Genomic DNA, 144,179 nt, shown 5'->3' on the forward strand with positions numbered 1-144,179 from the left:
TCCATACATATTGAATTTTTCTTTGGAATACATGAAATATTTTTTGAGAGAATGAAATTGTGGATTAAATTTGGCACATTATAAAGTTTATGTCTTTCACTCATGTAGTAAAACCTTAGAAGTATGAAATGACAGAAAATGTGTTAAGTCCAACCATTTGGTGATAATGAGAATTAATGGGATGAAGTTCAAGGCAAATTAGAGAATTTTGTTCTACTGGACTTTTAAAATAGGGCTCTTTTTCTTTTTGCTTCATATAGTATAAGTGTGATTCTGTAAAGATTCTGTTGTGATCTTGATGACCTCTCAGGCTGGTTCTGAATCGCAGTCAGGAAAGGTTGAAATGATAAAGATGTGGGTTACAAAAAAGGCAAATGGTAACCCACTCCACTATTCCTGCCTGGGAAATCCCATGGCAGAAAAGCATGGCGGGTATACTTCATAGAGTCACAAAGATTCAGACACAACTTAGTGCCTAAACAGGAAGAAGAAGAAAGGCAAGCAAGTTATAGTGCTTTTCATTTACCTTTTTTTTTTTCAGCTTGAATAATTCTAAGGCATATGTTTATGGATAAAATTAAAATTTCCACGTTTTCCTGTCAAACTTCAAGGGTCTGGGTCTGGAGATCATTTTCTTATACAATTAGTGAACTGAAAGTAAAAGATAGGTGAATCTATTTTAAAAAAAATGCTGTAAATGGTTCAAGTACCATAAATTAAAGCATGCGGCTGCTCTGTATGTTAGCTGTCAAGTTTATAGCTTGCATAAGTATGAACAGATTGTTATGTTTCTATTGTTATTTCTATTGGGAAATTGTTATTTCCCAATTTCCTTGTCACTAGTTTTGTTGTTTAGTGAATCATTTATTGTGGATATTTTTATAACTTGAATCTTTGGATTTTCTAAAAAACAATGACAGTACCTCAAACTTGTATGTATCTTTGGAGTTTAAAAAGCATATTACATAAATTGAGTATTAATTATGGGAATTGCTACAGATTCAAATTTTGCTTAATTTTTTTTTGTTCTATACCTTTGCCTTGTGACAAAAACTAAACTTTGATTGTTGGGAAGAACAAAGGGATTAGAACATGAAAATAAAGGGCATTCAGAGAATGAGTTGGTTATGCATGCCTTATTTGAGTTTCAGATGCTTGCTCCTGAGGATGAAATTTTCATAAGGCAGTGTGTATTGGGAGTTTGCCACTTGAAAATCAGTGGTTTGATTTCTCCGCTGGATTGTTGCAGTAGCCTCTTAGCTGGTCTCCAGGCTCCACTGTTAATCTCCTGCCTACCCCTGTGACCATCTCTTAACAGGTCCCTTCTTAATCCAGCCTTAGTAAAACCCCATCATCTGCACCCATTTGCGATGTCTTTGTGTTTTCTCGCTTCAAGAGGTAAATTTTACTTTCCTACCTTATAAGTTGAGGCCTGGTTTGTGATTTGCTTGGAGGAGCAGACTGTGGTAAATTTGACAGTGCCTTTTCTAAACTTAGGCCTCAAGAGACTTGGTTGTTTCCAGTTGTTCTCTTAGAACCCTGCCATTACCAGGAGAAGAGAGGCCCAACTCAGCCAATAGCTCAGCAGCTGACAGGCTTTCTAGACCAGTAAACCAACCAGGCTTTGCTAGGCTCACGTGGGCTCTGGGTTAGCTGTTGTGGGTATTCACATCTCAGTTTAAGATGTGGTCACTTACTTACCTTTGTTTTGTTCAAATTCCTCCAAGAAGATGGGGGATTAATGGGCTTCGATAAACTTGAGTCTTTAATTCTCATGAGGAAGAACCTTTAATTAAAAAAGTATTTTGTCTGTAAGTAATTTACTTCTCATAGACTACTTAAACTTTTAGGATTAAATGTTTTTACGTTTGAAATTGTGGCTTAAATGGGCTACAGTGAGGAAAGAAAATGTTACTTGACTGAGAAATAGTATTTCCTTGAGAAAAGAGAGGTGTAGTTCTTAATGAAATTATCTTATAGCATCATGCACAGTTTAGTAGCATTCGAGTATTAACTGTTAATAACACAGTTTTTAAAGCTTTGATTCTCATTTTAAGTTACATAAATTGAGTAATTTTGAAAGTGAGTGTTAAGAAAGGATAGAAAAGATGTTCTGTTGATGTGTACATGACTGGAAATATTTCAGCCTTACAGAAGTCATGCCTGGTGAATTTAATTCTAAAGATGTACAAGGTGAAAATAGCGGTAAAAAGTATTATATTTAATGTTACAATCACATTCTAAAGGTAAAGAACCAGAATCCACTTAGGAGGAATAATATGGGATCTTATGTATTAAACATTTTCCTCCAGGGTTTCTAGAGGTTAGAGGATGTTCACACAGAAGATATGTGTAGTCTAAACTGAAGGTATCATATTGAAATTGATATGTGTAGCATGAAATGCTGTTAGATTTTCTCATATTCTCAATTTTTAAATATTTTCCACACAAATGAATTTAATTTTAATTTTACTAAACAAGTAAACATTTATCAAAATTGTCAGTCTTATAAAAATCTCTTTTCACATTACTTAATCTAGCTGTATCAGATTAAAGAAAGACTATTCAGTATATCTCTATGTCTCTTGGTAAAATCAACTCAGGACTTTAACAAGAAAACATGGAGTAATCTTGGTCTAATTAATATTTTATTTCCTAAAACATTTTATGTTTTAAAACATCTTAAAATATTTTATTTCTTAAAACATTTTTTTTGAAGAGCAATTTTAGGTTTACAACAAAATTAAGAGGATGGTATGCTTTTGAACTGTGGTGTTGGAGAAGACTCTTGAGAGTCCCTTGGACTGCAAGGAGATCCAACCCATCCATTCTGAAGGAGATCAGCCCTGGGATTTCTTTGGAAGGAATGATGCTAAAGCTGAAACTCCAGTACTTTGGCCACCTCATGCAAAGAGTTCACTCACTGGAAAAGACTCTGATGCTGGGAGGGATTGGGGGCAGGAGGAGAAGGGGACGACCGAGGATGAGATGGCTGGATGGCATCACTGACTCGATGGGCGTGAGTCTAAGTGAACTCCCGGAGTTGGTGATGGACAGGGAGGCCTGGCGTGCTGCGATTCATGGGGTCGCAAAGAGTCGGACACGACTGAGCGACTGAATTGAACTGAACTGAAGAGGATGGTACATAGAGTTCCGATATATTTTCTACCCTTTCCCCCATGCATTACCACCTCCATTATCAACATCATTCACCAGAATGGTTAATTTTTTTTTTTTTTGCAATTGATGAACCTACATCAACAGAGCATAATCACCCATTACTACTTATATTATGATTCACTCTTGGTGTACATTGTTTGGGTGTGGACAAATGTATAATGTCATATGTAGATTGGTTTCTTTCACTTGGTAATATGTATTTAAATTTTCTCCTTGTCCCCTTTTCATGACTTGATAACTCATTTCTTTTAAGTGATTAATAATATTCCATTGTTTACATATACCAGATTATTGATACATTATCTTACTGAAGAATATCTTTGTTGCTTCCACATTTTGGCAATTATGAATAAAGCTGCTGTAAACATCTGTGTGTAGGGTTTTGTGTGATCATAAGTTTACAGTTCCTTTGGGTAAGTGCCAAGAAGTGTAATTGCTAGATTGATTGGTGAGAATATAGTTCTGTAAGAAGCTACCAAACTGTCTTCCAAATTAGTTATATCATTTTGCATTCCTACCAGCAGTGAATGAGAGTTCTCATTGCTCCACATTCTCTGCAGAATTTGATGTTGTCAGTGTCCCTGATTTAGGCCATTCTAATAGGTGTATACTTGTGTCTCTTTGTTTTAATTTGCATTACCACATAACATACAATGTGAAGCAACCTTTCATGTGCTTATTTGCCTTCTGTATATCTTCTTTAGTGTGGTGTTTATATATTCTGTTTATATTGAAATCACTGATCCTCATGAATCTAATGGCAACTCTTTGAAACATCCACCAGATGCTTAAATTTCAAATCCAAGCAGTATTTTTTTAACTATAGGATATTATCTGAATCATAAAAGACTGATCCTCATATATGAGATATAAATAAATCATACTTACACATACTGATATCAAATATTTATATATTAGAATTTTACTAGGATAAAGGAAGATTTCATTTCTACTCACAAAAATCAGACAGTGTTTGGAAGGAATTCTAGAAAGCATCTAGTTAAAATCACCACTCATTTTATGGTTTTACCTTGCAATATTTTACGGGATCATTTCATCCAGAATCACTTTGTGACTATCTGGAATGCTTCTTGTTATGAGTTCCAGATAAAGTCCATGCTGTTAATCCCCTGGGAACCCCAGAACTGAGGCCTTGGACATCTTGTCTGTGTATACTCAGTCATGGAGATCTCTTCTAATATCATAGCTTTAAAAACCACCTTCATGCTGATAATTCATAAATTTTCATCACAACCCTGGAACTCTCCCCTAAACTCCAGACTCACGTACCCGTCTTTATAGTCCACATTTTTACCTTTGTTCTATATAAGCATATCACACTTGGCCAACCCCCTGCAAATTCCTTTCCTTCCCTCCCATATTCCACCCTCCCCAAACTACCTTCCTGGTACCTTAATCCTTCTAGGTGCTCAAGCCAAAACTTTGAATTCCATTGGACTCGTGTATCTTCTGTGCTCCCATCCATCAACACATTGTATCACTTCTGCCTTGAAAATACATCCAGAATTTGACCTCTTCTCAGCACATTTACATTTTGATCCAAGCCCCCTCCTTTCTCACCTATTTTATCTTATTTTAATAGTCTGCTATTCCCTCTGCTTTCACTGTTGTTCCCTTTCAGTTTTTTTCTCAACAGAGCAACCAGTGTGATATCTTGAGACACAAATTGGGCTACATCTTCTGCTGTTCAGCGTCTATTTATAATGGCCTCTCATCTCTCTAAGAATAAAATCTTAAGTTCCTGCAGTTGCTCACAAGCTTCTTTGCAGTCATCCGACTCTTCATTGTTGCTGTTTGTCTCTTAGTGCTTCCCTCTTTCTTGCTCCACACTAGGCACAATGCCCCCCTGTAATAACAGTAACAGGAGATACTGTTCCTCCCCAAAAGTGCTAGACTGGTTTTTGTCTTAGCCTTGGATGCTTTTCACCCAGCTAGCCTCCTGGCTCACCCTCTTCCTCCAACTCCCCTGACTCTGTCACCTCCTTCAGATCTTTGTTCATTTATCACAGTGTAGTGAGGCCTTCTCATGCAACCTGTTTAAGATTTCAGACTACCTCCCCACAGTGGTTATACAACACACTATTTTCTTTTTCCCTTCACTTAAAATGTCAGCTTCATGGGGGAGGTTATTGTTTGTTCTATTCACTATTCCTAGGGCCTTGAAGAGTGCCATCCTTACTAAATGTTGGTTGATTGAGTGAATTGTTTCTCATACACTTTAAATACTTGGGAAGTAGTTATAATCTTTTCTCAACTGTGTACTTTTATAGTGGAGGAAGCAATCAATAGGTTCTCTTTTTACTTGGTTTTTCTTACTGAAAAGATGCATCTATTTTATTTTTTCTTTACTGAATCTGAATAAAGATTCCTTTATTAAAAGGAATCCAGTGTGCCTAACCAGAAGCTGTGTAGCCTTTTAAGTATTCATGGATTCTTAGGATGCTTCCAGATTTTAGTTTGACCTTTACAAATTAGTTTTGAGTTAGGGATTACTGCTGGATGAGAAGTAAGGTATAGGATGAAGACCAAAATTCCAAATCAGTCTAAACTATTTACAAGGACAAAGACAGCAAGGAAAGGAGACTATTTTCAGGGCATCAGGCCTTGTTTCTGTAACTGCTGACACAGTCTTCCATTAAAATAGTCATATTTCCTCAAGTATTGCACTTTCAGATGCAAAGTGAGCAGTCAAATGGTTCTGTGAATGTGACCTAATTTTCACAACTAGGTGTTATATCTGTGCTTTCATTTTGAGTCTGTAAACCTTAAGACCTCAGATTCTTTCAGTCCCAAGCTGATAGTATTCTCCTCTAACAGCTAGCTGTTTTAACTGTAATTTTAACATTTTGTGTTTTGTAAAATCTTTTATGCACACCTATATAGAGCTCAGAGCATTACTATCCTAGGGAGGAGGAGAAAAAGGCAATTCAAAAAAAAAAAAAAAAACCCAAAATATATTCAAAGTAGAATGGTTGAAAAGAATCTATTTCTGCTGAAAAAGGAAAAAAAAAATCACCATTGTTCTGCTGGCTGGAAATGTTGGAAATGTCTCAAAGAAACACAATTGGCTTAATTATATTTTCATCTTTTTGCCTCCATTCAAGTCTGAGAACATGCACTTCATTGTAGTTTTATATCCTTCTGGATTATATGAGAAGTTGCAAGATTATCAAGATGTAGTCCATGCTCCTCAAGGGTAACATATCCACTTTACTAAGAATTCTGCAGGTCTAATGTTCTTCCTCCTACCAAATTATATGAAAGAAAATTTCTAAAGTGCCAGGTACCAAATTTGAGCTTTTAAAATTAATTCTAATTTTTAAAAATGTTTTACTACATTAAGGTGACCTTGAAAAATACCAGTTAAACATAAGACTCTTACTTCAGAGTTTACCCAGTTTTCCTAAGTGCATCTAATCAGAAGACTTAGGTGGCTCACAATTCATCTACTATCTTAAGGTCAAAAAATAGAAATGTAGTTGAGTAATAGCTGCATAATGAAATGAGAGTGACTTTGAAATTGTACTTTTATTCTTATAAAATACTTTGTTCTAAATGTACATACCCCATGGTCCAGCAGTTTCGACCCAGGCACTCACTGCCCCCAAATAGTCATAGCTATGCTCTTTATAATAGATTAAAACTAGAAATGATGCAAATGTCCCAAAATGGATAAATACTCTGTGAAATACTTTTGTGGAGCACAGATTTAAAACAGCAAACAACACTGCCCCGCAGTCTCAGTTTTTCCTTCTTTCCAGAGTGGTCTCATGACTAAATAGTCTACTACTATGTGCGGCAGCATAGGAGAATGCCAGGAATAAAATGTTAAGCAAACATAGACAGATCTAAAAGAGTATATATTATATGATTCCATTTAGGTAAAGTACCAAAAAAAGGGAATATGACTCTTTCGGTGTTAGAAGTCAAGGTAGTGATTACTGTTGGGGGAGTTAGTGACTAGAACAGGGGTGATTGGTGCTGCTTATTTAATTTACTATGAAAATTCATTGAGTGCTCTACTCATGATTTCTTTGTCAATATATTTGATTTACTTCATAAAAAGTTTATTTTAAAAAGTCCTTTCTTTTATGTTACTAGAGATTACAGCAAATGAGCAGTCAGAGGTCTTTCCATAACTCTGCCATCTTTATTTGTGGCCAGCCTGTGCTGTTTTCAGAAGGTGAAAAATAGGGCATCAGAAAAAAAAAAAAAAGTCTTCTTCCTGTGTATGAGGTTCCTTTGACTGTTGTAACAAATTACCACAAACTTGGTGGCTTAAAATGACAGAAATACATTGTCTCACAGTTTTTGAGGTCAGAAGATTGAAATCAGTATCGCTGGGAAGAAATCAAGGTGTCATCAGGGTCATGCTTTCTCCAAAGGCTGCGAGGGGTTATCCCTTACCTCTTCCAGCTTCTGGTGACTATTGGCATTCCTTGACTTGTGGCCATATCACTTTAATTTCAGTGCCAGCATCTTCAAATCTCTTCCTGTTCCACCTTCTCCTCTCTGTGTCAGATCTCCCACTGCTTCCCTCTGACATGTATACATGTCATTGCCTTTTGGGCCTACCTGGATAATCTAGGTTCATCTCCCCATCTCAAGTTTGTTAACTTTATCACATAATCAAAGATTCTTTTATTCCACATAAGATAAAATTCACCAGTTTCAAGGATTAGAGTGGAGATGTCTTTTGTGGAGCCTTTTTTTTTTTTTTTTGGCTTTCATATTATGTAATGATAGACAGGATGTAAATTAGATAATATTGTTAACCAACAGCTGCTTTTTGAGCACACTTAACAACTTACAGGTGTAGAAAAATTATTTTTTAGAGTAACCTCACCCCACTCTGTGTCAAATATCCCACTAAAATTTTTAATCAAAAGATTGCAGTTGTATTGCTGCAAAAACTTTAGAAATCACATAATGTGGATATTTTCAGTCTTCAAAATTTTTCTTTAGATGAGATCTTTTATGAAACACAAATATAAGATAGCAAACGGCACTGTCCCACAATCTCAGTTTTTCTTTCTTTCCAGAATGGTCCCATGAGATATACTGGGAAATTTCTAGGGCTCTGTGGAGCTGTTTGAAAATGTATGTAATGTAATCTCTTCCTTTTATTTGGGACAGGTATCTTTTCCAAAGATGATTCAGAAAGATTGGGACTAAGTCTTCTATTTCCACTATTTTTTGCACTGAATCACCTTCACATGGTCGTTCATGGAAGACAGTGCTTCCACACAGCTTATGTTGTGTGGCATAGTTTGCCACTATGACATCAAAGAGGCCCCTTAAAAATTAATTGGCCCGCTGGATTTGGGTTCCCTGTTTCATACATTAATCTTCCACTGGCTATCTGCTTTACACATGGTGATATATATGTTTCAATGCTATTTGCTCATATTGATGTATGGCAAAAACCATCACAATATATTGTAAGGTAATTATCCTCTAATTAAAAAAAAACATAAATTATTTTTTTAAAAGTCATTGGCCCAGATTTCTGGATTTCATAGAAAATATACAGAATTTCAGAAGGAAGAAAAGCATGTGAGCAAGTATATTTGAAAGCCCTAAACTCTCAGTATCAACAGTAGAGCCTGTCACTCAACTCCCCTTAGGATTGTGGAAGCTACTTTCTATGCACTCAGGAAAAAGAATGTCCTCAGGAAAAAGAATGTCCCAGATAAGCAGTTTTTCATGCAAGCAGCCCATCTATTCAGGTTTCTACTAGGATCCACTGATGCCATCAATTCTAACCAGACCCTTGACAGCTTGTAATATCACAGCAAAATGGGCAGTTCCCCTGTTAGTGTGGAGGTATCTTTCTTGCTTACCTTTGTCCCTTGTTGTAAAACTCAGAGCATACTGACATGCATATTTTAAATCCCAGAGGTTAATTCTGTACATTTCTGTTAACCTTTGTCCCCTGTCCTTTCAAACTTTGTTTTGATTATCTGAGCAGTGTCACTGATGTGCTCTACTGGCTTTATTCAATTGACGCCATTGCTTTTTTTATCAGACAAAGATCTCAAAAGTATTGTGTGCATACATGTTAATGTAAGCAAACAAGGAATACATTTGAAAGGACTGATTGATGATAATGATTTTCTCTTTTTATGGTCATTTGAAATCTTTTGTTTATCCTAGTTGAGCTTTCTACAGTAATTTTCATTTATCAGTAAAAGTAATTGATTTTTGTGAGTGCAAAATAAAATCACTCATGTTGGTTTACTACAGCTGAAGCTCAAATTTTTATTAAAATGGTTAACCTCATGAAGGCATAGTAACTGAAGGTGATGGTCACGAAAATGCTCTCTTACGTTTTCCGCTTTGGAGGGTGCAATTAAATGCTGGCTCCAGACACTGCACTCTGTCCATCATGGCTTTGGTCCTGAGGCCACCATTTCCAGGAGCGCATCCCATCCAGTGACTGAATGCAGCCTGGATACTAAGGCAGGTCCGTTCCTGCAAGATGTGTGTTTCCTCTGATGGTGACTTTGGCTCAAAGATTCCCCAGTCAGCTTGGCCAAAACTTTCTTAGATTGCATGGCAGTACAAATTCGGCTTCCTTTCTGCCCCCTTGTCCTGTCTCCTTCTAAGAGGTCAGTTCAGTTCAGTTCAGTTGCTCAATCGTGTCCGACTCTTTGCGACCCCATGGACTGCAGCACACCAGGCCTCCCTGTCCGTCACTAACACCTGGAGTTTACTCAAACTCATGTCCATTGAGTCAGTGATGCCATCCAACCATCTCATCCTCTGTCGTCCCCTTCTCCTCCCACCTTCAATCTTTCCAGCCTCAGAGTCTTTCCAAATGAGTCAGTTCTTCGCATGAGGTGGCCAAAGAGTTGGAGCTTCAGCTTCAGCATCTTTCCTTCCAATGAGTATTCAGGACTACTTTCCTTTAGGATGGACTGGTTGGATCTCCTTGTAGTCCAAGGGACTCTCAAGATTCTTCTCCAACACCACAGTTCAAAAGCATCAATTCTTTGGCACTCAGCTTTCTTTATAGTCCAACTCTCACAGCCATACATGACTACTGGAAAAACCATAGCCTTAACTGATGGGCCTTTGTTGGCAAAGAAATGTCTCTGATTTTAATATGCTCTAGGTTGGTCATAACTTTTCTTCCAAGGAGTAAGCATCTTTTAATTTCATGGCTGCAATCACCATCTGCAGTGATTTTGGAGCCCCCAAAAATAAAGTCTGCCACTGTTTCCACTGTTTCCCTATCTATTTGCCATGAAGTGATGGGACCGGATGCCATGATCTTCGTTTTCTGAATGTTGAGCTTTAAGCCAACTTTTTCACTCTCCTCTTTCACTTTCATCAAGAGGCTCTTTAGTTCTTTACTTTCTGCCAGAAGGGTGGTGTCATCTGCACATCTGAGGTTATTGATATTTCTCCTGGCAATCTTGATTCCAGCTTGTGCTTCCTCCAGCCCAGTGTTTCTCATGATGTACTCTGCATATAAGTTAAATAAGATGGGTGATAATATACAGACTTGACGTACTCCTTTTCCTATTTGGAACCAGTTTGTTGTTTCACGTCCAGTTCTAACTGTTGTTTCCTGACCTGCATACAGATTTCTCAAGAGGCAGATCAGGTGGTCTGGTATCCCCTCACCTTCAGAACTTTCCACAGTTTATTGTGATCCACACAGTCAAAGGCTTTGGCATAGTCAATAAGTCAGAAATAGATGTTTTTCTGGAACTCTCTTGCTTTTTCCATGATCCAGCAGATGTTGGCAATTTGATCTCTGGTTCTTCTGCCTTTTCTAAGACCAGCTTGAACATCTGGAAGTTCATGGTTCGCATATTGTTGAACCCTGGCTTGAAGTATTTTGAGCATTATTTACTAATGTGTGAGATGAGTATAATTGTGCGTTAGTTTCGGCATTCTTTGGCATTGCCTTTCTTAGGGGTTGAAATGAAAACTGACCTTTTCCAGTCCTGTGGCCACTGCTGAGTTTTCCAAATTTGCTGTCATATTGAGTGCAGCACTTTCACAGCATTATCTTTCAGGAATTGAAATAGCTCAGCTGGAATTCCATCACCTAAGAGGTCACACAGGTGTAATTGTGGGATAGCTCTTGCAACCTCCCCCCAGCCTCATGCTGTTTTCTTTCACAGGCAGTCAGCCATCCACTACACCCCAATAATTCTTGTGCTTGTTAAATCTCATTTTTGTGTCTGCTTCTCCAGAAGCATGACGTGCTGGAGAAGGAAATGGCACCCCACTCCAGTACTCTTGTCTGGAAAATCCCACGGATGGAGGAGCCTGGTAGGCTACAGTCCGTGGGGTCGCAAAGAGTTGGACATGGCTGAGTGACTTCATTCACTCTCCAGAAGGATAACATGCATTACCACATTAAAAAAAAAAAAAGCTTCTTTCAAATAATTATATATTTAGGCCCTTTTATACATATTTGGTCTCAAGTTTTAAAGTTTGATATTTCATCATAGACTTATATATCTCTATAGTTTTTCAGGAAGCTCTTAGATAAACTTGAATATTCCCTTAATTTATTTTGTTGAACCTAGTATTTACTTCCCTTCCATTTAAACTCAGCCAGCTAGCATAGGAAAGTATAGTTTCTCCTGCATCTGCCAGTCAAAGGAGGTTTGTTTACCCTACTGGCAAATCAAGATGACAGAGTGACTCTTTGTCAGGTCTCCTGTGATGCTGAGATGTCGGAAAACACTTTCACAGGCTACTAGACCCTATTATGCAATTGTGTAACGCAGGCTTGAGCTAACAACTCACACTTGCCTAGAAAGGGTCTTGACACCCTGCTATTTAGGATGAACGTGTTGGTGCTTTGTTTTATTGTGTCTGTACCACTGAATCTCATTTTGTCATGTGTCATCGTGAGGGGGCTGAGGGAAATGGTACTTATTAACTCCTCAACTGCATATACTCACTTTGCAAAAAAAGAAGGTTACAAGTGTATATGCTTGCTATATCCGTTATGGTCATGTGTTAACAATCATTTCTAGCATCTGAATGTCAACACAAGTTATTGAAGTGCTTCAGAAGTTGACTGTTATCTAAATCTTGATACAAATTCCTCCCTTATTAAAGTGTTATATGCATACTAAACAGTCTGTTCCATCCATTTACAATGAATACCCCAATTTTACTGAAAAGTCCTGAGAATGCTGAGTTTATAATGTCAGTTTCAAATCTGGAGAATCCCTGAGAATAAACCAGTACAGTAGTTGCCATCAAAGGAGCAGTTGAAGCTCAGACTATGAGGTGCATTAATTCTTCCAACATTAAATCTTGTAAAAATGGTACTTCATTGTTATTAAGTAGATGTTCTTAAAAAGCCCATTGACTCTGGTGACCGCATCAATTATAAATTTGTGTTATGTAAATGGGACCCCCAAATGACACTGTCATTGTATTGCTTTGTACCTAGGATTACAATAGTCAAAGCCTCTGTTTGACAGTATCTTTTTTTTGATTTTCAGACAAAATCTGGAGATAGCTGAGCAGTTCACATCTCATGTCCTGAAGACAAATTGCCTCAGTGCAAATTCTATTACCAGTTAAGAAAACTATCTCCCTGAATCTGACACACTGAGGTGGCTTGGAATATGGTTAGCTAGCAACGCCTGCTTAAAATGGCAGTGGGAGGTTATTTGGGAACTTTTGTTCCCTTCAGTTACTACATTTGACCTTTGGAATGGAATTCCAGCTGAGCTATTTCAAATCTTAAAATATGATGCTATAAAAGTGCTGCACTCAATATGCCAGCAAATTTGGAAAACTCAGCAGTGACCACGGGACTGGAAAAGGTCAATTTTGATTCCAATTCCAAAGAGGGTAATGCCAAAGAATGTTCAGACTACTACACAATAGCACTCATTTCACATGCTAGTAAGGTAATGCTCAAAATCCTTCAAGCTAGGCTTCAGCAGTACATGAACTGAGAACTTCCATATGTTCAAGCTTGATTTAGAAAAGGCAGAGGAACCAGAGATCAAATTGCCAACATCTGTTGGATCATAGAAAAAGAAAGAGAATTCCAGAAAAACATCTACTTCTGTTTCATTGACTATGCTAAAGCCTTTGACTGTAAGGCTGCGGAAAATTCTTAAAGGGTTGGGAATAACAGACCACCTTACTTGCCTCCTGGGGAACCTGTATGCAGGTCAAGAAGCAACAGTTAAAATCGGACATGGAACAAAGGACTGGTTCCAAATTGAGAAAGGAGTATGTAAAGGCTGTATATTGTCATCCTGCTTATTTAACTTATATGCAGAGTTGTTGTGGTTGGTCAGTCACTCATTCGTGTCCGACTTTTTGTGACCCCATGGACTGCAGCACGTCAGCTTCCTTGTCCTTCACCATCTCCCAGAGTGTGATCAAGCCCATGTCCATTAGTGTGGTATCATTTGCATATCTGAAGTTGTTGATATTTCTCCCAGCAATCTTGATTCCAGCTTGTGAGTCATCCAGCCAGGCATTTCCTTTGATGTACTCTTCATATGTTAAATAAGCAAGGTGCCAAAGTATAGCTTTGATGTACTCCTTTCCCAATTTTGAACCAGTCTATTGTTCCATGTCAATAAGTTATAGCTGCAATAGAGGCAAGGGATGGATCTAGGTTTTCTAAGTCTTTGAAGCTTTTACATTTGGCAGGGGAGATGCTTTATAAAAAAGAAAATGAAATCATGATTCCAAGTGCCTGCAGCAGCTTCAGTGCTATTGCATTAAATAAATTATAAATATAAATACCTGTGGTTTCCATGGGAAGGTCCCATGCTCATGAAAGGGTCCTGAAATGTGTCATTGGCATCTTAAAATTTTATCTTTGAAAAGGGACTTTGCTAACTCCATTGAAATATTCACCTTGCCTATGAAATAAGTATATAGAGACCACGAGGAGCAGGGCCAAGATTAGTAAGGAAATGGGACCACATTTTTTATACTTAAGTGTCCAGCTGCCCCCAACACACACCCACATGTGCCCCTACAAAAATATGTTGTTATAATACAGATTCTCAGTCAATGCTTGTTAAGTAAAGCCAGCTATAATGTGTGTTTGTTAGTTTATAATTAGGGCGAGAAAGTGAAGGTGGGACTATAGAGATAACCAAGATGAGGAAAATAATAAATAAAATTAGAAAATTTTATTACATAAATAATTTTTTAATCCATGAATTATTTATGAGCAATCTACTTAATAGTATGCTATTAAGGAGCTAGAGCATAGATATAATTAAGATAGGGTAGCTGCCCTTTGGGAGTTTACAGTTTAGGAACAGGAGATATATAAATATGTTTCAAAGTCACAGAAACTGTAAGGTGGGAGTATTTAATTTTACTGATTGTGGTAATGAGAATACATTTAAAGAGAAGGTATGTTTCATCTGTTGATCAGAATAGTGAGGCTTTCACTGACTAGATAATGGAATGGATTAGACAGAAATACAGATAAAGATATATGAAAGATAGAAGATCACTCAGAAAATAAGTTGACACAGTAAAGTTTTGGGATTTCCCAGAGGTATGACAAGAGAGTGTCAGATTGGGGTCTGATTATGTACCTTACTAAGGAGTGCTCATTTTCTTCAGTTAATGGTGGGCAGCCAAAAGCATAAAGCTAATTTAATTGGATGTGCACTTTGGTAACATTAACCTAGGAGTATAGTGGGCTGGAGGAAGCACAAGAGGGAAATAAAGATTGCCAGGAGAAATATCAATAACCTCAGGTATACAGATGACACCACCCTTATGGCAGAAAGTGAAGAGGAACTAAAGAGCCTCTTGATGAAAATGAAAGAGGAGAGTGAAAAAGTTGGCTTAAAGCTCAACATTCAGAAAACTAAGATCATGGCATCCAATCCCATCACTTCATGGCAAAAAGATGGGGAAACAGTGGAAACAGTGGCTGACTTTATTTTTCTGGGCTCCAAAATCACTGCAGATGGTGACTGCAGCCATGAAATGAAAAGATGCTTACTCCTTGGAAGAAAAGTTTTGACCAACCTAGATAGCATGTTGAGAAGCAGAGACATTACTTTGCCAACAAAGGTCCATCTAGTCAAGGCTATGGTTTTTCCAGTGGTCATGTATGCATGTGAGAGTTGGACTATAAAGAAAGCTGAGCACCGAAGAATTAATGCTTTTGAACTGTGGTGTTGGAGAAGACTCTTGAGAGTTCCCTGGACTGCAAGGAGATCCAGCCAGTCTATTCTGCAGGAGATCAGCCCTGGGATTTTTTTTGCAAGGACTGATGCCAAAGCTGAAACTCCAGTACTTTGGCCACCTCATGCGAAGAGTTGACTCTCTGGAAAAGACTCTGATGCTGGGAGGGATTGGGGGCAGGAGGAGAAGGGGACAACAGAGGTTGAGATGGCTGGATGGCATCACTGACTCGATGGACGTGAGTCTGAGTGAACTCCGGGAGATGGTGATGGACAGGGAGGTCTGGCGTGCTGCAATTCATGGGGTCGCAAAGAGTCAGACATGACTGAGCGACTTCACTTTCACTTTCTCTAGGTTAACTTGCGTGTAGAATTCAGTGTTTTTCAAGAATAAGTAATAAAAATGTGCTATTCTGAAGCTTATACATACATTATTAAAGTCAGAACATCAGCAATTGTTTAGAATTTAGAACAACAAAGAACTTTCTTTTTTGAGGAATACTTTAACATGAATATTATGTAGAACTGCAGAATGAAATGAAGTTAATTTTATTATTGTTTTAATTTATCCACAACAAATAGCTCTCCTTTTTTCTGCTCTATCTGCCTTTGGAAGTTACCTTATTATTGGGTAAAAAGTGCCTCTGTTTAAGTGATTATTATTCTTTTTCAAAATTAAACTTTTCCTCTGATTTAGTTAAGAAAATAAAGACATTAAAGATCACCAAGTAGTTAAAAATGAAGGATCTCAGACCTTCGTGTCATCTTTGGTAATAATATTTACCCATTTTTTTCCAAATTCTGTTCAAAGAAGAGTGAATTATCCTGTGAAGGGTAGACAGTGAACCTTATTATTGGTGAATTTGATTCTTTATGCATTTTATAGACTGCAGAAGTACACTTTTAAAAACTGAATTAGAATTGACTTTCAATATTAAATTAGTTTCAGGTGTACAACATAGTAGTTTGATATTTGAATGGATTATATTATAATTATGATAGTTACTTGATTATTGACTATGATCCCTGTTTTGTACTTTATATTCTTGTGACTTAGTTTATAACAGATAGTTTGTACCTCTTAATCCCCTTCACCTATTTTGCTCATTTATCTATCCTCTTAGGACAACCACTAGTTTGTTCTCTGTGAGTCTGTTTCTGTTTTTTGTTTGTTTGTTTGTTTATTTGCTTTGTTAGAGTCTACATATAAGGGAAAGCATAAAATGTTTGACTTATTTCACTAAGCGTAATACTTTCCAGGTCCAACAATGTTATCACAAATGGCAAGATTTCATTGTTTTTAATGGCTGAGTAATATTCCATTACACACACACACACACACACACACACACACATCTTCTTTATCCATTCATCTGTTTATGGGCGTGTAGGTTGTTTCCATATCTTGGCTATTGTAAATAACATTCTGTTGAACTTGCATCTTTTCAAATTAGTGTTTTTGTTTTGGAGGGCTAAACAGCCAGAAGTGGAACTGTTGGAGCACATGGTCATTCTATGTTTAGTTTTTCCAAGGCGTCTCCACACTCTTTGCCATAGTGACTGTACCAAGTTATATTTCTACCAACAGTGTACTAAGATTCTCTTTTCTTCACATCTTCACCAACACTTGTTGTTTCTTGTTTTTTGATGATAGCCCTTCAGAAAGGTATATGGTGAGATCTCATTATGATTTTGATTTGCATGCCCTTGATGCTGAGTGGTGTTGAAGAATTTTTCATGTGTCTCTTGGCTATATGTATATCTTCTTTGGAGGAGTGCCTGTTCAGGGCTTCTGCTCATTTTAAAATCATATTTTTTTATATTGAGGTATATGAGTTGTTTATATGTTTTGGATATCAACCCCTATTTGGATGTATTTGCAGTGTATTTCTCTTATAAAATAGGTTGTCTTTTAGTGTTGTTGATGGTTTCCTTTACTGTGTAGAAGGTTTATAGCTTGATGTGGTCCCATTTGTTATTTTTGTCCTTCTTTCCCTCACTGGAGGAGACAGATCTGAAAAAAATACTGCTAAGATCAATTTCAAATGTGCACTGCCTATGTTTTCCTCTAGGAATTTTATGGTTTCAAGTATTACATATGAGTCTTTAATCAATTTTGAATTTATTTTGTATATGATGGGACAAGATGGTCTAGTTTCATTGATTGTAGCTGTCTATTTTTCTTAATACTATTTATTGACGAGACTATCTTTTCCTTATGGTATATTCTTGCCTCTTTTGTCATAGATTATTTGACCATCTGTGTGTGTGTTTATTTCTGGGCTACCTGTTCTGTTTCATTGATCTATGTATGTATTTTTATGCTGGCAACATAACATTTGCTTGCTTGTTATTAGCTTGCAAGTGGAACATTTTATTGCTGTGTTTAAAACTTTTCCATTGCATTGAAGAAGTACAGAGTGACTAACTGAATGAACTTTGGCCTTAATGAATTCACATTTTACTTTCTGATTCATTACATTAAACCATCATGCTGTTTTGATTACTGTAGCTTTTTAATATAGTTTAAAGTTAGGGAAAGTGAAAGCTCCAGCTTTGTTCTTATTTCTCAAGATTGCTTTGACAGAAATGCATTTTTAAATGTACAGTATAACGATAACCCTGTATGTGAGGCAGCAAAAGAGACACAGATGTATAGAACAGTCTTTTGGGCTCTGTGGGAGAGGGAGAGGGTGGGATAATTTGGGAGAATGGCATTGAAACATGTATAATATCATATTTGAAACAAATTGCCAGTCCAGGTTCTATGCATGATACTGGGTGCTCAGGGCTGGTGCACTGGGACGACCCAGAGGGATGGTATGGGGAGAGAGCAGGGAGGGGGATTCAGGATGGGGAACACGTGTATACCTGTGGCAGATTCATGTTGATGTATGGCAAAACCAATACAATATTAGTAATTAACCTCCAATTAAAATAAATCTATATTAGAAAAAATAAATGTACAGTGAAACTTAATCATACAGGCAGATATGATATACAATAATTATTTCCTGCAAAAAAGATTTCAACTGTTTAAATAGTAATAATATATTTAAAAATCTCTGAATACATGCTGTCCATCTTAGTTTGAGACCATTGTTATAAATTTGAAATATTATTAGTAATTTATGATATTTATATTTTAAAAATCGTGTATTTCATTGTAAATGCCATTTCCTTCATCTTATATGTGTGTTTTTTAAAAAGAATGATCTTCTAGGAAAACTATTGTTAGCTATCTATTAACCCAAATTGCTTTATCTAAACTATGATTATCTTGTCACTGTTTTTCAGTTTATTATAGTGCAGAAAACATAATTCAACTATCAATGTAATATTAAAAAACATTCTGGTGAAAGATGACCAAGATAAAATTCCTTCTGTGTTACCAAGCAAGTTATTTAACTTCTCTGCTTCTGTCTCTTCATCTGTCAAATGGGGCTAATAATATTTCATATTTTATCAGGTTGTTTTGAGGGTTAAATAGATAATATGAGGAAAGTTCTTATAATAGTTTTTGGCATATCTAAACATTCAGTATGTATAAATTATTTTAGGATAGAATATATAATCATAATTATTGTTTCTTTCTCTTTGCATATGTTTCAAAATGAGCAATGTCCCTTATTTAGCTTAGTAGTCCCTTCAACATTACTAATCTGGTTCTTTTTGACTGAGAAAGTCATAGTGACAGTCAAATCTAGGTATACCTAAAGGAACAACATTTTCAATGTATACATTATCCATATTTTCTAAGATGTTACAGCATAATATATAAAGTATACAAGGTATAGTTCATTGTTCCTTATTTTAATTCTTAACTTATTTAGTAAATCTATTTGTAGGATATCCTGTCAATTACACTGCTGAAAAATAGCATTTCTTCAAAGCATAGAATTAACTAGACTAGGAACTAACCCACTTCATTTTAAAAGAAAACATTAATATTTTCCTTATGAAAGCAAGAGAGCCACTTATGATATTACTATAACTGAATAAGCTAAGAATGTCAAAAGAGCTCTCAATATGTTTCATCCCAGTGAAAAAAATGAAGGAGATCAGTCTGACTTTCACAAGAGGTTCTCTGGAAGAGAACAGTATACTAATAATAGCAAGGTCAGGTAGCCTGTTTCATTGTTCTACACTTCTTATTTCTCTCTTTCCCAGAGGTTACAAGCTGGCACGTTTGACCCATGGTTCAGTTTCAACATGACTAAAGCACATAAGAAAAGGGTAAAAATACAGACGGGCCAGAAACACAGGCCGTTTCTTGTTACAAAGGCATTAACTTTTTCCAGAACACGTGACTGGGAGTTTTGAGGTGAAAATGCAGGCATTTAAAAACAGAAAGCTCACACTATAAGGAGTGACTGGAAGAACACTTCTGTCTACAAGGAGAAATGTGCCTTGTAATGAACTACAGTGGGCTCTAAAATGCAATCGCTGGGAGCTACACAAGGAAGAGAAAAGAATAGAAACAGAATGGAGAACATCCAGATTTACAGCATCCCTGAAGGCAGCTGAGGGGATGACCCCATTACTTTCATTGAGCAATTTGTTCCATCTCTCCTCACACATCCCCTCGCTAGGACTTCTAAAATAGAAAGATGCACAACATCCTTCAGCCTTTTCCACTGCCTCAAAAAGATTCCCAACTTTGATTATTAAGGTTTTAGAACTTCTTCATGTTTTACTATTTTTAGTGTTTGATTAACCTTCTACTTTTTTTTCCCCTGGGTTTATTTTTCTCCTTGACCTAGATCATACAATCATATACTGAGGGAATTTTTCTAAATGAAATTTGTTAGAAATGACTTGGCAAAGACTGGCAAAGCTCACAGTATCCTGCAGCAATAGAATTAATGAAGAGTTTTTTTTTTAATAGGCAAAACTAAGACTGATTAATTTCTTGATGATTTTGAAACCTAAAGGCCAAGAAGAAAATTTGAAAAAAATAATTTTAGAAGTATAATTTATATCTAAATGTTACAAGCATTAGAAAACACTGTCAGATTAATAAGCAGCTTTTATTTTTATTAATTCAAGGGATATAATTTTATAAGATTCACACGATTGATTTTATGCTGAATAATGTCTTTACGCAAACTATATGTGAAGATGTACTGGAGAGTAATTGTATAATGCTGCATCTAGCAGCATTTGATCTTTGTTTCTCAGGTCTTGTGCCATATCAATATTTTTCCCTTGTGAAAACTGAAGTCCTCTCTCAAAATCCAAGTTTATAAGCAGACACATAAGGTCATGATAGACCTAGAACATATCATGACATGATCAGTTGTTCAGTCTGATTCAGTTGGACAGAGAAAAGATTTCCAGTTATATGAAAGTATCTGTTTTGTTGGTAGATCTGTGCCACACATTTATAGAAGTCTGACTTCATGCCATGAGCTGTGTTAAGTGCTGGGGATACAAAGATTTAAAAGACAAACACTAGCTACTGGACAAGTCAGACTCCATTGAGACTAGCTGCTTTGCAGGAAGAATGTATTATTTACTCTAGAGATTATTCTCACTGAGAAAAAAATGCTTTCTTTATAGCATGTGACTTTTTTATAAGTTTAAGTGGCTTGGCTAGCTTTGAAACTATCAGTGTAAAAGGGCCAAAAGTTAGTGATTGATAGCAAATTTTAGAATCCTCACTGCAACTCTGTTTCAGGTGAGAGTGAAGTTGTGTCAGACTCTTTGCGACCCTGTGGACTTTAGCCTGCCAGGCTCCTCCATCCATGGGGTTTTCCAGGCAAGAATAATGGAGTAGGTTGCCATTTCCTTCTCCAGGGGATCTTCCCGACCCAGGGGTCAAACCCGGGTCTCCCACATAGCAGGCAGACTCTTTACCATCAGAACCACCAGGGAATTCCACACTATTAAAACCAATCAACCAGATATTTATGAAAGTAGCACATGGAAAGTTAAACTAAGCCTTGACTTATCAGAATAAACCAGGATCTTGGAAACTTTTTCAGTCAAGGGCCAGATAGTAAATATTTTTGGCATTGACTCTACAGGGCACATGATTTCTGTTGCAACTACTCAGCTCTGCCATTGTAGCATGAAAGCAGCCATAGATGATATGTAAGTGAATGAGTGTGTCTGTGTTCCAGTAAAACTTTATTGAAAGAAACATAGAACTGGCCTGATATGGGCTACAGGTGACCCCTGGATTAAGTGATGAAAGAAATATATTTCCTGCTAGCAAAGTTATGTGGATTATGTGATTTGGAATGTGTAGAATCATTAGAACCATGTCTGGCATATAGTAAATGCTATAAATGTATTTCTGATGATGATGATGAAGAAATAGAAATAGAAAGACACATTTAAATCATTTCTAGGAGTTACACCACATATATATTACTTTAAAACTTGGATTATTGACCAGTACTGTACCTGGATTTCAACATATCAACCATTAAGATATATGGTAAGGTGTTTCATGAATGAAAACCTTCAGATGATTCAGTGTTTCAGTTATATATTGCATATATTAGGGCTGTCTGTAGTGATGGGTATCAATAGATTCAATAATAGTTTATACTCTTCGATTTATTTTTCATTAAACATACATGTATTTTTTAAAATAAATTTCTAATCATTTCCCTAACCTTGGTTCATTCAACTGACATACTTTGGTTTTCTATTTATACATCGGCTTCATTTTTTGTTGTTGTTTTTTGGCATGGGTATTATATTGATATAATAGAGATATATCTGAGCAAGAAAGAGAAAGGAATTCTAGTATTCTTGACTATTCTTATCTCCCACATTGATATACCTAATAACAATTCTACATCATATACACTGTTCTTGATTTTACCAGATTGTTGAAATCTCTGAAACATAAAATGTCCCATTTTGGGATGCCATTGTATTCTACTGGAAGAAGAAAAAGAGAAATTTGGCCTCAGTAGCTTGAAATCACAGTGATTTAGTTAAGCACAGCCAAATTTCAGGAACACACAGGTCTCGATGACATTTAGGATTCTTTAATCCATCTTTTTTACTTGTAGGTAAGATTAAATAGAAAATGTGATACTTGACATTGTGAATTTGAAAAGGTAGTTTTTGAGTGCCTGTGCCATAGTCAGACTAAATGCTGGCCCTGTAGCTCCTGCCCTCACGAAGCCCATATTTTCATAAAGTAAGCCAGGTAAATTTTAAAAATTTGCTATGATTTTCACTATAGTAGTGCTATCACAAAAACTAGAGAGAGAAATGGAAATAGTTGTGGAACTTGGAGGGAAGAACTATTGTAGATACATACAATGATCTTGAAAAGCTGTTTAGTAAGAGTTCTAAATGAAGTCAGAGAACACATAGTGTGAAGATTTGGTGGTAGAGTGTTTGACAACAGTGTAAAAGGCTCTGAGGTGGGAATGGAGCTGATGCATGTGAAGAACAGAAGGAAGCCAGTGGTGAGCATGAGGGAGAGTGATCTGAGATAAGGTCAGTGATCATGTAAGAATTTGTAGGCTATTTTTAGATTTGCATGGAACTCTGAGGCAGACATGAGATGGTTGTGGGTGGAGCAGTGCTGTGAATTATGTTAGTTGTTTTCCAAGATTATTCTTGTAGCTCAGTAGTACTGGATATGCCAGTAAGAAAGGTATGATAAGTGTCTCATTAGGAAATGATGGTCAATAGACTAGCGTGGCATTAGTGACACTGGAGAGAAGAGGTGATTCAACATCCATGTAGAGGTTGAGGGAGAGCTAATTGGAGTTGCTGTTCAGTTGAATGTAGGGAGCCAAAAAAAGTGCTGATTAAAAGTTGTTTCCTAGATTTTGATCTCCAAATCTGATAAATTGTGACACCATTTACTAAAATGAGGAAGTTTATAGGGGAGGGAGTGCCAGGGTATAGCCCCGGTGGATCCAGGGTGATTCGAAGGAGAGACAGAGTAGGCGAGGAAAAAACTTATTTATTTATAAATATAAGATTAGATTAGGAAGAAATAGTGTAGTAGGAAAATTTAGTGGAGAAAAGAGGCTGAATAACTTGGTTTACGTGGAAAGCCAATAAAGTTCCAGACAAGGAGCTTGCACCATCTACGTTAGGCCACCGGTGTCCGTTTGAATATCAGAGGGTGCCCCACCTTGGGCTCCCTCTCTCGTGGATCTTAGAAGCCAGGGCAAGTAAGTAGACATGGCGAGCCTCCACACCCCAGATGGGAATTCAGCCTGAAATTAGAGTAAAGAGGAGACACGGGGGAAACCAGTCCTTCCCATGACTGTCCAAGACTCTATTGTCTAGAAAGGCCTTTTATACCTTTTTGATTGTACATAGAGATCAATGGGTAATACAAAATTATGCAGCGTTAGCAGCCCAGACTCTTATCAAAACCAGGCTTTTCTCTCTGCATACCTAATTGTATACATAAGTTTTAGGTAATTTATATCATCTTCTGGCCAAAAGGGCCAATTAACATTTTACAGCCTTTTTTCTGATAAGAGTTTGTCAACCAGAAGACTTATTTGTGTTGTTCTTCTCAAAGTCTGGTGCCACTCTCAGAAAAACACTGAATAAAGTTACATTCTTACATAGCAAAGATACAGCAATTTATAACAAGTAAAAGGAGTATGGTGATTATAACAAAAGTAATTAACTTAAAGTCTAGTGTTGCTAACATCAAAACTACTATATATCCTTTTCCATATCCCGTTTACATTGATTAACATCCTCCCAGGTGCCTAAAAGATAAAGAATATGGAGGCCTGGTGGCAATCATTGAGTCAACAGTAAAAACCCATCACCAATATGATTTTTAGCTCTTTAGAAAAGGCTCTATCTTTAAGATGCTTTTAAGTTTTGTGCCTCTCGCAGTTGGGGGGCTGCAAGCAATTCACAAGCTGTAAGAGGTCCGGGGGAACCTGTTAGGCAAGCTAGAGAGTTATCAGAGGGGGTTTAACTGAAACATCCCTTTCAAATGCAGAAGACTAAAGCCCTGAGTTGACTTTTTCCAGAGTGTGTCAGAAGAGTGGAAAAGCAGAGTACAAAGGCCGGCAGATTTTTGGCTTTTGGGGTACATGCTCAGGAAATACCAGGGGGACACCCTGAGATCTGACTCACCTTGCCCATCAGATCTCTGCCGCATGACCTTGTCACGGGTGCGGTTCCTCACGCTGGCTCCTGGCAAGGGAGCTTTCAAGAATCAAGAGTTCAGTTTTAGATTTATTAGCTTTGTGAAGCGTTCTCTATACCAAATGGAGCTGTTGAGTAGGCAGTTAAACGTGGAACTCAGAACTTATGGGAGAAGTCTGATTTCTAAATGTAAATTTGAGAGTACTCAGAGTATAAATGTTACTGAAAATCATGAGTCTGTGTGATATAATCAAGATAGTGTAGACAAAGAAGTCTGAATACTGAGTCCTGAGGTATTTTAATTTTAGATATTGAACAGAAGAGATGAACTTGCACAGAGGACCAAGAAGTTAACAGGGAGTTAGAGAAAAACTAAGTGTGTCTTGGTCCCCAAGGTAAATAGAATGTGCTTCAATATGGAAGGAATGATCCATTGATCAATACTAAGAAGGGCTTGAGTAAGATAAGAACTGACAAAACTGACCATTAGCTTTGGCAAGCTGTGGGAGATTGTTGGCCTTGAGAAGAAGAGTTTCAGTAGAGAAACTGAAAATTACATTTAAAGAAAAAGATCAGAGATGAGGAAGTAGTAGACAGTACTGCTGATTCTTGAACAATGCACAGGTTAATCTGCCTATAACTGAAGAATCCATCTGCTGTATCACATTCCTCAGCATCCATACACTCAGCCATCTGCAGGCCATGTAGTACTGTAGTCTTTACTTTAGAATGATATCTATGTATAAATGGGCCCAACATAGTTCAGACTCATGTTGTTCAAGGGTCAAGTGTATAACAAATCTTTCAAGGAGTTTCCTATAAAATGAAGCATGTAAAAAGGACTAGTAGCATAGTAAAGAAATTGAACCTACAAAGTTTGTTTTTAAAGTGTATAAAGTATTATAACATGTGTATATACTAACAAAAATGTTCCAGTAAAGAGGGTGATATTGTGATACAGGAGAGAAAGGGGGATTTTGAAATAGGAGATTCTTTGAGTAGATGAGGAGGAATGTAATCTTTGGAGCCATTGAATGGTTTAGCCTCATATAGTGATAATAATAGCCATCATTTAATATGTACTAGAAGCTCTTCCCTGGTGGCTCAGAGGTTAAAGCGTTTGCCTCCAATGCGGGAAACCTGGGTTCGACCTCTGGGTTGGGAAGATCCCCTGGAGAAGGAAATGGGAACCCACTCCAGTATTCTTGCCTAAAGAATCCCATGGACGGAGGAGCTTGGTAGGCTACAGTCCATGGGGTCGCAAAGAGTGGGACATGACTGAGTGACTTCACTTCACTTTCAGAAGCTCTTCTGGGGCTTCCCAGGTGGCGCTAATAGTGTAGTAAAGAACCTGCCTGCAAATGCAGGAGACATAAGAGCCGTGGGTTCCATCCCTGGGCCAGGAAGATCCTCTGGAGGAGGGCATGGCAACCTATTCCAGTATTCTTGCTTGGAGAATCCCATGGACAGAGAAACAGTGGTGGGCTACAGTCCATAGCATCACAGAGTTGGACATGACTGAAGCGACTTAGCACACACATGCACAGAAGCTCTTCTAAGTTATTTTCATATGAATTTATTTAATCCTCAAAAATCACCCTATAAGCTAGGTTCTTTTATGATCTCTGTTTTACGTGGACAGGATCCAAAACACAGAGGATTAAGCTTGTAAGTAGTGTACCTGTTTTCCAAACCTGCTGTATCTGACTCCAGAATCTATACTGTTAACTGCTCTAGAAAGTACTTACATTAGAGCTAGAAAAAAGGCAGGGTATACAGGTAAAGTTAAGGACTTTTTTTTACATTGTATCATAACAACAGTATGGTTTCTGTTGATTCTGTTTTTCACTGAACTTTAAAACAAGATTATCATCTGAGAATGAAGAGGAGGCAGAATTTATTAATTTTTACATGCTGAATTTAATATTTAAAACCTTTAAATAAATGCAGATTGGTACTAAAATGTCCCACACCTTTTCTTCTTTAAACTCTAACAGTCTTAATTACTTTAAACCTTTTAACTTAGCTTTCTTTTTCTTGTGTGTTTTCTCTAAATTCAAAATTTTATATTCCTCTTTAGTTGAGGTTCATAGTTATCCACACTGCTGTCATGTGATCAAATTTATGCAGAGCTGATTGGACAGTTTAGTTCCCAATATCTCCTCCTTAGATTTGCTGCTAATTTTTAATTGTAATTTAATTTTAATTCTAAATGTCAACTTAAGGTTAATCATTTATAATAATGCATAAATTTGATGCATTATTAATTAGTTAAGTCTTTACCATATATTCTGGTCAGTCCTATAGATGAACATTGTATATATTGATATATTTGAATGATTATATGAATTGCATATACAGTGGGGGACTAAAATAAAGGAGTAATTAAAGTGGAATGGGTTAATCAATGAAAATTTCTTGGACGTGTACAAAATGAAAATAAATTGTAGGTTGTATCTATTTTATATTTTGACTGAAGTGAAATTCATACATGTAACATTAAATTAGCCATCGTAAAGTGAACAATTCAGTGATATCTAATGCAGCTTTACTTTTAAACAGCTTTATTGAGGTTTAATTTACATACCATACAATTTAAACCTTATGTAGTAGTTTTTAGTATGTTGACAAATTTGTACAACCATCACCACAACTACTTTTAGAACATTTTCATTAACCCAGAAAGAAAGTTCATACCCCATTAACAATCATTGCTTATTCCCCCATCCACACCAGCCCTAGGCAAACACTAATCTACTTTTTATCTTTATAGGTTTGTCTATTGTCGACATTTCATATAAATGAAATCGAACAGTGTTTGGCCTTTTATGTATCTTCTTCCACTTAGCATAATGTGTTCGAGGCTTACCCATGTTGTAGCATGTCTCACTACTGCATTCATTTTTATTGCTGAATAATCTTTCATGTTATGTATGTACCACATTTCATTTACCTGTTCACTGTTTAGAGTTCATTTGGGTTATTGCTACTTTTTGATCATTGTGAATAGCAGTGCTGTGAAGATTTGTGTACAACTTTTTGTTTGAATACCTGTTCTGAGTTCTCTTGGAATATAACTAGATGTGGAATTGGTGGGTCCTATGGTAATTCTCTATTTAACATTTTTGAGGTTCTGCCAAACAAATCCATTACTGTTTTTCTTTTTATAATTAAGGTATTTGTCTTTTCATTACAGTTTTAATTTTACTTATATATTTGACTACTAAGTTATTATATGATATTGTGAATCTCCTGATTTATATTTTGGTTTCATCACTAAGTACCAACTTTCTTGAACTTTTGAGGGAAATGATACCACTGATGGAGAAATATGAAGAGACTTTGTGATTCTTAGAGGTGGATACTTTCCAGATTAGAAGTTCTGTTATCCCACATTGAGAGAAAAGGAAAACCAGATCTCTAACATTCTGTTGCCTTCATTTGCTCACTGTATCTCTTCTATGATGCTGTCCCTGAATACTTTGGCTGAACACAAATGCTTGCCAATGGGAGACAGCTGAGAATTCAACTGTGGTAGGTTTTTCCTGAACACATATGTTAATGTTAACCCTTCTGCTAATTAAATGGATTTGTGATACAGTTTGTGTTATTTGATTCCTTGGGGAGTCTGGGGAATACATCATAATTTGCTAAGTACAGTTGAAACAAACAAAGTGAGTACTGTTCAGATTTTATGGGAATGATTCTCAACTTTGTCCACCATGGAATGATGGTTTTTAAACTTTTTCTGTCATAAATAAATAGTTCAATTCAGTTCAGTTCAGTCACTCAGTCGTGTCCAACTCTTTGCGACCCCATGAATCGCAGCACGCCAGGCCTCCCTGTCCATCACCAACTCCCGGAGTTCACTTAGACTCATGTCCATCGAGTCCGTGATGCCATCCAGCCATCTCATCCTCGGTCGTCCCCTTCTCCTCCTGCCCCCAATCCCTCCCAGCATCAGAGTCTTTTCCAATGAGTCAACTCTTCGCATGAGGTGGCCAAAGTCCTGGAGTTTCAGCTTCAGCATCATTCCCTCCAAAGAAATCCCAGGGCTGATCTCCTTCAGAATGGACTGGTTGGATCTCCTTGCAGTCCAAGGGACTCTCAAGAGTCTTCTCCAACACCACAGCTCAAAAGCATCAATTCTTCAGCTAGACATGACCTATTCACGTCATGCAAGTTACTAAACTAAGGAGAGAAAGTGAAAAGTTTAATTTATGGCTTAGTTTGTATCTTTTAGATATGTAAATGTTATTCTTTGGCATTAGCTGGAGTTTATAATTTACAACACAGTTTGTAATCTTTACAAGTCAGAAAGGAAAGAATTCCAGCACTAAGCTGCCAGGAGAAAAGCAGCTTGATTCTGCTTGGGATGAATGGAAGGAACATAATAGTATAAAGAATATAAACAGCAAGTTTCTGAGTGGGAGAGAAATAAATTATTTTTAAAAATATTTTAGGATGTCCTATAATTAGATAACAGACTAGCTAATCTAACCCCAGTTGACAAAGTACTTCTGTTTATTGTGTTTCTCTTAGCCTTTTAAAGGTTTTTTATATTACAGTAGGAGCAGGTTAAGTCTTTAATTCCTTGTCTTCTTTGTGTTCCTTTGTTCATTTTTTGACCATGATAAGTTTAGTAAACTACCCTTTTGGCTCATAAGTGCTTTTGCAAGTGGCAAGAATGATGTTCTTGCAAAGAAGTATATTTCCCAACACCTAGACCATAACTGTTGGGTCACAACTTCTTGAGGTGGGCCCAGGAGTGTAGATTTTATCAGGTCACCCCACGTGAGTCTCACATGTCCTCAAGTTTGAGAACCACTACACCACATTGTACTTTCTCCTTGTAGTGATTACAATTTAGGAAAATGGACTTTGGTGTCAGCCACGTCAGAAGCCAGATCTTGAAACTGTTACTTCATTGTGGTATAGCCATAGGCAAGCCACTTAAATTCTTTCAGCCTTCACTTTATTCAGTTATAAAGTTTGAGAAAAAAGGTGACCATATCCATATTTGCTGGAGAGAGAGTCCAGGTGTAAGGCTCTAGTCTGCCCAATTATCAACAGCATCTTCCTTCATTCTCAGAATAATCTTAGTTTGGATTATAAATGATCATTTTGGCTTGTCTGTTTATTAGTTTGCAATGATGATTATATGATATAACTTATGTAATCAATTTAGCATCATTGGCAAATGGTACATATTTAATAAATATTCTAATAAATGATGCTATTTTAAGGAAGTAAATAAAATATGTGGGGTTTTTTTAGGTATTCTACTAACATAATCCAGATTGTCTACTTCTTTAATTACTTTGAAAAATAGATTTTCATGGAAAAGGAGTCACTGATTATTGATTGTTTGCAAATTTTTTCCTCCGTGGTAATAGATTCTTAAATTAAGTCATTTTGTCTTCGTTGTTTTCACTAGCTTGGCCATGCCATTTGGCATTGTCTTGTTGTGCTAAAAGGCATTTTGGAATAGAGATTTTGTAGGAGTAAAAAACATTCAAGAGGAGGATAATAAAAGTCTGTAAAGTGGAACTCTAGCATGACACAAAATATTATTATCTGTAAGCCCCATTATCTACAAAAGAGAAATAGGACATTTTTCTTCTCTTATTAGCTTCTTGATGGAAAACCTCATTATGCTGCCTTCTATTTGCTTTTTGTTTTTGAGGAAATGTGTTCCAGCAGGAAGAAAGAGGTATTCAGAGATTGTTCTTATAGATAGATGAAAACCCTAGACACTCAACTCAGACAAAACTGTGTTTGAATCCATGTTCAAAAGCTGAATCTAGATACAAACATTACAGCATTCTCAAATATCAATTCAAAATAGGTCATGGACTTAAATATTAAGCTTAAAACTCTAAAACACCTAAATGAAATAACAATTTCATAGAAATACCTGTATTCTCATGTTCTTTGCAGCATTATTCACAGTAGCCAAGATAAGGAAACAACCTAAATGGCCCAAAACAGATGAATGGATGAAGAAAATGTGGTGCTTGTATGTATACATATATATCTGTGTATACACACACACACACACACACACACACGCGCGCGCGCACACACACACACACACTGGAATATTACTAAGCCTTAACGAAGGAGGCCATTCTGCCATTTGCAACAACATGGATGAAACTGGAGGACATAGGCTAAGTAAAATAAGATGGATACAGAGGGGGAAATGCATGATCTCACTTACATTTGGAATCTAAAAGAAAATTCAAACTCATAAAAATGATTTGATGGTGGTTTCCATAGGCTGAGGGATAGAGAAGAGAAAATACATTAAGGGTACAAACTTTCAGTTATAACTTGAATAAGTTCAGAAGATCTAATATATAACATGATGACTATAATTAATAATAATGTATTTCACACTTGAAATTGCTGAGAGAGTAGATCTTAAGTGTTCTTACCATATACACAAAAATGTTAACTATATAAGATGCTGGATACATTAGTTTGTGGTAGTTCACAATGTGTATATGTGTGTGTGTGTGTGTGTGTGTATCATGTTGCATGTGTTAATATATATAAATTTTATGCCTCAAAAATAAAAAAATTAAAAAATTAAGAAACTAAAACAAAGAAGCTCCATAAAAGTCCTAGAAGATAACACAGGAGAAAACCTAGGTGACCTTGGTTATGTTGATGAGTTTTTAGATACAACTCCAAAGACATGATCCATGAAAGAAAGAATTGGTAAACTGGATTTTATTAAAATTTTAATAAATGCTCTGCGAAAGGAAGAAAACGTCATGAAAATAAAAAGACTAGCCACAGACTGCAAGAAAATACTTGAAAAAACACATCTGATAAAGGACTGTTATCCAAAATACATAAAAAAACACTTAAAACTCAACAGTAAGAAAACAACTCAGTTAAAAAACAAGACAAAATAACCACCTCTTCAGTGGCAAATGAGCATATGAAAAGTTTCTCTGTGTCATATGTCATAGTTTAATGCAAATTAAATCAACGATGAAATACCACTTTACACCTAGTAGAATAGCCAAAATCAGGAATGCTGACAACACAAAATGTTGGTGAAAATGTTGAGCAATGGGAACTCTTATTCATTCCTGGTGGAAATGCAAAATGGTACAGCTACTTTGGAAGGCAGCTTGGTGGTTTCATATAGAATTAAATATACTCTTACCCTACAATCCAGCAGTCACACTCCCTGGTATTTACCCAAAGGAATTGAAAACTTAGATCCACACATAATTCTGCACTTGGCTGTTTATAGCAACTGTATTTATAATTGCCCAAAGCTGGAAGTGACTAAAATGTCCTTTAGTAGGTGAATGGGTTAATAAATTGATACATCCAGAAAATGAAATATTATCCAATACCAAAATAAAATGACTTATCAAGTCATGAAAAGACATGGAGGAATCTTGAATGCTTACTACTATGTGAATGAAGCCAATCTGAAAAGGATATATACTACATGTATCCAACAATATGACATTCTGCCAAAGGCAAATTAATGTAGATGAAAAAAAGATCAGTGGTTACCAGGGGTTGGAATGGAGGGAAGGGGTGATGAGGCAGAACACAGAGGATTTTTAGAGAAGTCAAATTACTGTCTACTATTATTTTACTATCATGATGAATGTATGTCATTAAACATTTGTCCCAACTCATAGAATGTACAACACCAAGAGTGAAGTCTAATGTAAAATCTGAATTTTGCGGTGGTTATATGGTGGTAATGTACGTTCTTCAGTGGTAAAAATTTACTTCTCTGGTGGGGGATATTGATAGTGGGGGAAGCTATGCATGTGTATGAGCAGAGGTTATATAGGAAATGTGTATGTACTACCTTCTTAATTTTGCTGTGAACCTAAAACTGCTCTAAAATATATTTTAGTATGGCATTAAGTCTGAAATATCCTCCATAATATTTATTCACATACTCCTGCTATTTAAAATATAAAAGGAAATTAGAAGCATAGGTTTCTATAGATACTACTTTTGTAAATTATAACCTTCAAGACTATTATAATGTTTCAAATATATATATATATATTTCAGATATGTGCAAATGATGATAAGTTAGAGAAACTTTCAAGCATGGATTGCCTGTTAATCATACACATACAGATTATCTTCAAATATTTTGTACCAAAGTTGAGTATGTACAAACCACATGTCTACTGTGTAAGCCACACTTTCAATAATGTTTGCATCTACTGCAATATTTTTCAATGAACCAGCATCCCTATAATGAACATGGTGTTATTGTAAAGAAGCTGGCAGTACAAGTGGTACTTTGTGTTTTCTCATTTCATACTTTCATTTAGATTTAAGATGTTCTTGGTTTTGTTTCCAAGTTGGCATGAATTAGCAATAAATAGGAATCTGCTGGCTTGTGTTAAATTTGCTTTTCACATACCTCTAGGGGAAAGAATAGGGAGAACTCAGAACAGTAATCAGTTTTGATTGAGGTTACCTAGGTATAGGTCTTTCCTATATCAAACATCAAGCCAAATTTCTTAGCATATAATCAAAAGGAAGCATGTTGATTTCATAACTTATTGATGGGTGTATTCTTTGATTAAGGAGTTACAGGGGAAAGAGATGGTGATAGTTCCATAGATTAATGATTGTGGGTTTTCAGCAGTTAAGAATTTCATTCAACCTAGAAAATGATTTTTTTAAGAAGCACTAATCGTGCAGTTCTTAGAAATAGGGTTGATTAAAGATATGAATAATGTATAAAAGATAATATCTGGCTGGAAAAAAAAACACACTGGCTTTAACTCATGATTAAGCATACATGTTTAATTTCAGATCCTTCCTTTAGCATTGACTTTTAGTTTGGGGAGAGAGAATACCTCTAGAGAGTTAAAGAATAGCTTTCCTGGCCCTCCAAAAAGAGTAAGGCAAATGCTTAATAGGAGATACATGGGCTGCTGATAACTTGGCACCATGTAATGGGTTTTCATCACCTGACTTGCTGTATCAGTCCGCATAGTCTAGGTTACACTGCAGTAACAAACAGTACCCAAATAGAATGGGCTTAACAATCAAAGAAGTGTTTGTTGGTGGCTCTGGCCACATGTCCATTTTAGGATGGTGATAGGGTGTGGGGGCTGTGCTGTATGTTTTCCTCTCTCACACTCAGGACTGACAAAGACACTGACAAGTGGAATACAGTTGGTCACTGTGGCAGGAGGAAGGGGAATGTTGGAAAAATCTTTCAATTAAACACTGTCCAGAAGTGACTTGTAACAGTCTGTCCACAATTCTTTGGCCAGAATTGTTCTCATAATTCTGCCATTGATGAGGTGGCAAAGAAGTATAATTCTCTCTAAGGCCAGAAGGGGAAAAGAACCAGCCATAGAAGAGTTTTAGACATCTTTACCACATTGGAGGAAAAAAATTAATTGCCAAAGCAAAGGTCCAGGCATCACACCTTGGCAAACATAACATGATTAGCCCTAGAGCCACCCATTCTGAGCTCACATTGACCTGATTCCCTCCACTTACCCCAAGCTGGCAGCTGTGGCTTTGCAAACATGGATAATGCTTCTCTGGTCAGAACTGAATTGAGTATTGGCAGCCACAGAACCTGCAAGCTCCAGTCCTTTTGTGTATCCATGCCTAATTTAATTCTTATTGAGTGAAATGTGCGCTCATTTTATTCTTGTTAGGAAAAATGACAACAAAAAAGCTAGTCCAACTATTAAATCAAGATTTTCTACAAGATGTTTTTTTATCATTTTGCCTGTCCTTCCACAAGCCTGAAACCGATTTTATTTTTCATTTGAGATTCATTTTTTATACTTTTGAGTGTAAAAGAAGCAGACCAACTATGCACCTTACTCATGTTTCTGAGAGCTTCTTGTTTAAGGCAAGAGACATGTAAGTGTCTGTAAAGAATATAGTAACCTAGTTCTATTGATTGCCAGAGGCAAAGAATGCTCTGTGGTTTTATGTGTTGCTTCATCTTGACTGTGCAACAAAATTCCCAAGCAAGATCTGAAAATATATAAATCCCTGCCCCCCCATTTTCAGAATTTCCAATTAAAGAGGTTTAGAGTAAGGCCCAAGCATTCATATTTTTTATTATCACCAAGTGATTCTGGTGGGCAACTGGAATGAGAGCTGTTGTTACATAAGAAAACCTTACTTATTTTGAACTTTTTTTCTAAAATAATTAATCATCCAAATACAATGTTTAAGTATCTTCCAGCCTTAACAATAAGGTCATCCATTTAGTAAAATAGAATCTATGTTTGCATTGTTTCTGGTTTACTTATGTGAGTAATGATGAAATTATTATATAATTCATAGGGTGTTTTAGAATCCTGACAGTGTCTGTATGTTTTATATTCTGGTTTATAAATCAATTGCATAGGGGTTATGTTCTTCTTCAGTGTGTTCCACAGTGTCATATTTAGTGTACATAGATCCCATTATCATAGTTATTCAAAGATGTGATTTACCTAAGTAGACAAAAAATGTAACTAACACTTGATATGCCTGTTCTAAGCTCTTTCTTTAAAACACTGCAATAAAACTTGAAATGTGGTTTTTAAATTAATTTTGAGTTTGGAAACTAGGGTTAAAATGATTCCTAGAAAGAGAACAATGGAAACTCCAATTATGAGGTCATTAATTATAGGAATCCAGGTAGTAGTGGAATTTTTTTCTTCAAGGACGTTTGCCTCATCCTCTTTAAGACTACCAGTTGCAGGTATGCCCTTTTGGAAGTGAGTGAGACAGCACCATGTTGATGTCCATAGTTCAATGTAATAGGTAAAATATACATGCTATGAATAAATCTTATACTTATCCATCTCTATTTTGCTTTAACATAGTCTTCATTTTATGTAGAGGAGTATTTAATACAAGTGAAGAGTAAGCCACATAATGCTGATATTGTCAAGTACCAATGTTTCTGGATGTAGGTAAAGAGAGACTTTATTAAAAAAAAAAATACTGCAAGAGAGACTACTGTAGGAGGGAGAACAATCCAACCAGGCTGTCTCTAAGCATTTCTTTGGTCGGGCAGAAAGGGACTTTTATTTTATATGAGGAGCAAACAAGTCTAGAAAGAAAATGGGAATGGGAAGCAGGAATGAAAGGGTGGCATCATAATGTGATCATACAGTTGATTAGGGAATGTTTTTCCCTAAGGTTGGTAAGTGCTCTGGAAGGGCCCTTAAGGAGAGGTATGCTGGCTCAAGCTGAGGGTGTGTCAAAGTTCAGAGGCCTGGGAGAAGGAGACAAGTTTTATTTAAGCTGGTTAAGTCAAGGCATTTTATCCAGATGGGCACAACAGTTCAAGCAATCATTTATGAGACAAAGAATGGGAACTCAGAGGGTCGGTGTCTGGCTTTGTCTTAGGTAAGCAAGGTGGGACACCTCTGAGTTTTGTCTAAATTATATAGGGAAGGCAGTAAACTTCCACAACAAAAAGAGTAAGGGGTATATTTCTCCATCTATTAGTGTCCTCTGATTTCTTTCATCAGTGTTTTATAGTTTTCGATATATAGGTCTTTAGTTTCTTTAGGTAGGTATATTCCTAAGTATTTTATTCTTTTCGTTGCAATGGTGAATGGAATTGTTTCCTTATTTCTTTTTCTACTTTCTCATTATTAGTGTATAGGAATGCAAGGGATTTCTGAGTGTTGATTTTATATCCTGCAACTTTACTATATTCATTGATTAGCTCTAGTAATTTTCTGGTGGAGTCTTTAGGGTTTTCTATGTAGAGGATCATGTCATCTGCAAACAGTGAGAGTTTTACTTCTTTTCCAATTTGGATTCCGTTTATTTCTTTTTCTGCTCTGACTGCTGTGGCCAAAACTTCCAGAACTATGTTGAATAGTAGCGGTGAAACTGGGCACCCTTGTCTTGTTCCTGACTTTAGGGGAAATGCTTTCAATTTTTCACCATTGAGGATAATGTTTGCTGTGGGTTTGTCATATATAGCTTTTATTATGTTGAGGTATGTTCCTTCTATTCCTGCTTTCTGGAGAGTTTTTATCATAAATGGATGTTGAATGTTGTCAAAGGCCTTCTCTGCCTCTATTGAGATAATCATATGGCTTTTATTTTTCAATTTGTTAATGTGGTGAATTACGTTGATTGATTTGTGGATATTGAAGAATCCTTGCATCCCTGGGATAAAGCCCACTTGGTCATGGTGCATGATCTTTTTAATGTGTTGTTGGATTCTGATTGCTAGAATTTTGTTGAGGATTTTTGCATCTATGTTCATTAGTGATATTGGCCTGTAGTTTTCTTTTTTTGTGGTGTCTTTATCAGGTTTTGATATTAGGGTGATGGTGGCCTCATAGAATGAGTTTGGAAGTTTACCTTCCTCTGCAATTTTATGGAAGAGTTTCAGTAGGATAGGTGTTAGCTCTTCTCGAAATTTTTGGTAGAATTCAGCTGTGAAGCCGTCTGAACCTGGGCTTTTGTTTGCTGGAAGATTTCTGATTACAGTTTCAATTACCATGCTTGTGATGGGTCTGTTAAGATTTTCTATTTCTTCCTGGTTCAGTTTTGGAAAGTTGTACTTTTCTAAGAATTTGTCCATTTCTTCCACGTTGTCCATTTTATTGGCATATAATTGCTGATAGTAGTCTCTTATGATCCTTTGTATTTCTGTGTTGTCTGTTGTGATCTCTCCATTTTCATTTCTAATTTTATTGATTTGATTTTTTCTCTCTTTGTTTCTTGATGAGTCTAGCTAATGGTTTGTCAATTTTATTTATCCTTTCAAAGAACCAGCTTTTTGCTGTGTTGATTTTTGCTATGGTCTCTTTTGTTTCTTTTGCATTTATTTCTGCCCTAATTTTTAAGATGTCTTTCCTTCTACTAACTCTAGGGTTCTCCATTTCTTCCTTTTCTAGTTGCTTTAGGTGTAGAGTTAGGTTATTTATTTGACTTTTTTCTTGTTTCTTGAGGTATGCCTGTATTGCTATGAACTTTCCTCTAAGCAGACATACGGATGGCTAACAAACACATGAAAAGATGCTCAACATCACTCATTATCAGAGAAATGCAAATCAAGACCACAATGAGGTACCATTTCACACCAGTCAGAATGGCTGCCATTCAAAAGTCTACGAGCAATAAATGTTAGAGAGGTTTTGGGTAAAGGGAACCCTCTTACACTGTTGGTGGGAATGCAAACTAGTACAGCCACTATGGAGAACAGTGTGGAGATTCCTTAAAAAATTGGAAATAGAACTGCCTTATGACCCAGCAATCCCACTGCTGGGCATACACACTGAGGAAACCAGAACTGAAAGAGACACATGTACCCCAATGTTCATCGCAGCACTGTTTATAATAGCCAGGACATGGAAACAACCTAGATGTCCATCATCAGATGAATGGATAAGAAAGCAGTGGTACATATACACAATGGAGTATTACTCAGCCATTAAAAAGAATACATTTGAATCAGTTCTAATGAGATGGATGAAACTGGAGCCGATTATACAGAGTGAAGTAAGCCAGAAAGAAAAACACCAATACAGTATACTGACACATATATACGGAATTTAGAAAGATGGTAATGATGACCCTGTATGCGACACAGCAAAAGAGACACAGATGTATAGAAAGGACTTTTGGACTCAGAGGGAGAGGGAGAGGGTGGGATGATTTGGGAGAATGGCATTGAAACCTGTATACTATCATGTAAGAAACAAAGTGCCAGTCTATGTTCGATACAGGATACAGGATGCTTGGAGCTGGTGCATGGGGATGATCCAGAGAGATGATATCGGGTGGAGCTGGGAGGGGGATTCAGGATTGGGAGCTTGTATATACCTGTGGTGGATTCATGTCAATGTATGGCAAAACCAATACAGTATTGTAAAGTAAAATAAAGTAAAAAAAAAATTTAAAAATATAAAAAAAAAGAGGAAGGGGGATTTTTAAAACAATTACTGTTTTCTGAGATTGAAGGTCTCATATAAAAGTTCAACACTGTCAACATAAAGCACTAGAATCTAGCTGATTCTTATACAATAATAGGTATCATTTAACGATGGCCTTGTCCTTACCTGAGTGTTTCACATCTGTTCAACCCTTTGTGGTATGAATTCTTATCCTTTTTATCAAGTGTGAAAATGGAGGCTTAGAGAGGCCCCATATGTCCTAGAGATTTAGTGTTTAATCTGGAATTCAAACTTGCATGTCCTTATATGCAAGTCAAACTAGTAGGCTGTGAAGTACCTATTCAAGAAGAAAGGTACTCAGTCTTTAATAATACTGTTGGCTTTATTATTGAGGCAAAGGAAAATGCTCTATACAGTCTCAAACATAGTGTATTTTGTATTCTGAAATACAAAGATTGAGGGAGAGGGACACATAAATGAACAGGACCCTAAGGCTGAAATCTTTACCAAAGCATGACTGTGGAGGAATTCACTTCCCAAGTAAACTTCTCTGATTCTCTTGATTTTAAACATTATGGCAAGCTCTGTTCTTCTCCTTTGGACCATGCTGTGAAATCATGCTGAGAAAGTTCTCTCTGCAGTCTGCTAACAGACATTTATAGTGGGATTTAAAATTATCCAATTCATATATGAATGAGCATATTGTATCCGGAACCTACAGATTTTTTTTTGTCATTGTATGTCTTTGAGCTGTTTGCATTAGAAATGAAGTGAAAATTAAAATTTGACTAGGGCTTTAAACTCGACTGTTTTTAAGGAGGGTGATATGTGATATCCAGTTAGCATCTAACCACAGAGATTAGAATTGTTAGAGAGCTTTAAGGTCATGGAATCTAACCTCCTACACAGTGCAGAAATTCCTTTTAAAGAGATTCTTAGTAACGAGTCATTCAGGCATTGTTTGAATATCTTTAGTGTTAGGAATCTCACTATCGGGCAGACATGCCAGTTTTGATTGCTTTAATTGTTGAAAAATTTCTCATACTGAGTGGAAAAATGGCTACCTAACAAAGAAGGCTACTTTTTTGCACCAGTGCTTTGAAAGTCTGAAAGCAAGTAAATACAAAATATCAATCAAATAATTATTAAATTGAATACTAGCTCCATGATCCAGAATCAATCTTCATCTCACTCACCATTCAGTGACTCTTAAATACTACTTCCTACGTAAACCATAATTTCTGTGTCATAGGGTTTTCCTACTTTATTTTATTTACAGATACATTTTACATTAGGAAATGCGTATTTCAGTGAAACAGTATGCATTGTCACAAATTGTGCATGCTTCAAACTTTCATTGCCTTTGAGCTATTAATCTGAGTAAATTCTGTCTTGTTCTAGGTAATTTCCTTTGACTTTCCTCCAAGTTGGAATTAAACCAGTTTTACCTCTATTTGCAATTCAATTCATTTATACCATAGAAATTTCTATTTATTTATTTTAATTGGAGGTTAATTACTTTACAATATTGTATTGGTTTTGCCATACATCAACATGAATCTGCCGCAGGTATACATGTGTTCCCCATCCTGAACCCCCCTCCCTCCTCCCTCCCTGTACCATCCCTCTGGGTCATCCCAGTGCACCAGCCCCAAGCACCCAGTATCATGCATCGAACCTGGACTGGTGATTCGTTTCATATATGATATTATACATGTTTCAGTGCCATTCTCCCAAATCATCCCACCCTCTCCCTCTCCCACAGAGTCCAAAAGACTGTTCTATACACCTGTGTCTCTTGCTTTTTCGAATACAGGGTTATCGTTACCATCTTTCTATATTCCATATATATGCATTAGTATACTGTATTGGTGTTTTTCCTTCTGGCTTACTCCACTCTATATAATTGGCTCCAGTTTCATCCACCTCATTAGAACTGATTCAAATGTATTCTTTTTAATGGCTGAGTAATACTCCCTTGTGTATATGTACCACAGCTTTCTTATCCATTCATCTGCTGATGGACATCTAGGTTGTTTCCATGTCCTGGCTATTATAAACAGTGCTGCGATGAACATTGGGGTACATGTGTCTCTTTCCGTTCTGGTTTCCTCAGTGTGTATGCCCAGCAGTGGGATTGCTGGGTCATAAGGCAGTTCTATTTCCAATTTTTTAAGGAATCTCCACCCTGTTCTCCATAGTGGCTGTACTAGTTTGCATTCCCACCAACAGTGTAAGAGGGTTCCCTTTACCCAAAACCTCTCTAACATTTATTGCTCGTAGACTTTTGAATGGCAGCCATTCTGACTGGTGTGAAATGGTACCTCATTGTGGTCTTGATTTGCATTTCTCTGATAATGAGTGATGTTGAGCATCTTTTCATGTGTTTGTTAGCCATCTGTATGTCTTCTTTGGAGAAATCTCTGTTTAGTTCTTTGGCCCATTTTTTGATTGGGTTGTTTATTTTTCTGGAATTGAGCTGCACAAACAGCTAATCTCAAAAAATAATTTTTCTTTTGAACCTGTTATAACATCTGTCTGGTTTCCTCATTTAATGAGTACAAATAAAACCTTTTAATATTTGTTCATTTTTATTTTTATATTTATTACCTTTTAGAAATTTTGGAGGTCTTCCAGCAAGATGCTCCATGGTTTCCCTTACCAGAGCCAGGTAAACTTCTTAACCAGAGAAGGGCACTTTGTGGGCCATTTATATCCATGCTGTTCATTTTCTTGGCTCTTTAAAGTGAATCCTTAGTGGCAATAAAAATTTGTTGACTCTTGTTTTTCTCATCTTTATTTTCTGCTCTACCAGCTTTGTGTTTTGGTTTGTTTGGGGCCAATAATTTTTTTCCCTATTGCTGGCAGGAGAGGTTGAGAATTTTGTTTTATGATCTGATCATTTAGTGAAGTTGTTCTCCATCACTGGCCAACACTGGTTGGTAATTTGAGTTCAGTCTTAGCATTTAATGAGCTCTGGAAATGCATTAATGGCTCATAGAGATCTTACCTTTCTTGAGTGCAAATGACAGAGAATCTGGTCTATTAAGATTTTCTCTGTTGTATTTGTCTAGTTTGAGCTCACATAAGTTATGTATTTCATGTCAACCAGAAAGTATATTTCTAGACTGATAAGTTTTATATATCTATTTATCCTTGACTCATGGCTGAAATGTTAGAGTTGAAGTTGCAGGATTTTCTGTATATCTGTATGTTTACATGTCTATAATTCTATACTAAAAAACTGTTACAAATAATAAAAATGAAGTCAGTAGGTTTGAAGGGAATACATTAAATATACAAAAATCAGTTCCAATTCTATACACTGTCAATGAACTAACAGAAAGAGAATTAAGAAAACAATCCATTCATAATTGCAATGAAAAGAATAAAATATCCAGGAATAAAGTTAACCGACTAGTTAAGTATAGTCTGAAAACTGTAAGATACTGTTGAAAGAAATTAAGAAGGCACAAATAAACAGAAAAAAAATTCCATGCTCGTAGGCTTGGAAGATTCATACTGTTAAAAATTTCCATATTTCTTAAAGAAATCTAGAGATTCAATGCAATCCCTATCAAAATCCCAATAACCTTTTTCACAGAAATAGGAAAAAAATTCTAAAATTTGTATAGAAGCACCAAAAACCCTGAATAGCCAAAGCAGTTCTGAGAAATAAAGAACAAATTTGGAAGAATCATACTCCTTGATTTCAAATTATACCACACAGCTGTAGTAATCAAAAGAGCATGGTATAGGAAAAAAAAAAAAGAAACAGTTACATGAATCAATGCAAAAGAAATGAAAGTCTAGAAAGCAAGCACATAAATACAGATAATTAATTTATGATAAAGGAACACAGAATATACAATAGAAAAATGATAGTTGCTTCAATAAATGATGTTGGAAAGACTGTACAACCACATGAAAAAAATGACACTAGACCATCATCTTATACCATACACATGAATCAACTCAAAATGGATTAAAGACTCGAAGACTTGAAACCGTAAATTTCTTAGAATACAACATAGGCAGTACACTTGTTAACACTGGTTTCAGCATGTATATGATGGAATACTACTCAGCTATAGAAAGATGAAATTTTGCTATTTTTGATAGTGTGAATGGTCTGTGAAGGCATTATTTGAAGTGAAGTAAGTGAAATAGAGAAAGACAAATACTGTGATTTCATTCATATATGGAATAAAAAAATAAATGGACAAATTAAACCAAATAAAATTAAACACATAGATACAGAAAACAGAGTAGCAGTTACCAGTGGTAAAGAAGGGTGGGGGTAGGGTGGGATGGATAAAGATTGTTAAGTAGCAGTAGGTTGATTGATGGAGACTAAGCTTTTGGATGGAGAAGGCAATGGCACCCCACTCCAGTACTCTTGCCTGGAAAATCGCATGGACGGAGGAGCCTGGTAGGCTACAGTCCATGGGGTTGTGAAGAGCCAGACAAGACTGAGTGACTTCACTTTCACTTTTCACTTTCATACATTGGAGAAGGAAATGGCAACCCACTCCAGTGTTCTTGCCTGGAGAATCCCAGGGACGGGGGAGCCTGGTGGGCTGCCGTCTATGGAGTTGCACAGAGTCGGACACGACTGAAGTGACTTAGCAGCAGCAGCAGCAGCAGCAAGCTTTTGGTGGTGAACATGCTCTAATGTATACAGAAGCCAAAATATGTTGTACACATGAAATTTAATGTTATAGACCAATATTGCCTCAATAAAAAGTATATGATTAAAAATAAAATCATGTAAATTAAAAAAAAAAATAAGTGAGCACTGAGGCTTGTTAAAGCACTAGAGGGACTGTAGCACTGCAAAAAGACACCAGAGGGAGGAAGAGGTTACAGGCTCTCAAGTAAAAATAGGAAAAGCTCTTTAACTGGGGCATTATACACAGTATCCTAGAGAAGTTAGATTCTCAGGAAAGCTTTGAGAGGTCCTCAGGATCTCTATTAGGCTAATTGGTAGAGGTCTTCCCCTGTGTGAAGCTGGTTCGTAAAGACTTGGAGAGCTGGCTATTGTTTTCACATGTGGAAATATCAACAAATCATCACAAGGCATTCAAAGAAACAGGGAATCATAACCCAATCAAAGGAACGAATTTAATCTCCAGGAATGAACTGTAAAGAAACAGAGGTCAATGAATTACCTGAGAAAGTCTTCAAAATGACCATCTTAAATTTCCTGATGTGCTGAGAGAAAAAAAAACAGGAACACTAAATGAAATCAAGAAAATGATGCAGAAAGCAGATGAGAATATCAAGAGATAGAAAGTATTAAGAAAAAAACAAAATAGAAATTCTGTAGTTGAAGTATACAGTAATTAAATTGAAAAATTCACTAGAAACATTCAACAACAATTTGACAAAGCAGAAGAAAAGAAGAAAACAGTGAACTAAAATGCAGGTCGTTTATTCAAAAGCAGAGACATTACTTTGCCAACTAAGGTCTGTCTAGTCAAGGCTATGGTTTTTCCAGTGGTCATGTATGGATGTGAGAGTTGGACTGTGAAGAAGGCTGAGCGCTGAAGAACTGATGCTTTTGAACTGTGGTGTTGGAGAAGACTCTTGAGAGTCCCTTAGACTGCAAGGAGATCCAACCAGTCCATTCTGAAGATCAACCCGGGGATTTCTTTGGAAGGAATGATGCTAAAGCTGAAACTCCGGTACTTTGGCCACCTCATGTGAAGAGTTGACTCATTGGAAAAGACTCTGATGCTGGGAGGGATTGGGGGCAGGAGGAGAAGGGGACAACCGAGGATGAGATGGCTGGAAGGCATCACGGATTCGATGGACGTGAGTCTGAGTGAACTCCGGGAGATGGTGATGGACAGGGAGGCCTGGCGTGCTGCGATTCATGGGGTCGCAAAGAGTCAGACACGACTGAGCGACTGAACTGAACTGAACTGAAAAGCTGTCAAGTCAGAGGAGAAAAAAGAATGAAGAAAAGTGAAGAGAATCTAATATAGTTATAATACCATCAAGAGGGAAAAAGGAAAGTCTTAGTTGCTCAGTTGTGTCCTACGCTTTGCTACCCCATGGACTGTAGCCTGCCAGGCTCCTCTGTCCATGGAATTCTCCAGGCAAGAATACTGGAGTGGGTTGTCATTCCCTTCTCCAGGGGATCTTTCCAACTCGGGGGTTGAACCCGGTCCCCTGCATTGCAGGCCGATTCATTATCATCTGAGTTATGAGTCAAGAGGACCATTCCATAAATTATGGCAGAAGGAGAAAGAGACAAAAGAGCAGAGGTCTGATATGAAGAAATAATGGATAAAATCTTCCCAAATTTAAGGAAAGAAATGGACATATTCAGGAAGCTCAACAAAGTCCAACTGTGATAAATTCAAAGAGATCCACAGTAAGACATAGTATAATTGTTCTAAATCATGGACAGAGTCTTGAAAGTAGCCAATGAAAAGTGACTCACCACATGCAAGGGAACTCTTAGAATTATCAGAAGATTTCTCAGCTGAAACCTTGGAAGCTGGAAAGGAATGAGGTGATATATTCATAGTACTAAAAGGAAAACACCTGCTAAACAAGGACACTATATTTGGCAAAACTGTGGTTCAGAAATGAAGGTGGAATTAAGACATTATCAGAGAAATAAAAGCTTGAGAGAGTTGAGTTCCTTACCACTAGACATGCCCTGTAAGAAATGCTATAGGGTATTCTTTTAGTTGTTAGAAAAAAAAGATGCTAGATGGCAACACCAAACTGTATGAAAATGTAAAACTATCTAGTAAAGGTAAACACTGATATATAGACAAAGATAGAATACTGTAGTATTATAATACTGGTGCATAAATTAATTTTAATTCTGATATAGAATCGAAAATAGACATTAAGATAACTAAATCTGTATTAATGGATACACATGATGAAGAAATATATTTTGTGACATCAGTAACATTAAGTAGGGGGCAGAAATGTAAGAAGGTAGATATTTTTTCCTGCTTTGTTGAGATATAATTGATATATAACATGTAAACTTAAGTGTATTTTGTTAATTTGATACATGTATATAGTGCAAAATGATTACCACCGTTAAGTATTAGCTAACACCTCCATCTCTTCACTTAATTAAGATGTCTTTTTTTGTAGTGAGAATGGTTAATATCTGGGCAGTAGATATGATTGAAGTTATCAAATGAACATAGTTTCAAACAGCGTGTTACAACTTTACTATGTTTTATGTAGTGTAGTCCCCATGGTAACCACAAGGAAAATATCTATAGAAAATAGTAATGTAAACTGGTTATTACATGTGCCAGGTCTCTTCATTGAATGAGTAGGAGGAAAATCTTGAACACATACTCATTTTTGAATGTATCTGGATGAGTCATGGTTATGTTTTACTGAAAATTATCTCTTTACACAACTCTATATAAGGCTCTCTTTCTTTTTGAATAAATGAAATAGCACTGCATAAACAGATATTTATGATGAAAATATTGACTTTTGTTTGGTTTTTGCCAAAATTGAATATTGATAATATAGGGTGATATAACACTGTTCAGTAGAAGTTTTTGCAGTGATGGAACTATTCTCTCTCTCTGTTGACCAGTAGGGTAATCACTAACTAGGTTTAGCTGTTAAGCACTTAACTTGTGGTTTTTGCCATTGAGAAACTAGAGTGATTTAAATTTATTTATTTGTTGGTTGCATTGAGCAGCATATGCGGTCTTAGTTTCCTGCTGCTGCTGCTGCTGCTGCTGCTGCTAAGTCGCTTCAGTTGTGTCCGACTCTGTGAGACCCTATAGACGGCAGCCCACCAGGCTCCCCCATCCCTGGGATTCTCCAGGCAAGAACACTGGAGTGGTTTGCCATTTCCTTCTCCAGTGCATGAAAGTGAAAAGTGAACATGAAGTTGCTCAGTCTTGTCTGACTCTTCACGACCCCATGGACTGCAGCCTACCAGGCTCCTCCATCCATGGGCATGGGATTTTCCTGACCGGGGCTCAAACCTGTGACCCCTACACTGGAAGCACAGAACCTTAACCACTTGGCCACTAGGGAAATCCCTAAATCTAACTGTAAATAGCCATATGTGGGCACAAATTGGAAGCTCTGATCTAAGGAATAAGGCTTGCAGATATTGCTCATGTTAGAAGAAACAAAACTGACTTCAGAGTTTTTACTATGTTTTTCTAGTAGAAACTTTTTATCTTACATTCTTTTCACTATAAATACTTGAGTTTAATAAACAAAAGGGAATTTTTGAAGCCATTCTTTAAAAAAGACTTTTACATATATTTTAGTACATAAAATTTATTATAAAATTTTAATCCAAAACTTTTGATCATTTAAAGTATATGCTATAATCATATTTCATTATTTATACTTTGTATGTAAGATTAAATTTGGTAGCATTCCTTGGAAACCAAATGGATATCAAATGATAATTCTTAAAACTCTTATGTATCACAGAGCTTTCTAATATATAAAATAAAGGTATGTTGTACTTCTTTGTTGGTAATCTGAATGACTTAGGAAATGGAATACTAGGGAAGTTAGATTTTAAATTTGAGGGGTAAGCTGAAAATGTGAATAAATAGGTAATCAGAAATCAAATTATACTTCAGAGGTAGGAGTATTGGTCATCTCAGAAATAAATCACAGAGAAGAATATATAAGATCAACCAACAAAGTTTTATAAAATTATTTTCAATTATTTAAATCATTCTGCAGCTAGATATATAGTTAATAAGTTAATGAACTGCAGATCCTTTACAATTGAATAGTGTTGAATTACAGCTTCTGGATAAGTGAAAGTGTTAGTCGCTCAGTTGTGTCTGACTCTTTGCAACTCCCTGCCAGGCTCCTCTATTCATCGGATTCTCCAAGCAAGAATACTGGAATGGGTTGGCATTCCCTTCTCCAGGGGATCTTCCCAACCCAGGGATTGAACCCAGGTTTTCCACATGGCAGGCAGATTCTTTACCATCTGAGTGATCAGGGAAGCCACAGCTTCTGGAAAACAGTACCTAAATAACCTGCTCTTGGAGCAAAGCTAAGTTTATTGCTTATTGAGGTAATGGAGGGCGTTAACATTGATAGTCTTGTTCTCAAGGGAGAAGGGCACAAACTATTTATCTTCTGTTGTTTCATAAACTGCAAGGGATAGCAGTAAAGAATCTCAGAATATCTGTATTAAAAAGTATTTTTGAGATTATTGTGACCAATCTTGTCCTCTTATCAACATGCTTTTAAATTCTGGTACTGCTTGCTAAACAGACATGCATTTTTGATCTAGCTTTTAATGATTGATTATAAAGCATACATTATTTTATCATTCAAACTTCAGGTAAATGGTAGATAAATGATACAAAATACCATTTTTGGTCAATTGGTTAAGTATAGGTATTTTATATTTGTTGCATGTTAATAAACCTTTTCAGAATTCTTAGGTGGAGTTCTCCTGATATGATTTATTTGTCCATTGGTATATAGATTCAATTAAAATCAATTTCAAAAGAGATAATATCATGACTCATGAATGTAAGAAGATCATGAGTCAAAGATTTTTATTTAGCTCATTACTTATTGAGGAAATTAGTAAGATGTTAAAACTAGTTTAAAAAGAGAATCAATGAAACAAAGTAAAACTCATATAAAGTCTTTAGGAATTCTGAAATGAAGTTAGAAATAGATGCAGAATTGCTTATTATCCACAGGGCAATTATCAATCACATTTCTAAGAAGCACTCTTCATTTACATTTCTAAGGACAAGAATCGTATTTACCTTTTAATCATTTTTCTACAATTGAGTTGTTAGATAACTCAAAGATAATGAAAGGCAGATATAACTCAGAAGAGTGTTCTTGACAGCATACTCGGTACAGCTTTTGCCCATATCATGGACTTTCACAATGTTCCTTATTATCCTAATGCAGATTTAAAGAGGGTTTCCACCTTGCCCTTGTCCCCATCACTCCATATTAAATGTCTCCTGCTTAACTCATTTGTATTACTTGTTTGACCCTTATACCCATTTTAACATAAAAATATGGTATTCCTAGTTGAGATGAGGATAAAAGAAAATCAATTTCCTAATTATATAAGGTTAACAATTTACATATTTATCTTTTAATTTTAACATTATATGTGTAATAAAATAAGAAACATGAACAACTTATTCATTATGATCTGCTAATATGTTGAAGTTACTTAATTTACAACTTTCAGTACACATGTTGTCTTTACATCACCCCTGAGGACAGATGTTCCTGGCATAAAGTATTCCATGAGCATTTTTCCCCATTTCATGTAAGAAGGATAAATAATGGTCTAGTGGATTCTGCTTCAACAGTGTGAAATTAACATACGAATCACGTGTCTTTCAGGGATTTATATATGGATATAGCTGTAGATATAGATGTAATAAGTAAAAATCACTTTAGAACATCTGACTTTTCTATAGAATCATATTTTCAAAGAATTGCTATTAAACATTTTGAATTAAATAGGAACAAAAGTAAGTGACAAATAAGCGCCATAGAAGATTGGATTTGCCATATTTTAACTCCTTCGTTTCTTGATTTGTTGTTGTTGCCGTTGTTACTAACCTGTAGTTTCTGGCTGAAGCATGTGGAGTGATACTCAGTACTAAATTACAATGTAAAAGGAAAGGAAAATATGGAAAGTTCTAGAGGGTGAATTAAGTGATACACCAGTTGGATAATGATCCAACCTTTCTAAAATATTTTATACACTAGAGTGTTTTCTGAATTCTACTGTATTCATTTTTCATGTTGCTTGTTTTCCTTTATTTCTGATTTTTCAAAACTTTAGTGTTGTATAATGTAAAGCAATGCTTGAGATTTTTAAATTTAGATAGCCTTTTTAATGGAAGTTATATGCATTTTAAAAAATCTTATTTACTTTGTGTAATTAATAGAGGATTGGCTTGCATAGCATCACCAAAGTTGCAAATCATGCAGAAAATCTCTAAAGTATGAATGGGATACAGTAAAGGATCATTGGAGCAATGTTTTGGTAAGAACATCTTTTGGAAAATGTAAAATATATGGGGTTAGAACAGATTCTAGTGATCTTTCATAGTTCTATCAAGTTTTAGAAAAGGTTTTAAATTTGTGTGATTTTACTTAGTTATACGTGTTTATATAGCTCATTAATGAAAGAGTTCTATCCAGGAAGCATCACATAGTTTGATTTATAATGATTAATGTGTTTAATTTGAAGGATACTACTTCAAAACACTTATTAGATTTTAAGTAATATATTATGCAATATTTAGAGCATACTCAAGCACACATGTAGTTATCTCACTGCATAGGTAATAAAGTACAGGTTTCCTCACTGTCCAAAGTATAGGTTTCTATGACAACTTTCATAAGCCAAAAAGTCATAAAGCTAAGAAGCAATTACTGTAGGACACATCCTGCTAACAGCTACACAAAATAAATCAAGATAAAGCATAGATGCTCACAGCTATGGAGGTTTGACGGTGAAATATTCGGTGTAGTTCCTGGAGGAGCATCTTAACGGTGCCGCAATTGCTTGTTAGGTGCATGCGCTTCCTCTATAAGAGTTTGCCACAAAACAGGTGCTAAATGCAGTTTTTGGTTGTTGCCTTTTTGCATAAAAGTGAAAATCCTCTTCAGTTTTCTTTTGTTTAGTGAGAACAGATGCTAATGCAGGACAAAGTGACAGAAAGTGAAGTTTTGAAAAGAGGGGATACCTGTATCGTCAAAGCAGGTAAATTCCCTCCTCTCTGTCCCTTTCCTGATCATCTTTCCTTTCCTCTAGAGGTAGCTACATTGGTGTTTATCATGCCATGCATTTTAAATTGTTTTTTAAAAACATAAATATGAATCCCTAAACCCTGTAGTATTGTTTCGGACTTTGTGTAAATGAGATGATAAAGTACATATTCTACAACATAATTTTGTTTGACCCTTTGTACTTCTGAAATTTGTTCAAGTTGGTATGTGTAGCTCTAGCTTATTCGTTATCAGTGATATGTGACATTCTATTGTTTAGTCTATATTTATTATCAAGTGATCGCCTACCCAGCAAAAAGAATGTGGTGAGAAACACATTTGGACAATATTCTGATTAACGTGATTGCTTTGGGGACTGTTAAAATAAGTTTATTGTCAAGATTCTAATTCTGCTAATAAGTTAATAAGTTTTACTAGCAGTTATAAAGATAAAAGGAAATATTCATATTTAGTATGAGCATATCAACTTTCCTATTGCCTTTACATCAGTAATTTAGAAATAAGTAAATAATTTGCTGATTCAATAGTAAAATGTTGTTACTCTCCATTCTACTTAAATTGGAGGTATTATATTAAGTGGGAAAAGTAAGAGTATCAGTATTGGTGAGTAATTTGATGCAGAGAATGTTCAAAATAGGTTGGGGATTGCCAGTGAGATTCTGGTCTCAGTTGTGACAAAGTGATTTGGTTGGATGTGCCTAAGGACTCTAGTGAGTTGTGTTATTTTAATTGGCCACAAACTGGCGAAAAACTTAGCAATAAGTTAATCATAATGATATCTCACAAAAGCCAATCAGGACCATAGCCCAGAAAAAGTTTCTGGCTATTTGGCCCTTACTCTGCCTTATCCTTAACAGATAGAGAGATGGAATGTGTGGGAAGAGTACCTGTTCCTCAGCCCCGCTGATTGGTATGCCATGTATGGTCTTGTTAGAGCACATCAGCCAATAAGCATGTAAAGCAAATGTTAAACATTAAATTGCCAATGTGAATGTAACACAGTGAGAACTGTTCTGTGAGCCATATTTCCATCATGATGGGGAGAAACTGTGGGGATTTTGGAGACAGGAGCTTTAGAGAGATCATAGTTCCAAGATGAATGTATGTTATCCGTTATGCAAACATTCTTTTTAAGCCGTGTAAGTCATTTCTTATTAGGACATTTTCTCAGTTTTGTTTGAAACACTGACGGATGTTTCTGTGCTCATATAACATTAGATACTTTTTGTCCTATTGCAGTCTAACTAGAACTTTAGTTTCTGTATGTTTTAGTCATGGGTTTTATGTGGTAGTGATTATGTTGTCAAAGAAAGGAAACCAGAACTGAGAACAGTTAACAAATGCAGCCCTTTATTACTTATTTCCCAGTCTCCTTTTTATTTACCATTTGACAAATGCAATCGTATTTTATAAGCAGCAAACACTTGGCCTGAAGAGTGCCTTTTTTGTAGTGTATTTATATTAAGACACTTGGTTAAGACAATGTAAATTATTTCTGTCAACTTCTGTGCTTTTGATTATATAGAAAAAGGTACTGTCTAAATTTTCCTATTTTGATGTTTTCTGGGGTAAATAATACAATGTAAAATAATGTATTATTTTACTACACTATTGCTATTATACTAATAATATATTATTAAAATTTATTTTTTGTCTTTAGATATTAGAACATAGATTTGACTTTGCATAAAAAGTGTATTATTGCAGTTCCTAACGTTTCTCAAGTGGTAAGAGAATATATGTTGAAGAGTCCACCTCTACAAGCTTGAGGTGAATAAATGATTTGATGAATGGGACAACAGAATTTTTTTAATAAGGTTATGTTATTAAAGCTTAAATATTCAGATATTTTTGTTACAATATTACTAGCCACATGAAAAAAACAGTTAATTTGCAGTAAAATATTTCCATCTTAATGGCTAGGCCCTGATAGCTCAGTTGGTAAAGAATCTGCCTGCATGCAGGAGACCCTGGGTTTGATTCTGGGTTGGGAAGATCTGCTGGAGAAGGGATAGGCTACACACTCCAGTATTCCTGGGCTTCCCTTGTGGCTCAGCTGGTAAGGAATCTGCCTGCAGTGTGGGAGAACTGGGCTCGATCCCTGGGTTGGGAGGATCCCTTGGAGAATAAATTATTAACTTAGTACTATTTGGGATGAAGCACTTATCCTTTCTTTCTTTCTTTTTTTCCTTTTCCTGAAGAATTTTTTTCACGCTTTTCTTCTCACCTACATATTTCAAGGCTTAACCAGATTGCCTAAGGGAGAGAACCCCTCAGAATAAATTGTAGTAGATTCTTAAAGGGCTTTTCATACTTGGCTTCAGTTTCTCCTACCTTTTCTGATAGATTCATCCTCTTTGTTCACCTTTCTAGATGTGGCATTGTAAGGAAGCTTTCCTACCGGGAATTTACAATATCCAGTGACGTCTGACTTATTTTTTTCTTAGGCTAGATACTTCCTCACTGAAAGAAGCCTTTTATCAGCATCTATTATGCTCCCTTTCCCACTGCTATAAATCTTCTCTATTTTCTTAAATAAGAGATTATATTAGGAATCCAGTTCCAAATGCCATAGTACTTGAATGTAGTTGTGGGTGGATTTTTTCCTCCTAATCTCTATAAACTCTTACAGTTGCTTGACGAGAACTTGTTTTTTGTGTTTGCTTTTGCTCAGTTGTTAAGCTTTAATGGTAAGTGATGAGGGAAAATAAATAAAAGAAAATCTTAAAAGGCTATGAAATCCTCATTAGGTTTGAAACAAACAACTTAGCTTAAATGTCTGTGCCATTTAACATATTTAAGTTCTTGTTCACAGTGTTGAATTATGACTTCAAACTCTCAGGCATTTTTAGGATACATTTTGCTGCTGATCATCCATGTTAAATGGTATGTTTGATTTCAGAGCTTTTTATTACCATTTTTCCTTAATAAAATATCTTTAGTTGTATTTTTTCAGTCAATATTAAGTGCAAATGAGTTTCAGAAGAGAAATAGGTAATTTTCTATATGAAAATAAAAGTGAAAGTGTTAGTAGCTCAGTTGTGTCTGACTCTTTTGAGACCCCATGGACTATACATGCCAGGCTCCTCTGTCCATGGGATTTTCCAGGCAAGAGTACTGGAGTGGGTTGCCATTCCCTTCTCCAGGGGATCTTCCTGACCCAGTGTTCGAACCTGGGTCTCTTGCATTGCAGGAAGATTCTTTACCGTCTGAGCCACCCAGGAAGCCAGGGAAGTTTTCTGCATAGAACAATTTATTTTTGACTTAATATTTTGAATTTATTTTTGAATAATGATTCATTATATTTAAATTCCTCAAGTACTCAGAGCACCATGGAAAATTCTAGAGAATAACTTTATATTGTTGATTAGAGATCCTATAATATTGGATGGACTTATTTTTCCTTCTGGGAAATTTTTCTTATTTTTACCTGGCCTTGCTCAATCAGATGTTTCCCCATTAACATAACAGTTCTGAACAACACCTTTGTTTAACATTGTATTTGGTATCAAAATGTATTAGTGGATCAGGGCTGAATAATTAGTAAACCATTGGGTACTTTATATATTTCCATTTTAGTCATTTTATAATGAAGTTCCTGATAGCAGATACAAATTGAAGTGAATTTTTTTCCTAGTATAGGTCCAAGAATTCTAGTTTATCAGTCAAACAACAAATACTCATTGTAACCTCATGGAAAGCAGGATGGTGGCTCTTTTATGAATGTATGGCAATCTTTCATTTTGTAACTAATAGTATCTGAAAACAAGTGAAGGCATTTGCACACCTAGTTGATAGATAGCACTCCTTCACTAAGTGCAAAATCACATCTCTACAGGTACACTTGGCAGAGGTCGTCTTCTTAGGGTCCTCCACCCTCTGCACAACGAGAAAGTCCACATGGTGAAAAATCTGTGTACTGAAAAACTTGCATATAGCTTTACAGTTGCTGTCCTGTATCTACCATTCCACATCTGTGGATGCCGGATTCAATCAGCTTCAGGACTGTGTGGTACTATTTGTTGTTGTTTAGTCACCTAGTCATGTCAGACTCTTTTGAGATCCCATGGACTGCAGCCCACCATGCTCCTCTGTCCATAGGATTTCCCAGGCAAGAATATTGAGGTGAGTTGCAGTACCTTCTCCAGGAAATCTTCCCAATCCAGAGACTGAACATGAATCTCCTGTATTGGCAGACAGATTCTTTCCACTGAGCCACCTGGGAAGCTTGTGTCGTACTATAGTATATATTTAGAGAAAGAAATTTGCATATAAGTGGACCCATGCAGTTCAAGCCCATGTTGTTCGGGGATCAACTGTAGGTTTTCATTTTAAGGGTGTCATCTAGATTAAGTAGTTAAGTAGCTTTAGATGGTATGTATGAGTAGCCAATTCAGAAATGCTTAATGAAAGCTCATAATCATGATATGTTATTGGATTATACTATGAAATCTAAAGTTAGCAAACATAGGCAGGAGTTTAAAGGAGAGAAAGTGAAAAAAAATAATGGAGACAAAGTGGAATAGGAATGATGTCAGTAACTAAGGCAGAACTCTCAATCTAATCTCAGAGGCTACTTGGTCTCTTTCATTTAACCATTCATGTGTTTATGTATTCAACACATTTTTATTGAGAACCATGTTTCTGAGCCAGGCACAGAAACTACAGCATAGAGCAAGAAAGATTTGATTTTTTAAAGAAAAAAAAATAACATGTAGTTCACATGCTGTGCAATGTACCCATTTTAAGTATACAATTCAGTGATTGTTTTTTTTTTAAAGTATATTCACAGAGTTGTGCAGTCATCACCATGAACAATTTTAGAACATTTTCTTTACCCAGAAAAGAAACCCTGAACCAATTAGCAGCCATTATCTCCCCTCCCCCCAACACCTGGCAGCCATTAATCTGCTTTCTGTCACTATGAATTTGCCTATAAAGGATATTTCATACAAATGGAACCAATGGTTTGTTTGTGACAGGCTTTCATTTAGCATAATATATCCAACGTACTTCATTCCTTTATATTGTGAAATATTTCATTGTATGGATACAGCACATTTTATTTATCTTGTCATCAGTTAATGGACATTTGGGCTGATTCCAATTTTTTGTTTTGGCTGTTGTAAATAACACTGCCATGAACATTTTGTGCAAGTTTTTATGTGGGGGTATGTTTTCATTTCTCTTGCTATGTACCTAGGAAGAAAATTCTGACTCATAGGGTAACTTTATGTTTAACCATTTGTGGAACTGCTAGAATTTTCCAAAGAATTTGCTCTGTTTTTCATTCCCACTGGCATTATATGAATGTGCCAATTTCTCCAGGTCCTTGCCAACATGTGTTGTTAGTCTTTTTGATTATGGTCATCTTGGTGGTTATGACATCATATGCCATTATGGTTATAATTTACATTTCTCCAATGACAAATAATGTTGAACAACTTTTCATGTGTTTATTCGCTAAGTGCTTATTCATATGCTTTGGCTATCATTAAATTGGGTTATTTGTGTTCTTGCTGAATTTTAAGAGTTCCTTGTATATTTTGAATAGAAGTCCCTTAAATAAATGTTTTGAAAATGTCTTCTCATCCTGTGGGCTCTCTTTTCACTATCTGGGTGGTGGTATTTGTGGCATAATAATTTTAATTTTTGATGAAGTTGATTGTATGTATTTCATTTTCTCTTATATTTTAATTCATATCTAAGAAGACTGCCTCACCTAAGGTCCCAATGCCTTTCTCCTATATTTTCTTCCTGAGTTTCATTGCTTTAGTACTTACATTTAGGTCTATGATTCATTTTATGATAATCTTTGTGTGTGGTGTGAGGAAGGGGTCCTATTTCATTCTTTTACATGTGGATATTCAGTTTTCCCAGCTTGATACCTATCTTTTAATTGTGAAACAAAATCACCTGGAGTTTGTATTAAAAATACAGATTCTGGTTCAGTCATGGGGCCTGAGAGTGTTTTACTAAAAATTTCCTGGTGATACTACTGATAGTGGTTCTGCAACTATGTTTTGAATAGCAGCAGAGAGACAACTATTGAACAAGCAAGTGCATTCTAATTGTGCATCTGCTTTGATCTCACCTGAGGACTGGCTCTCTGCTGCTCCCATTAGGTGGGAGACTGACTTCTCTACTGCTGTCAAGATCACATTCCAATAGGTCAAACCATAATTTGAGAATTGCTAAGTGGTGTCACTAAGTCTGAGTTTTTAATTCCCAGCAGAAATCATCTGGTCAGCTGCATTAGAGCCAGGTGTTTATCTCTTGTACCTATCAGCTGTGACCAGGGCTCCGGCTTATAGGGCACTCATTGTGTGGGTGGCAGTTCTCAGAGAAGAGGGTTGTAGGCTCACCAGAGACCTAATACTGTTCCAATTTCAGAGCTATCTGGGAATCTTTTACCTTTAAATTTGAGAACTTCTAAATGGTAATTGGAGGGAGAAAATCTTCAGATGACTGCTAATGAGCAATCCTGGGCTGAGAAAGGGAACAGTTTTCCTTGATTACCAGCTAACCTCTGCATTTCATCTTTAGCAAGGCTGGATGGTTTGTTTAGGTAACTTGAGTAAGGGCTCTTATTGGAGTGTAGGCAGTCCTGGTGCAAAACCCTGAGCTTTTTGGAGGTTTTCTCTTTCATAGACTGAAAATAAAAGCTGTTCTGTAGACACATTTTAATGACTTTGTTTCTGGAACAGAGTGTAAGTGCTGAACTATGTTAGTTTTCCTGCTTTCCCACTTCTGGAAAGATTTTCTGTAATTTACATATAAATGACCAAGTATAATAGGCCAATTAAATTAAGGATAAAACAAGAGCCATCTAATGGAAAGAGAACATAGTTTTCCTGCAAAACCAAGGCTAAAGATGGTTACTCTAGCTGAATGAAAATTTAACCATGAGCTTTTTGGCAAACAGAAAGTGAAAGTGAAGTCGCTCAGTTGTGTCCGACTCTTCGTGACCCGTGGACTGTAGCCCACCAAGCTCCTCTGTCCATGGTATTCTCCAGGCAAGAGTACTGGAGTGGGTTGCCATTTCCTTCTCCAGGGGATCTTCCCGACCCAGGAATCAAACCCAGGTCTCCCACATTGCAGGCAGACGCTTTAACCTCTGCACCACCAGGGAAGCCTTCAGGTAAAGAAGAAAACGTAATTAAACAGCTCATAATATATATAAACATAAAAAAGCATACTAGTTAGTTACAGAATATTATTCTTAGCATTAAAATTCAAAGTTTATTTAGAGTTACTTATAAGAAAAAGAGAATGACAGTATTTGAAAAGCATCAAATGGCAGAAACTTTTGCTATCATGGTCCGTAAAGTTATTCTAGACTTTGTCCACTGCCCAATTCCAAATCTTCAGATTATTTATTAAATCAGCATTCCACTCCCAGTGACCAAAGTCTAATAAACCTTGTATTTGTTTCCTGTTGCTGCTATAACTGAATGCCACAAACTTTGTGGCCCCAAACAGCACGTGTTTATCATCCTACAGGTCTTGAAATCCTAATCCAAAAGTGGGTCTCACTGGGATACAATCAAGTTATCAGAAGGCTGAGTTATTTCTGCAGGCTGTGAGGTGAGGGAAATCTGTTTCCTTGTCTCTTATGGTTTTGAGAGTCTGCCTGCATGCCTTGGTTTGCAGTTTCTTTATTCCATCTTCAGAGGCTGAAAAATCAGCCTTGAGCTCTACATTCTGCCATCTTTATTGGCTCTTTGCTGCTCCCTTTTCCCTTTGTTTTGTTTTTTTTTTTTGACCCTTGCTATTACACTGGGGTGTCCTGGTGGTGCTAGTGGTTAAAAACAAACAAACAAACAAACAAACAAAAACCCTCCTGCAGTGCAGGAGATGGGGAGATGTGGGTTCTGTTCCTGGGTTGGGCAGATTCGCTGGAGAAGACAATGGCTGCCCACTCCAATATTCTTGCCTGGAGAATCCCATGGACAGAGGAGCCTGGTGGGCTATACAGTCCACAGTGTCACGAAAGTTTTGGACATGACAGAAGCAACTCAGCACGTTTGCACTGCTATCACGCTGGACCCTCCTTCTTAATCCAAGATAATCTCCCTACGTTAAGTTCAACTGTTTGGTAGTCTTAATTCCATCCGCAAACAATGCCCATTTGTCATGTTCAGTTCAGGTGAGTTCAGTTGCTCAGTCATATCCACTTCCTTGTTGACCCCATGGACTGCAGCATGCCAGGCTTCCCTGTCCTTCACCATCTCCCAGAGCTTGCTCAAACTCATGTACACTGAGTTGATGATGCCACCCAACCATCTCACCCTCTGTCATGCCCTCTCCTCCTGCCTTCAGTCTTTCCCAGCATCAGGGTCTTTTCCAGTGAGTCAGTTCTTTGCATCAGGTGGCCAAAGTATTGGAGCTTCAGCATCAGTCCTTCCAATGAATATTCAGGATTGATCTCCTTTAGACTTGACTAGTTTAATCTCCTTGCAGTCCAAGGGACTCTCAAGTCTTCTCCAACATCACAGTTCAAAAGCATCAATTCTTCAGCGCTTAGCTTTCTTTATAATCCAACTCTCGCATCCATACATGACTACTGGAAAAACCATAGCCTTAACTAGACTGACCTTTGTTGGCAAAGTAATGTCTCTGCTTTTTAATATGCTGTCTAGGTTGGTCATAACTTTTCTTCCAAGGAGCAAGCATCTTTTAATTTCATGTGTGCAGTCACAATCTGCAGTAATTATGAAGCCTAAGAAAATAAAGTCTGTCATTGTTTCCATTTTTTCCCCACCTATTTGCCATGAAGTGATGGGCCCGGATGCCATGTTCTTCTTTTCTTGAATGTTAAGTTTTAAGCCAACTTTTTCACTCTCCACTTTCACTTTCATCAAGAGGCTCTTTAGTTCCTCTCTATTTTCTGCCATTACCATGGTATCATCTGCATATCAGAGGTTGTTGATATTTCTCCTGGCAATCTTGATTCCAGCCTGTGCTTCATCCAGCCTGGCATTTCGCAAGATGTACTTTGCATATAAGTTAAATAAGCATAGTGACAATATATAGCCTTGATGTACTCCTTTCCCAATTTTTAACCAGTCCGTTGTTCCATGTCCAGTTCTAACTTGCTTCTTTACCTGCATACATATTTCTCAGGAGGCAGGTCAGGTGGTCTGGTATTCCCATCTTTTGAAGAATTTTCCACAGTTTGTTGTGATCCACACAGTCAAAGGCTTTACCATAGTCAATAAAACAGAAGTAGATGTTTTTCTGGAATTCTCTTGCTTTTCTATGATCCAACGGATACTGGCAATTTGATCTCTGGTTCCTCTGCCTTTTCTAAATCAAGCTGGCACATCTGGAATTTCACAGTTCACGTACTGCTGAAGCCTGGCTTGGAGAATTTTGGGCATTACTTTGCTGGCATGTGACATGAGTGCAACTGTGAGGTAGTTTGAACATTCCTTGCCATTCCTCTTCTTTGGGATTGGAATGAAAACTGACCTTTTCCAGTCCTGTGGCTACTGCTGAGTTCCAAATTTGCCGGCATATTGAGTGCAGCACTTTCACAGCATCATCTTTTAGGATTTGAAACAATTCAGCTGGAATTCCATCACCTCCACTAGCTTTGTTCGTAGTAATTCTTCCTAAGGCAAACTAGACTTTGCACTCCAGGATGTCTGGCTCTAGGTGAGTGATCACACCATTGTGGTTATCTGGGTCATGGAGATCTTTTTTGTACAGTTCTTCTGTATATTCTTACCACCTCTTCTCAATATCTTCTGCCTCTGCTAGCTCCATACTGGTTCTGTCCTTTACATTTGTTATATAAACTAAATTATTCGCAGGTTTCAGGGATTAGACCTGGGCCCATCTCTTTTATTGGGGGACTCACTGTTCTGCATATAATAAAGACCACTTATAATACTAAACCTGATAAAATCTGTGAGCTTCCTGTTCATTTCTGATTGTGTAAGGTATTCTTGTTAGGATTAGGTAATAGAATCTAGTATACAGCTTGTGTGTAGTTTTACATAAATAAGAATTAACAGATTTTAGAGAAATGGATATTTACCTCTGGCCACTGTTTTGACTTTTAAATTTGTTATATCTATCTGCCTTCTCTTCAGAGTATATATCTGATAACTTAAGACAGGAATTTTTAATTTAGAACCACTTAATCTATTTTAGAGGCTTCCATGGTGGCGGTACTGATTAAGATTCTGCCTGCCAATGCAGGAAACATAGGAGACTTGTGTTGTCGAGAAGGCCCCCTGGAGGAGGGCATGGCAAATAACTTATTTTACCTCATCTATCTAGTCTCTGTCTGTGCTTCTGCTCTTTCTTTCTTATGAATGGAAACCAGTATGTGTGCTCAGTCGTGTCCGACTCTTTGTAACCCCATGGACCGGAGCCCGCCAGCCTCCTCTGTCCATGTGATTTTCCAGGCAAGAATGCTGGAGTGGGCTGCTGTTTCCTTCTCCAGAGGAAATCAGTAGTCTTTTAGTGAAAAGAGTGAACAGCTACAAACTTATTGCAAGAATATTGACTTTTATACGCTACATAGTAAATGTTTCAAGTACCTTTCACAGTACAAGGAATAAGTTGTAGAGTGCCAATAAGCTTGCAAATAAATTTGCTAATCAACAGCTGCTAGGATTTATTCACTCAGCAGCTATTGAGTATTTAATGATGGAGATGCAGTAGGGAGGCTTGGCTCATATGGTATTATGTGAAAATCAGCTTTTGGGAGGAAACTAATATGAACCTTATTACCAAATATGCTCCTGAAATGATTCAAGTTCATAATAATGGATATTTTGCTTGAATCTCTTTATTGACACAAAAATGTATTATAAACTTAAAATGATAAACATTTCATTTCTTCTTCTTTTAAAAATTTTTATCCCCTTTTCAGCAACTTTATTATAAAATGCCTCACACCCATAAGAGGCCAAAAAAAAAAATCATGATAATCACACTGGCAACAAATCCTGATATACCTTGTAGTACATATGAGGCCCACTTTATAGCTATGAAACTTAGACAATGAGAAACTTATCTCAAGTCACACAGCTCAATAGTCTGGCAATATGGCTTTGGATATTGTACTGGTAAACACTGACTAAACTAGCTTTTTTACTTGATCAATCGTCAGTCAACTTACAACTGTGCTTTAGCAAAATTATAGTTTATTGTTATAAGAATATACAATACTGACATTTCAGGGTATATTCTACAAATGCTAGATAAAATATTTTATGTTAATACATTTAATAAATATTTAATACTCTAGTTATTATTTTCTGATAAAAATTGATGTCAGGCGTCTGTGGGTATTAAGCTTTGTAAGTACTTTCATGTTTAAATATTATTTTGGTTTCATGAACGATTGATACTTTAGGTAGATCTTGAACTATGGGCACAAAGTCACTGATACTTGCAATGTTCTCTAGCGCTTCCCCAGTCTTCTAAGAACCAATACTAATGATAAGGTATCTGACTCTTGTTCCATCACAGACTTGATTTTCCTCACTTGGCTCTTTTGAAAAGTTGCTCAGTATTCTTGATAGTTTTTAGATACAAAAAACTTGTTTTGCAATTTTGAATTCCTCCTTAGTGTTTTCTTTTATTCTCCATCAAGCCAATCATTTGTTTGCAAGTTGTTGCTTTTTTTTTATTGGGGAGTTTTAATGTTATTTTTCAAATTATTTTCTCTCCTGTGTTGCCTCTATTATTTGTTTCCCACAAAGTAACTACAGGATAATGGATAGACCTCCTTTATTTCCCTTGTCTCTTTACTTGCCTTTTACTTTTCATATCTGTTGTCTTTTTTTGCTTAAAGTTATAGAAACTTTTCTCAAAATTGTAAATCACATCACCTGCTTGTCTTAGTCCACTCTATTATCCAGTCTTCTTATTAAATTTTTTATTTTGTCAATTTTACTCAAGGAAATGAATGATGAAGGTGAGCTGAGATTCTAATAAATAACTTCAGTTGTTCAGAAATAGAGGTAAAGGGATGTGAGAAAGTTACAAGTTCTGTTTGTCCCTGATTTTGAGAACATTTCTCTTCTATTTCTGGCTTTATGGGTTTACTTATACAACTTGTGGCTATATAAAAATCATTGGAACATAATAATAAGACTGTAAATGTCCTTATTATAGGGTTTAAAAACTTAAAACTTCCACCTGCAATATATGGAAGACCCTAAGTTACAAAGTAGAATGAAAATGTCAGATATCTTGGTAAAATTAAAACAAAATATGAGTAAAATAATTGATTAGGGAATTTCCTGACAGTCCAGAGGATAAGGCTCTGGGCTTCTGCTGCAGGGGGATCCACGTTCAATCCCTGGTCAAGGAACAAAGATCTCAGTGATGCCTGGTGAATCGCCCCCCAACCCCCCAAAAAATAATTGATTGGAAAGAAAAAAGAAGTTGTAGGTTCTGGAGTACAATATATTTTCACCGTTAATACAATTAAAAGATACAAGGCGGGAGGAGAAGTGGATGACAGAGGATGCAATGGTTGGATGGCATCACCCACTCAATGGATATGAGTTTTAGTAAACTCTGGGAGCTGGTGATGGACAGGGAGGCCTGGCGTGCTGCAGTTCATGGGGTCGCGAAGAGCCAGACACCACTAAGTGACTAAACTGAACTGAAAGATACTGTTTATATTTTCAAACCAAGAAAAAAACCTCAACCATTGAGATAATAATTGATTTTTAAACGAAATGCTTATTTCTGAAGTGTGGGCAAAGGAGAGTGGGGGGAAAAACCTTTTCCCCTTTTATTTTAAATGTTTTTTTTTTTAAATAGGATATTTCTCTGATTTGCAGGTGAAAGCATCAGAACTATGAACTTTGTAAAAAAAAACCAGAAAAAATAAATCTCCAGGTTAATATATTTTGGCTTCCCCTAACATCAATAGGAAAATTTCAGTTATTTGGTATAATTTCCTTAATTTATATTTTCCCTAGAAATTAAATTGGAAAATAAATATTTAGTTTACTATGATTAATTAATTAAAAAATAGTTGCAATTTTCCTTTCTGTTAAGGCCAAGTTGGGGTTTAAGCCTGGAGTTTGGTACATGATTTATTCAGAAACCATTTGAGTTGATCTCTCTATTTGGCAATGCCTTTAAATCTGAACAATCTTTCCAGAAAGGAATTTGCCCATTCCCTATAGAAGCTTAAAGGGAAAAGAAAAAGGATCCCTGTATCACATCATTGCCAGTTAAGTCTTCTATGAGAATCTATTGCCTTGGAATTTGTGGGAAATAAAGAGAAAAAGGAACAGTCTTCTAAGATACTAACATTAGATGGCATATGAGATTGGAATTGGTTTCTAAGTGCATGAAAAGAGACTTAAATGAGAAAACTTAAATTGCATTGTTATTTCCCTTAATTTTTCTTCTGTCTGAACAGCAGAAAAATCTGGTGTCTGCGTCCTTAAGTCTCCTGCAATTAGCACCAACCCTAACCTGTGTGAGTGTGTTCAACCTTGGATATCCTGTTAACATGACTTGACTTCTGAACTGGACTTTAATTTCTTTAACTGTTGCTAATTTTGAGTGGTGCCATTGAAAATTGTCCCAGTTTCAGTAGAAGTTAATTACTTATAGTGAGTAACAACAGTGGAATCATGGTTTCTTGCGAACAAAGTTAAAAACAAACAAATGTGGGTTTATATGCCAATCAGAACATAGAGCCCTCTTTTAGGCACTATTTAACAAGTATCAACTAGTTTTATACCACAAAAACAAAATTTTTAGGTGAAAATAAACAATACATTAATAACTAATAAAACTAAATTTAACTTTGCCATGTTTTACTGTTAGTATCTTTATGAGTTATCATGCGAAGTCCTGATGCAAATAGGATTAATATAAAATAATTTAAATATTTAGTAGTTATTTTTGAGGAAATGTGTATTAATTTTTTTTCCATTTTGCTTTTCAGTGTATTTTATCACCCTATTTAGACATTTAGTTCTTTTTGCTTTGTTGCTTGTGTTACAAAACTTTTTTTTGGTCTTAATTTCTGCTTTTCTTCAAGCCTTCCTAAATATTACCATTATCAAGGTCAAAGTCACTCAGTCGTGTCCTGACTCTTTGCAACCCCATGGACTGTAGCCCACAAGGCTCCTCTGTCCATGGGGATTCTCCAGGCAAGGATACTGGAGTAGGTAGCTTTTCTCTTCTCCAGGGGATCATCCCAACCCAGGGATCGAACCCAGGTCTCCCACATTGCAGGTGGATTCTTTACCAAATGAGCCACCATCTTTTTTAAAAAAATAGCCTTTTTGTGAGTCTCCCTTGTCCAGCATCTGAAACTCTGATGGTTGAATTTTAGGGCTAAGAAATGGCAGCAGATAACCTTTCATTTCTACATATTATATTATTAAATTCATGAATGTTTGAAATATAATCCACTTACACAAATTCACCCTCTAAAATTTCACTTTTTTTTTTTATTGACAGAATTCCCTGTAAATATCATGACGATTTCCATCTCCACCTACTGAAATAAATACTGCTCAGCCTTTCATGCTCTTTTGTGAGACTTTCCAAGATGATTTCAGCTTTAAAGAATTTCCTTCATCTAATTCCTAAAGTACTTTGGGTTAGCTTATATAAAAAACCCAGTTATAAACTATGACTCTACATAACCCCAACCGTGTACAGAATAACATTAAAAAAAAAAAACTGCATCCACTGATTTTCAAGTATGTATAGATAGATAGATAAATAGATATGCTAAATTTCATAATGGCATCTAGAACCTCCCCAGAAATCCTAAGATCTGCCCAAAGTTCAACATTCATGTCAGCCACAAAAATTCTCTCTCTGGCTTCCCCTCATCCACGTCTTTTTCTCCCTGACTATAATAACAGCTAACCTTTATCCTTCATTTTATCACATCATAATGTTCTTTAGTCTTGCTAGAACTGGTCATTGGGATTTCTGCTGCTTCCCACTTCCTAGAGAACTCAAATTCCATGCCTTTTCCTCAACCCAGGGGTTTCCCACAGAGAGAAGTTCAAGAAACCTCCAGGTAATAGTAGTTATTCCCTCATTCTGACTGATTTTTGTTGTGAGATATCCATGTGGGGACTTTCTAGTAAATAACAATTTCTACCACTGTCTTCTCTATATCATTTTCAACAAGTATTTTATAAATTGGTAATAGTTCACGTTTCATCTACCTTTCAAGACTGAAACAACTGAGGACAAAGAGAACTTTTATTACTCTTAGCTAAACCTCTAGCAATTCCCCACTATATTTATTTCATGAATGAAAAAAAATCTCAGTTATACATCATTTAGGAGAAATAACCACATAGTGAGGTCAGCTTCAGTCACAAATTAGAATACAGATTGTCATTGACTCTTACCACCCGTCCTCAAACTTTTATTCTTTTTGCATGAGGTGGTTAAGAAGGTCTAGAAAAAATTTCTTTCCTAAGTGTGTACATTTTCCTGCTCCTAAATATACATAGAAGTGGCTTAATCAAATAAAATAATTTGTTTGCATGTTGTATAATAGATTATGGTATTGAAAGTGGATAATCAAATCTCTTAATACTGCTATTTCTTATAAGCTACTTAAATGCATATATTATATGAGTAACATGTTCCTATAAGGCATAAATATATATATTTTAGAAATTTCATAGATGTTTTAACATTATGTAAGTTTTATACATGTTATATTTTTACTTCTGTATATACTTGGGCATTCTTATCAAAAAGAATTAGTTACTATCTTTCACTGTACAGTTGATCCCATTGGCAACTTATTAAATGTTAATTGTAATGTTGAATCTAAAATCATATCAATGATCTTTTCATACTCTGCTACAACAAAACCCATCAGTCTAAAAAAGTTACATCTCTGGGTTTCTTTGTTTATATTTAAATCATTATGAAGAACGTTAAAATACAAATTAATGAATAAAAAAATATTAAGCATATGTGTCTGTGTATATATTGTATGTGTATATGTATATATTTATATGTGTACATATATACACAGGTTTCCTTTCTCTTTGTAATAAAACAAACCTATAGTTATGGTTTTTCTATACAAAGTCCCAGTGAAGATGTGCAGAATCATGCTTTACTAGCTTGCTATCATGACAAGTGTCATCATAATCATAACATTGATAATAATAGCTAGTGTTTACTATGGCATTATTTTATACCAAACACTAAGTGATTCATAAAAATTAACTCATTTAATAATCATAAAAAATATGAAGTGAATTGAATACAGGTAAGCTCAAAGTTGAGTTCCCATGTGGCTCGGTGGGTAAAGAATCTGCCTGCAGTGCAGGAGATGCAGGAGACACAGATTCGATCCCTGGGTCAGGGAGAACCCCTGGAGGATGGCATGGCAACTCACTCCAGTATTCTTGCTTGGAGAATCCCATGGAGAGAGAAACCTGGCGGGCTATAGTCCATGGGGTCGTAAAGAGTTGGACACGACTGAAGCTGCTGAGCACACACACACTCTCTGAAAGGCACACTGGTTTTTAAGTGGGTGAGGCAGTGAAAATAGTTTGAAAATTGGTCTGAATTTTTCCAGATAAAAGCTTTCAGAATTCTTGCTTGGAGCCGTGTATGTACTACTAACACTTTGTGTGGCTTGGAACTCCTGTTATTCGGCATAGATGAAGTTCTCACAGTGGGTACTTATTTGAGTTTCAAGCATCAGCGTCTGTCCATGTCAATCAATGGAGAGTTGTGAATCTGACAAAGCATAGCTTTATAACTGGCACAATACAATCATCATTACCATAGTCTTGATGTTACAAATGAGTGAAAATTTAAATATCTATAGAAATAAGTTACTTTTTGGATTTCTATATTCTTTGGTAAGTTACACCCCTTTGCCGCGGTTTCCTTGTTTATGCAATGAGAATATTTGTTATTAATAAATACATAAGAATATGGGTAGCTCTACAATTCTACAAATGGGTGATTGCTCTTAATTAACATTTAATCACCAAACTCAGTGTGTTATTCTTTTGCATTAAATCCAGAAGACCTATACAAAAGTTACTCACTAAGTCGTGACTCTTGGTGATCCATGTACTATAGCCTGCCAGGCTCCTCTGTCCGTGGAATTCTCCAGGCAAGAGTACTGGAGTGGGTTGCCAATTCCTTCTGCAGAGGGTCTTCCCAACCCAGGGATCAAACCCAGGTCTCCTGCATCGCAGGCAGATTCTTTACCATCTGACCATACAGGGAAGCCCATATAGAAAGAGGAAAATAAATATTAATATATAATAGTATATATTACATAAATATTAATACAGCATATATTTACATAAGTATATGTATATTATATATGATAGAGAGATAACTAATATTTTCCATAGTATTTCAACATACATGCATACTTTCCAATCATGTTTAATATTAGGCTGTTAATTAAAATCATGTATTGTAGGGTATTAAAGTTATTTCTAAGAAATGCAATAATTAAACAAATAGGGACTTTTATAGTATGTTGTCTTATGATTCTCTTTTGATTTGCTTTGAAGTATCCATTACTTCTTTGAAGATTTTTTTCTTATATGGAGTTTTAGAGTGTGTGTCTCCCATTACAGTTTTCTTCCATAGTCTGAGACAATCACATTTGATTTTTACTGAAGTGTAATGTTTCAGTAGATCTTTAAAAATTCATTACAAAATACTGTTTTCTGTACATTATAATTATCCTCATTAATCTGTGATTTGAAAGTATTGTATATACTTGTATTTCTGCAAGTTTGTGGATCATATTATCTAGACAAGGATGAGGAAAAAAGGCTTCTAGTTAAGTGAATACTTAGAAAGTCTCATAGAATTATTAATGTTTGCTGGGGATCTTCATCTCAGTGAGCTTCCAAATATATTACTTATAAAAATCATAAAGTATGTAAATTTTAAATAATTTTTTTATGCCAGAAGATTTACCAGAGAACAGAACAAAATAAATTGCTGTATGATTCAGAAGAAATTTTTTTTTAATTACTGTAATTTGTACCTTTTTGAGATGATGGATGTTTAATAAACTTTATGTTGTTTATAAATCAAATCATTATGCTATATACCTTAAACTTTTACAGTGCTCTTTGTAAATATCTCAATAAAATTGTGATAAAAATAAAATGTAAAATATCACAGTTTTTTTTCCTCTATATATAAACCATATGGAAGAAAAACTACCAAATGTTTAAAAATGATTTTCCTACAGTTGAGATGGGAGTGGAATGGTAGATTCAGAAAGGATTATTTTTGTATGTTATATACTTCTAATGTAGAATATTTTGAATAAATTTACGCTTCTATAATAACTACCAAAATGTATATTATATTAAGAATATCTACAATTCATATACTAATATAGCGCACATTGTATGCTATAGGTAAAAACCATTGGAAATAGATAAAATACTAGTAATTTCCTCAGCTAGCAGAATACTTTTAGGAAAATTAATATATTATGTTTAAAATATTTATATATCCAATCTATTTAGATGAAGAATTTGATTTAAACCAATTAATAAAAAATGATGGCTTAGAATCTTTTGCTCTACATTTTTTATTCATTTCATGAATATCTGCCTGCTATAAAGCAAAAGACAAAGACAAAAAAGTCACACTATACTTTCAAGATTACAGTCTAATCAGTATACACTGCACATCTAATAGATCCACTGCAAAATTACATTAGTTGTTATTTTGTTTGATAATCAGTGTTAGAGTTGTTGAAAGTAAAATTTGGAAAGAGAACCTAAAATGGAAAAGTTCACGGAGTGAAATGAATGTTATTTTTTCCTTGCTACAAATGTCATCCTTCATTCTAAAAATAGACTTGATGATACTTTGAGGAAAGTGTCATCCTGTTTCTTCCCATTAAGTATAATATTAGCTACAGATTTTTTGTAGATATTCTTTATCATGTTGAGGAAGTGCCTGTATATTCCAAATTTGCTGAGAGTTTTTAAACATGAAAGATAGTTGAATTTTGTCAAATGCTCTCTTTGTATCAACTCATTATGATCATGTGGTATTTGGCCTTTTTATGTGGTAGACTACATTGGTTTTCAAATATTGAATCAATATTGCATACCTGGAATAAATCCCATTTCTTCATGGTATACTATTCTCTTTATTCTTTGTTGGGTTTGATTTTCTAGTAGTTCGTTGAAGCTTTGGACATATATATTATGAGGGATATTGATATATAATTTTTGTTTATTTTAATGTCTATCTTGTTTGGTGGAGGACAGAGGAGTTGAAAACCACTTAGCGACTGAACAACTGTCTGGTTTTGATATTAAGTTACCATTGGCCTCACAGAATGAGTTAGGAAGTGTTCCCTTTGTTTATGATACAGATTGGAGAATTGATACCATTTTTTTTTCCCTTAAATGTTTGCTAGAATTCAGTGGTGAAACATCAGAACCTTGTGCTTTTGTATTGGAAAGTCATTAATACTTATTCAGTTTTTAATAGGTATAGATTAGTTCAGATTATCTATCCTTGTGTGAGCTTTGATGGTATATGTCTTTCAAGGAATGGATCCATTTCATAAAATTTATCAGATCTCAGGGCATCTAGTTGTTTATCATATTCCTTTATTACTATTTCATATCTGTGGGATTAGTTATTATGAACCCTGTTTCATTTTTGACACTGGTAATTTGTCTTCTCTTGTTTTTTCATGGTTAACTTGATGAGTAGTTTATCAATTTCATTGATGTTTTCAGAGAAGTATCTTCTGGTATTGATTTTTTGTTTTGTTTTGTTTTCCTTCTTCCAATTTCATTGATTTCTGCTCTAAATTTTACTATTTCCTTTGTTATACTTTCAGTTTCAGCTACTCCTTTTTCCCCTCTATTTTTCATTTTTTAGATCTTCTTTTCTAATACATGTAATGAGTGCTATAAATTTGCCTCTAAGCACTGATTTTGCTGTATCCCATAAATTTTGATAAATTCTATTTTCTCATTTAATTCAAATATTAAAAAATTACTCTTGGACTTATGGCTTGTTTAAAAGTGTGTTGTTCAATTTCCAAATATTTGGATATTTTCAAACTTACGTTTCTTTTACTAGTTTCTGATTTAATTTCAGTGTAGTTTGAAAACATACTTCATATGATTTCCATTTTTTTCAGATTTGTTAAGACGTATTTTGTGGCTTACGTTGTGGTCTGTATTGATGAATGTGCCATGGAAATCGAGAAGAATGTGTTTTCTGCTCATTTGATGCAGTATTCCATAATGTCATATAGGTCAAGTTAATTGATGGTGCTTTTTAACTCAAGTATATCTTACTTGGTAAAGAATCTGCCTGCAATGTAGGCAGGAAACCTGGGTTTGATTCCTGGGTCAGGAAGATCCCCTGGAGGAGGACATGGCAACCCACGTCAGTATTCTTGCTTGGAGAATCCCCATGGACAGAGAAGTCTGGCGGGCTACAGTCCACGGGGTCACAAAGAGTCGGACACAACTGAGTGACTAAGCCCATATCTTACTAATTTTCTGCCTGCTTGATCTATTAATTATTGAAATGCAACCTTCAACTTTAATAGTGGGTTTGTCTATTTCTCCTCCCAGCTCTATTAGTTTTATGTTCTATATTAATATTTTGACACTCTTGTTTGGTACATACACATTTAGGATTGCTATGACTTCTTGGAGAATGTATTCTTTTATAATTATGTGGTGTCCTTCTTCATACCTGATAATTTTCTGTTCTGAAGCTTATTTTGTCTCAAATTTATTTTTTGTCTTTATACTTAAGGTGGGTTTATTGTAGATTACATATGGTTTGTGGTTTTTTTGATCTACTTAGATAGTTTCTGTCTTCTAATTGGTGCACTTAGATAATTCATATTTAAGTAGTTATGATATAGTTGGATTGATATCTATCATGTTGTAATTATTTTCCATTTATTGCATTTTTGCTTTGGGAAGTAAAGTTGAAAGCCCCTAGGTATATTACTCCTTGGAATATATGTTAATGGCTCCAGGGAAGATGTACACAGTTCTCTCTAGGGGTTTCTTTGAGCTTCTAATTTTCTTTTCTCAGAAAGCCCCGAACATGCAAAAAAATGAAAATACTTACATGGCATTACTTCCTTACAGTTTTAGCCAATCTGTATCATTTCTGGAACCTTCAAACTTAAGAGGATTTAATTTAACCTCCCTTTGTTTCCCCCTATATGGACATTTTTAGTATATTAAACACTGTATTTAACTTGATTTTGAACTCTACATTCAGAAGTTTAACCAAACCTTTCAGGAAGATGGTGAATTTCTCTAAAACATTGCATTGTCACCAAAAATATTTATTTGAAATGGTTAATGATATTCTTTTTACCTACCACTCACACTTATAATTTGTAAAATACAGTCTTTTATGTTTGAAGTTTAAAGGATTTCCATAAAATGTTTTGATGTATATCAGTAACAGATTTTTGTTTTCATGGAAGTTTTCTCTGGTTATAATAAAAACTGGTTCATTTCTGTTCACAAATTTACATGCTCAACAAAGGCCATCCATCTCTTTTTCCATAAAAATATGTCCAAACTTTGGTGTTGAATTCTCAAAATAAAAGTATAACTTGTGGAGGGAAACCTGTATCAACTCCATCTAGATTTATTTTGTTTACCTGTGTTTTCAAATTCTTCTCTACTCTTGTGACTACCAGGAAAATTTGGAGTATTGTATTTTAACTAGGCTAATATCATCAGTTCTACCAACTCCACTGTTGCTGCTGCTGCTAAGTCGCTTCAGTTGTGTCCGACTCTGTGACCCCATAGATGGCAGCCCACCAGGCTCCCTGTCCCTGGGATTCTCCAGGCAAGAACATTGGAGTGGGTTACCATTTCCTTCTCCAATGCATGAAAGTGAAAAGTGAAAGTGAAGTCGCTCAGTCATGTCCAACCCTTAGCGACCCCATGGACTGCAGCCTACCAGGCTCCTCTGTCCATGGGATTTTCCAGGCAAGAGTACTGGAGTGGGGTGCCTTTGCCTTTTCCATCTGCCAACTCTACATCAACCAAAAAGAAATGTGTTATTTAAAACAAATAAATACCCGTGATCATTTTTCATTCTGTGAAGTCTGAGGATGTATAGATCAGATGGTAATCATGAAGAAAGACAATTTGGAATGCTGCTATTTGAGCACAATTCTCTTAGCTCTCTGACCTGGAAAGAAGCTTTGCTCTTTAAAACTCAAGATCACCTCCTTCAAGGGATTTTCTTCTTTTGATGTGAGAATCACTGACATCGTTTTCATTTCCCAGCCCAGTCTGAATATATATCCCTTAGGGTTGTTATGATTTCAACCAAAAAAAACCTCATTTGATGTTAGTAATATATGGAATCTTTAGATCTGTTTCACTCCTCTTATTTTATAGGCCAATACATATTTATTAAATTCTGCCTGCATATATAGAAAAAGGAGCAGTGATATATACACACACACACACACACACACACACACACACACACACACACACACATATACACACATACACTAAGGCTTTAAATACAGCATTACAGTGACAGGAGAGAAAAGGATTTTAAAAAGGCTTTAGAAATTATCATCACTGCTCAGTTCAGTGCTATTTTTTTCATTTAAAAAAAGGAAGAAATGATTTTCATTTCAAATTGAAAATGATTTAAAAACTCTTTGGAATGAGTATTTTTGTACTACACTTGCCTTTGTAAAACTGCCTGATCTTGGATATTCCTAGATGAGTGATGCAGATAGTGGTTGCTGCTTAAGTGTGTTTATGTGTGACCCTAATTCATCACCATCCAATGGTTAATAGATTTAGTGTGGCTACATGAAAAACAAACAAACAAAAAAAAAAACACTTGCACTCTTTTTTATTTAAATCAGAATCTGTCGTGTTTTTGTTGTGCTGGCAATGGAAAATATAGTTTAATTTTGATAAATTTTGCAGAATTTACTGAGAAAGGGTATCTGATGGTATTGAAAATGTCTTCCTCAAAGCAATGTCTGATGATATCAAAGTTACTCAGTCTCATGACACAGTCATACACCAGCAGTTTCCTAAAGGTGATACAGGAAGCTAATGGGTGAATATTTTTTGGCAAAGGAAATGCAAATGGATTCTGAATTGAATGAATGTTATGCTATAACTAGATGATGGATATTTGAAATGAAGTAGAAGTACCTTAGCAGAAGAATCTGATGAATCATTGATATTTCCACTATAGAACAAGTTTATATTTTAGTTTAGTTGTTCATTCGCTAAGTGTCTGACTCCACACAGTGGCACATACTACCAAATCATCTTTTGCTCGTGTGGTTAAAATTCATTTTTCTGGATCTATTATACAGAGTTAAGTAAGCCAGAAAAAAAAACAAAACACCAATAGAGTATATAATAACGCATATATATGGAATTTAGAAAGATGGTAATGATAACCCTGTATGCGAGATAGCAAAAGACACAGATGTATAGAACAGTGTTTTGGACCTTGTGGGAGAGGGCAAGGGTGGGATGATTTGGGAGAATGGCACTGAAACATGTACAATATCATGTGTGAAACGAATCGCCGGTCTAAGTTCGATGCATGATACAGGGTGCTCAGGGCTGGTACACTGGGATGACCCTGAAGGATGGGATGGGGAGGGACATGGGAGAGGGGTTCAGGATGGGGAACACATGTACACCCGTGTCAGATTCATGTCAATGTATGGCAAAACCAATACAATATTGTAAATTAATTAGCCTCCAATTAAAATAAATAAATTTGTATAAAAAAGTCATTTTTCAGGAAAATATCTTACTTTATAAATAAGTTACTTTTTCCTGAAAATAATTGAGTCACATAGTAGTATCTTCAATATGGCTAACAGTCCAGGTGAAAAGAAAATAGGCACAGATTTTGGGAGCAGAAAAACATGAATTTTGCATATATCAGTACTTGAGTTGAAGCATAGGGTTTGTAGGTCCCACATGCTGTGCCCTTTTCTGTTAGAATTCTTCTTCCCCCCAAGTCCCCCTCTATTTTACTCATCTTTAAATTTTAGTTCAAATACCACTTCCACAGGGAAGCATTCCCAGACTCTCAGATAAGGTCAGGGCCTAAACTATGTTTACTTCTACCTAGTACTTATCACATATAGAATTAAAGATTAATTGTTTAAGACTGTTAATTATCAGTAGAAAGAAAGCTCTCCATAGGTACGGACCTTGAGTATATTGTTCACAGTTGTGTCCCTTTGGTCAAGAGCAGTGCGTTGAACACATTTCCCTTTGATTTAATGTGGAAGTGAATTATTCAAGATAATTTTAAGCCCTGGGATAGGGTGAATGGTAATAACATTACTCAAGAAAAGTAAAGTCAAGAGGAAGAGCATGTTTGGAGAGGACTAACAACAGCAATAAAGATAACGAGTTTTCCTTTAATGAGATTTTGCTTTCTATATTAGACTGTAGTAGACACTGCATATGTTCTTTCTAATCTGTGCAGTAATTCAGTATTGCTCTCATTTTAACCATTAGGGAAGATAAGGCTCTTAGAGGTTCAGAAACCCACCCAAAGTCTCACAGCTAGAGAGTATATATCAGGATTTGGATTTTGATTCTCAATTTTATGCTGACTCCATTTTGCTACATTAGAGAGAATAAGATGCTAAGATAGATACACGTTAGATGCCATTTATATATAATTAATATAGTAATACACTAATATGTGTATGTATAAATTATATGTATGTTCATATGTGTAGGTATATGTTGCATATGAGAAGTTAAATCAAATTTATATATAGATATTTAACAGGTGGGTGGAATCTTGAAACAAGGTTGTCAAGTCATTTTGAAGTTTGAAATAGGAAATTGACTCCCATATCATGTTCTTATGTATAAAATAAGCCTGAATGTGTATAAAAAACTTATCTTGCTAAAATTTAATTTTATTAGATTTATAATAGCTATAAGAAAATATGTGAAAGGAATTACAACCCTAACCTGAATTTTTATTTGTAAGTAAGTTTGGAAAGAATAAGAATCTTTAGTAAAAGATTATGGTTATATTATTATTCAGAATATTTCCATTAAAAAGTTCTTATGGTTATTCACTTTATATTAAAAGTAAACTTTTCATATTATTTATGTTTTATGCATCTCATCAGATTCTTTTTGTTGTGACAGATAACTTAAAGCCTTTGAAAATAACTGTTTATAAGATGCCAATTCTGATAGTGTGGGTTTCTTTCTCTTTTAATGGGAGGTCCTAATGAGCGATGTAATGATCCAGGAAGATGAGACAAGAAACTTAATAATTGAAAATTGACTGTATGGATAGTTCTGTAGAAGTATATTAAAGTCATAAATCATTGAATATTTTGGAGGTGATTATTTTACATTAGAATGGAGAAAATGAATGTACCAGAAGGGAACTTGGGCAATGATTTTGTCTATCCTTGTAAAATCTTGAACAGCAGCTCTAGAGTGTAGGCTTTGACCAGTCTACACTGAATCGCTCCATTTTTGAATTACACATATAATTTTATGTTGTACCTCATTGACTCATGCTATATAGTGTGTTACCTTTGAAAGATATTTCCATTTCAGTCTGAGCACAGCTTATGTCTTCAAATGGACAACAAACTTCTCCTGTAGGACCTGAAAACATTTTCTACAAATATTTATATCTGTACAGTGCCTACTGATAAGCTGAATACAGAACAAAAAAAATAATAATTCTTAGGCAGTTTGTTAAGGACAGCTACTCTAGTCACATAGAAGGATGGGGATATTTGTTCCTATCAAACAACTCAGGGAAAATCTGATGAAATAGCATAATCTAGGTGACATTCTGGTTAAGCCATGTGACTTCAGTTTCTTTACTTATAAAATAGTGATAATAAAACAATTTGCCAGTTGTGTGTTAAGAGAACATGAGTTTTAGATACTTTTGTGAGCAATTGGAAAAATATTACTATTATAATTTTTCCTAATACTATAACATGATATATACCAAACAGAATTAGATAATACTACTTTGCATTTCTCGGAAAAGGCAATGGCACCCCACTCCAGTACTCTTGCCTGGAAAATCCCATGGACAGAGGAGTCTGGTAGGCTGCAGTCCATGGGGTCGCAAAGGGTCAGACACAACTGAACAACTTCACTTTCACTTTTCACTTTCATGCATTGGAGAACAAAATGGCAACCTACTCCAGTGTTCCTGGAGAATCCCAGGGACGGGGGAGCCTGGTGGGCTGCCGTCTATGGGGTTGCACAGAGTTGGACACGACTGAAGTGACTTAGCAGTACTTTGCATTTCTATATCCAGAAAACTGCAGAGCAGAAAAATAAATAGGAGGGTAATTTGAATAAGATAATTCTCAGTGATCCAGACTGTTCAAAAAAATGGTAGTGTTTTTACATTTTTTGATATGCTGAACAAATATCTTGGAATCTCAGTGAGATGACCGCAAATATCTATGCCCTGTTCTGGGTTCACAAAGATGAGTGAGGTAAACATGGACCCTAGGCTTACAGAACTTAGAGAATGGACATAGGCAAACAGAAAATACAGCACAAATACCAGGAAATAGAGAGAGTCATATATAATTTGAAAAAAATCAAATCTTCATTATATAGTCATCTACCATTGAATACTTTTAGATAATCTCAAGTCTCATCACGAAGTCCTTTTATTTCCCAAACAACTTTTAATAATTCCACCAACTTTAGATCTTATTACTTCTATGTCAAAGGGAACATTTGGTAAGTGAAATTTGAAATGAATTCCTTCAGAATCTCACTATGTTAATTTCAAACTTTTAACTTCAACATTTGAGACGTCATGTCTTCATCTATTTAATAGGGATAAAAACATCACTATCTATTTCCAGTTTTTTAAGGAATCTCCACACTTTTCTCCATAGTGGCTGTACTAGTTTGCATTCCCACCAACAGTGTCCCACTGCTGGGCATACACACCAAGGAAACTAGAACTGAAAGAGACACGTGTACTCCAATGTTCATTGCAGCACTGTTTATAATAGCCAGGACATGGAAGCAACTTAGATGTCCATCAGGAGATGAATGGATAAAAAAGCTGTGGTACAGGTACACAATGGAGTATTACTCAGCCATCAAAAAGAATACATTTGAATCAGTTCTAATGAGGTGGATGAACTGGAGCTGATTATACAGAGTGAAGTAAGCCAGAAAGAAAAACACCAATACAGTATACTAACACGTATATATGGAATTTAGAAAGATGGTAATAATAACCCTGTATGCAAGACAGCAAAAAAGATGCAGATGTACAGAAAAGACTTTTGGACACTGTGGGAGAGGGAGAGGGTGGGATGATTTGGGAGACTGGCATTGAAACATGTATAATATCATATAAGAAATGAATCGCCAGTCTAGGTTCGATGCAGGATACAGGATGCTTGGGGTTGGTGCACTGGGATGACCCAGAGGGATGGTATGGGGGGGGAGGTGGGAGGGGGGTTCAGGAGTGGGAACTTATGTACACGTGTGGTGGATTCATGCTGATGTATGGCAAAACCAATACAGTATTGTAAAGTTAAAAAAAATACTGGAAAAAAAATATCACTATCACCTACACCAGTGTTGTTATTCAAGCAGTTTGAAACTATAAAACACTATGCAAAGACTGGGTATTATTAACTCCAGCTAACCAAACAAGGTTAATATGATAATGTTTTCAATGTTGCTGCTGCTAGCAAAACATGCTTTAGTTCAGCAAGAGATATTCTCCATATAGTTTGTGAAAATATTCAGATCATGTCCTTTTCATTAATTGAAATTAATAACAAAGAGACTGATTTTGTTTTTTGGTGAGTTAGGGAAAATGTAGGTAATACAGTGTAACTGTAAGTCCTAATGCTCCACAACCCAAGAGACTTCCCTTTGTAGCCTGGCCCTGGGGCTAATGATGTTACCTGAGATGAGTAAATTAAAACTACTGTTTTTTAAATGTCTATAAAATACCAAGGAGTGTTTTAAATATTTACATATCTAAGTTATCATGTTTTCCTGGCAACACTAGAAGTAAATTGCCACTGTTGTCTTTATTTGATTGATGAGGTAACTCAGCTAATGAACGGTGGAGACAAATTTTGACCTCAGCAATGTTACCCAGGGCCTGTGCTCTTTGCCACTATACCCTGCCTCTCAGTTTTTCTTCCTCATCTATAAAAGCTGTTGACTCTAAGTCTGTGGGGAATAAACTAGACAGTGGATGATGAATAAATAAATAGCAACTCAACAGCACCCTATAGGCACTCATCAGTATGATTAGAGTGATATATTCCATACATCTTTTGGTCAGGATATTCATTTTTTAACTTAAGTAGTGATATTAAAACTAGCCTAAATTCTGAACAGTGCAAAAGAAAAAGATAATATGGATAGTTTTTCATTTCAAGTAGTTAATAGCAAAGTTAAGTGAAATCAGTTACTTATTAGTAGAATTGAAAACAGAGAAATATCAATAACCTCAGATATGCAGATGACACCACCCTTATGGCAGAAAGTGAAGAGGAACTAAAAAGCCTCTTGATAAAAGTGAAAGAGGAAAATGAAAAAGTTGGCTTAAAGCTCAACATTCAGAAAACTAAGATCATGGCATCTGGTCTCATCACTTCATGGGAAATAGGTGGGGAAACAGTGGAAACTGTATCAGACTTTAATTCTGGGGGGGCTCCAAAATCACTGTAGATGGTCATTGCAGCCATGAAATTAAAAGACACTTACTCCTTGGAAGGAAAGTTATGACCAACCTAGATAGCATATTGAAAAGCAGAGACATTACTTTGCCAACAAAGTTCCATCTAGTCAAGGCTATGGTTTTTCCGGTGCTCATGTATGGATGTGAGAGTTGGACTGTGAAGAAAGCTGAGCACTGAAGAATTGATGCTTTTGAACTGTGATGTTGGAGAAGACTCTAGAGAGTCCCTTGGACTGCAAGGAGATCCAACCAGTCCATTCTAAAGATCAGTCTTGGGTGTTCTTTGGAAGGAATGATGCTAAAGCTGAAACTCCAATACTTTGGCCACCTCATGGGAAGAGTTGACTCACTGGAAAAGACTCTGATGCTGGGAGGGATTGGAGGCAGGAGGAGAAGGGGACGACAGAGGATGAGATGGCTGGATGGCATCGCCGACTTGATGGATGTGAGTTTGAGTGAACTCTGGGAGTTGGTGATGAACAGGGAGGCTTGGCGTGCTGCAATTCATAGGGTTGCAAAGAGTCGGACACGACTGAGCGACTGAACTGAACTGAAGTACAACTTTAGAGAATTTCTGACGGGCTGATCGCCAGTGTGGAGACTACACTTCTTCCCCACTAACAGTCCCTGCTAAATTAGATGATGTTTCCAATTGTCGTCAGCCAAGAATATAAAATCTTGAATAGCCACAGAGACCAGCTGCAGGTGGAGCATACACCTTGACCCTCGAGATCAAATAGCTCCAAGAAATCCTGTCTCACCTTTCTTGGAGAGCTCACTTTTTGCTGGGCTACTGGCTTTTTATGATCAGGGCTTATGTCACCATTCAAGAAGGTATAAACTAGTGATGTACGAATGTGCATTTAAAGTGAATGGTAACAAGCTCTGTATTAGCCAGGGCCACATACTGTTTGGGTTTGACATCATCAGGAACCCAGTCTGGAGATCGAGACCACCTCCAGCCTAGGACAGCCCGCCCTTCTCAAGTTCTCACAGCCTGTAAATGGATGATCTGCATGTGTAGTAGAGCTGTGCTAGAGCTACAGGTCTCAAAATGGAATTTGTGTGGAAAGATCTGGGGAGTCCACTGTGGTGACTGTTCTTCAGTCAGCTTGTGGTGGAGATTGAGCCATCTGAATTTCAAGCAAATTATCAGAGATTTCCCATGTAGCTGAGCAGCAGACGATGTTTGGGATAGCAAGGTTTTGAAGCCCAGATCATCTAGTTGAATTTTTTTAGATCCGCAAGGGATTTTAAGGATCGATCTTGTCTGTTACTCAGAGCCAAATCTCGATATTTCTAATATGTGGTGTTCTGTGTTTTCAGCTGTCATTAATATTTCAGGTATCTTTTATTAATTGTGATCCAGATTTGGAATAACTTTTCTTTACATGGTTCCTCAGGTCCACTGACCACATTCATTATCACTGTTTGAAGCATAGAGCAGAGTCAGTAGAGTTTAGGATTTGTTTGCTTATTTTTCCTACTGGAAAACTCCTTTTCTTGTGTCCTTTCTGATAAACACCATTATTATTGAATGATAGTATTACAGTGTTGAAGTATGAGGCCAAGGTCATAACCCCATCAGAATGTACTTTAACTTGAACAAGACTGTCTTCACTGCCCAAGGAAGGATGCATTATTAGTGACATGTGCTTTGTTTCTTGATACAGAAAAGATGATATAAAAGGTATGTTTCTACTGTATCTTTAAAATAAACTCAGCTTCATGTGAACCAGCTTTCTTTAATGACAATGTGTCAAGGAAAATTGTTAACTCATCTACCATCTTTAAAAAAAATTTTTCAATGTAAATCATAATTTTGAAAATTTTCTTTTGGTTTATCTTGAAATCAAGTTAAATTCTTCATTTGTGATATGACATGTGATTTGTAATAATTTGAGGCCCACAGTATTTTAGGTTTTGAATTTTTAATTCAGTGTAGACCTGATGCCTACATGAAATTTACTGAGACCGAGTAACTCTTTGATTTCAATAATTGTGGGCTATAATGATGGTTTAAGTACAGTGATCCTCAGTAGGGGTGAAAAGGAGACATAACCAAAGTTATCTCTGGAGATATTTTCAAAGGTTAAGACAATACTTGTCATTCAACCCCTCAGCAGCCTACATTTCACATACACTGTGTCTGAGTTGGAAATCTCTGCCTCTGTGTTTCCAGGTGGTTATGTGATAATAGTTACTTTAGATAATAGTTTCCTAAACATTGTGATATGATGTACATAACTTAAAATTTACCGTTTTTGCTCATTTAAAGTGTACAGTTCTGTGACCTAAAGTGCACTCATGATGTGAAAGTATCATCATCCTCCATCTTTGGAACTTAACTATTTTTTAAGATATAGTTTTTCACTTCAATTTTTCTTTTCTAGAGTTTCTTACTCATGTTTAATTAAATGTATACATATTTTAAATTTATGAGATTGCTTTTTAAATGTAAGAGTTGAATTCCATCTGTCTGAGGGCACTGAAAAAAATTTGACTTTCAAAAATATGATTCCTGTTTTTTAGCTGTTGTTCCTTGAGACTTCCTTTTTATAGGAGTATTTTCTTTAAACATATTGACAGTCAACTTGACAAGCTGTCACTTATGGCAAATGGCACTTTTTCCAATGAGTAATTTCCTTCTTTCAACAAACAGTATTAGTCACTATATCTTATTATATTGCATATCTCCTTTTAACACTGATAATATAAAATACTTTAATAATTCTTAGCAAAAAATCACAGGGAATCAGAAGTTATAAGAATATTTACTCAGAAAGGAACACATTCTTTTTTCTTGATAATGGCAGTGGCCATGCCAATTAAATAAATTTAAATTTAAACAAAATGAGTAAATTTCCACCTAAAATGGAGGCTACGAGTAAAATTGTGGGAATTTGCAGTAACATACTCTGTACCCCCCATGCAAATTAAGCTTTTTAAGATTTTATAGAATAAAGAAATTAAAGTATTTGTTACTTTATTGGAACAACTCTTTCAGTGAGTTGTAGGCCTGGTCACATCCTCTTCTAGCATTGCAGTTGTTGTAGGCCCTGGAAAGACAAGGACAGGGTGCTATGAAAGTAAAAACAGGGTTGTTTAACCTTTTTCAAGGTTTCCAGGGAAATGGCACCCCACTCCAGTACTCTTGCCTGGAAAATCCCATGGACGGAAAAGCCTGGTAGGCTACAGTCCCTGGGATCGCAATGGGTCGGACACAACTGAGCGACTTCACTTCACTCACTTCATACTTTATCACTGGAGAAGGAAATAGCAGCCCACTCCAGTACTCTTGCCTGGAGAATCACATGGACAGAGGAGCCTGGCAGGCCATAGTCCATGGGGTCACAGAGAGTCGGACATGACTAAAGTGACTGAGCACCAGGGAATTGATTATCAAGGATCAAGGAACCTTCTCTAAACTTCAGAACAGAGACCTGATGCTGAATGTTGTTGTTCAGTCGCCCAGTTGTGTCCAACTTTTTGCGACCCCATGGACTGCAGCACACCAGGCCTCTCTATCCCTCATCATCTCCCAAAATTTGCCCAAGTTCATGTCCATTGCATCAGTGATCGCATTCAGGCATCTCATCCTCTGATGCCCTCTTCTCCTTCTGCCTTCAATCTTTCCCAGCATCAGGGACTTTTCCAATGAGTTGGCTGTTTACATCAGATGACCAAAATACTGGAGCTTCAGCTTCAGCATCAGTGCTTCCGGTGAATATTCAGGGTTGATCTCCCTTAAGATTGACTGGTTTGATCTCCTTGCTGTGCAAGGGACTGTCAGGAGTCTTCTCCAGCACCACAGTTCAATGGCATCAATTTTTGGCGCTCTGCCATCATTATGGTCCAACTCTGACAACCATATATGACCATTGGGAAGACCATAGGCTTGACTATACGGACCTTTGTCAGCAGAGTAATGTCTCTGCTATTCAACACACTGTCTAGGTTTGCATTGCTTTCCTGCCAAGAAGCAGATGTCTTCTAATCTCATGGCTGCAGTCACCATCCGCAGTGATTTTAGAGCTCAAGAAGAGGAAATCTATCACTACTTCCATCTTTTCCCACTCTGTTTGCCATGAAGTAATGGGACTGGGTTTTCCCAGTAGCTCAGATGATGCTGAATAGAAGTTTGCTAAGGATAAAGCATTCCTGGTAAAGGGAAAGCCTAATCAAAGGCCCTGAGTCAAGGAAGGCAACAGAAGGGAAGTTACTAGGGCTAAAGTCTAGCTCAGGAAGGAGAAATTGGTCTGTATGTAGATTGTAGATCACGTGAAATGTTGTAGAAGGCTTTAAACTTTCTGGTTCTTTAAGTGCCACTGGAAGCCCCTGTAATATTTTAGGCAGAAAATTAACATTTAAAATGTTTGTTTTTAGGAAAATAATTTTGCTACTAAATGGTGACTGTGAGATGAGAATGTTTACAGGGATGAAGTGAAGCCATTCTTACTGATGTCCAAGAATACTTATTTTGTCTCTTGGTGTACATGAGATGAAAGTGACTACAGGAGCACCACATGGCACGTGTGCTCAATAACTGAGGGAGTGATACACTTGCCTATGGGGACATGAACAAGACTTGAACAGCTGTTAATGTCTGTTGCCCTTAGGAAATGTATTTCATCAAGCATACAGTGTTTCAACCCTTATTAACTTATTTCACAAGGCATTATATATCTGACTGCGATCCCTTCCCTCAGTGCTGCTTTGCTCTTTGTATATGTATGGGACACCCAACTGCTCTCTGTAGTCATTGTTTATAAATGCACTATTAAAAACATTTCTCATATCTCTGAACTTGTCTCTTCAGTAAAATTAACATTATATTCTTGTTAAAATATTGACTTTGGAATCAAACTTACGTGTAAATTCTGGCTCTACCACTTACCAGCATTTGAACGTAAGTTATTTATTCTTTCTGAATTTCAGTTTCCTCATCTAGAAATAGGGATAATAACACGTGCCTTGTAAAGCTGTTACTTATATAAAGCTACCTATACAAAGGTTTAGGCTAGTGACTGACACATCGTAAGCATTAATAAAGGAAAGATACACAAATAGTACAAATAAAAATGGATGCTGTAGCTGACAAATGTGGTTAAAGTCTGCAATGCAAATTAAAATTTTAAACTATATCTCAATGACCATATGAATATATTAGGGGCAAGGGTGCCTATTAGATTTTCAGACTCAAGAAAATGTGTTAGGCTTAAATATAGTTCTCTTTGCTTGATTAACTTTATGTATTTGCATGTATAATTATTTAAATTTGCCTTATTATATTACTGACTTGCCAAACAATAAATTGTGTTATCCAGACTTAAAATGTGAAAAGAAAAAAATATTTAATTCTACTGCCTGATCTTTTTGGAAAAGCAGTGCATAATACCAAAGAATTCTCCAGCCTTCTTTTCTTTTGTGCACCTAATAGGTTTGTCGTTTCTTTTTGAATAAGTCTTTTCGTAGAACTATTTTTCTGATAAATCTCAACAGCACCATCAGCACCTATTTTTTAAAATGCAAATCACTCTTACATGGGATTAAAATATGGTCCTCTGTTAAGCTCTAAAACCAGCTATTTTTTCTACACAGTTTTTAAATAACAAAAATTCAGCTAATAAATTTAAAGATCAAAATGGGCTTTATTAAATGATTCATGAATCAGGCAGCATCTCATCTAGCGGACAGAAATGAGCTTTATTGAGCTGTAGAAAAGGAAAGATTTTTAAAGATGGAAAGGAGGTGGAAAAAAGAAATTATGAACAAAGAATTCATTGGTTCAAGCAAGGTTACCCTCCTAAATGGAATGGAGGAAGTCTGTAGGGTAGATTATCTCACTAGTGCTGACCAAGTAATTCCAGGTTGAGTGGTTAAAGGTTACATTCCTGGTGGAGGTTGAAGCTGCAGTTAGGTTAGATATTAAGTCTTGCTTTGGTGACGTGGGCTTAGCACAAGTGACTCTATTTTGGGCCTTCTGTCACTCTCTCTCTCTCTCTCTCTTGAACACAATTGAGGGTTGCTTCATTGTGTCATTTGACCTATATTGCTCCTTCAAATCTTCTTAGGTTGCCCAGTGGATGACAGTTTAAATAATGTGGGTGTACAGTGGAATTGCTCCTAATACAGAAGTAAAAGTATTGTCTTTCAGACATCATTCAAGCTAAAAAGTACTATAAATGTCTATAAAACCTTTTTTTTTTTTTTGCAATGTAGCATGGGAAAAAAACAAACAAACCAAAAAAAAAACATTCCTACTAGACTTGCAGCTTCTATATTTTTTATTTTTGGATGTTGTGGTTTCCAGGATAAGATTTAGGCATTCTACCTTCACAACTTAAATACAAAGAGCTGATAGCTAAATGGTGACCAAATCACTTGATTTATTAATTTCTGACAGTCATCCAATACCTACCAGAATACAAGACTCTCTGTTAACAATAGCTGGATGGAGTGTCAACTCCTCTGCCTGGGCCTGAAATAAGGCCTTCTGCCATCTGCCCATTAATTGATGGCAAATGGACTAGCAGTGGCTGATGATAAAGTGCAAACATAGGCAGCTCTTATCCTTAGCAGTTTCATTTTTGGAAAACAAAACACAAAACCAGAGGCACTACCTTGTATGTGTTAGAGGTATAGGAATCCCCTGGCTTAGTTTTTACTTTGAGAGAAACTGACCAATCCAGACCTAATTTCCAGCTCCTCATGTGTCAAATTCTGATCAGTAAGAATAGGGATGCTGCCTTCTTGAGAGAGGCAGCTAAGAAGATGGAAGTGGAGGTGGACCAACGTGTCTTGCTTGAGGGTGGGACTGTGACTAGAATGTCAGGGAAGCAGCAGGAAGTTTCCTTGCTACACAACTAAGGGTTATCTGAATTCATCTAGGAACAGGCATAAGAAGAACTTGAGCAGCAGAACTCTAGTTTCTGAAGTCCATGAAATTGAGTTGGATGGTAAAGATTAAATGTGAATGCCTGTATTTGTTTAATTTGATTGTACCATCATCTGTCATGGTATTTGAGAGAAATAACCATAATATTAGATGGTAGATATGAATTTCAAGATTTTCTAACTGTTAAAATGAAAAAAAAAAGGTGATTTTTACAATAAGGCCTTTCTAAGATAGTTTAAGTTTAAACCGAAATATTTCTAAAATAACTGTAAAATATGTGCCCTGTCTGGTGGGAACCACCTTTCCTCTTTCCTTTTTCTTCCTCTCTGCCCCACCCACCCTTTCCCCCCTATTTTTTCCCTAAAAACCACCTCCCTGTGGTCAGCTAGTTCAAAGAAACCACCTGCCCTAGGAACAAGCTAATATTAGATTCAAACTGCAGAGAAGCAGGTTGGAGTAAAAAGGAAGTGGGGGCTTTCAAGTTAAGTAAGAGCATTATCCTGCCTGCTCTTGGCAGAGTGTTCTGCCAACAGCATATTTGGCTTCACATTGTGGGTTTAATTCTTTTCGTGTAATCCTTTGGTTGATTCTATAAAGTCAAAAATAAAGAAGTGCTGTTGGCACTGTTGAAGAGAGATAACTGATTTGCATGGAACCTGAGGGTATTTCAACCACTAACTCGTGTATCAAATGGAGCTCAACTAATGTGTTAACAGTTTTCCTAAGGTAAAAAACTTGATTTGGAGTGAACAAGTCCTTATACTTGTGAGATTTTATTTTATAATCCTGTTAATTGATTTTCTGTGAAGAAAACCTGCCTTAGATTCTAATGTAATGGTCAGTGACTATGAAGAAACGAGGATTTGCTTTTTTTCCTCTGTTTCCGTGGTTCATGTGGTCAAGAAGGTAATGTTAAGTGTAACAGCACTTTTGTTAAGAGAGTGGTATAGCCCAGGATATGTATAGTTTCAAAAGAGGAAACCAGTCTTGATCTACTATGTTTGAAAGTAGCTTTAAAAAAATTACTGTAATCATGATTAAAGATTCATTATTTTAAATGTGCCTAGACTTGCAAATATGATCTATTTCCATCTTAACATTTCACTGGCTATAAATTGTGTTCAAATTTAAGTAGTACTAATACAGTCTGAAATCCCTAAATCATCAGTGAAGGCATTTAAACTTCATCCCTTTATACTTTTTCAATTTTTACATTTATATTGTTTCCTTGCATTCTTTTATGCATGCATTTGACCCTACCTAAAATGTGGCCACTAAAATTTTTATATCCTGTTTTCTGCTTCGCACAATACTGTATAAGTGACAAACAGTCTGTACATTTTAAATTTATAAGCAAAACTGTAAAACGTTACATATGGTATGGTGTGTGTTTGCAAGATGAGGGACCCAACCAGCATTCTAGCATTGGAACAGAAGGAAAGCCTCCTCAGAAGTCAGGTGAGATTGGAAATGATTGTGTTGTTACCTGCAGAGGTAATCTGTTGAGTAACTTATATGCCCTTGTAACCTCAGTTTCTTGAACAAGTAGTTTGAAACCAGATTGTCAAATTTCTTTCTACCCTGGTAGAATGCAGAGCATCAAAGCCAATAATGCAATTACACATTACAGAAAGCTAGTGCCAAATTTCCAGAGCAAATGGGCATAAGCCTTCAATCGTGACAAACTGAGTACTTATCCTTTGGACAATGTAGTCATTCAATAGGAAATGCATGTGTACATCCCTTCTTAAAAAGAAGCAAAATAAGAATCTTCCATCCTCACTCAGCATAGCAGATATACTTGGCAATGCAGAAAGTAAAGAGCTCACAAAAGGGTGTTTTTTTTTCTGAAATGTAAAATATTTGCCACTATTTCAATTACAAAACACATCTTCCTTTGCCAGGTATGTCTCACTTGATTCAATTCAGAAATGGCTCATCTTATACACACACACACACACACACACACACACACACACACACAGAGATATATTCCTTGAAGTATTTAAAAAAAATAAATAGTTTGGCCAGGAATTGGTCATTTCAAACCATTGTGGCCCTGTATTCCCTATCAGTTGGAAACTCAGAGAAGACAGTTATCAAAGGATTAAAGTCCTTTCCTGAATGACTAAATTGGTACTATCTACCACTTATACAGAAAAACTATATTCTTTATTAACCCTGAAATCTGCACTTAGTTTATTCTACATATTTTTCTAGAATTTAAATTCATGACATTTGAAAAATGTAAATTATAATTAAACATTGAGAGTGCTACTTGTGGTTATTATATATTTCTTAAGTGTTCCATGGTAAATATGACCTATACACCTATTAAATTAAATGGTTGAGAGTAAATTTGCTTTTACTTTCCACAGAAACATTTGGATTACCCCAGGAGTAAAAATAACAGATTGATAACATAATATTATTTATTTTCAACTTTCACTTTGATTTATATGCCATCCAAATGTCAGTGAGTAAAAATCATACTAGATTGTCAGAATTCATGGAATGATGTTTGAGGCAAAGATATTGAATAATATCCTGCAAACTGAGAAGGAACTTTGAGACAGAAGAATGAAGCGGGTACCTCCATGATATGAATTAGGAAGTTTGTTGTGGGTAAATTATATACAGGTGGGATTGGGCACTTGATCCAAAGGCATTCTAAGCTGCACTTTGCAACTTGGAAAGGGATACAGGGGGCCTTAAAGGGGCCAAAGATGAAAATAGAATAATACTAAGTGAGAAGCAAGTTAGCCCCATTGGGAACTGGGGTTTTTTCCTCCCCCAAGAGAGCTCATGACCCTTAACCATCTACATCAGCAAAAGGCATTCTTCCTGTTTTCTATGAAAACAGATGAAGGCATGGGTAAAAGTTGATAGGGAACTTGCCTGACTTAGACACATTCCTAGTGTATGGGCCAAAGCTTGGTCATACAGAAAGGGAGGCAGGCCAGGACTGTGAGTCCATGATGGAGCTGAGAAAATGGAGTCAGTGCAGTTCAGCCACACAAATGATACACTTAAGATTTGTGCATTTGATTTTCTGTGAAGTTGCCATTAAAAAAGCATGAATGTTGAAATCGTTAGTAATATGCATGCTGACGTGTTTAAGGGTGAAGAGTACCAATGTCTGCAACTTCACTGAAAATGAAATGTAGTGATGGGATGGATAAAGAGATGAATAGATGAATATATATGTACTGTAGTTCACCTCTCCACATCTTTATCCATGGTTTCACGCTCCTGGGTTTCAATTATCCAAGGTAAACTTCAGTATAAGAATATTAAATGGAAACTGCCAGAAGGAATTCATAAGTTTTATACTGCATGCCATTCTGAGTAGCCTGATGAAATCTCCTGTTGGCCCTCTCTGTTCTACCTGGTATGCAAACCATCCCTTTATTAAGCATACCCTACTCCTTTATCAATTACTAGCTGAATTGGTTACAGAACCAACTGTCTTGGTATCATAGTGCTTGTGCTCAAGTCACCATTATTTTCCTTAATGGTGGCCCCAGAGCACCAGAGTAGCGACGCTGCAATTTGGATATGCCAAAGGGAAGTTGTGAAGGGCATCCTTTAAGTGAAAAGTTGCAATTCCTCTACTCATGGAAAGAAAAAAAGTGTACACAGAGGTTACTAAAATCTATACGAAGAAGAAATATTCTATCCATGAAATTGTGAAGGAAGAAATTGATGCTAGTTTTGCTGTTGGTCTTCATCCTCCCAAAGTTATGGCCACAGTGTGTGATAATCACTTAAGAAGAAAAAAGCATTAAATGTATACAATAAGATATTTTGAGAGAGACCACTTCTACGTAGTTTTTATTACAGTATCTTCTTATAATTGTTTTATTTCAATATTAGTTATGATTGTTAATCTCTTTCTGTGCCTAATTTGTAAATTAAACTTTATCATAGGTATGTTGTTGTCATTTAGTTGCTAATTTCGTATATGACTCTTTAGTGATCCATATACTGTAGCCTGCCAGGCTCCTCTGTCCATGGGATTTCCCAGGCAACAATACTGGAATGGGTAGCCATTCCTTTCTCCGATCATAGGTATATGCGTATAGTTAAAACCATAGTTTATATAGGATTTGGTACTACCTGTGATTTCAGGTATCCACTGGGAGTCTTAGAGCATGTCTCCCTTGAATAAGGGGAACTACTGTATATGTGATAAAACAAGAATAATAAAATGTTGCCTGTACAGCATAGATGGTTGTTATATGGGTGTTTGCTGTACAATTATTCTGACTTTTCCATATGTTCAAAAATGTCCATAGTATAATTTGAGGAAAAAACTTATAGCATGCTTCAGTAAAATTCTGTAAAGACTATTAAAATAAGTATGCTTCATCAAAGTTCCTTACATTCACAAAGGATATTGCAGTTTTTTTAAAAAAGAATTTTCGGTCTGGAAAGCATACAATAATTATGTTTTTAATTGAGTAGGAAAAGTATAACTTTTGTTGTTCAAAATTTAAGATAGTGTTGCTGCTGCTACTGCTGCTAAGTCACTTCAGTCATGTCTGACTCTGTGCGACCCCATAGACGGCAGCCCACCAGGCTCCCCCGTCCCTGGGATTTTCCAGGCAAGAACACTGGAGTGGGTTACCATTTCCTTCTCCAATGCATGAAAGTGAAAAGTGAAAGTGAAGTCACTCAGTTGTGTCTTACTCTTCATGACCCCATGGACTGCAGCCTACCAGGCTCCTCCATCCATGGGATTTTCCAGGCAAGAGTACTGGAGTGGGGTGCCATCGCCTTCTCTGTTAAGATAGTGTGCATTATGTTAAAATTTAAAGATGCTTTGTTCTTTAGTTCTGCTATTAATGGAGCCATTGCCTTCTGCTTGTTACTAAACTTTACACATCCTGGGTACATTTGATCGTATTTTTTGTTAGAATGCTGAAAAGAACCAGTTTTACCTTTAAATTCATAAGGAAATTTCCCTTTGAATTCAGGAGATGATTAATCAGTGGAAAGGTCTTGTTTGTAAAATCTAGATTTACCTTTATCATTTGAACGTAGTATCAATAGTTGGCTTAAACTTCTAAGTAGTTCTAGCTAGTAGAACCTTAGACAGGGTAGTTGAAAGAGCTTTCAAAGTAGTCCAACAAGTGCAATTAACACTTGGCACCACGGTTCCTGTCATTGGTCTTTGGGGGTGGAGTCTCTAGTTGAACATGGTGTCTTCTTCTGACAACTTATATATGCAAGACTTCAGTTCATAGTTCCATCACTACAAATAACAACAAAAGAACAATAGCAACAACAAAAACATAACTGTTTTCTTTAAAATTCTGGTAAATGTAGTTAGACTGCATGTTGATGTGCTGAGTCACTCAGTCACGTCTGACTCTTTGTGACCCCATGAACTGTAGCCCTCCAGGCTCCTCTCTCCATGGGATTCTCCAGGCAAGAATACTGGAGTGGGTTGCCGTGTCCTCCTCCAGGAGAGACTGCATGTTGGAATTGATCCTATTTGCTATGCCAACAGTTGAAAAGAAATCTGTTGAACATTATTTGTTTTGAATGTTAGAACTCCATTTTAATAATAATTTTGTAAAAAGATTACATGTATTAATAGCTGAAATGTTAATAGCCATCAATGTAGAGAATCCATAAAGAAAACAATTCAGTACCTCTTACAACTCATTTGGACATCACTAATTACTCTCCTGATTAACACATATAATATAGAATATATTTGAACACAAGAACATGTAAACCATATTTTTATTCTATCTATGAATACTGAATGATGTATGGAATTGTGGGACTCATGAAGTTTTCCCAGAGGTACCCAGAGGCCCCAGGCTACCAAAGTGACATGGAAAATTTTGGTGCTTTGCCTATATAGGGACTTTTTCTAAACAATTTACAAAGAATTCCTGACCAAATATGCATCCCGGAAAATGAAAGAGATACTCTAAATTTATAAAGGTTCATCTGGCTCTCTCATGAAACACCTTCTGGCAGGAGGTGCTATAAATGTTGGGACTGCAACAGAAAACCACGAAAATACAAGTGGAAAAGTAAATTTCACTGATACTATTGGAGTATCTAAATGAGAGAAAGAGATTACTTTCAATGTCAAAGAAGCAAAGGTATGTGAAGTTTCTTCCAGGTCATTTCATTTTTAAATTTCCTTTATAATGATATTAGGTAGACTTTTGTTTATCACACCAAATGTTGCTACAGATTACTTTGACTGTTTTGACATTTAGTGGACAACCTGTTTGCAGATTTGTTTTTTCACTGCATATAGTACATTATAGAAAAATTTACATGATCGATGTGAACAAGAAAGAGAGTTTGCAGGTCTATCAAATACATGAATTTTGGTTGCATTTCTAAGGGTTATTACAAGGTTTTAAAATTTCCATATGACTTAATAGCTAGGAGGACATATTAATATTTAAATATTAATTTTAATACCAAAGATAAAGCAGATTAATATATTTGAATGAATATTTTAAATTCCCTAATGAGAAGATAATTATATAAATTTAGTATATATTTATAATTTGTTAGGCTAAATCAGTCATGGTATGTGACAGTACTATCTACCTGATTCATCTCTTTTTGTCAAATATTTCTATATTAGTTCTTGCAGCCTATTATCAGTATGTATTACTTTATAGAATTGGGATGGTGAGAGAATGGAGAATCATTTTTTAGTGAGAATTTATAAATGAAAATCTCTGGTAGTTAAAATTACCATAGAAAATGTTGTGAATCTCCTGCTTCAGAATTTATTTTTTGGGATATGCAACTCCATACAGTAATTATGAAGTCTGTGAAGATTTTAAAACCACCATGCTAAACTAAAGAACCAAAGAAATGTCCGTATTGCAGATCTTTGGATATTCAGACTCTTTGCTTTTCAAATAACTAGCAAATACCTAGTGGTGGATGACAGATGGACCCATGATTCTGTAGCTTAGCTGTTCAGTAGGTAGCCATTAGCTACCTGGAGCTATTTAAATTTAATTATAAATAAAATAGAAAATGTGTTTCATCTGTCACATATGCCACGTTCAAGTGCTTAGTAACCCCATGTGCTTAGTGGCTAGTATATTGAACAACACAAAAATTTGCTTCTGTAATTACAGAAAGTTCTCTTGAACACCATTGTTCTTAAGTTAAGGAAAATAAAGTTATTCTCCCAGGATTTGCTCCATTTTGTTGAGATAAATTTCTGAAAACAGCACATGCTTTTGAGAGTTTATAGAAGCTTCCTGGGATCTAAGTTACCTGTGGGAATAATCAGTGTTATATTTTAGATATTGTTTTTTCCTAAAAATATTCAGTTAATATTTAAAGACAAGTGCTCATGAATAAGAATTACTGGTGCAGATACTGCACATTCTTTGTCATTAAAATGATGTGGTCAGGGCAAGGAGAAAACCGCTGTTTAGTCTAATGTGAATCACTTGGTTTTTTTTTACCCTAAAATTACTCTGTAAATTTTGGTTTACAGCCTTGGTTATAACAGCTCATCTCAAAGCCTGCAAGCAAATAGCTAAGTAGCACTGATTGATCTCATTTTCAAGTCATAGTTACAATTCTCAAATGAGCACTCAATATCCCCAGGCATCCTGTTCTATTTCCCTTTCCTATTCTCCAGAATGATTTTCTTCTCCTCTCTCTTCAAACCTTCCTACCACAATAGTTCCTGCTTCCCACATGACTGACTTTATTTCTTACTCTTTGAGAACATAGTTAACATACTCAAGTTCCTACATTCATCCACCTATGAATCTACTAAGTCATCTGGTACTTAATGTACATTCTTGACCTGCTACACTGTGTTACTATGGACAACAGTACACCTGCTTGGATGTCATTTATTCTCAACTTGTTCATGCATTTTCTCCTGATATTATACTTCTTCTCCTTCAGTATTAATTTATGTGTATCTACAATTAGGTTCTGGTATCCTCTCACTTTAAAAAATCAAAACAAAAATAAGCTATTTTATCCTCTTTTGCAGATTTGCCTTATTTTCCTACTGTCCTTAACACACACGCACACACACACCTTATAACTGTGTTAAAATTCACATTTGTGAAATGGAGTACAGGATGCTGGATAGTGAGCTATGTTTCAGTAACAGAGCAAAGGAAAATTGAAATGGTGCAGTTCATTACACATAGGTCCTACAGGAAGTACATGGCACCCCCAAGGGGCCACATTGGGAGGACAAAGCAGGGTACAGACAGAGATCAGCAGACAAGACATAGGGCACCATACCTTTATTAGTGTCTATGGGTAGAGTGCTTTGGGGTTCCCAGGCTGGGACCCAGTTGGTCAATGTAAACTAGAAGAGTGGAGTAAGCCCCAGGAGGCTGACCAAAGGGCACATAAGGAATACAGATGCTGGGGGGACAGGGGAGACTGTTGATCACAAGGGCTGTTGGGTACTTAAAATCAGGAACTTAATTTGCTTGTGCCTCTGCAGTCTGCTCGCTAGGGTATGCTCTTGCATGAGGGGCTGCTGTCAGGTGAAGGTGAGGCACACTGATAAACAAAATGAATGCTGGGGCGGCAATACCATGAAGTAGCTTAGCTCAACTCTTGACACAGAGACACACTAATTCAAAATCTTGAAGGAGTTATTTATGTTGTAATTATTTAACTCATATTTTCTCTTCAATTCAGTTCATTAGGCCTACCTGCTTCACAAAGGCTGCTTTTCTTCTTTCTTTTATTTTTTCTATGTTAAGGCCACATGACCGTTACATTGCCAAATCAGTCGCCATGTCTCTTTTCTTCCTGTACTTGATCCCTAGGTGGAATTTGTCACAGTTGACCAATTGATCCTTCTGGAAAAACTCTTTTCTTTTGTCATGAACTACATAAACTTTTCCTAGGTTTTCCCTTCTCAATCTCCTTTTGTCATCATTTCTCCACCTCTAAATTTTGACATGTGGGTCCTGTCTTCATAATTTTTCTAGGATAACTTATCCAATCTAATGGCTTTAAAAGCCAATTATAAGCAAATAGCCCCCAGGATTGTTTATATTTCTAGTATCTCTCTTGAACATGAAATGTGGTTTTTTTTACAGTGATTTTTTTAAAAATTTTATTTAACATGAAATGTGTTTTTCAAACAGCCAACTTGACCTACCCATTTGAGTGTATAGCAGAGATGAATCTCAAGCTTAACATAATCCAAATAGACCTCTTGATTTTCTCAAGCAAACCTCCCCAAATAAATACCAAGCAAATAAACCTGCCCAATCTGTTCCTTTTCCAAATTACCCTACTCAGTGTGGCACCATTATGACACTAATGCCTAGTGTCAACTTCTCAGTGCTCTTATAAACTTTATATATAATCTGTGACTCTTGTCTCCTCTATCTCCTCTATGCATATCTGATATAGCTCCACTTTTCTGTTTTCTTCATCATCACTGTTTTATATCTCCCATTGTTTCTTACCTAGACTATCACAGATTTTTTTAAATCTTTTTTGCTTTTGTCACTCTATAAGTAAATCTCCCTTCTACAGATGAAATAGTCACTTAGTAGAACAAGTATTATTACTCTAATGACTTCCCATCGCCCGAAGACAGAGATCTGAATTCTTTAACCCATCTTCCAATTTTCTTCCTGATCCAGCCTTTGCCTGACTCTTTATGTCACGTTGTTTGCTTTTCTCCTCTTCTCTAGCCTCAGGTCACGCAGTCTTTTGCCTTAGTCTTTCTGCACTTGGTGCTTCCCTGCATGCAATGTCCCTTCTCAGTATGCAGTATGTGGGCTCTCCTTTGTTTCCAGGTGTTAGCTGAAATGACATTCTCAGACGTGACTTTGCTGACTGAGGTAGCTACCAATTACTCTCAATCATTTGAACCTATTATTATTGTTGATGGGGGGATTTACACTCTGTAAAATCTTTCTTATATTACTTACTGATTTTTCTTTATTTTCATCTGTAAAAATAGCTGCCATTATATTTCCAGCATCTAGAGTTTGTCTGTCCTAGAATTAGAACTCTTGTAATGAATGATGTTCGAAGGATGAAGTCAGCTGCACTGTTCATTTTCAAATGCCATGTGGCATCTAACTATTTGAGATTGTTAGGCCATGAAAGATCCTCATTCTGGTTGACATTTCACTGGAACCAACATTGGTGATGAGAACATTTTATATTAGGACTCAAATGTGGCTATTTCTAGTGTCTCACCTCCCTCTTCTCTTCATCATTTACTGCAGTCACCATGGCAGTTGCGAATTGGTAGAATCAGACTTAGGACACATCCTGCTTGACTTCCCTGAGAAATATGTGTTGAAAGGCAGCCAGACAACCTGATGATAATTTAGTGGTTGTCTTTCTTCACTGAACATCAGTGAATAATGCCTTTGCTCCCTGCCACCAAAAAACATACAGAACCCTTTCAAAATTTCAGCTCCGGGGATTATTTTTGACTTTGCAGATACACAGATGTTTGCTTTTAAAGCTCCTCCAGTTTACATAGTGATTTTTATCTATTTCCAAATGCATACTAGATCATTTTTGTGGGTAATATGAAGCATTTGTAAAATGATCCCAGTCTTTTAATATTGCTCCATTGTTGGAAGAGGACTTCTCATACCTTAACTTCATCAAGTTTTTTTTTTTTTTCCTGTGTGTTTCAGTGCAACAAGATGGAAGTAAGAAATATTCTGGTTGTACTTTTTCAAGGAGGAGTGTTGATTCATCATGTTGTATCACCGCTTCATCAAAAGCTTAGATAACAAAGATGAGGGTCAGTATTCTGTGAATGCCTTAAGTCCAGGCATTTTGTCCATCTTGCCACTTATTTTCCATATACTTTATAGATTCAGTATCTGGTGGCATTTTGACTTAAGCATTGCATCAGTCTTTCCCCTTCTTCTGAACTCCATGTATAAGGTATATATTGGCTTTAACTCATGTCTAAGAAATTAATTTCCAAGTTTAAGAAAATATTGGAAAATCTTCAATTTAAGTTAGAGACTTGACAATGAATTTTTTCTGCAAATAGAAATTGAGGAAGGTAGTTGCAACTAACACTAGTTGGGTTTCCAGAGAAATAAGCTGTGCTATAGCATGATTGGATATTTTGATGACATAAGTTTTTTGAAAATATATGTGTAAATAAAAGAGAGCTACTGAACAGTTATTGTATCTACTTAAATTAATTGTTTCAACTTGGTTGGTATAAAATGAATTAAGGAAATGCCCTGCATCTTTCCATCATTTCTATTTTTTTTTATTGGACCATAGTTGCTTTACAATGTTGTGTTTGTTCCTGCCATACCCCAGTGAATCAGCTATACAAATATATATGTGTATGTATATATATATCCCCTTATTTTTGGATTTCCTTCCAATATAGGTCCCCACAGAGCACTGAATAGAGTTCCCTGGCTATACAGTGGGTTCTGATATATTTTATGCATAGTATCAATGATACATAGTATTTCCTTTACAGTTGATTCTAAGCAAATCTCGGAACATTGGGCACTTTCTCTTGTCCTAGAGATTGAACCTTATTTTGTTAGAAAGTTTGAAAATTGAACTCTTTTAACTCTAAAGACTAAAGCAATGGGAAGTCTTTTTAAGTTGAACTAGGCAGTAAGGCTATGCTTGAAAATATTTAGAATTTAAGTACTTCTATATACAGAGTAAGGCATTTATGTTTAGTTTATTATGAATACAACTCCTAGTATGTGTAAATTATTCGCTTTTAAATTATTAAAATATTTTCTTTAAATCTCATTATTAATATTAATAAACATAAAACTTTTCAACAATATTTCCTTAGCTGTCATTAAAAAGTATTTAACCACACTGTTTCAAATTAGTTATAATTAGCTGATGAAGAATAAATTATTAAATTGAACTTGGAAATGTTATTGATACATTACATAATTAGTTGAAGATGATTGAAATATAATTGAATTGTTAGTATATAATATTATATTGCTTATCAATATAAACAATGACCACACAATTTTAAAAATATTTTTATATTTAATATAAAGTTGGATTTCTATATGTGCATATGTACTCATGTTAAATAATCTGAAAATATTTACCACTTTTTCTTTAATCAGTTCAGTTCAGTCACTCAATTGTGTCCAACTCTTTGCAACCCCATGGACTGCAATGCACCAGGCCTCCCTGTCCATCACCATCTCCTGGAGTTTACTCAAACTCATGTCCATTGAGTCGGTGATACCATCCAACCATCTCATCCTCTATCCTCCCCTTTTCCTCCTGCCTTCAATCTTTCCCAGCATCAGAGGCTTTTCCAATGAGTCAGTTCTTTGCATCAGGTGGCCAAAATATTGGAGTTTCAGCTTCAGTATCAGTCCTTCCAATGAATACAGATAGATTTCCTTCAGGATTGACTGGTTTGATCTCCTTGCAGTCCAAGGGACTCTCAAGAGTCTTCTCCAACTCCCCGGTTCAAAAGCATCAATTCTTCGGTGCACAGCTTTCTTTATAATCCAACACTCACATCCATAAATGACTACTGGAAAAACCATAGCTCTGACTAGATACTAGTTTGATTCCTGGGTCAGGAAGATCCACTGGAGAAGAGATACACTACCCTCTCCAGTGTTCTTGGGCTTCACTTGAGGCTAAGCTGATAAAGAATCCTCCTGTAATGCAGGAGACCTGGATTCGATCCCTGGGTTGGGAAGATCCCCTGGAGAAGGGAAAGGCTACCCACTCCAGTATTCTGGCCTGGAGAATTCCATGGACTGTGCAGTCTATGGACTCGCAAAGACTCAGACATGACTGAGCAGTTTTCACTTTCCTTAAATAGTACTGTTTACAATATATTTTTCACATAGGTAGAGCTTAAGTCCCATTTACATGCAGTGGGTATGTAAATTGAGAAAGGTGCTGATGAAATATATGATTTTCATACTTATTTGAAACACTCATTTTTTAAACAATCTTTAAATTATTTTGTTGAAGGATAATTGCTTTACAGAATTTTGTTGTTTTACATGAATCAACCTTAGGTATACATATATCCCCTCCCTTTTGAACCTCCCTCCCATCTCCCACCCCATTCCACCCCTCTAGATTGATAGAGAACCCCTGTTTGTGTTTTCCTGTTTGAGTTTCCTGAGCCATACAGCAAATTCCCATTGGCTATCTATTTTACATATGGTAATGTAATTTTCCATGTCACTCTTTCCATATATCTCACCCTCTCCTTCTCTCTCTTCATGTCCATAAGACTATTCTCTATGTCTGTTTCTCCATTGCTGCCCTGTAAATAAATTCAATACTATTTTTTCCAGATTCCGTATGTATTTGTTAGAATACAATATTTATCTTTCTCTTTCTGACTCACTTCACTCTGTATAATAGGTTCTAGGTTCATCATCTCCTTAGGTTCTAGGTTCATCCATCTCATCAGAACTGACTCAAATGCATTCCTTTTTATGACTGAGTAATATTCCATTGTGTACATGTACCACCACTTCTTTACCCATGCATCTGTGGATGGACATCTAGGTTGCTTCCATGTTCTAGCTATTGTAAATAGTGCTGCAGTGAACAATGGGATACATGTGTCTTTTTCAATTTTGGTTTCCTCAGGGTATATGCCTAGGAGTGGGATTCCTTGGTCATATGGTGGTTTTATTCCTAGTTTTTAAAGGAATCTCCGTACTGTCTTCCATAGTGGCTGTATCAATTTATATTCCCACCAACAGTGCAAGAGCATTCCCTTTTATCCACACCCTCTCCAGCATTTATTGTTTGTAGACTCTTTGATGATGGCCATTCTGACCCATGTGCGGTGATGTCTCATTGTAGTTTTGATTTGCATTTCTCTAATAATGAGCAGTGTTGAGTATCTTTTCATGTGTTTGTTAGCCATTTGTATGTCTTTCTTTGGAGAAATGTCTGTTTAGGTCTTTTTCCCAATTTTTGATTGGGTTGTTTATTTTTCTGGCATTGAGTTGTATGAGCTCCTTGTATATTTTGGAAATTAATCCTTTGTCAGTTGTTTCATTTGCTATTATTGAAACACTCATTTTAAAATCATTGTGTTTTGGCCTTATTTGCAAATATCTGCCTTCAAAGACTCTTTTGCATCTCAGTTCTAAAGAATCTCTTATCTCTAAAACAATTTCCTCTAAATTTAATATACAAAATTTTATAATTTAAGATTACTGCTTGCTATTCTACTGAAAGGAAATGTTGGCTTTTGTGTTTCTAATAATATGAATAAATACATCTTCAAATTCAAGTGCTAGTGTTTTGAAGAAGTGACATTTTGCTTTTTCTCTGTTTCCTCTTAAATGTAGTAATAAAGAATGATTAACCCAAATATAAGGCAATGCAGTGGAGAGAAAATGTCTTCATAGGTCCCTTGAGAAAGAGCTGTTTAGACTTTTTAATGTTTCTAATTTTTACCACTGAGTGTCTAACTTTACAATTTTTTTGAAATTCAGTCTATTTATAATGGTAACAGGTGAAATAGAGAAAACAATCATTAAGAAAAACAGTGGAAAAAGTAAGAAGGGAAATTCAGCCCCCAAATAATAGCATATATATGGATTGTTTTCTTATAATGTTGAAAATATTCCATACAAACATTGTTATTTTCAAAAATGCCAAAGTTACCTCAAATTCTAAAGTGAATACTGCTAATCTCCAAGGACTCATTACGTCATGTTCATGGTTTATTTTTCTCAGTCGTTAGCAACTTCTAGCATATTATGTAATTTACTTATTGAATCTATCCTCCTTTTTTGGCTTCTCTGGTAGCTCAGCTGGTAAAGAATTCACCTGAAATGCAGGAGACCCTGGTTTGATTCCTGGGTAGGGAAGCTCCCCTGGAGAAGGGTAGGCTATCCACTCCAGTTTTCGTGGGCTCCCCTGGTGTCTCAGATGGTAAAGAATCTGTCTGAAATGCAGGAGACCTGGGTTAGGAAAATCCCCTGGAGAAAGGCATGGCAAGCCACTCCAGTATTCTTGCCTGGAGAATCCTTATGCACAGAGGAGCCTGGCGGGCTGGAGTCCATGGAGTTGCAAAGAGTTGGGCACGACTGAGCAACTAAGCACAGCACATCTTCCTTTTTTAGAATGTAAGCTCTTTGAAGGCAGAGATATACCTATGTGTCTTGTACTACACCTAGAATATTGACAGATACATTTTAGTTACTGAGTAATTTTTAATAGAAAATGATCAAACAAGTGATCCAGGATCTTAACCTACAAACATAAGTGCCTTAGAATAACATACAATCTTGACCTTGAACAAAAAGTCTCAAAACTGTCTTATTTCTTTAATGACCTCGAAGATTCATGGGTAAGTTCAAAATAAAATTCCTCTTCTGCATGACAATTTGACCTGGAAAAACGGACTACTCTGAAAACCTGATAAAAATAATATTCTAATTATACTAGAAGGTAAAATTGATTATAATAAAATTAACGAATGATTGATACATTGTTTTAGGCCTGAGAAACTTTAAATGACTTATGGAAAGGCAGAAAGTTTACAGTTCTCTGAGTGCAGTGAATTTCAAAACTGGAAGCTTTGCCATGGAACTTTTGAGATATTGACTGTTTTATTGCATGAGGCTTTTAAACTAAGAAGACTCCCACACCTGGCCAGTATGGACATTGGGTTTCTTCTGAAGAGTCAGAGAGAATACTTCATGAATGGCTATATGGAATGCTGTGAAAGTGAAAGTTGCTCAGTCATGTCCAACTCTTTGTAACCCCATAGACTATACAGTCCATGGAATTCTCCAGGCCAGAATACTGGAGTGGTTAGCCATTCCCTTCTCCAGGGGATCTTCCTAACCCAGAGATTGAACCCAGGTCCCCTGCATTGCAGGCACGTTCTTTACCAGCTGAGCCACAAGGGAAGCCCTGTATGGAATGCTATACAGACTCCTTTTCAAAACAAATGGCTAATGCTGCCTTGCTGGCCTGCTTGCTCTTGTCTTATAATCCTCTGAATGAATCTGATACCAAGGATGGGCAGTGGAGGTCTTCTGTTACTGAATATTTGGTAGAGCCTAAGAATCAGGCTAAGATCCACTTCAAGGATCACAGCCTTTTTGTGGCAAAGGGGCTTGCTAAACTCAGTGAAGCCATGAGCCATCCCTTGCAGGGCCACCCATGATGCACAGGTCATGGTGGAGAGCTCTGATAAAACCAGGTCCACTGGGGAAGGGAATGGCAAATCATTTCAGTATTCTTGCTTCAAGAACCCCATGAACAGTGTGAAAATGCAAAACCATATGACACTGGAAGATGAGCCTCTCAGGTCAGAAGTGTCCAATATGCTACTGGGAAAGAGCAGAGGGCAGCTACTCACAGCTCCAGAAAGAATGGAGTGGCTGGGCCTAAGTAGAAACAACACATAGTTGTGGCCGTGTCTGGTGGTGAAAGTACATTCTGATGCTATAAAGAACAATGTTGCATAGGAACCTGGAATGTTAGGACCATGAGTCAAGGTACATTGGACTTGGTCAAACAGGAGATGACAAGAGTGAACATGGACATCTTACGCATCCGTGAACTAAAATGGATGGGAATGGGCGAATTAATTCAGATGACCGTTGTATCTACTACTGTGGGTTACAATCTGTTAGAAGAAATAGAGTGGTCTTCATAGTCAGCAAAATGCATTACTTGGGGGCAATCTCAAAAATGACAGAATGATCTTAATTTGTTTCCAAAGCAAACCATTCAGCATCACAGGAATCCAAGTCTGCGCCCCAAGCACTAATGCTGAAGAAACTGAAATTAACTTGTTCTATGAAGACCTCGGAGAAGGCAATGGCACCCCACTCCAGTATTCTTGCCTGGAAAATCCCATGGATGGAGGAGCCTGGTAGGCTGCAGTCCATGGGGTTGCGAAGAGTTGGAGACAACTTCCCTTTTACTTTTCACTTTCATGCATTGGAGAAGGAAATGGCAACCCACTCCAGTGTTCTTGCCTGGAGAATCTCAGGGACAGTGGAACCTGGTGGGCTGCCGTCTATGGGGTCACACAGAATCGGACACGACTGAAGGGACTTAGCAGCAACAGCAGCATGAAGACCTACAAGACCTTCTAGAACTAACACCCCAAAAATGTCCTTTTCACTGGAATGCAAAAGTAGGCAGTCAAGAGATACCTGGAGTAACATGCAAGTGTGGCCTTGGAGTATAAAATAAAACATATCAAAGCTAACAGAGTTTTGTCAGAAGAACACACTGATCATAGCAAACAGCCTCTTCCCACCAAATCAGATTGATTACACTATTTGCAACTGAAGATGGAGACGCTGTATACAGTCAGCAGAAACAAGACCTGGAGTTGACTGTGTCTCAGATCATGAGTTCCTTATTGCAAAATCCAGGCTTAAATAGAAGAAAGTAGAGAAAACTACTAGTCCATTCAGAATAGATTCAAGGAGTTAGACAGAGTGCCTGGACAGTGACAGATGGAGGTTTGTAACATTGTACAGGAGGCAATGATCAAAATCATCCCCAAGAAAAAGAAATGCAACAAGGCAAATTGGTTGTCTGAGGAGGCTTTACAAATAGCTGAGGCAGGGGAGAAAGGGAAAGATACAACGAACTGAATGCAATGTTCCGAAGAACAATAAGGAGAAGTAAGAAAGCCTTCTTCAATGAACAGTGCAAAGATATAGAGGAAAACAATAGAATGGTAAAACTAGAGATCTCTGAAAGAAAATTGGAGATACCAAGGGGACATTTCATGCAAGGATGGGCTCAATAAAGGACAGAAATGGCCATGGCCTAACAGAAGGAGAAGAGATTAGGGAGAGGTTGCAAGAAAACACAGAAGAACTATACAGAAAGTTCTTAATGACCCAGATAACTGTAATGGTGTGGTCACTCTCCTAGATTCAGACATCTTAGAGTGTGAAGTCAAGTGGTCCTTAGGAAGCATTACTATGAAAAAAAGCTAGTTGAGGTGATGGAATTCCAGCTGAGACATTTCAAATCCTTTAAAATGATGCTGTTAAAGTGTTGTAGTCAGTACATCAGCAAATTTGGAAAACTCAGCAGTAGCCACAGGACCAGAAAAGGTCAGTTTTCTTTCTAATCCAAAAGAAGGGGTGCCAAAGAATGTTCAAACTACTGGACAGTTGTACTCATTTCACATGCTAGTGAAGTTATACTCAAAATCTTTCAACCTGGGCTTCAGCAGTACATGAACTGAGGACTTCCCGATGTACAAGCTTGGTTTAGATAAGGCAGAGGAACCAGAGATCAAATTGCCAACATCCACTGGATCATAGAGAAAGAAAGGAAATTCCAGAAAAAATGTGTGTGCTTCATTGACTTCACGAAAGCCTTTGTGTAGATCACAACAATTTGTGGGGAATTCTTCAAGAGATAGGAATACCAGACCACCTTACTTGTCTTCTGAGAAAGCTGTGTGCACATCAAGAAACAACAAGAAATAATGGTCTTGTTCAAAATTGGGAAAGGAATACATCAAGGTTGTATATTGTCACCCTGCTTACTTAACTTCTGTGCAGAGTACATCATGCGAGATGCCGAGCTGGATGACTCACAAGGTGGAATCAAGGATTCTGGGAGAAATATCTACCACCTCAGATATGCAGATGATACCACTCTAATGAAACAAAGTGAAGAGGAACTAAAGAGCCTTTTGAGGAGGGTGAAAGAGGATAATTAAAAAGCTGGCTTAAAACTCAACATTCAGAAAATTAAGATCACAGCATCCGATCTCATCACTTCATGGTCAATAAAAGGGGGAAAAGTGGAAGCAGTGACAGATTTTATTTTCGTTGGCTCCAAAATCACTGCAGATGGTGACTGCAGCCATGAAATTAAAAGATACTTGCTCTTTGGAATGAAAGCTATTACAAACCTAGACAGCATATTCAAAAGCAGAGAAATCACTTCGCCAACAAAGTTCCATATAGTCAAAGCTATGGTTTTTCCAGTAGCCATGTTCAGATGTGAGTTAAAGTGAGTGTGAAGCCGCTCAGTCATGTCTGACTCTGTGTGACCCCGTGGACTGTAGCCCACCAGGCTCCTCCATTCATGGGATTCTCCAGGCAAGAATCTGGAGTGGGTTGCCATTTCCTTCTCCAGGGGATCTTCCTGACCCAGGGATCGAACCCAGGTCTCCTGCATTGCAGGCAGACACTTTAACCTCTGAGCCAGAGTTGGACCATAAAGAAGACTGAGAGCTGAAGAATTGAAAATTTTGAATTGTGGTGCTGGAGAAGACTCTTGAGAGTCCCCTGGACTGCAAAGAGATCAAACCAATCAATCCTAAAGGAAACTAACCCTGAATATTGATTGGAAGAACTGATGCCGAAGCTGAATCTCCAATACTTTTTTGGCCATGTGATGCAAAGAAATGACTCATTGGAAAAGACTCTGATGCTGGGAAAGATTGAAAGCAAAAGGAAAAGGGGGCAGCAGAGGATGAAATGACTATATGGCATCATGTACTCAATGGACATAAACAGGAGCAAACTCCAGAAGATAGTGAAAGATAGGCAAGGCTGGAGTGCTGCAGTCCATGGGTTTGCAAAGAGTTGGACACAACTTAGCAACTAAACAACAACAAGATTCAGACTGGGCTTGGTCCTATGTGTAGAAGCAAGGATGTAAGAGAGGTTGGCATTTGTCTGTGAGGAGGTGCATCTCTCACATATTTGCACAGAATGCTTTAATTAGTGAAATGTAGGTCACCTGCAATGATTTACTTTGAACTAATTGAGTTGCCTTGAGCAAATCCGTTAACCATTGAGACACAGCCTCTTCAACTGAAAAAATGAGAAAGTAACAATTGGTATTCTTGATGGTTTGTACCTAATCAAGCATTCTGTGACTTCCATTAAATTGTTCACACTGTAGTTTGATACTGTCTTACATCCCTGAAAACATTAGGCATTTGAGATTATTTCCTCTATGGAAAAAAATAGTTTAGGGAACTTTCTCAGGTCCACAGACCAAATTATAAGCCACTCTTGATTGTCATAATGGTTACCATGAATACTGAAAACAACTGTTTTCTGTGTCATTGATTACAGTGTAAGAATATAATAACTATATGTATGTCTGCATATGCATATATATCATATTAGGGTAATGCTTTTGAAAGATAAGGAAAACTTAACTAAAATTCAGTGGCTTTAATTTTGGCTGTGCTAATTTATATGTGAAAATAGATGATATACAATTTTATTCCTTTGAGCTTCAGTTTCCTCCTCTTCTTAATAAAACGTTATAAATTCTGTTTCCTTTCAGCTGCTAAAATCATAGCAACTAATGATATAGTCCTCACATCAACACATGCTGCTTTGATTATTTAGGCCCAAAAAAGGAAAAAAATGATGATTTTAATAGGTATTTGCAGTGAATTCAACCTGGAGGAGGGCATGGCGATCCACTCCAGTGTTCTTGTTTGGAGAATACCATGGACAGAGGAGTCTGGCAGACTATAGTTCATAGCATTGCAAAGAGTCAGACATGACTGAAGCAACTTAGCATGCAGACATGCAGTGAATTCACCTAGTTAAAATTTTAAGACATTTCTTTTTAGAAGTTCTGCTTCTGCATAGTGTTCTTTTAGAGGTTTTTTTTTTTTCCCACTTTTTTGTTTGGATTCTAACACTATTAATCCTAGCCTCATTGTCTCACATTGTCATTTTTGCAGCATCCTTTGTAAGTAGAATGAAAAAAAGCCGACAATATGAAATATATTGAGGATTTCTAGTGCTTTTCTATTCATTTATTATCGTCTTTTTGGAAATATATTTATATATAGGCATCAAATTTAACTATCTGGAAAGGATAAAGAACATTTGGTCTTTGGCATTGCTGCTTATATTGAGTACTTACTCTGAGTCCCTCTCTCACCCCAGAGCACACATAAACTTGTGCTGTATACCAAGTATCTACAGATGTTATTTGTCATGACGTAAAGATATGCCATTTCTAGACATAAGGTAAAATCCAGTATTTCGCTTGGGTTCTTAGGCAGTGAAACTGACTGGATTTTACTTTCACCCCTATATGGATAAGGAAAAACCAGAAAGGTAGGAAATGAACTCATGGAAGAACACAATGAGTGGTGTGTAACTGCCACTTTGCACAGTACTGGTAGTCACTCTCCCAAAGACTTTCAAAATTAGTGACAGAGGCAGGAAGTCGATGGAAAGCATCTCTTCATTCCTACAGACTTTGTCATTGTCTACATGCTGTCCTGCAGTCTGGAATAAAATCATCATTACTACCATCATACACGTTTCTCAGGCTAAAGAAGACACATAACATATTTCATAGATTCAAAGAGATACTTTTCACCTTCACATTTTAACATCTTTGAAGTTGGGAAATATCTTACCATTTTACAATAAATTAGTGGTGCTTTCCCTGCTTAGTTGAACATGAAAGAACATTGATTCTTAACCATCAGTATGGCTTGAATTCAGATAAATTGTCTGTGTTTAAAGGCAAATTTCAATCGGGAATGACAGAGCTCAAATTCTGTACTATGTCACAGGCATACTCACTACTCAGAATTCTACCGTTTAACCCATTGTAATTGAGGTTTGACTACACATATGTGCATTTTTACTTTGGTCCTTGTCTGTAAAGCAACTGAAGCTGTACCACATGTATTCAAGATGCATGGGAAAGTCGCTTTAAAAGAGAATCTTATATTTAATCTGTGGATACAGAAGTAACAAAAAAAGATAAATATGCTCACCAAATGCAAAGAAAATTACATCTGTATAAATACCTCTTATTACCTTCTCCAGAGTTCTGCAGAAAATATGAAACTGATTGGAATGTTCATTTTATGTGAGTCTCAAGGTACTGTTCTCATAAGGATAAAATGAGAAACAGTAAGTTATTGTGAAGTTTAGTAATAAGAGCAAAGAAGACATATATTTATGAGAGCAAAAATATTGAGTAACATTTGGCCAAAAGATCTCAAAACTTATTTGAATTGATTTCTTTTAACCAGTGTAAATAAAAGTGATTTATTGATCAAAGCCTATTTCTAAGTGTTTTTCCCCCTGTTTTTGCTGTTCTCTTAAGAAGTGTTCCTTTCTTACGAACAGTTTGGCACGCAGTCATCACTGAAATCTGTTGGCACCTTGCAATGTCAGAAATGTTCTATTTCCTCCCCCTACAAGTTTTAGAAGATGCCATTATGTATCATTCTCAACAAATAAGATGTGGTTGGCTTACATGTTTTAGAAATGTCCAAGGAAAGAAAGAACCCATTGATTATATTACAACCTGGTTGGAGAAATGGAAAATCACAGCCAGGAAGTGAAAGTGAAAGTCGCTCAGTCATGTCCAACTCTTTGTGACTCCGTGGGTTGTATGTAGCCCACCAGGCCCCTCTGTCCATGGAATTCTCCAGGCCAGAATACCGGGGTGGGTAGTGGTTCCCTTCTCCAGGGGATCTTCCCAATCCAGGGATAGAACCCAGGTATCCCGCATTTCAGACAGATTCTTAACCAGCTGAGCCACCAAGGATGCCTATGAATACTGGGGTGGGTAGCCTATCCCTTCTCCAGCAGATCTTCCCAACCCAGGAATCAAACTGGGGTCTCCTGCATTGCAGGCGGATTCTTAACCGACTGAGCTACCAGGGAAGCCAATCACAGCCAAGATAATGCTATCTCTGCAAGTCCCATTTGATTGTGTGGCGTGCTCTCCCTTGGCCCTTGCTCTGCCATTTGGAGGAGTGGGTTGATATCAGGACTGGGTCAGATCAACCCTACCCTTTGCTTTTTGGCTACATATGCTGGTGATGAAAATTATCATGGCATGGTCAAATAGTATACCAGAGATTTTTGATAAATACCTTAATTCATGAATGGATAATTGATTAAAGCATAAGTGAGAACTGATAATCTTATTTACACAATAAGGCAACTGTTTTTATACAGAGCACTTACTTATACCAGTCAACAGTTTTAACTTATTTTGTTACAAACTCAGTGTAAGATTATTACTTAGATTTGGATTTACCTGGCTGATTTAAGTAAATTTATGAGATAGGAGACAATTTGCAATGTTCAGACATCACCTTTAGTAACAGGTTTTTTTTTGGCATTGCTAGGTAATTTAGTCTGTCTCACTCAAGTGGGTTCCACTGACCATGAAAGAGTCTCTTGCTCTGTTTTGAGCAAATATATCTGACCTAAATATCAGCACTATTTAAGAAGGGGTAGAAAGGAGTAAAACACTTAAGAACACACGTTAAAAATTTTTAAAGTTTTCCCATTTAAAGATGAAAGCTTATTAAAATTTATTTCTGTAGTTGGAACCACATTTAATTTGACTCCTCTCAACCTTTGAGTTATATATCACAAGCTTTCTCCTCATGCTTGAGAGTGTGATTAGATTATTTGCATAGAAGTCCTTTAATCTCTACTAGATTATAAATTCCTTAAGGGAAATATCATGCTTTATAAACCTTTAATTTGTACAGAGTAACTGCCGTGTCCACTTTCATGCAATAGGTCTTTATCAAATCTAATAAAATAAGAATATACTGCCTTCTGTTCCTGGTTGTTCCAGATATTTGAGACTGAAAAATTTGAAGGACTATTGTTTAAAAAGGAAACACGAATGTTTTAAAAACTTAAAAATGTATTTAAAGAATAAAATAGGAATAGAGGGTGGGGGAACGGGATAGGGTGACAGATGAGAATTTCTTACACTGAGATGAAATCTAGCATGCCTAGAGCCATAATGAATTACCTTGGAAAGTATCTGTTCAATCAGTCTGGAAAAGTATTGCAACGTTATTTCCTACCGCTGTTTAAAGAGAAAACTTATATTATCTAATTTAAGCCTGGCATACTTGCTCTTTTGTTTTCTTTACTCTTGATGCTTAATTAGAAAGAAATTAAGTATTTAACATAATTTATATTGTACATTTATAAAGATGTTACACACATGATATTATACATATGATATACACACACATATGATATTACACATATGATATGATATTGTATATTTTAATTTCTCAGAAGCAGCGCTTAATCGCTATATGTGAAATAAGTCAGTATATAATTCTGTGTGGGTGTCTGTCTGAATAAACTAAAAATGTTAACCATAATAAAAGATATTGGGAACTGGGCCATACAGTAGCAATATGGGACATTTGATAGTAAACATATTGCTAATTTAGAGAATAATGAAAGAGAATCAGGGAATTCCCTTGCAGTCCAGCAGTTAAGACTCTGCACTTTCAAAGTGGGGACATGGGTTTAAGATCCCGCAAACCCAACAGCCAAAAAAAAAAGAAAAATAGCATAAGATTTTATGACTTGGAAGCATCAGATGAGAGAGAAAAATTGTTTTATGTGGGTTAAGAATTAGGAATAATGGGATCAAAGCCGAAAGTTCAGGTCTATGTATAGGGAAGAATTAACATTTAAATTTCCTGAAAATGGATAATTTTGCCTCCTGTAGTTTCCCCTTATCAGTTTTATCAGTTCAGTTCAATTGCTCATTTGTGTCTGACTCTTTGCAACCCATGGATTGCAGCAGGCCAGGCTTCCCTGTCCATCAGCAACTCCCAGAGCTTACTCAAACTCATGTCCATTGAGTCAGTGATACCATCCTACCATCTCATCCTCTATCATCTTCCTTCTCTGCCTGCTTTCAATCTTTCCCAGCATCAGAGTCTTTTCCAATGGGTACTTTCTTCACATCAAGTGGCCAAAGTATGGGAGTTTCAGCTTCAGCATTAGTCCTTCCAATGAATATTCTTCCTTAAAGATTGACTGGTTTGATCTCCTTGCAGTCCAAAGGACTCTCAAGAATCTTCTCCAACACAACAGTTCAAAACTGTCAGTTCTTCGGCGGTCACCTTTCATTATAGTTCAAGTCTCACATTCGTACGTGACTACTGGAAAACCATAGCTTTGACTAGATGGTGGCAAAGTAATGTCTCTGCTTTTTAATATGCTGTCTAGATTGGTCATAGCTTTTCTTCCAAGGAGTAAGTGTCTTTTAATTTCATGGCTGCAGTCACCATCTCCAGTTATTTTGGAGCCACTCAAAATAAAGTCTGTCACTGTTTCCATCGTTTCCAATCTATTTCCCATGAAGTGATGGGACGAGGTGTCATGATCTTAGATTTCTGAAAGTTGAGTTTTAAGCCAGCTTTTTCACTCTCTTCTTTCACTTTCATCAAGAGGCTCTTTAGTTCTTCTTCACTTTCTGCCATAAGGGTGGTGTCATCTGCATACTTGAGGTTATTGCTATTTCTCCCAGCAAACTTGATTCTAGCTTGTGCTTCATCCATCCTGGCATTTTACATGATGTACTCTGCATATAAGTTAAATAAGCAGGGTGACAATATACAGCCTTGATGTTCTCCTTTCCTGATTTGGAACCAGTCTGTTGTTCCATGTCAGGTTCTAACTGTTGCTTCCTGACCCGCATAGAGATTTCTCAGGAGGCAGGTCAGGTGGTCTGGTATTCCCATCTCTTTCCGAATTTTCCAGTTTGTTGTAATCCACACAAAGTCTTTGGCATAGTCAATAAAGCAGAAATAGATGTTTTTCTGGAATTCTCTTGCTTTTTCTATGATCCAATGGATGTTGGCAATTTGATCTCTGGTTCCTCTGCTTTTTCTAAATCCAGCTTGAACATCTGGAACTTCACGGTTCACGTACTGTTGAAGCCTGGCTTGGAGAATTTTAAGCATTATTTTGCTAGTGTGTGAAATGAATGCAATTGTACAATGGTCTGAACATTCTTTGTAATTCCTTTTCTTTGGGATTGGAATGAAAACTGACCTTTTCCAGTCCTGTGGCCACTGCTGTGTTATTGAGCATTTGCTGGCCTATTGAGTGCAGCACTCACAACATTATCTTTTAGGATTGAAATAGCTCAACTGGAATCCCATCACCTCCACTAGCTTTGTTCATAGTGATGTTTCGTAAGGCCTGCTTGACTTTGTATTCAAGGATGTCTGGCTCTAGGTGAGTGATCACACCATTGTGGTTGTCTGGGTATAAAGATATTTTTTGTATGGTTCTTCTGTGTATTCTTGCCACCTCTTTTTAATATCTTCTGCTTCTGTTTAGTCCATACCATTTCTGTCCTTTATTGAGCCCATCTTCACATGAAATATTCATTTGATGTCTCTAATTTTCTTGAAGAGATCTCTAGTCTTTCCCATTCTATTGTTTTCCTCTATTTCTTTGTGTTGATCATTGAGGAAGGCTTTTGAATCTCTCGGTGCTGTTCTTTGATACTCTGCATTCAAATAGGTATATCTTTGCTTTTCTCCTTTGCCTTTAGCTTGGAGGCATCAGATCAGAGGAAAAAAAATTGTTCTATGTGGGTTAAGAATTAGCAATAAAGGAATAATAGCTGAAAGAAGTATACATTTATGTCATATATAGGGAAGAATTAACTTTAGGTTTCTTTAAAATGGATAGTTTTGCCTCCTGTAGTTTCCAGTTTTTTCAAGCATAGATGAAAAAAAAAAAACACATAACAAAGACATTATAATACATATCCAAGGAACTGATGAGATATTAGGAAAAATGACCTCTAAGTTCCTGTGATGTTCAGTGTCCTCAATCTAATGTTAAATGAGCAGTGTATGCCGCTTTAGAGAGCACAGGAATGAGTTAAACACTTAAGCTAATTTAAAATTTAAATTTTCCACATTAAAAATATACATTTCTTAAACTTTTATTCTGCAGATCACTGAAGTTTGTCATAGATCCACATGCGGAAGATTTAACTGTGTATTTTATAACATTGATTTAGGTTTTGATAAAGGAGGAATTGCCTTTTCTTCTTAACATTTGAATCTGTATTTCTTTGATACACTACCTGATATATAATTGAGAAAGGACTGATAGAACAGTTTTTTTAAAAAAAAACATTACAGCAAATTGATTCTGTGTTGAAAGTTCAGCTGATTGGAACTGAGGCCTTGGAAGGGGAAATAGGGAGACAAAAGTATTAATAATATTAAGGTTAAGCCAGTTAAAGAATAGAATGACTGTCAATTTGAAGAATTTCAATTTGGTAGTGAGCAATATTGTGAGCTATTGATCAAGACGTAAAGTTAAAAAGATTTAATCTATCAGTAATGTATAGGATCCATTAAGAAATCATCGAAGTAATTTTCAGCTCTAAGAAACCAGTGATATTGCCCTAACTAGAGACAATACATGGAGGAAGAACTGGTTTAACGTCATGATTTAATACACTAAAAGAAGGAGGAAGGTTGGGAACCTGGAGGATCAGAGAGTTTTGTCTCTTATTAAAACTTGCCCAGCCCTTCAGTGTTAAGTGTTAGTGTTACTCGCTCAGTCGTGCCCAACTCTTTGAGACCCCATGGACTGCAGCTCACCAGGCTCCTCTGTCCATGATTTTTTCCAGGAAAGGATACTGGCATGGGTTGCCATTTCCTTCTCCAGGGGATCTTCCCAACCCAGGAATCCAACCCAGGTCTCCTGCACTGCAGGCAGATCCATTACTGAATGAGCTACAAGGGAAGTCCCTCAGTAGGATGTCCTATTGTTAAAACTTCTCATTACTATATATACTTGATTCTATAGAATTATGAAGCGTATTAGTAGGTACAACAATTATTTTTATTGGGTTATAATGGAAAACAAGAATGAATTCACTGGCTATATCAATGTACCAGCCTAGAAACAATCTATTCCAAGGGACCAGTGAAATGCATCTAGTACCTTAGTTTGAAGTCCATAGAACTGCTGAGAGATTGATTCCTCTTCCCAGTTCCCTTGGAACTCATTGGACTTTATGATTATTTCCTTAATGTGTTTCCTGAGTTTGATTCCCCATTCACTCAAAATAGATTGTTAATCACAGCATTTGAATGCAAGTTCTATAACTGCTACATTTGAAAAAGTCAGCTTGAATCCTTTTTAGTTGTTGTGAAGACAAAACAAAGCTAACTTATGTGAATGTATTTGTAAATGCAAGTCAGTTTAGTTGTTTTTATTTTTAAATACAATGGCTGAAGCTCAGAATTTTATTATTTTTAATTATCATGGATAAATTAGTTTAACTTTAGTTATTGTGAGCAGAAGAGCATAATATTTAAAAATAATCAAGGATAAAGCAAAAAAAATCAAAGATTCTTCAGGTAAGTTTTGCTAAGTTCTCTGTAGTTTATGATACTTTCTTAAACCTCATATTTGGTGTAACTAGTAATGAATGGGACATTAGTGTAATGATTTGAAAATTCTGTTTTAAAAAGATTTTTATTTGGAGTATAAGTTGATTTACAGTGTTGTGTTAGTTTTGGTGATGGTGGTGGTGGTTTAGTTGCTAAGTCGTGTCTGATTCTTGAGAGCCCATGAACTGTGCCTACCAGGCTCCTCTTTCCATGGGATTCTCCAGGCAAGAATACTGCAGTGGGTTGCCATTTCCTTCTCCAGGGGATCTCCCCAACCTAGGAATCAGACCCGGGTCTCCTGCATTGCAGGCAGATGATTTACGAACTGAGCTATGAGGGAAGCCCAGTGTTAGTTTTAGGTCACAGCAAAGTGAATCAGTTATACATAATCATATATTCTCTCCCTCTCTCTCTCTCTCTCTCTCTTTTTTTTTTTTTTTTCCTGAAGATACTTTTCCCATACAGGCCATTACAGAGGTTTGAGTAGCGTTCCCTGTGCTATATAACAGGTTCTTAGTTGTATATTTTATGTATCAGTTCAGTTCAGTTGCTCAGTCATGTCTGACTCTTTGCGACCCCATGAATCGCAGCACGCCAGGCCTCCCTGTCCATCACCCAACTCCCGGAGTTCACTCAGACTCACGTCCATTGAGTCAGTGATGCCATCCAGCCATCTCATCCTCTGTCGTCCCCTTCTCCTCCTGCCCCCAATCCCTCCCAGCATCAGAGTCTTTTCCAATGAGTCAACACTTCGCATGAGGTGTCCAAAGTACTGGAGTTTCAGCTTTAGCATCATTCCTTCCAGGGTTGATCTCCTTCAGAATGGACTGGTTGGATCTCCTTGCAGTCCAAGGGACTCTCAAGAGTCTTCTCCAACACCACAGTTCAAAAGCATCAATTCTGAGCTGCTCAGCTTTCTTCCCAGTCCAACTCTCACATCCATACATGACCACAGGAAAAACCATAGCCTTGGCTAGACAGACCTGTTGGCAAAGTAATGTCTCTGCTTTTCAACATGTTATCTAGGTTGGTCATAACTTTTCTTCTAAGGAGTAAGCATCTTTTAATTTCATGGCTGCAGTCACCATCTGCAGTGGTTTTGGAGCCCCCCAAAATAAAGTCTGATACTGTTTCCACTGTTTCCCCATCTATTTCCCATGAAGTGATGGGACCAGATGCCATGATCTTACTTTTCTGAATGTTGAGCTATAAGCCAACTTTTTCACACTCCACTCTTACTTTCATCAAGAGGCTCTTTAGTTCTTCTTCACTTTCTGCCATAAGGGTGGTGTCATCTGCATATGTGAGGTTATTGATATTTCTCCCAGCAATCTTGATTCCAGCTTATGCTTCTTCCAGCCCAGCATTTCTCATGATGTACTCTGCGTATAAATTAAAAAAGCAGGGTGACAATATACAGCCTTGACGTACTCCTTTTCCTATTTGAAACCAGTCTGTGGTTCCATGTCCAGTTCTAACTGTTGCTTCATGACCTGCATATAGGTTTCTCAAGAGGCAGGTCAGGTGGTCTGGTATTCCCATCTCTTTCAGAATTTTCCACAGTTTACTGTGAGCCACACACTCAAAGGTTTTGGCATCGTCAATAAAACAGAAATAGATGTTTTTCTGGAGCTCTCTTGCTTTTTCGATGAGCCATTGGATGTTGGCAATTTGATCTCTTGTTCCTCTGCCTTTTTAAAACCAGCTTAAACATCTGGAAGTTCACGGTTCACGTATTGCTGAAGCCTGGCTTAGAGAATTTTACACATTACTTTACTAGCATGTGAGATGAGTGCAATTGTGCATTAGTTTGAGTATTCTTTGGGATTTGGGATTGAAATGAAAACTGACCTTTTCCAGTCCTGTGGCCACTGCTGAGTTTTCCAAATTTGCTGGCATATTGAGTGCAGCAGTTTCACAGCATCATCTTTCAGAATATTTTATGTATAGTAGTATGTATATGTCAGTCCCAATCTCCCTATTTATTCCTCCCCCATTCCAATCCCCTCGTGATAAGTTTTTTTTCTACATTTGTGTTTCTACTTCTGTTTTGTAAATAAGTTCATTTGTACCCATTTTTAAGATTCTACATATAAGTGTTATCATATGATATTTGTCTTTATTTCTCTGGCTTACTTCACATAGTATGATATTCCCTAAGTCCATCCATGTTGCTGCACATGGCATTGTTTTGTTCTTTTTTGGATGGTTGGATAATATTCCATTGTATATCTGTAGTACATCTTTTTTTTTATCCACTCCTCTGTTCATGAACATTTAGTTTGTTTCCATGTCCTGGCTATTGTAAATAGTGGTGCAATGGACATTGGAGTGATTGTGGAAGTTCTCTTTTGATGTTTCATCTATGGAATCTATTTCAAAGTTTCTAAGAAAATCTCCTTTTGCTTGCCTTCTCCACACCATTTTTATGAATATGCCTCATGGCCACTGATAAAAATGACTTCACAACATACTTTGCTTTCTAGCTTTTAGTCAGTACATTATGTGTTCAGATGACAAAAAGTAATCCATTTGAATGTAATTAAAATATTTTATGATGTCAGTGATAAAGTTGAAACTCATGGAATTTCTTGGATTTTGTTTTGTTTCCAGTTGTGTCAAAAATAATTATTTTAACTAAAAGAGTCGATTTTCCAACATGAAAAATGTCTGTATTGAGCATTTAGCATGTATGGAATTTTACTTGAAGAATATAGATAAAGTAAAAACAAACTGCATGGGATTTTTATTTCAAATCTTCAAATGGAAAAAAATCTTTTAATGTTGGGATAGAAGGATTTAGGATTTAGTTTTTTAAGATGAGACAAAGCAGATCATTTTCTTTATCTGACTACATTTTTTAATCTTGTTTAATCAATAAATGCACAACAGGTCATTTCATTATTATTAATTATCCAATCATATTCAAGGTCTGTGATTGGCATTTTCGTCAGGTCTGTACCTCGCATTGCCGTTAACACAAAAAGGCACACATTTGTATGTATAAGGCTCCCTTGATTATTAGTGGCTTTTGACTGAATATACTTAGTTAGCTGTTTATATAAGCTGTATTCCCACCAAAGTTATAGACAAGTTTCTGGAAATATTGGATAAATAATTATAGCATATTGGAATGTGTGTGTGTATACACATAGATGTACATATATATATACTATTTTTAAGTATTATATAATGGTATATATATATATATACATAAAAACAGTTTCCAGACATTTTAATGCATATATTTGTCTAGTAAGTATATTGAATTTAGAAAAATTATATTCTCTAAAATACTTCTAAATGTTGAGTGCTAATGAATAACTGATACAATGTGATACAGGCAGCATACTAATTAAGATTTGATAAAATATGAGATATATGGTTAAGTTAATCTACAAATGGTTTGTATAAGTACAAGATAATAGATTAGAATTAAGATCAAATCATTCATTCAGATCTGTTGTAAAAAGATCAAATTTCTAAAGATTGATTTGACTAATGAAACTGTAACAATCATTTGAAACTATCCTTCCCCTATGTGTACACTGTTTCATAGTAGACCTTATGTAAGCATAATTAAATTTGTTTTTGCGAAAACTTTTAGAGGAGGGCAAAACTGTGCAGTGATTTAAAACATGATTTCTGAAACCGTGCCTTATTTGACATCCTGACCCAACCATTTCTATGCAGTTATTGAAAATTATTTATCTTCTCATTTTTTTCATTTTTCTGCATCATTTTTTCAGTTGTTATTGTAAAAATTAAAATATGAGAAAATATTGTCATGATTTATATAAACCACTTTACAGACTTCCTGGTACCTTGAAAGCATTTGGGTTAGCCATTATTTTGAAAAAGAGTCCACCTATCTTTCAGAATATGCTAATTTTGGAGCACTAGATATTTGACTTTCCCATTTCAACCCAAGCAATATTTATTGAGTCCCCATTATGTTTAAAGCACTGTGCTAGATTAGGGACATAAAAATGAGTAAAACAGGGTTTCTACTGTCAATTTCTTACAATTTAGTGTACTTTTTGAAGGCAATGCCCATATATTTTGATGAGCTACAGTATTTGATGTTAGAAAAGAGCAGGAGTATGGTTAACACTTAATAAAAAGCACAGTGCTTTCTTGCTTCTATTTATCACAATGTCTTTTTCCTCCCCAATTCTATTATCCACTTAACAGTTTTGAACACTAAGAAACAAGGAAAATTAATGAACACTAATTAGCATTCAGAGGTTTTAATAAAGTTGTGTCTGAAACTACAGGCCAAGTAAGCAGGAATCAGGATTAAGATGATTAAGTCATTCTGTGTTTAATTTTACCAGGCAATCTTGAATATACTTCTTTATATTGATATAAATGTCTCTTTTGGCCTGTTTGTTATATCTGCCCCTAGCCTCTGAGAAAAATTCACTGTCCCTGGCCTGAGCTGGACTCAGAGTCCACTGCCCCAATCCTCAGGAAACAGAGAGGATTGGATGCCATGAAGATAGACAGCAGCAAGTTGTAATCGGGATACGGAATTGAACTCTGACGCTTACTCGCTGAGTGGCTTTGTTCATGGTACTGAAGTTTAATTTCCTTATTTATAAAAGGATGGAGTAATAATCAATCTACCTGAACTATTATCAGAACTTAAGGTAGTACATGTAAAGCAGCTATAACATTTAGCACCCTTGACAATAATTTGGTGACACTCAACACACAACTAAAGGGAAGTTGGTATTGTTATCATTACTACTAATACGTATTTGAATGAAATAATTAGTGTCTAATAGGCTTTGCTAAATGAACCTTTCTTGAGTACCAGAGTGCTTTGGGTTAGGAATGAACAAAATTAAACAACACTGACAGATGGTCTACAAAATGGCCTTTAAAAAACCATCAGGCCTACTTGAGCCATATTTTGTATACCCGTGGAAACAGTGACAGATTTTATTTTGGGGGTCTCCAAAATCACTGCAAATGGTAATTGCAGCCATGAAATTAAAAGACGCTTCCTCCTTGGAAGAAAAGTTATGACCAACCTAGACAGTATATTAAAAGGCAGAGACATTTCTTTGCCAACAAAGGTCCATCTAGTCAAAGCTATGGTTTTTCCAGTAGTCAAATACGGATGTGAGACTTAAACTATAAAGAATGCTCAGCGCCAGAGAATTGATGCTTTTGAATATGGTATTGGAGAAGACTCTTGAGACTCCCATGGACTGCAAGGAGATCAAACCAGTCCATCCTAAAGGAAATCAGTCCTGAATATTCATTGGAAAGACTGATGCTGAAGCTGAAACTCCAATATTTTGGCCACCTGATGTGAATAACTGACTCATTGGAAAAGACCCTGATGCTGGGAAAGATTGAAGGCAAGAGGAGAAGGGGCCGACAGAGGATGAGATAGTAGGATGGCATCACCGACTTGATGGACATGAGTTTGAGTAAGGTCTGGGGGTTGGTGATGGACAGGGAAGCCTGGTGTGCTGCAGTCCATGGGTTTGCAAAGAGACACGACTGAGTGACTGAAATGAACTGAACTGAACTGATGGATGTGAGAGTTGGACCATAAAGGAGACTGAGCACAGAAGAATTAATGCTTTTGAACTGTGGTGTTGGAGGAGACTCTTGGAAGTCCCTTGGACTGCAAGGACATCAAACCAGCCAATCCTAAAGGAAATCAACCCTGAGTATTCATTGGAAGGACTGATGCTGAAGCTGAAACTCCAATATTTTCGCCACCTGATGTGAAGAACTAACTGATTGGAAAAGACCCTGATGCTGGGAAAGATTGAGGGCAGGAGGAGAAGGGGACGACACAGGATGAGATGGTTGGATGGCATCACCGACCTGATGGAAATGGGTTTAGGTGAACTCTGGGAGTTGGTGATGGACAGGAAGGCCGGGCAAGCTGCAGTTCGTGGGGTTGCAAAGAGTCAGACATGACTGAGTGACTGAGCTGAACTGAACTGATGATAACAATATAAGAAATACAGGCAAAGTTTTGTGGTTTTTTTTTTGTTTTTTTTTTTTTTTTTGAGTTTCTTTTTTTTTTTTTTTTTTAGGGGACTTTTTTTTTTTTTTAATTTTAAAATCTTTAATTCTTACATGCATTCCCAAACATGAACCCCCCTCCCACCTCCCTCCCCATAACATCTTTCTGGGTCATCCCCATGCACCAGCCCCAAGCATGCTGCATCCTGTGTCAGACATAGACTGGCGATTCAATTCACATGATAGTATACATGTTAGAATGGCATTCTCCCAAATCATCCCACCCTCTCCCTCTCCCTCTGAGTCCAAAAGTCTGCTATACACATCTGTGTCTCTTTCCCTGTCTTGCATACAGGGTCGTCATTGCCATCTTCCTAAATTCCATATATATGTGTTAGTATACTGTATTGGTGTTTTTGTTTCTGGCTTACTTCACTCTGTATAATCGGCTCCAGTTTCATCCATCTCATCAGAACTGATTCAAATGAATTCTTTTTAACGGCTGAGTAATACTCCATTGTGTATATGTACCACAGCTTTCTTATCCATTCATCTGCTGATGGACATCTAGGTTGTTTCCATGTCCTGGCTATTATAAACAGTGCTGCGATGAACATTGGGGTACATGTGTCTCTTTCAATTCTGGTTTCCTCGGTGTGTATGCCCAGAAGTGGGATTGCTGGGTCATAAGGTAGTTCTATTTGCAATTTTTTAAGGAATCTCCACACTGTTCTCCATAGTGGCTGTACTAGTTTGCATTCCCACCAACAGTGTAGGAGGGTTCCCTTTTCTCCACACCCTCTCCAGCATTTATTGCTTGCAGATTTTTGGATCGCAGCCATTCTGACTGGTGTGAAGTGGTACCTCATTGTGGTTTTGATTTGCATTTCTCTAATAATGAGTGATGTTGAGCATCTTTTCATGTGTTTGTTAGCCATCCGTATGTCTTCTTTGGAGAAATGTCTATTTAGTTCTTTGGCCCATTTTTTGATTGGGTCGTTTATTTTTCTGGAGTTGAGCTGCATAAGTTGCTTGTATATTTTTGAGATTAGTTGTTTGTCAGTTGCTTCATTTGCTATTATTTTCTCCCATTCAGAAGGCTGTCTTTTCACCTTGCTTATATTTTCCTTTGTTGTGCAGAAGCTTTTAATTTTAATTAGATCCCATTTGTTTATTTTTGCTTTTATTTCCAGAATTCTGGGAGGTGGATCATAGAGGATCCTGCTGTGATTTATGTCTGAGAGTGTTTTGCCTATGTTCTCCTCTAGGAGTTTTATAGTTTCTGATCTTACATTTAGATCTTTAATCCATTTTGAGTTTATTTTTGTGTGTGGTGTTAGAAAGTGTTCTAGTTTCATTCTTTTACAAGTGGTTGACCAGTTTTCCCAGCACCACTTGTTAAAGAGATTGTCTTTACTCCATTGTATATTCTTGCCTCCTTTGTCAAGGATAAGGTGTCCATATGTGTGTGGATTTATCTCTGGGCTTTCTATTTTGTTCCATTGATCTATATGTCTGTCTTTGTGCCAGTACCATACTGTCTTGATGACTGTGGCTTTGTAGTAGAGCCTGAAGTCAGGCAAGTTGATTCCTCCAGTTAATTTTATGTGTAAGGGAAAGTTTCAGAGAGATATATAAACACACTAAAAAAAAAAAAATTGTTCAAATCAATTCCTCGGCATTCAGCTTTCTTCACAGTCTAACTCTCAGAACCATACATGACTACTGGAAAAACCTTAGCCTTGACTAGATGGACCCTTGTTGGCAAAGTAATGTCTCTGCCTTTTAATATATGCTGTCTAAGTTGGTCATAACTTTCCTTCCAAGGAGTAAGCGTCTCTTAATTTCATGGCTGCAGTCACCATCTGCAGTGATTTTGGAGCCCAGAAAAATAAAGTCTGACACTGTTTCCACTGTTTCTCCATCTATCTGCCACGAAGTGATGGGACCAGATGCCATGATCTTAGTTTTCTGAATGTTGAGCTTTAAGCCAACTTTTTCACTCTCCTCTTTCACTTTCATCAAGAGGCTCTTTAGTTCTTTACTTTCTGCCATAAGGGTGGTGTCATCTGCATATCTGAGGTTATTGGTATTTCTCCTGGCAATCTTGATTCCAGCTTGTGCTTCCTCCAGCCCAGTGTTTCTCATGATGTACTTTGCATAGAAGTTAAATAAGCAGGGTGACAATGTACAGCCTTGATGTACTGCTTTCCCGATTTGGAACCAGTCTGTTATTCCATGTCCAGTTCTAATTGGTGCTTCTTGACCTGCATACAGTTTTCTCAGGACGTGGTCTGGTATTCCCATCTCTTGAAGAATTTTCCACATTTTTTTGTGATCCACACAGTCAATGGCTTTAGTGTAGTCAATAAAGCAGAAGTAGATGGTTTTCTGGAGAAGGCAATGGCACCCCACTCCAGTACTCTTGCCTGGCAAATCCCATGGGCAGAGGAGCCTGCTGGGCTGCGGTCCATGGGGTCGCTGGGAGTCAGACATGACTGAGCGAGTTTACTTTTACTTTTTAGTTTCATGCATTGGAGAAGGAAATGGCAACCCACTCCAGTGTTCTTGCCTGGAGAATCCCAGGGACGGGGGAGCTTGGTGGGCTGCCGTCTCTGGGGTCACACAGAGTCGGACACGACTGAAGCAACTTAGCAGCAGCAGCAGCAGCAGCAGATGGTTTTCTGGAACTCTCTTGCTTTTTTGATGATCCAATGGATGTTGGCAATTTGATCTCTGGTTCCTCTGCCTTTTCTAAATTCAGCTTGAACATCTGGAAATTAAGATAGATAGTTTGAATTGTAGTAGTGCTAATTGCTCAGTCATGTCCAACTCTCTGGGACCCCACGGACTGTAGCCCTCCTGGCTTCTCTGTCATGGGTTTCTCCGGGCAATAATACTAGAGTGAGTTTTCATTCCCTTCTCCAGGGAATCTTTGCAACCCAGGGATTGAACCTGGGTCTCCTGCAGTGCAAGCAGATTCTTTACCATCTGAGCCACCAGGGACTTCCTCTTTGAGCCCAACCTTAGTTCCTACTTAAATCTTTTGAGGCTATTCAAAATCTACTCAAAGTTATCAAACCTTTTATTCCCTTCATACATTTGAGGATAGCCTAATAGATGATGGTGATAGAGATTAAATAATATTTTTTATTTTATTTAACAAGTATAATTATTTTACTTTAGTGTTATAAATAACATAATTAAAAGTGAATTTTCTCTTCCCAAATTATATTAACCTTGCATTAATTCCTGTGTATGCACAAACACATACATATTTGTAATAGTGATATAGACAATATTGAAATTATATACATCTGTCTTAGATCACGGTCATATAACTTCAGAACTATGTGTATTTTGAGCTTGTAATTGTTGTTGTGGTGAGTAATCTGTGCATTGTAGAATGATTATCAAACTCCCTGGCATCCACCAACTAGATGCCAGCAACACCTTCCTCCCCACTTGTGACAGCCAAAAATGTCTCCATATATTGCCAAATTCCCCTGGGAAGTAAAATTACCACCTTCTGAGAACCATTAATCTGGACAGATATAATTTTAATTTTTCTGGGAACATGTTAGGAACATTCCTATTCTTTTAGGCATTTGTTTCATTCAAAGTGTGAACTAGATTTTTTTTACCTTATATTTTAAATATAAGGTGTTACTCTTATTTTAAGAAAGCATAAATTGTCTAAATCTACATGCTAACATTTTAGCCCGCAATACAATCAATACTTTTTAGCCCTCAGAAATATACATTGTCCAAATCTATATGCTAACATTTAGCCCGCTTTTCCTTCGGGGAAAAGGAAGAGAGTTTTGAAGTGGCATACTAAAGATATATTGTTTTTCTTTTGTAAAATTTAGGAGCATCAAATATTTTATTGTGATGACTGTGTTCTATAGGAAAAAAAAATCAGTTTTGGTGTTGATAACCTAGTTCTGTATTGGAAAATGTAAGCACTGAAATAATTTTGCTTCATATTAACTTATCTAGTGATGTTTTGTTGTCTAATACACTTGGACATTGCAAATAGAGTTCTTACTGTTGATGAGGGTGTTTTGGCTTTAACACAATATCTCTAGTTTTTCTTATTTTTATCTTGTCTTCCTGGCAGTACCTTTGCATTTTTAGATAATTTTCCTTTCTCTTCAATCCCTCATTTCAGTTTTAGGTAGCAAAATTTGTCACTCAAGAGCCTGATTCCTGGTATTAATTTTTTTTTTTTCCTCCCAAAGACTACATTTGATTTTAGTTTTATACATACTGTTTTTTGGCTTCATTAGCTGCCATCAGTTGTTCATAATGTGGCATTTCTGGATCCATAATTATGATAACTCCCTCGGTTGTTTGGATTACTTTTTTAGCATTTTGTTCAAGAAAAATATATGGGTAATATATTTTCTAAGATGCTGTGAGTCAGAACATATATTCGTCTTCCGTAATTTCTTGCCTGAAAATACTGTTATTGAATCACAACATTTCTCTCTGAAAAATTCTGCAGGCACTGCTCAACATTATTTGACTTTCAGTGTTGCATAGGAAAATGAGGACAGTTTGGAGTTTTATTCTTTTAAATGTAACTTTTTTTTTTCCTGCCAAGATGTATTTTTGTTTTTGTTTGTTTTTTAAATATCTGGCAAGAATCTGTCAGTTCATGGTTGCCCCTCAGAAATATTGTCTAAAAAAGATCATCTTCAAATACTTTACATTATATGTCCTGAGTAGAGGTATATAGATTTGTGAATTACTTCCATGTTCTGCTCTTTTCATATATCTATAAATGATATCAATAATAAATACATAGAAATTAATAAATGGATATTCAGGAAGATGAGACTGAAATGAGTGAAAATAGAACCTCTAATATATTTTCCTGTGTTGCAAGGGATCAGTCAATAACACCTCTAGGAACGTACTTGTCCACCTTGGTAGACCACTGATTTGGGTAATGGGGAAGGAAACCTTAAACATGTATCTTTGGATCCTTTTCAGGAAATTTTCAGTTAGTATGTTGGTACATCATTCATAAACATCTGTAATTCTTAACGTTGGTTTGTTTTTCTGTGCACCCCTTCTGTTGCCTTATTTCTCCATTCTTTCATTTTAAAAATTTTAATCGTGGTAAAATATACTTAATATAATATTTATCCTCGTAACCATTTTGAAGCATACAGTTCAGTAGTGTTAGGTATATTCACATTGTTGAATCTCTTATTTCTTTACATTGTTTGCTCTCTGCTTTAGAAGCTTAAATCATTCCTACATATTACTGCTGTCTTTAACATTATTTTACAAAATTCCACAAATAATATGGGAATCCATGTCCTGTATAAATAAAATTTTCAAAATAAGGAGATAGAGCAGAATAAACACAAGAGTCACACCTTACTTTACCTTGATTCACCCACCCTACACAACCTTATGTCACAGTCTTACTCTTTTAATAAATTTTGAAATGTAGAGTTCTGGAAAGTTTTCTGTATATATTTTTGCATATATTTGTGCACATATGTATTTTATGTAATTCTTTTTTTTTTAATTTTTTTAGTTTTTTTTTTTTTTTTGGTTTTTTTTTTATTTTTAGTTTTTTATTTTTTACATTTTAAAATCTTTAATTCTTACATCTACAAACATTTTTGTATGTTTTTAAACTGTGACTTAGAAACAAATCTGATCTTCCCTGGTGGCTCAGATGGTTAATAATCCACCTGCAAAGAGGGAGACTTGGGTTTGATCCCTGGGTTGGGAAGATCCCCTGGAGGAGAGCATGGCAACCCACTCCAATATTCTTGCCTGGAGAATTCCCATGCACAGAGGACCTGGGTGGGCTACAGTCTATGGGCTTGCAGAGTCAGACACCACTAAGCGACTAAGCACAGCACAGGAAAAGGATATCTAGGAAAAGTTTCTATGAGTGTACATTTAGATGTAACATCATTTAAAGAAAACTTTGACTGTATTTTTCATGTGTTAAGTCACTTCAGTCGTGTCGGACTCTTTGTGACGCTATGGACTGTAGCCCATCAGGCTTCTCTGATATTTTTTATACTGTTTTCAATGTTTAAAATAAATGTTCATTGATTAAAAGATCCATCCATACAGAATTGTGTAAAGTAAGAAAAAGCCATCTGAATCTTCTGCCACATCTGCTGCCACCATTTTTCTCCCCAGGAATAAACAGATCAGACTTGCCTGTCTAGTCTTCCATAAATTATCTAGGCTTATGCATATATATGTCCTTATCTAGTTGTACAACATTCTGCTCAACAATTTACTTCTTTTTCACATAAAAATATGAATTCAATCTCTGCACATATAGATTTCCTTATTTTTCTCTATGTGCTGTGTACTCTTCTATACAATGGATGTATTTTCCATTTAATGCCTGTGTTATCCATTCATTTTCTCATGCAGGGTTAGATTGTATATAAATTTTGTTATTATAAAACATGCCATGGTGTACATGCATTTGCATACACTTTCTCATATTTATGCAAATGTAGCTATGGGATAAATTTCTAGTAGCCAACTGCCTTGGGTAAAGGGTATGTACCAATTACTTTTCCAAAAGATTGTGCCGGCTTATGTGGTACTGATTCACTTGTTTAGTCTTTCTTTTTGATTTTAATTTTTCCATTTCATTTTTCTTTCTGGTTTTCTTTCTCATTTTAGCATATCAGAGAGTTCCTCTCTCATAGGGCCTAGATTTTCCCTCATCTTCTATTAAGGTAGCCAAGCAGTTTTGAATGAAACCCTGGTTTCTTCCTAAGGTTTAGGGTGAGAGTCCCTTTCTACAATTTTGTAGTAGTTTGTTTACAGTGTGTTTGTTTTCCTTCTTACTCTTCCTGCATTGTACATCTTGGCTTGGTGCTTGTCACATGGCAGCCTGTTTGTCTTATGCTGTACACCGTTCACTTGTGTAGAATGGTAAGAGAATGTTAGTAAAAAAGATAAGTCATTAAAACTCAGGCAAGTATTCTCACACACTTTCTCAGAATTCAGTCTATTAAGAAATAGAAGAACTTCTCTGGCAGTTCAGTCATTAAGACTTCACTTACCAATGCCGGAGGTTCAATCCCTGGCCGTGGAACTAAGATCCACGTGCCTCACAGCCAAAAACCAAAACATAAAGCAACAGCAGTATGTAACAAATAAACAGTCAAAGAAGTAGTAAGCAACACTTCGTTTTCCATTCATGCTTAGAAGGCTTTGATTGCTTCATCATAATTCAAGTTGAGAAAGAACTTCAAAGTTATTTTTTTAAAACTCATTTAATTGAGTTTCAGTTGACTTAGTGAGACAACTGTTCATGTATTTATCAGTATATCTTTTTTATGTATTTAATACGCTGACATCAACACCATAGAGAATTTCAGGCAGGTTCCAGGTGGATGTTTTTGTAGAAGGAGAGCGAACCTTTTTCTCTCTCAGAAGCCAGACAAGAACGTGAGGGTCTTAAAAACAGTTCCTCTGGATAAAGCAATTTACTTAATTGAACAAACTTTTTCTCCTCTCAATTTCAGTTCCACCTTTTACCTAGCAGGGCAGATAATCCTCAGGAATTAATTTACAGTCTCTAAGGACAGCTTCAAAACTTCACAAGTCATTGAACTGGCATAACACCAGAGAGGCTTGCACTTGATTTCATTTTAAATCCTCTAGTTCTTTGCCTATAAGATTCACATTGATTTCAGTGTAACTTTCATATGGGCCTCGGTAGCAATATCTGTCTATCAGGAATGTGAGTGCTCACACAATAAAAATAATGAAGCAATCTGTGTGCTCTTAGCATTTGTGTCCTTGGGAGATTTCATCTGCCTTCATACCATGAAGTTATTTAGTAAATCCATCTATCATAAAGAGTACTGTTTGAAATACAGTTTCCTCATGATGAATGATGAAAAATAACCTGTCTTCATAATAGTTTGTTCATTTGATAAACATTTATTTTGTGCTTTTTATTCTTGAGCCACTGCAGTAGCCATGTACTAGAAAGACCTTCATAACCATGCAATTCTTTGGAATAGAGTAGGTGTTGGGGCCATATAATGGCACAGATATTAAATATTATTAAAGTAAATATTAAAGTAATTAAGGTGAGTTATCTTGCTTCTAAAACATATATGCAAAAAGATCCCAATTTACAGCAAAACCGGCTATTTTATAATTAGAATTCCAAAGAAGCTTGTATTATTTGTTATAACAACCAGATCCTTAACATTTCAATTGGCAAGTTGTGTTTCTCCACTTTTCTGGAAAAAGAAATGATTGTGTTTTGTTTTTTGAAGTGTAAATGAATGTCTTTTCTTAGTCATTTATAAATGGAAGTTGCTACTCTAGCTCTTATTTCTTCTTCTTCCAGTTAGCTGACAGAACCAGAATTACAAAGAAGGGAGAATACCTTGAGGGGTTCAGATGCCATGTACAGCTGGGCAAAAGAGTGCCTGAGAGAGTGCCAAACTTTGGTGCTGGGAGGCCGAGCACTGTTACTCCTTGAACAATTCATATTCATTCTAATAGCTGGTGCTTGGGCTTAGTTTGGTGGCCTTTCACAACAGCAATTTTTTCCCCTGAGCTTAGTGATATTTCCTGTTAAGTATGACTTCTTTTTGCCCTACCTATAATCCCTTTAGGCATCACAACCAAAAGTTTTATAATTATAGTTATACTTTTCTGAGGCATATACTTTCCTGTTTTTACAGGAGCTGGCCGACTCAGAACTGTTCAATTTTTGTCAGCTTTATTTCAGTTGCAAATTTCACATCTTGGCCTATAGATTTATTGTTGCTATGATACAGCACAACCAGCAGTGGGCAATAAACTAGGCCAAAGCAGTGATCGGTGATCTCTTTTGGCCAGTTTCATGAACACTTGTGTAGTGTCTGAGTTCTACCGCTCAAAGTATGTAGAGAGTCCCTACCAAAAATGAAGCTCCTATGGCACACTTCTCCTATGGAGAAGGAAATGGCATTCTACTCCAGTACTCTTGCCTGAAAAATCCCATAGACTGAGAAGCCTGGTAGGCTACAGTCCATGGAGTTGCAAAGAGTCAGACATGACTGAGCAACTTTACTTCATGGCACACACATCACTTTGTAGCTTCTTCCCACCCGAGTTATTCTACATCATTGAAGACATAAAACATGCTCTGCAGCTTGATAGCATTAGGGGCTAAAATTAATTTCTTAAGTTTTATATTCCTATTTCAGTCTCACAAATGGTCAGTATCAAATCTGGCATTTAGATTTATAACTAGTTTCCTTTTCTTCTTTGCCCCGTATCTACCCTGTGAAGTCACAACTCTTTAACCTTATCCCAATGGCCTATGAGAAAGATAAGCTGTTTTTGAAAAACCTTCTACTTCAAGTAGATAAGTCCTTTCTTTCTTATGCCTTAAAGATAAATTTTCTTCTTATCTCTAAAAAAAGACATTCTCCCAAGCCTCTCTTTTTAAATTCTTGTCTTTCTAGACACACTGCATGGGCAATCAATCTATTTTCGTGTTGCCAACTATGACTTTCAGAACACCTAGCTCAAACCATTCCTGAGTTCCACAGGCCAATTTCTAATTCACTGGTGAATGTTACCGGTTGTCTGGCTAGATACTGACATGTATAATTGAGAGTGCTACTGTGTAGGCATGGACAGCCTAAATCTAATAAGCAAGAGATAGACAATAAATTTGTATTGAAGTGAAGAAAATGTCTTCCACTTAAAACATGATTTCAGTAAAACCCTAAGGGGGAAAAAACCCATCTTTACTTACATCTTAATTTTTAAAGAGGAAAAAATAAATAAATATTAATGAGGCAGATAGAAAACGGGTGCCCGAGGGAGAATGTCAGACACCTATGGTTCCTGTGGTGTGTCTGCCCTTAGTTACTGTAAGTGGCTTCCCACATTCTTTTCTCAGCTTTTGCTAAAGGCACTAGGGCCATATGGCATGCTCTTTGCTTGTGGAGAAACAAAAGGGAATTTCTGTACCAGAATTATCTAAAATGTAATTTTGAATGTCTTTTAGGCAAAGATTTCATGTATAAAATCTAATATGTAATTATTAACTATTGGCCTTTTTCGAACCCTTAGATTATTTTGGATATACTTAGAATACCGACAACTATTAGTCAAGAATCATTAGTTCCATAAGTCATTGGTTAAGTGTTATTGTATGGAAATATTAGGTAATGGTACATAGTCTGTTATTAATATGGGGAGTTCAAATATAAAATGATATCAGATAAAGCAAGTTTATGTAAGTTCAAAAATGCAAATCCTGTTACTTCATATCTATTAGTCATCCTAAGGATGTTCTGATCCTGCCATTTTCTGACTCTGTGACCTTAGGCAGACACACATGTCCCACAGCCTCTTTTTTCCTACATGTAAAGTAGGGATAATAAGGTCTGCCTCACAGGAACACCATGGGGATGAGATTACAAAATACGTTTGTAAGACGATTCTATTTACAATCAAGGGAACTAATTATTAAATCAGAAAACTTCCATAATACAACATATTAAGAGTTAATCATTATGTATGAGGGAAAGAGAGATGTTTGCAGAGGCAGTCAGTCAATCAGTTCAGTCCCTCAGTTGTGTCCAACTCTTTGTGACCCCATGAACTTGGAGCACACCAAGCCTCCCTGTCCATCACCAACTCCCGGAGTTCACTCAAACCCATGTCCATCAAGGCAATGATGCCATCCAGCCATCTCATCCTTTGTCATCCCCTTCTCCTCCTGCCCTCAATCTTTCCCAGCATCAGGGTCTTTTCCAATGAGTCAGCTCTTCATGTTAGGTGGTCAAAGTATTCAGCTTCAACATCAGTCCTTCCAATGAATACCCAGGACTGATATCCCTTAGGATGGACTGGTTGAGTCTTCTTGAAGTCCAAGGGACTCTCAGGAATCTTCTGCAACACCACAGTTCAAAAGCATCAATTCTTCGGTGCTCAGCTTTCTTTATAGTCCAACTCTCGCATCCATACATGATCACTGTAAAAACCATAGCTTTGACTAGACAGGCCTTTGTTGATAAAGTAATATCTCTGCTTTTGAATATGCTATCTAGGTTGGTCATAACTTTCCTTCCAAGGAATAAATGTCTCTTAATTTCATGGCTGCAGTCACCATCTGCAGTGATTTTGGAGCCCAGAAGAATAAAGTCTGACACTGTTTCTACTGTTTCCCCATCTATCTGCCATGAAGTGATGAGACCAGATGCCATGATCTTAGTTTTCTGAATGTTGAGCTTTAAGCCAATTTTTTCACTCTCTTTCACTTTCATCAAGAGGCTCTTTAGTTCTTCTTCACTTTCTGCCATAAGGGTGGTGTCATCTGCATATCTGAGGTTATTGGTATTTCTCCTGGAAATCTTGATTCTAGCTTTTGCTTCATCTAGCCCAGAATTTCTCATGATGTACTCTGCATGTAAATTAAATAAGCAAGGAGACAATAAACAGCCTTGACATACACCTTTTCCTATTTGGAACCAGTCTGTTGTTCCATGTCCAGTTCTAATTGGTGCTTCTTGACCTGCATACAGTTTTCTCAGGAGGTGGTCTGGTATTCTCATCTCTTGAAGATTTTTCCACAGTTTGTTGTGATCCACGCAGTCAATGACTTTGGTGTAGTCAATAAAGCAGAAGTAGATGTTTTTCTGGAACTCTCTTGCTTTTTCAATGATCCAGTGGGTGTTGGCAATTTGATCTTTGGTTCCTCTGCATTTTCTAAATTCAGCTTGAACGTTTGGAAGTTCACGGTTCACGTATTGCTGAACCAAACCAGTAACAGTGGTGGAAATACAGGTTTTATTTTCTTCTTTATGTTTATCTTTAGAGGGATTAGTTGTTAAACTGATTAGATATCATGTGTGTGTATATATATATATATATATATATACATATATATATACACATATATACATATATACTTTTATTGACCAATTTATTGGAGAAAAAGAAGTTATTTTTAAACAATAGAGCAATTTAATTTTTTTTGTAGTAAAAGCTGTCTATCTAACCATTCATCCATCCATCCAACATACTTTGGCTTTTGTATCAAGGCTGTAGGTACCATATGACAAGCCAACTAGTTAAGAATAAATGATGCAGTAAGGAGAAAGTTTAAAACAAGTCCAATCTGCCTAGATCATGCTGGATTTGGAGCTGGTGTATTTTTAGATTTATTTATCCATTTAAAAAGATTTTCAAGCTTATGTTCCTGTTACTTACCAAAACCCACAGAGAAAATGTGTGTTTAAAATTAATTTTGGTATTATAGTACTTTTCCTATGCCATTAAATTTTGCTTTTTCTTAACCGAGCTTCCTGAATTTTCTTAAAGTTACATGGTTTTAGTCTGAATCTTAAGAGACTTAGAGGTGTAAATTGAGTTATTCAGGCAAAATATTGAATTTCAAGGAACAGTTACGAGCCAGCTTGCCCTTATATAGAAACTCCTTTATTTGGTGTAGGCATTTTTGTCCAGTTTTTAGAAGATTTAGAACATAATACTCCAATAGCCACATACTGATTTCTTAATCCCAGCCATTCATTCATGTACTTCCATTTCTATGATGATGTTTGTTAGGTTTATAATCTTGACTGGCCTTGCTAAGGAAGATGAAAATATTATAGCTATTAGAGTGTCACAGTGGTAGCATCAGTTGTTTTTCTCTCTAGTGTTAAATTCTTTTTAGAACAGAGAAATTTTATTCTCAGGTGTTCTGGAGTTACACATTTTCTATGTTGTAATGTATATTTGGGACTTTGAATAGACATAGTTTTTGCTTATTTGCATTAATTTTTAAAAACGTCTGTTTTCCTCCTAACATAAAATTCTAAACTATGTATGCACATTTTGCTCCTTTATAAGAACTAAGAAATTAGCCATATCGGTTCTTCAGGCTCAGGTAGGTAGTTTACTCAGCAAACATCAAATCATTCAACAGTAGTGATTTTGTACCGTTTATCAGTTACCATGCCAATTATAGAAGTTCTGTTTTTGTCTACTGGTATTCTAACTAATCTTACGTTCTACGTTTCACAAGTTTATAACCCCTCAATGAACCTTTAAATAAATTTGATGATCATAATAACTAAAATATCATTTTGTTTGTATAAGTTTATGGATATGACATAAAAAGCAATGGTACATTGACATATAAGCCCTTAATATTCTCAAAGTTATTCCTTTAAAAAATAACATACTTATTCTGCTATATTTTACCAGAACTACTTTTATATATCTGTATGTGTGTATATATATATAAATGTATATAATTTTCATCTGTTCCAGCCACCCTATTTATTTTTCAGCCACATAATACCAGTCTTAAAAAGTACATGTAAAATATTTATACATGACATACATACTCAACTTCCTTGCATATCCATCCCATGAAAAACAAATCAAAAAGGAAAGAGAAGTACAGAATTTTCAATAGAGTTAAGCCACACTGCTTTCCCTGATTTGCAAAAGTTCCTCAAGACATGGATTTAACTTATTTTCTTGGTTGAAGTGATGGATTGCCTGTTTCACAACTGTCTCAGTAACTAGTAAATGCCTAATGCAGAACTCTATTTTTCTCCCAAGGCAAAACCATCATGGGAGGCCAGGATGCTGTCTTCCTGCCCCATCTTCACCTCTAATTTATAAAGTTTTCATAATGCACCTAGAGATTGGAAAATTCTGAGTGATTTTTCTAGTGTTAGAATGCATGAACAGAAAAGGATAAATGTTTTTGGTGAAACAATTTCTGACTTCTCAATGAAGCAATCCACTGGAGTCAAAGGGAATGTGCTGCCATTGCCACTCAGCATTCTCCTTTGTAATCTCTAGCAGGTAATCTATAAATCCCAATGACCTACAAGTCCAAGACAAGGACTACAGGTGCTCTGGCAACATGATATCATTAGCAGTAGTCAATGCACGAATGTGTTTTCTCACTAAGACATGAGTAGAGTACCAAATTATTGAGCAATACCAGCTCTCTCTCATACTGAGCTCATTAGTCTTGGGAGAATTCTTTAGTCATTTAAACTTCGAAGAAAAATGTTACCGAGGATATAGCAGAATGATCAAAGAGACATAAATAGAAGGGTGCATGTATATTTGAAGTGGGAGATTAGGAAAATTGTTAAATTTTAGCATAGAAATTAATTGCACCTATCTGTATTTGAGAATGGAATGGGGTAAATTATATTATGGCTACAAACATATGCATAATAAGAAGATAAAGAACTTGCATATTATATATATAATATATCTGTGTTCTGTAGCAGTTGAAAGTTTCCATTTTTTTCAGGAAGCCATAATCAATATAACCAACTTTCTCACCTCACATGTAACTGGGCACCTTTTAATTCTACCATCAAATTGGAATCTCCCCAACACAGGAATGGAACCCAGGTCTCACACATTGCAGGCAGATTCTTTACTGTGTGAGCCACCAGGGAAGCTCCATATCGTGTCTGCTCTGTTCTTTCCACACTTTGTGCTGCCATCTTGTTTCACAGCCACCTGTACTTTCACCTGAATTGTTCTGAGAATCTGCTGATTGGCTGCTCTTTCATTTGCCTCAGTCTATCACTTATACTGTGTTAGGGAGATCTTCCTAAAGCTCTTATTCCTTGCTTAAAAAGTAGTTCAGAACTTTCCATCATCAACCCAATGACATCCAACATTTTTAGCATAGATATGAAATACATAGTAATTACTATTATCATTTGTTAAGAACCTTATATTTCTAGGTACATGACAATTATCTCTACCTCCCCAACCGACCATGGGAGATGAGGTATTGTTATCTCCTGTTTCATAGGAAAGGAATTTGTTACATAGAGGTGCTACATCTTTCCAAGTTCCATGATCAGGTGTAAGGAACAGAACTGGAATACAAAATATGTCCTGAAACTATAGAGTGGAGATATTTTCCGTTACAATATAGTTCTATTTAAATTTGATTCATCTCACTTTTATGGTTTCATCACCTGCCACTTTCACCTTCTTGTACATCTTATTAAACATATTCAGACCTACTACCTACCATAACTTAAATCTGTCACACTTTTCCCATTGGTCATGCCCTTCCCCCTGTTGGTGTTTCCTTTGTGTGTATTCATGTCTCATTTAGATTACATGTACTCATCCATCAAGTTTCTGTTCATACATCTTTTTCTCTCCGAACTTTATTTAATCCTATTGAGTTTGTCCTCCAATTCTGCAAAGGTTCTAGAGCACAGGGTTCATACTCCTATTGCTGACCCTATCTCATTGTATTATAGTTATTCATTTACCTGTTTATCAGTTACCATGACTTCCTGAGAACACAGCACCTTTCTCATACTTTCTCTTTCACAGCACAATGGATGTCCCACTGTACCAGCTCAAGTGAATTCTCTACCCACCTCAACTCAGTGCATTTGGACAATAGCATTAAGATACACACACCACTCTGGTTTGGAAATCACTTTAGAAAACTAAATCAAGAGTATTATCATGTTACTATTTTAATAGCATAAATTTGCTTGTACTGAAGTAGTTGCGAATTGGTTATTCCTAAGATTTCTTTCCTGCCTAAACACCACATCTCCTTATTTAAAATTTTTCTGATATAACTTGTCAGCTTTGGGTGCAAAGCACACCTTAATTCTGGCCTTGGGTAGACCAGCTCTGTTTGACTAGACTTTCTGTGATTGACTAGGTAAACAGTCTTAGGGCTGATCTTATAGTTCTTCATTAGTTCTCTTTTATTCTGCTCTGTTGGTACTAATTCTGTCTTTGATTCAGTGTCTTAAAAAATAATATCCAACCTGAAAATTGAATGATTCTCTATAATTTTGCTGAGTCCATCAGCCCTGATTTCTTTCCACATGTTGGCTGTCATAATTATCAGTGTTTTTATAACTTATGAATCTGGATTACAGCTGGCCTCTGCTTTATTCATCCAGGAAATATTTTGTTTGTCTATTATATGCAAATTGCTTAGGTAAGATGAAGCAAACACTTTTCCTGGTTTTGAGAAACCCACAGTCCATTCTTTGGTTTATGGTCTGACCCAGGGTACAAAGAAGATGTGAATTTTAAAGATCTCTGTGGAGAAAATTTCTGTTTCCTTTACGGTTATGCTGTGGGGCTTCCCTGGTAGCTCAGCTGGTAGAGAATCTGCCTCGAATGTGGGAGACCTGGGTTCAATCCCTAGGTTGGGAAGATCCCCTGGAGAAGGGAATGGCTACCCACCCCAGTATTCTGACCTGGAGAATTCCATGACTGTATGGTCCATGGGGTTGCAAAGAGACAAACATGACTGAACGACTTTCACTTCACTTATGCTGTGATCAGGGCATTAAGCTTATAGTTCCACTTAAACACAAAACTCTTGAGGCCTAGTGTAGACTTAAAGAACAGGGTACATGTTTAGAATAAGTGTAGTGGTTACAGATGTTGGTACTAGAATAAGTCCTGGCTGTGACTTCTGGCTTTTACCCAAACTTGCTGTGTGACACCTGAAGTTACTCAAACACTCTGAAATTCCAGTACTTTGGCCACCTCATGCAAAGAGTTGACTCATTGGAAAAGACTCTGATGCTGGGATGGATTGGGGGCAGGAGGAGAAGGGGACGACAGAGGATGAGATGGCTGGATGGCATCACTGACTCAATGGATGTGAGTCTGAGTGAATTCCAGGAGTTGGTGATGGACAGGGAGACTTAGCGTGCTGCGATTCATAGGGTCACAAAGAGTCAGACACAACTGAGCAACTGAACTGAACTGAAGATGTAAATAGTAATAGTATGTATTGCAAAGGGACTGTTTGATTACTGAGACAATGAATGTAAGCATAGAATAGTATATGGTATTTGATAAGCATTACATTTTTGCGGTTGAATTATTAAGGGTAGTTTTCAATGACTATTTGGCAATTAATTAATGACAAAAATAAGTACATTACTGTGATGCTTTTTGTGTATATCTATTTTCTTGAATTTTTGACACCGTTATAAAGACTGAGGGCTTCCCTGGTGGCTCAGTGGTAAAGAGTCAGCCTGCCAATGCAAGGAGACAGAGGTTTGATCTTTGGGTTGGGAAGATTCGCAGGAGTAGGAAAATGGCAACCTACTCCAGTATTCTTGTCTGGAAAATCCCATGGACAGAGGAGCCTAGTGGGCTACAGTCCACAGGGTCACAAAGAGTCAGGCATGACTGAGTGAGCACACACACACACACATGAAGACTGAACTCTACTTTCAGTTTTAGTTCACGAAAACTCTATCAAATACCGGGGTATGGAAATCCTGAATATTTCCTTTACTACTACTACTACTATTGCCATTCTATAGTATTATATTTTAATAAAATGTGTCCATTATCTCATTTCATCCTTAAAGAAGTTCCTGTGAGGGCTGGTGTTATATTCCTTGTTTTATACCAAGGAGTTATAACAAGACTGAAATACAGAGGACTAAGAGACTTGAGCTATGCCATTTGGCTTGTAAATGGCAAGCCAAGTCCTGAAACTCAGGGGTACTTACTTCTGTGCTTTCTGCCTCTTCTCCTTAAATGTGGGCCAGTTCCAAACTGGAGAATGATCAGCTCCTTTATGTCATTAAGATAATATTGATATAGCATATTTATTTGGAGAGGAATAACGGGAAATGTAGGTGGAGTTACTGGTCTAAGTGTGTATAGATGTAAAGGTAGGTAAATAAACACGTGTACTCTGCATATACATTTGAAATGCATGGAAAATGGAACAATTTTTTTATATTGACTCAGTATTTTTAAAAATTAAACCATAAACATCAAGATAATTTTGCATTCAAGAAAATCATGTTGCCACCTGTTAAAACTGTAAGATAAGGCCTTTTGTCATCTGGCTAGTACTCATCTGTTCATTTGCATGCGCTGCCATTTTCTCCCCTTTGCAAACTCATGGTGCGACTCAGTGGTATGAAAATATTGTGCTTAGTGCTTGCTTTATGTCTCTACTTCCTTTCCTGTGATACTTGCTTGGTCAGCACTCTCCCTCCACTTCTGTGAACCCAGAATTTTCCTGGGAGATACTGGGTTATTGTTCAAGACAACAAGGGAGTTGCCCTCTGTTTTGGAGCCCTTTTTGAATTCTCTCTGTTGAACTCTCCGTGGACCTTGTCATACTTTAATTGTCCTTCTACATTAAATGATACTGATCTAAGTCATTTTGGAATTCCCAAGTCACAGCACAAAACCTGAAACACTTGTGAGATCAATAAATATTTGAACTGAACTTTAAAGAACTTAGATACATGCATCTTTGGTACTGAAGGAAAGTTGAAAAGCCAGAAGGAAAATTGAGAACCTTTCAATTGATTGTTTTCTTTCAACTCCACATGTTCATTCAGTCAGCACATATTCAAAAACACCTATTAAGTGCCTTCTTGTCACCAGGGATTCCACAATTAACAATCTAATTTAGAGAGGCAATACATAAAATAAATATGTAAAATATGGTATGTCTTGCTTAAGCAAGTGATGAATGCTTTGGTGAAAGATACAACAGGAAGACAGGATATGGAATATGGTGAGGGGCTTGCAATTTTAAGCAGGATGGACATGGAAGACTTCCCTGAGTAGGCGGTATTTGAAAAAGGGTGGGAGAAGAGAAGAGATCCAGGCATAGGGAAATCTCAGGGAAGAGCATCCCAGGCACAAATAGCAGCAATGGTGAGGCTCTGAGGAATTAACGTGCCTGTTGTGTTCAAGAAAGAGCTAGGAGATCAGAGAGGCTGGGGCACAGTGAGGGATGGAGCAGCAATGGCTCTAAGGTTAGAAAAATCATGTAAATTTGTTGAGGTTAAAAAGGTGTTAATTAATATGAGTAAGGTAGGAAGTGAATGGAAAATGGCATAATGTCATCTGACTTACTGTTTTAAAATGGCAACCCTGGCTTCTATATTGAAAATGAACTGAGAGTGAGTGGTGTATAAGGAAAGGCTGAGGAGAGAGACAGCACAAAGAACAGGGAGACCGATTATGAATCCATTAAATAGTTTAGGCAAGAAATGATAATGGCTTGGTCCAGGGCTGCAGCAGTAGTGGTCATGAGAAGTGATTGGATTATGAGTATATTTTGAAGATAAAGAGGTCAGAATTCACTGGGAGATTTTATGTACAGTGTGAAAGAAGAGAAAGAGTCAAGAAAGAATCTAGAATTCTCGGCTTGAGCTTTGGGGCTGATAGAGTTGCTATTTACTGAGATGAGAAAAGCTCAGAGGAACAGGTGTTGGGGGAGGGGTCATTGGTAACATTCTTCTGCAAAGGACCAGAGTGTAAATATTTTAGGTTTCACCAGCCAGAAGATCTCTTGCACCTACACAACTCTGCTCTTTTAGCAAAAAGCAACCATAGGTAACAGATAAAATGAATATGGCTGTGTTCCAATAAAACTATTTACAAGAAGCAGCCCTGGACTTGATTTATTTAGCCCACAGACTGTAGTTTTCAGATCCAAAAGCTAATGATTTCTCACAGAAGAGGAGACCTAAGAATTGACCACTAGATTATCAACTTGGTGGCCTTTAATGACCTTGACAATTGTACTTGTCAAGGAGCATGAGTAAGAACATCATTGAAAGAAATGTTTGAGTCAAGGGAGAACTGAGTAGAAGAATTAGAGATAACGGTAACTGCCAAAGTTTTTAAACAAGTTTCACTTTTAAGGGGAACAAGGAAATGGGGCTTTATCTGTGAATGGGGAATGGGGTCAAAGAAGCTGTTTTTAAGATGGGAAAATAATAGCATGGGATACCCATGGGAATGATGCTAAAAAGTGGGAGAAGTTGGTGATGCAGGAGAGAGGGAGGCTAATAGCTGGATCCATGTCCTTGAGTAGGTGGGAAGGGATTGAATCTGGAGCACAGAAAGCACGTCCTGTGATAGGGACACACATCAGTAACCCGCAGTACTGGGCGCCAGTGCAGGCATGTGGGCAGATGTGGGGACAGGAGGCTGGGGAGCAGTTCTCTACTGATTGCTTCAGTTTCCCCAAATAAATGAGAAGCAGTGCCATCAACTGAGAATGCGGAAGGAGATCTTGCATGTTTGAGGAAGAATAAATTAAAATAGTCATCAAGAAGAGTTCTTGAGCATCGCTTCACCTGAACATTAAAAAATTCCAGTGCGTAGGTTGCAACCATGACCACTTAACTCAGGATCTTGGGATGATGCTTGACTTTGGCAATTTTTAAAAATCCCCCTATATGAAGGTAAATTTAAGAAGCATTGATCCAGGAATACAGGAGAAGGTGTCAACTAAGAGATAGGGTAGGATTTCTGGGTCATGCTAAGCACCAGCTTGAAGTTAGTGGTCTCGAATTTAGGATGGCACTAGTCACAATGAATGGATATTTTTCCCCCCAGGGAATGAATAACATGAGAGTGAGCAAGGAATGATTGGAGAGTTGGCTGTAACTGGAGTTTGAGATTTCTCAAGTGAGCACCAGAAGTGAGAGGGGCAAAGGGATTTGAGGGTTTATGTAAGAAAGTGGTAATAATGGTAACTGTGGAGTTTATGCTTGATAAGAAGAGAAGAGCAGGAAGGGTGTGAAGGATGGTCAAAAGCTAGTGGGATGAATGGATTGCTGGGTCTGGTGATATCAAATAATTCTTGGAATAGGGGATACTAGATTGAGTCCTCTGGAAGCTTAGAAAAGAAGGTTTGAAAGTGAAATGCTTAAATCTGAGCTCATGTCAAAATCTAGGGTAAGACCATGGGACCAAGTGGTCAAGGCAGGGTGGAAGACATGATCTCTGGAGTCAAAGGGCTCAGTGAATGAGTAGGTCCAAGTGGTGAGAGAATTATTTTTCAATGGATACTTGAAGTACCGTAAATGACAAGGGTCATATTGGAGAGAGTGACAGTAAGGCGAGAGCTAAAATCTTTGGGGCATGCGGGAGCACCACTCTCACGTGGTAGCCCTTTATTCTTCTTCCACAAAGACCATTTCCTCTTTAGACACTTAACAAGGCAACAACGTGAATTTTCTTGACTTAATTCAGGATACTTTACTGTGTAACCAGATATTAGTGGTTTCCTTTTTGCCCTATTTTATGCTGGCTATTAGTGATTCACTAGTTTCTAAGGCTAATTGTGTCATCATTGCTTTTTTTTTTCTACACTTAAAGATAGAATATCCAGTCATTGTTTGGGGAGAGGTCATTTTTCTTCTGGAAAGAATATACCTCTTAGCTACGAGATCGGTCCAGCAATGGTAATAGAATTACTCTCCGTGGAGAATACATTTTGTTTTTCTCCTGCTCTCACTTTTAACATTAGATTTAATCTGAAAGCAAAATCAGCAATCCTAAAGCAAAAGAAAATAATTATGTTTCTGAAAACAGAGAGTCAGAGAAATTACCAGCATGCTGAATATGTATTTCAATCTCCTGGGTAACAAGTTGGTTGTGGTGGTGGTTTGTTTGTTTTTTTTTTTTTTTTCCCCTTGGGTATGGCAATATGTTATAGGCAAAATGCAGCATGTTGATAAAAATCCTATTAAATATTTCAGAAGTTGAAAATACCCGAAGCCCTTACTCTACACTGCATCATATGGTAAATGCTTTCCAGTGATAGAGTTCTCTGTCTTTCCAGTTCAGAGCTGACTGATGGATATTTTCAGACCATCCCTGCTAGTGTGTTTGAGCAATGTGACTACTTGAGGTGTGGGGTACAAGTGTTCATCTTTCTACGTCTGAGATAGCAGAGGCTTTGAGCTGAAACCCAGTGTGATTTACTGCCTCGCTCCATATCAATCACTAAACATGCAAATTGTCTTGATTCCAATGAGAGCCGTGGCAGATTCATTGAGACCAAATGGCTCTCTGTCACTTGAAGGGAGTTCTCGTCTCCCACCTCCAATTCTTTACACAGGCTATTTCATGTGAGCAAACCAATTTCTCTGTTACCTCAATTTTCTCAGCTCTTTAAATTGCTGTCGTTTCTTCCAGCTCATCTTTGCAGATTAATTTAGAGTGGACTCCCACTCCACTACATGTTTGACCAGTCCTAGGCACTCATATGTATATGTTAAGTTAAAGTTTGTCAGCATCTGTGAAGTTTATTTTATTCATTGTGTGTGTGTTCAGTCCCTCAGTTGTGTCCAACTCTTTGGGACCCCAAGGGCTGTAGCCCGCGAGGCTCCTCCATCCATGGGATTCTCCAGGCAAGGATACTGGAGTAGGTTGCCATTTCCTCCTCCAGGGGATCTTCCCCACCCAGGGATCGAATCTGCATCTCCCATGTCTCCTATATTGGCATGTGGATTCTTTACTGCTGAGCTACCAGGGAAGCCCTTTATTCATTAGGTGCTATTAGTATATTCTCTACTGAAATAATCCTACTTATATTAACAATCTCATTTCTGATATGACTTTCTCACAGCAGAGCTTCATGAAATAGCTGAAACCTGCCACATTGTTCATGTATGTGATTGTAATTGGTTTGAAGATTTGACTAAATGAAATACTCCAGAGTAAGAGCTTTCTGTTAAAAGGGAGTTTCCAATTAGGTTGACAGTACATGCATATCTGAGTCACCTGGGTGGTTTGTTTCTTTGATTCCCTACCTCCGCTTCCCTCTTCCTCTCCCTCTCTCTTTCTTCCTTTTTTCCCCTACAAGACACATACTCCTTATTTTCAGCTTGCCCCATACAGTTATCTGAAATCTGATCAAATTCCATACTTAGCCCAGTGTTACAGGTAGAAAGAGGCCTAATGCACTTTCTCAACCATCATGCATTGTCACTCAAAGGAGAACTCCTTATTAAGAGTGATGGTAGTTCTATTTGCAATTTTTTAAGGAATCTCCACACTGTTCTCCATAGTGGCTGTACTAGTTTGCATTCCCACCAACAGTGTAGGAGGGTTCCCTTTTCTCCACATCCTCTCCAGCATTTATTGCTTGCAGATTTTTGGATCGCAGCCATTCTGACTGGTGTGAAGAGGTACCTCATTGTGGTTTTGATTTGCATTTCTCTAATAATGAGTGATGTTGAGCATCTTTTCATGTGTTTGTTAGCCATCCGTATGTCTTCTTTACACACCGAGGAAACCAGAATTGAAAGAGACACATGTACCCCAATGTTCATCGCAGCACTGTTTATAATAGCCAGGACATGGAAACAACCTAGATGTCCATCAGCAGATGAATGGATAAGAAAGCTGTGGTACATATACACAATGGAGTATTACTCAGCCGTTAAAAAGAATTCATTTGAATCAGTTCTGATGAGATGGATGAAACTGAAGCCGATTATACAGAGTGAAGTAAGCCAGAAAGAAAAACACCAATACAGTATACTAACACATATATATGGAATTTAGGAAGATGGCAATGACGACCCTGTATGCAAGACAGGGAAAGAGACACAGATGTGTATAACGGACTTTTGGACTCAGAGGGAGAGGGAGAGGGTGGGATGATTTGGGAGAATGACATTCTAACATGTATACTATCATGTGAATTGAATCGCCAGTCTATGTCTGACGCAGGATGCAGCATGCTTGGGGCTGGTGCATGGGGATGACCCAGAAAGATGTTATGGGGAGGGAGGTGGGAGGGGGGTTCATGTTTGGGAATGCATGTAAGAATTAAAGATTTTAAAATTTAAAAAATAAAAAACTAAAATTAAAAAAAAAATAAAAATGGATAAGCAACAAGAGCCTATTGCATAGCACATGGAACCCTGCTCAATGTTATGTGGCAGCTTGGATGGGAGAGGAGTTTTGGGGAGAATGGATACATGTATATGTATGGCTGAGTCCCTTTGCTGTTCACCTGAAAGTATCCCAACATTGCTAACTGGATATACCCAATGTAAAATAAAAAGTTTTTTTAAAAGAAAAAAAAAGAGTGATGGTAAATAACTGATAATCATAATAATGGATTTTCAATTAAAATGTATGGAAAGAATCCTAAAATGATCTAACAGTCTGCATCTTTGTTTTGTTTTTGTTTTATAGACAAGAAAATTGAAGCAGTTCTATTTAAAGACTCCAAACCAATACTTTTTCTCCTATACCATAATGCTTCTCAAACAATTAGTTGCTGATTAGTAGCTATATGCAAGAAAGTGTATTAAGGCATTTAAAACATTTAAAGGTATAGTTTTCCCTCAAGGCACTTAGCATCTAGTTGGCAAATTAATAACTCTTTTTGACATTCTCACGCT

The sequence above is a fragment of the Ovis canadensis genome, chromosome X (genome assembly GCF_042477335.2).
Source record: "Ovis canadensis isolate MfBH-ARS-UI-01 breed Bighorn chromosome X, ARS-UI_OviCan_v2, whole genome shotgun sequence".
Lineage (NCBI taxonomy): Eukaryota > Metazoa > Chordata > Mammalia > Artiodactyla > Bovidae > Ovis > Ovis canadensis.